The sequence below is a fragment of the Taurulus bubalis genome (assembly GCF_910589615.1).
Source record: "Taurulus bubalis genome assembly, chromosome: 5".
Taxonomy (NCBI): domain Eukaryota; kingdom Metazoa; phylum Chordata; class Actinopteri; order Perciformes; family Cottidae; genus Taurulus; species Taurulus bubalis.
In genome coordinates this window covers 19,787,272-19,931,450 of record NC_136593.1, presented here as the reverse complement: position 1 = coordinate 19,931,450, position 144,179 = coordinate 19,787,272, and the positions used below count along the sequence as shown (strand labels likewise).

The following is a 144,179-nucleotide window of genomic DNA, read 5'->3' as shown; positions in this document are numbered from 1 at the left end:
TTTGTTGTGGTTTACGCACAGAAACATGTTGTTTATTGGGGAACAAGTTAAATAAAATCTTCTTTCCTCGTATTTTCTAAACCATGATTTTAACACCGATTTGTCATTTCTACATAAATAAAGTGTATACTGTATATTCAATACATATGCTTTGGTAAAACAGACATTTAGAGGTTGAAAGTAAAGCTTTAAAAGCTTTGAATTGTTGTTGCAGGGAAAAACCATCATCTCATATTGATTTTCTTAATTTCATTGTAATGAGCGTAGCTGTAGGTGTTTGGTTACAACCTAACTGTAGATAAGGAGAGAATGGAAGACACAGACTGCAGTGTGCTTGCTTATACAAAAGCAATTATCAAAGAATAATTAAAATTCTAGTCCCGGTACAATATAACCGCTGCACAACATGCCTCGGAGTAGATACGGTAACTTCAAAAACAACAAATTTTGTCACTTAAAACCAAGAGAGAGGATGTGTTGCCTGCATGTTTTGTTCACTGTCTGTTTAATTATTGCAGACATACCTCTGTATCTCCAAAGCTGTAGAGAGGAAGCAACACAAGGAGTATAATTCAGCTGAGCCATGATTGAAGGATATGGTGATTACAGATAATACACAGTTACAGCAAGTACAGACTGCAGCGGTATTTGGCACCAAGCAACAACGCTATAATCTGGCAAATGTTTAAAATTCGCAGAAGTTTGTGTTGTTTGTGGAATGAAATTCATACTATTCCCATAAAATGACATAAAACAACCATCGGCTTTCTCTGCAAGATCTACTGAGACAGTAATATGTTGAGTCCGCCACAATGCAAATCCCAGTTTGTGCTGCAGTGTCTGGAAAAGTGGATCTCCAGCGGTGGCCCAGATGTTGACTGACAGATCTGGGCTTTGTGGTGCGATCAAACGATGTCTGTTTAGTCTGCCCTGACAACGTGGTTATTCTCGTGCATGATGTCGCCTGTGAAGTAACGGCAGTATAAATAGTTAATGAATGATTAGCGATATAATATACAATCAACATAACACAGTGATAATGACATCTTTCTTCACATACACATTTATAAACCCAACCACATCATGTTATAAACATTATTATTACAAATTATACAAATTATAAACATTTAAAAAGTCTTCTTAAAGCTGCATAATAGTGTGTTATAAACAACGCATTCATTGTTCATAAATGCTTATAAATGATGTGCTAATTAGGTTACATTCTACATCCCAGATAAAGTCCCTTGACTCTTAATGCCACACTATTGTCACTAACTGATAAGATGTTGTGTGCATTGTGCACCAAGAACCACAATCTCATTCTACTGCTTTTCATCATGTATAGAAAAGTCAGGAGAGGCTGCAACAAAAATGTCAGTGAATGTCATGCACCCTTTTGGGAGAACTGTGTCCTGTGCTGAGAATGATGGACAGCGGAGGGGCAAAGCAGCAGTAGGCTGGCATTTGTTAAACCTGCACATTGAAACTGCCACTTTGAAAAGTCCGCTGCCGTCCTTTCATCTGCGCAGAACGGACGAGCCTTTACGCGGCCTCAGTGAGTAGCCTAGTAACAGACCGGAAATCAGCTCATTGGGACAGCTATCAATGAAAGCCTTTCAAAGCGTGTGCTGGAGCCTGCACCGTGTCCCATCCCAGTGGCCTGTTTCCATGACAACCCCTCCCTCCATCTCCTGCAGGTGCTTGCAACCAAGTGAGAGAAGTCCCCCGAGCCTGAAATAACACTGACAAGGTCAACACCCCGCAGGTGGGAAACCACTAAAACATCATGTCCGCTTTCAAAGGTGTGGAGCGAGAAAAGCTGTATCTTTGCACTGAAGGTGAAGTGGAACGGCACTGAGTGCTTCTCAGCTGGGCTTCACGCCTCTTTTTCCTTCTGCCATGCTAAAGGTGAACTATGTAAAAACTGAAGACAGGATGGAGACTGTACGAGAAGCGAGACGTTGTCGTGCAAATATTTGCACGGTTCTAACAGCCTACAGGGGGGACGCTTTCTCTCAATGTTCAGCTGATTTCAAACAAATCTGCTGCAGTCGCTGGGAGAAATTGATTGCAATTTAATCTCTGCCCAGTGAGAAGGCTGGAGGCAAGTCTGAGCCAGAACCTAAAGCTCTCCATCCACGTAAAGCCTGAAAGATTGAGCGCCCGCTTTAAGATCAGATGATGAACCAGAAAGGGGGTGAAGGAGAACTTTGAGCACAGGAGAATTAATTCAAATGAAATCCATCACTGTTAACCTGCATACACTGCTAGAAACACAGCTCTTCTGCTCCTGACACTGCAGTGGGAAATTGCTAATATGATTGTTAGTGACCATTTGCTGAGCTCCGCTCCCCTCAGTTACTGTTGCTATGCCTGTTATGGGTTACTTTCTCTAACAGCAAACAACAAACCATGCAATTTACAGATATAATTACCACTCAGTCCTCAATGAGGTCCTTGACTTCAGGAAGAGGCAGAAAAAAGCAGTTCCTTATTTCTAGCTGGTCGATTTTGCTGGCTGCAATAATAACTGATGCTGCTTTCATTAGCTATCTATGCCAGCTATGACTTGGTTTAAAACGCAAACATTTAAATGTTTCAAGAATGTAGTTGATGAAAATGGGTCTTAAATATGCAACACATTCTGACGCCAATGCCCCAAATAATGCAGCTTGGCCAGTGAAGCCTTAATAAGCTTCAAACTATGACGCTCTATGACGCTCTACCTACCCCTCTAGCGTCAGTTTTTCGCTCGTCAGGGATAGCGTTTCCATATCCAGTTGTTACATGCGTTGCATCTTTTCAAAATAAACTTCCATTTTCACAGGAAGTGCTGTTTAGGCAACAAAACCACTTAGTTTGGTTGAGGAAAAGATCCTGGTTGACATACTGACTCGCGTGACTACCGAGTGACAAACAACGCATGTGACTCTAGCGAGTGTTTTAACCAATCCTTGTATTTCAGTAAAAAAGCTTGGCAGGACTGCTGTGCCTCGTTACAGTTAGAAAGCACACATCCTGCTCGAGTGAAACGCAACAGAATTATGTGTTACTGCAGGGGAAAACATGTGGTGCCTGCTGGGACCGTACTTAAAATTGTCTGGAAGGCAAAGAAAAAAAGGCTCTCTGACAATCCCAAAACATATGTGATTAATACAAACATTCCTCTTGTTATTAGATCCACAGATGTGGACATTTACTGCATCTTCATGTGATGCAGTCAGAAGCTGAGTGCATCCCACACACTGGAAAATGCTTTTACAATCAGATATCTATAATAATTGAACTAATACCAGCCTGTAAGTGAAACCCAAATAGCCACTCTGCGTGATTCCTACTCAAAGGAGAGAGAATATGAAACATCCTCTGATAAATACACCAATGCCATGCATCAAGGTCACTTTTGACAGCGAAGCTGGTGACATAATCCTCTCCCTAATTGACAGATGCTTCTTCTCTCTTCTTCTGTCTGGGTGGAAGGTGAAGTGATGATGACGATGTGGTGATGACAACACTCTGTCTTCTATTTTGGGGAGACATTTAAGACAGGTTGACGATGCAGTTCTCACAATTTGTCTATTGTGTTGAAGCCTAAATATATTGCTGAAGTTCACAGTTACAAGGAAGTACACACTGTGCAGAAAGCATTGTTGTGAATGTGTTTCTTCAGCACAGTGCGCCCTAGCATGAATAGTTCAGCTGTAACCTTAGAAGTTGAAATCGTAATCTTACTTAAAAAATAAATAAAATACAAGAGCCTCCTCCAAAGCTGAGTGCCGTTGTAGGCAGCTAAGTACGTGAGTCGGCAAGTGAGAAAAGCAGAAAGCATTTCCCTGCCTTTGGAAATCCACACAGCACTCTGCTTTTGAAGGCTCAGAATGCCCTGGGTCCTCGCTACCTGTGTTTGGATGAGTTCCACCTCTGAAAGAAGAGGTGGTCACCAACACGGTCCAAAAGCAGGGTCGGCTCATGTAGATTGTTTTTCCAAGATAGCGAGGAAGCCAAGTTACCCGAGTTACCATGGCTCGTTGTTGCCTCGGTTATTTCCATCGTTGTGGTGTGTGGGTGTGACTTCACACCTCTTGCTGAGGAGCTACCGGCTGCCCCGCAGAGACCACACCTGTACGCCCGTTCTGTTGTTGACTAACTCTCACGCAAAGACCAATTGAACGGCTCACAAACAGTGCTCGTTACCCAGCGAGCATTTGATGGTTGACGCTGTGCAGAAGGTGGTGAAGTTGAAGCTATTGGCGTCAGCTGGATCATGACCTTTCATGGTGAACCCTGAACATGAAGTCAAGGGCTTTCTTACTGTATATCCCAATCTGCACATTCACAGACTTTTTTTAGAAAATGCACCCCAAAGTCCTTGAGGGTTTAGGTCTTCAAATCATCAAGTGTTTGAAGGCTCTCTCGCAGACACATTGTGCCCTTAATGAACACTTTCTGTGAGTTCGTATTTCTGCAGACTGCCCGAGGGGAATTAATTACAGTTCATAGCATTGTGACGTTGAACACGGGTTTACCAGGGGAACCCCGGGGGGCATGAAAAAAAGGGTAATAAAGAAAGATTAAGGCACATGGGTGTCCAGCCTGGCATATTGAATTCACACAGAAACATTGACATTACGGGTTTAAGTTGGAACATAATAACCCATGGGAGCAAAGGAATGCAAGCAGAGACTACATTACACACCTGATTTATTCATCAGCTGTGTCTTTTCATTTTGTTATAAAACCTGTTCTTACATTAAACCACTCAATAGTTTATTTAACAAATAACGACGGCCGACTGTTGACTTAGCAGATGAATTATGTATACATGGGTTCTCCCCATTGGCGCAGACCACTGTGTCAACACCTGCTGGACGTGTGTGATGCTTCTGAGAGGTGTACTTTCCTGGCCCAGTTTGATGGCATGGAAATCATTTCCCTGGCTCGGGAAGCACCAATCTAGACAAAGATATGCGCATTGTGCGACTACATTAGTTTTTCTATCAGAATGCAATCAGTGTATTCCAGGAATGGTGACCGAACAGTGGAAATGATTATGAAAATGTTGGGAAAAAAGAAAATGCAGCACGGGGGCAATGAGGCAACGAGTTCCTCCAGTGTGTCAACAACACATGAAATACCTCATTGGAGAGTGGTGGGACGTCTCTCTTCCGCCTGGAAAATCTGATCCAGAATTAGAGCTTTCTTTTTTCTTACTTTTGCCTTGACTAACACAAGAAGTCAGCTTGCAATGGAGAAGATGTTTGTTTTACTTGTTGTTGTGTGTCTCTTTCACTGGCAGGACTTCATTGTGATAAGATAATTGCTTCTATACTATCTGAATAATGGAGTCGCACTGCGGGAAGAATCAGGATAGACGTGTGAAGGCATAATGCATTTTGATAATCTCCGTCATCTGTTAAATGCGTGATGAATTGTTGGACCGATTGTTCTGGTGTATTCTCCCAGGGCCCAATTAAACAGCTTCGCCTTTTTGCCTCCAGCATACTGTAAATGTGAATGTGTGTTAAGTTTCACTGCTGACACAACTGCTCAGCGTTTATTTCCATCTCCTACTGTCACGGCTGTCTTTATTCAAACAGGCATACAGTACACAGTGCTCTGCGGTGCAGGAAGTCACAATGCATGGCAGAGATATACGAGACGATACAAGTCTGCCGAATAAACAAAAGACTATTATAATAAGCACGCTCATTCTGGTTTCGATGGGGAAACAATTGTACCCGACGACTCTACATTTTGTCTGTCATGAAGGTTGAAACAATAACGGGACAATTCAATCAGAGGGGACCTCGCTCCATTCTTTTATTGATTGCCTGGTCATCAAAACAAGACAAAATGTTCTCCTATATGTGCAAATGTGTGTGTGTGTGTGTGTGTGTGTGTGTGTGTGTGTGTGTGTGTGTGTGTGTGTGTGTGTGTGTGTGTGTGTGTGTGTGTGTTAGAAGAAAGGGGCCACACACATGCATGTGATATGTTTGTATTTGTGCGTGTACTGTTACAACGAAAGAAAGATGGCAGATTTCAGCCTTGCATAGCAATATTTTCAACATATTTTGACCTGACCTTATGCTGCCTCTGACTTTTCCTCCAGCACAACGGTGGCATTAGAAAGCAGGTCAGAAAAGGTCGACCATCTGTTGACTTAGGAAATTCAAACGGGTCTTGCCCCTCATTTACATTAAAACACAAGTTTATTTTATTAGAGATACCGTGTGGAACTTTGCAGCGAAGTATCTTGGAAGTGTCGAGTTCTGAGACAAAAGGCCTCTAGCTTTGAGGTATGAATGGATTGGTCAGGATTGAGGCTTGAACACTTTCATTAGTGGTAGCAGCTCAGGCCAATGTCCATCTCTCAGCTGGTCGGCCCATGACTTTGGTCTGAAGTATCTCAACAACTATTGGATGAATTGAATGTACACTTAGTGCAGACACACGTGGTGACCAGGTGATGAATCCTTTCTGTCTAGCGCCACCAGCTGGTCAAAGTTTTGACTTTTCCAGTAAAATATATAAACATGTAATAGAGAAAATGGCTCAGGCACTTGAACAAACCCAACTCCAGTCAGAATCCTAATGACTTGGTGGACCCCAGACTTTTTCTGTAGTGCCACCTCTTATTCGCAATCAACATTTGGATTTTGTCCAATACAATGGATATAATATGTGGTACGGCTGCGTTCACTAACCCTACACCTGATACTGTGATGTGAGCATTTAGTTCCCCATAGCGCAGACCCAGCATGACTTTAGACTCTTGTCTTCTTTACTTGTGGAGGAATGTGCAACCATTCAGTTTATTGTGGCTTTATATGTCTTTATTATAACCTATTAGTTTCTGACCATATGGCCCAGCCAATAGCAAATATTTGCACGAATGATCACATTTAATAGATTACATTGTATGTGCCTTATCTGGAAGGCAAAAAAAGTTGCCTTCCGTTGTTCAAAAGTTTTTTCCATTTCCATGATGATGACACATCATTAAAAGACACTCATTGCTGCGTGTGGTAATCATTCTATACTGTTGCAGATTGCCACAAATAGACTTCTTATAGACAGCCCATTTCATGCATGCTGAAAGCAGAATGTAGCGACTGCTCGCAGAAATATGCCAGCCAGTTTGGTTGCATGATCATTACTGATGAGGGGCTTGAAATGGGCAGTGAACAGTGAATACACACACCGTGTTTGCTGTTACCACTGCTACCAGTTTCAGATGAGGTGATACCTGTGCCTCAGTGATCCCGGGGTATCTGGTGCTGTTCATAACCCTCGACTGACAGGTTGTCCTTCTGCACAACCTGAACTGACCAGCAAGTCAGCAATTTTAAATGAAAACAACGTTTCCACTGATTTAACGTAGGTTCCAGCCGAGTTTGACAAGGCACAGCGAACCTTTTTTTTAGAACAAAGCTGAATTCAAACAGATTGTCTGAGGGGAGAGACTCTTTTGTCTCTCCACAGCACGACGGGTCCCACTGAGAACGTGTGATTATTACACCTCATTTGAAACACACAGACACTGACCCATAGCTGGCTAAGTGGAACAGACAATTGGTATTGATTGGATCGGGAGAGCAGAACCTCTTGAGAGATTCAACATCTTTACAGGGAACACGCCTGGCTGACTTGATTCGTGAAAGCTGTGCATTGATCGATGGAGATTATGCACTGCTGTTATTCCCTTTTACTCTGTAAAATGTTGCAAGACTTGTGTTTCTGCACGCAGTACTTGTGAGAGCAAAAAGGAGAGTGAAGCATGAAATGTGATACGGTATTATACAAGTCCTGAACTTTACCTGGCCATTTGTAATATTGTTTGTCATTTTGTGCTTGTCATTTGATTTGATCAAAATTCATCAAAATAACTTTCTTTCGACGCTTATGTCAATCTGATAAATGATGGGCTGCCACGTTCTAGTAAAGTTGTTTAATGTTCCCTGTAAAAATGTGTTCACTAGTATGACTTTATGTCTGACACGTTATCAATTTAAAGGGACAGTGAGTGGTATTTGGCGCCATCTAGCGGTGTGCTTTCAGACTGCAACAACCTGAATACCCCTCCAGTCACGCCAACCTTTCCAAGACTGGTAACGTGAGCCCCTAAATGCAAAAAAACGCCGTTCACCCTCACTCAGACGCCATCCTTACCATGATGACACTACTTCAGAAGCAACGTCAGGTGGCGGCCGGCGGTACCATGGTTTTTGGACTCCGTGGCTTAAGTTACCGTAATTTTACAAGCCTGTCAGAGAACTATGGTGGCCTACAGGTAATGTAAAAATGTGAAAGACTCTCTCTAGGGCCAGTGTTATATTTGTCCGTTCTGGGCTGCCGTAGCAATATGGCGGCGCAACATAGCGGACTCCGTAAAGAGAACCCGTTCCATTATCTAGATATGAAGGACTCATTCTAAACCTTCAAAAACTAAATGGCCCTTTGCTTCAGGTGATAATACACTAATGAAAATGGTGATGAATATTATATTCCATTTCTGCTAATAGATACCCTTAAATTCTGCACATTGTTCCTTAAATGTTCCTTGTAAAATGTGCTTGCAAAGTTACATGCTGACACCAGTGTAAGGTTACTAAGTCTGCCACATTCTAATCATGTTGTCAACTTCATGTTTCTTGTAAGATCTTCCATATGTGTACATATTTTGGGGTGGGAAGTGTTACATATTTGACACAAACCAAGTCCAGTTGCCTCTAACTAATAATTATGTCCTCATATAAGGGTCGGCTGTGGTTCAGGGGATAAAGCGTGGAACCAGAAGATTCCCCTGCTCCTCAGGACACGAGTCAAAGTGTCCTTGGGAAAGAAAGTCACCCCCAAATTTCTCCCGAAGGCTTTGCCGTCGGTGTGTGTGTGCGTGCGTGTGTGTGTGTGAGCATTAGATTAGATCCGGATGCCTCTGCCATCAGTGGATGAATGTATGTGTGGATTGAACAGCTACTACATCAAGTCCATTTACCATTTACCAATATGGTTCTAGGCTTTTGAAATAATATCCACAAATAATCTCAAATGACACAAATGACATATTGGAAGATGTCATTCAATATTCTTTTGGTAGTTAACCAGGATCCTGTGTTGCCTTCTGTGGCCTGTTATAATATATATATATATATATATATATATATATATATATATATATATATATATATATATATATATATTTAAATATAAATAGTTACGTTTTCATTTTAAAGAGGACTCCCCCACACTGTACTCATACTCACATAGATCATTGTTGGTATATGATTATATCACAGGTGTTTTGTTAAATTGCCGCGGAATAGATAGAAGCTCATTTTGAGCAGGAAAGCAGTTTGTTACACACAATGTGTTTTGCAGGAAAGATCATCTTTATTAAAATCATATGCCGACAAGAATCTATGCGATCACACCTGTGCTGTTGTTTGTGTCCTATAGCTCCCGTTTTTCATGGGTATGTTTTGTCACAAGCTCTGGTGCAAAAGCAAAAAGTTTCAATAAAGAAATCTTGTTTATCTGTTTACGGCCCTTTCCATCAAACTTCATTCATTCTTCAAACTCGGAGCGAAGAGCTAAATATGTTGCTTGCCTCAGGAGACTCGAGTCCCCGCTTAATTGCTTCGCGAGATCACTGCAGTTGCCTGGCAGCGTAGGAAGGCACCCATAGGAGTCTCGTGGGATGACTGCTGCAGGGTGGCGCGTCCTGTTTTCACTCAAAAGTTTGAACGCAGTGACATTTTGTTTGTTATATTTGAATCTTTCTCTCTCACCTCAATTTCAAAATGCAATCCCTGAGTTTTCCGATCCTCTCTGTCTCCCTGTTTGTTTCGCCGCCTTTGATGGCCTTTGATGAACCCAGTGGAGTTTTCAGAAAAAGAGCTCCTTTGAAACCTCTGGGGTCAACTCATTATAATCATGCCTACTCAGGCTGACGAAGGCAGAGGAGGGAAACCTTTGAAATATCCTTTGTTCCCCACTGTCGGACCAGACAAGAGTGCATCCGCGGCGCAGCTCGCCTCACAAGCTGTGTGAGACATCGCAGCCAATTTGAGGCCAAGTCAATCAGCACAGTAGCAGAGGGAGTGCTGGACTGTTGTTGATAATCTCCCCCGAGAGCATGCTCTATCATGCCTCTGGTTCATTAACTCCCCGACCAATTGTAGTGCAGCAAGTTCAGCTCCTTTCTGTGCGTGTGTATGTGTGTGTGTGTGTGTGTTCTCATTAAAGCCAGAGGATCCCTGACAACAGGGCCTATTAAAGATCCCCAACAACCTGCCTTCGTGTGGAGCAAGGGGGAAGCTGTTTCACCCCATTGTCAGACGACACAATGGGAACCACAATGTCAAGTCATATTGTATACACCAGGAGAGGCCATTTTAAAGACCACAGGAAAACAAGTGGACATCTGTTAGATCATTCAATTAAGGGACTCACCCGAAATGAACCTTACATCTTCAAGAAGTGTTTAGATTGAGCAATGGAAAATACAGTGTGTTGTCATTGCTCTAAAATAGGTGGCACATGAGGCAGATTATGCAACTCTTTCACCAAATCCTTAATAATGCACTCATCAGAATTAGCATTTAGGCCCAGAGAAAATAATGAACACAAAAATGTGTGGGTGGAATGGTTTAATGCCCTGAGCCCATTTGGAAATGTGTGTGTTTTCAGATCATTTTCTTTAAAGTTAGGTTTCACAAAAAATCTTTGTAAATTGTCGATATTTTTCAATATTTTCTACGACCAAAATAATATAAATTGGTGGATGTATGAACTAAGGTCTGATCAGGCGTCAACCTCCGGGTCTGCAATGTGAAGCCAATGTGGAAATGCCTTAAACGTGCGCACATTGCATTGAAGTCTATAAGAAAATGACTTTAATTCTCACTTGATTTATTACCTCAGTAAACATTGTGAACATGAGTTTTGGTAAAATAGATGATAAAGCAGGGTATGCTTTAGGGCGTGGCTACCTTGTGACTGACAGGTTGCTACCACGCTGTGGTCCGGTCTGGGAGTTGCCTGTGTTTTTGTCTTAGAATATTTTGTATGTGTTGAGTGTTTTAGGTCATGAAAGTTAATTGTAACCTTTTTGGTCGCCTAAAAATGTCTAATTTAGCGTTTGGTTACCTGTATCCAACCGATCATGTCACTTCTGGTTGCAAAAAAACAAGATGGTGACGACTAAAAAACTAAATGGCAAAAGCCAAATGCTGAACTCAAGACTTTAAAACAGTGCTTCACAAACTAATTGGTGACATCATGGTGACTATGTTCACTTACTTGAAGACTGTTAGAATGATAACTGTTATTTCCATCTTGATGGGCACTCCCTTTGAAACACATTTTATTATCAGTCTGTCAGTCAATCTGTTCACCAACGTGTTTCCTAAACCGTTGGATGATTTGCCATGAACTTGTGAACAGACATTCTTGATCCCCATTGGATAGATCCTAGTTATTTATCCTCCGACTTTTCCTGAAGCACCAGCTCTCAAAGTGTTTACTTACTGTGAAATATCTACATGAGGGACCAGTAAATCATTTTCTAAATACATTGATGGTTCCCAGAGGATGAATTTGAACGGAATAGGTCATTCCCTGACTTTTCCTCTATAGCAGCAACAAGAGTTTGACATTTGTGGATGTGAGGGAACTACCTTGCCAATTATTGGACGAATTGCCATGACATCTGGTCCAGATATGTCTCAGGATGAATTTGTAATAAGTTTTCAACTGAGTTTTCAACTAACGCCACCATTAGGCCAAAATTTGAATTAGTCCACTACTTTTTGATCAGATGAAACAATCGCATTCCTGTCAGCCTCAGCTGTACCTTGCATTAGACATTTGTGCCATCTTAGTTTAGTGTGTTAGCATTCAAACTAATTCGCACTGTCATGCATTTTGAAAGCTTTTTCTTCTTGGAAGATCTGATTATGGAGCACAACAGTTGAGTAATGAAGCCCACATTCTTTCCAGCACCGACCTCTGTTGTTGTCAAATCAGTCGCGCAAACTGTCAATCAAGCTCATTGTCAAATACTCGTATAATTTTCTTCTAACGCTTCAGCTCGTGATTGAGTATGCAAAAGGAGAAACCCAGCCGCGGGACAAACAACTGACAGCGCTAATGTTGCCCAAGGACAAAGATGAGGGATGATTCTCAAAGGAGAATCCTTGGTCACTTGTGTGCAGCGTGAAAAATGCCAGCTGACAATGTGACCTCCCCCACATCTGCCCCACATGGCCACCAGAGAATATACCTCTGCATATAAATTGCACAACACCATAGAAAGGTCAGGCATGGAAACACACTCTACATAACTTTCAGTGTCTCCCTGTGAAGAATAAAAAGTAACGACATTCAAACAAGATTCTGGAGACCATTCAGTGCACGAATTTCTGAACACCAGTCAGGAGTCATCTGACTGTAGACGTAGAGTTCAATGAACACAGCTGAATTTTGGAACTGAACTTCAGTGTGAAAAGGCCTTGAATCATCACTCTTCATGTCTTCGTGTCTTTTAATCTGGGCTTCTATGAACCCACACCATCACATGGCCAATGTTTCAATTTTGTTCGGCCATGTGGGTTGTCGGAATATGCTACTTGGCATTGAATGTGCTTCATCTTGAGAAAAGGAGTGTAAAAGAGGGCTTCGTCAATAAGGAAGACTTGGGTATAGCCTTCTAAGATAACACATTGCATCCACTTGTATGCAATTTCAAGTGTTTGGCTTTTGTTTTAATTGATTCTGTCTATTGATTCAAACGATTTATCTCTATCTTGTTTCAGTTGTGGCTTCACAGGAGGAGTACCAGCGTTTTGCCTAACTAGTCCTGCCATCTGCAGGCCGCACGGTATCCCTGCAGTTGTCTGAATACACTATTGAATGCTATAACGCTGCTTGTGCATGAAAACAGAATAAAGTTACTGTGAGCTCGCTTGTACCGTTTAAAATGCTCTCCAGCTTCGCCCTCACAGTAGTCGAGATGAATCATCGTGCTGGGCTGTATTTGTCCTTAATGAGCTGCTGTTGCCCATTTTGTCCTGAGTGAGACCAGATGGTGAGACCACGTGGTTCATGATTAAAGGGTGTAATAACACCAACACGCCTCTAGAGGGGGCTACTCAGTAGTTAAAATACCGGAAGTTACAGCTTCTTGGTTGTTGTTGTTGTTTTTTTGCACGTCCCAATTGACCAGCTGCTGTTTCATGTAAACAAAAAAGAAACTTCGGATATGAGTATTGACAGACGTGTGGATTTGAGCAACTGCCTCGAGAATGTTCCGGTTTTAATTGAGCCGACTTCCGCCGTCACGACGTTTCCCGACTTTCAGGTAATGTTATTTCCGTGTAGCATCTCTCTCTCTCTCTCTCTCTCTCTCTCTCTCTCTCTCTGTCTCTCTACAGCATCTCTTCCGTTCACGTGCAAGAGGAGTGCTGTCGAGTGCTGTCGGGTGTCTTGTAGGATTATTATTATTAGTAGTAGCCTCTGTGCAGTAGCCTAGTGATGCCTCCTCCCGCCTGTATCTGCTATAAACCAGAGAATAAACCTGCAAAACGAAACACTACTGAGTCCACTGATCAGCTGCTTGGTGATGCTGCTGTGGGCCACCAGTGTCCCTCCCACTGTAAATCCCTCTGATCTGACGTGCTACTTTAATAAGGAATAGATACTACAGCACAGCCATTACCAATAATCAATGATAATAATTGTGACCATGCACATGTTTTTGTAACAAACATATCTGTGTTATTATCAGTCAGCAAAGACGCTGGTACTACTTTGTCTGCTGTGAGATAGTATCATATATCGGTCTGGTTCTAATACCCCCTCAAAGTTGTGAAAAGCAAAAATTGTGCAGATATTGTGATAATATGTCTGGGCCATGGGACATGCTCAAACTTCAGATATCAATACTTATGTACTTTCCAAAGTCATGTGTTACATATATTTTATACCTTTAGGATTGCCAGAAATGCATTGCAATAATAGACATAATTGACTTCAGAATCAGAATCAGAAACCGTTTATTGCCAGGAATGTTTACACAAACGAGGAATTTTTCTAGGCGGAAGGTGCATACATTAGACGAAACTTGTGTGTGTGTGGGTTTATAAAAATAAAACAGGTGACCATGTTGAAAGAATAATCTCCTGCTTAGGCTTAGGCTGTCTCCAGAAAACCTCTGGTTGTGGCAAATACAAACCAAACCAATCTGCAGGCAATGAAACTATCAAATGAAATGCACTGTTTTACCAGCAGATGGCAGCAAATCATTACAGACGCCCTGTGACTACAACACAGTTCTGTCCTAGTTAACACTCTTTGCTCACGATGCTCTATAGACTGAATGTGGAGAAACTATTGCATGTGGTTGTTTAAGTGGGTTCATGGGTGTCAAGGTGGCAGTTGCTAAGCATTCAGACCGGTGCTCTAAAACTCGCCTGCAACTAACTTATTATTTTCTTGATTGATCTTTTCAGTCTTTAATGTGACTGTCGCAATTTCCTCCAGCTCAAGTAGATGCCTTTTTAAATGTCTTGTTTTTTTCTGGTAAACATTCCAAAACTATGACACAAGGAAAAAAAACAAGCAGCAGAACCTCACATTGTAGAAGCTAGAGCCTGCGGATGTTGCCTGCAAAATTGGCTTAAATGATTGTCAGAAAATTCAATCAGCAACTATTTTGATAATTGATTGCCGTTTTTTGTTATTTCCCAGTCCCAAAGTTAAACTTTAACTGCTCTCTGTTGTCACTCTTCAGTATTCCCCAGATAACATTCAGGGACCAGGGTGCACCACTGACCCCAGTGAAGTCACCCTTCCTGGATGCTCCTGCCGTTCCCACTCCTGCCACGCTGAGAACTGCCCGTGTCCGCGGATGCGCCGCCCTGCGTATGACGGCGCCGGCACGCTGCTGAACATCAGCCCGACGGACTCTGGTTACTGCTCGCCTGTGTTCGAGTGCAACGCCCTCTGCGCCTGCAGTGAGGCCTGCTCCAACCGGGTGGTGCAGGGAGGTCTCCGGCTCCGGTTGGAGGTGTACAGCACCGGGAACAAGGGCTGGGGAGTGCGAGCGCTGGAGGCAGTCCCACATGGGACATTTGTGTGCGAGTACGCCGGAGAGGTGATCGGCCTCGAGGAGGCCAGGCGCCGGCAGCTCGCCCAGAGAGCTGAGGAGAACAACTACATCATCGCCGTGAGAGAGCACGCGGGCGCGGGCCCCGTCGCCGAGACGTTCGTGGACCCCGCCGCGGTGGGGAACGTAGGCCGCTTCCTCAACCACTCCTGCCAGCCCAACCTGTTCATGCAGCCGGTCCGCGTGCACTCTGTGGTTCCTCGGCTGGCGCTGTTTGCCGGGCGGAACATTGACGCGCAGGAGGAGCTGACGTTTGACTATACGGGGGGATACAGTAACCAACTCCCCGACGAGCTGCTGTCCACTAAAAGGGACGCTGACATACAGGCCGGTCGGACAGAAGGACTCCAGAGGAAAGAGTGCCACTGCGGTGCAAACAACTGTGTTCAGTTCCTTCCATTGGATTTATCTATTATCAACTGGGAATGAACAACATAACATTTTATATTGCGTTTTTATCTGAATGTGAGAGGTGGATGTGTTTTTCTGAAATGATGCAGAAAAGATTTTCTATTAAAACTATCTCCATTTAGTGCTGCCTGTTTTTCAGTTTCCACAAGACAATGCAACTGGTTGATGGCTCCATTAACACAATTAGTCATCGCGTCCTGTTTGGTCCCGCCCGGTGTGTCCCGATGCGTCGCTGTCTCCCACTCAATGTAAGGGGATTGCGGTGAAATCTTAAACAGGGTTTTTATTTTTCTGAGAGAGAAAGTAAACTTGTTGACGTTCCTGTCTGTTTTTGTACAATTCCTTTCATCCACCAGGGGATATTTGTTCTGTGTTAGATGTTTCCCACCAGATTTACAGCCTTGCAGCTGTCATGGTGTCCTGGCACATTTAACTCCCGTTTCTCACACCGAATCCGGAAGGAGCAGAAGCATCATTTGCACTGACAGAGATTGAAGGAGGGATGTTCAATGTGTCTTTAAATAGCCACACAGGCAACAGAATTGATCCCGACACCTTCACAGTTGCTGAAGCGTTTTCAATAAGAAGATGTCACCAAAATGCTCAGTTAAAGAAATAACTTTAATATGCTTTCATCAACTTGACATTTCTCTTCTATCTTCAATCAATGCGGCCTCTCGTTGTAGATATTCTCAGCTTCTCATTCCTCTCAAACCTCAAGAGAGGTGGGACCAATTAAAAAAAGGGCCGGGGGGTATTTTTTAAATATAGAAACAAGACTTTATTCCCCTGTCGAAGGAGGGGCCAAGGTGTCCCACTTCAGTGTGAACATTCTGAAACCAGGACTTGCTGCGCTCAATCTGCCCCGTTTCTAGTCTAGACCTGCTTTCATCTTATTAATACCCACATCTGGGTTAATGAGGATGGAGACCGTGTTGCATCCAGAAATGGGACCAGTGCTGAAGCCACACTGGGCCTGAGAGAGACCCAAATGTGGGAGGGGGCGGGGGGGTGGAAGCCCTCTGCCGATAGAGACTACTGTCAGGTTTATTGTTTTTTTGTGTCACCCGGTGTGGAGGCAAACGGCGCAAGTTGTTTTTTCGACCTACATTTTTTTCCTCCACGAGGGTTACCTGAGAATTTTTTTCTAAATTGGCTGTTCTGTGCATTGTACAAAATCAGTTCTACGTTCACAATATTAAAAACTCCATTGAAATGAAATAGTATGGAAAATGCACGTATTCTCTGCATGTTACAGAGAATGACGAGACTGATCCCACTCTCATGTTTGTACATTTTAAACGGAGAGAAAGAACATACAGATATCTGTAGGTGATATCTATTTTGAATAGATGCAATTGCCAGGAGAAAAAGGATGTTGACTGTCTTTGGCTTTGGGGAAAACTAGGGCACCGAGGCTTTTCTCAAATCAAAGTCCAGAGTCGTACAGAACGTTCTGGGTCACGGTTTCTCTCTCCATCATCATCTAAATCCTGTGTGCAATGCTTTGGTATTCCTCCTCTGCTACCTATAGATCTGATATATTATTTAAAAACAAGAAGCAACCATGAGTCCTTTCAATGTGTGGCCCCAGTGGTTATGCCTTTTGTGACAAATCAGCCATCGAGCTGTCCTACTACGAATGTGAGAAACGCATGACTCGTGGCAATTGTGAGTCAGATGTCCCTGGGATCCCTATGGCAACCGGCAATGCGTGCAGGAGGTGATTTGGACGACAGCGGTTGGTTTCGGAGGTGCAACGAATGCTGTTCTCAGATCCCGACTGTCGGAGAGAGATCCGGGCTGCAAATGAATGGCTCCTTTCCAGGATGGTCACTTAGCAACCGGCAGTTAATCACGTGGGGTGAACCTCCCCACCGAACCCGCTCCGAACAAACACAAACACAAACACAAACACAAGCACAAGCACAAGCGGCGGCGATGCCTTGCAGTGCCAGAGCGCCGTATTTTGAGAGACGGACCGTGGCTCAGAAAAAAACATTCTGCTGCTGGTTTCAACTTGCTTAAATGTTTGGAGGGAATTAGGAACACCCAGAACTATTGAAAAAATAGAAAAAGCCCCAAAACTACTGTATTTGGATGTATTGAATACCATAAGTAATATACAAGTGAAGTATATGGTTTGGTACATGAGAAAATTCAAATGTCACAGATGTGCGCAAATGCAAATTTTGGAGTCCTCGTCTAAGTTTTCTCAGTACTAGACCCTCTCTAACTTTGTTCTGCTTCACTTTACCAAAGTCAACATTTGCAGAGAGAATGTTCACATATTGTGCTATGATTTGGGTTAGAGTTAGACCTTACAGCTGCATCAGTTCAAAGAAATAATCACCCTGAAAGTGCTTTTTCTTCATTTACTCTTAACCAGTAACATATAGACATATATTTACACAATCTCACATGTGTACCTTTTTATTATAACCAAATGTATTCAAATAGCCCTAGTGGTTGCAGAGATACACCCTTTTTAGTTTGGGTATGCAATTTTCGAGGGAAGGGCCTAAAAATAGGATGGTTTTAAAAGGTTAAATGGACTTCATTGCAATCTCATCGGTATATCAGTCCGACAACCATTTTGCCTCTATAGGCAACGGACGATATTTCAAACACGTTTGTAATTTACTGCTTGAGGTCTCGCTCCAATAGTTGCCTCAGGATGATGCGTTTAAAGACAAAGTTGGAAATTTTTGGAAATGCCATATTTCTTTCGTTCTTTCTTTGTTGTGAATGTATGAAATGTTTTACATGTTTTACCTGCGCAGTGCTTGCTGTTTCCAATGACCTGTTTCTGTTGTATTGAACAGCCCATATTGAATTGGTCTTCGAACCAACATCAATCTTTTTTTATTTATTAAACCTGTCCTGTTCTGACAGGCTTTCTCATGGAGTAGGTTGCTTCACTTCAGTTTTAGAGGAAGGGGATGTCAATGGGTTTTGTGTGGGGGGCGGGATCCCGAAGTGGCTCCTCCCATCACAGATGTTCAGTTATATTTGGCTCAGGACATCTGCAGCGGGCTCAGCAGGAAGTTCTGGAGCCCAAGAAGCATCCACCTCCACAGCTGCCCTCACCACCGCTCACACACACACACACACACACACACACACACACACACACACACACACACACACACACACTACATGCATATCTTAACAACACCTACACTATGTTTACAGCACACTTATTCTTTACTAAGCTGTTTTGGAGTGCACAGTAGCAGTCTATGCTTGAAAGAGTGGAATTTAGAAGATGTAAATAAAAGGGAAACACAGGTAAGAATGAGTATACAGTATTTTCTTCAGAACCTGGCAATGATAAAAAAAAAAAAGTAAACCACTCAGGTTTCACATTTTATATGTTCTATTTGATACTTGTGTGCAACAAACTGGTTTAGATGACCAGGTAGGTTATGGTGAAGTGTAACGCTGCTGATCCTAATGGATTACAGGCCGTTCAAGCAGCTTACAGATCATGTTCTGCAGGTTAAACGGGTGACCTCCGACTACCACCTGCTTGGAAGTCACTCTCCTTCAGCGGGATTAGCTCAAACAGGAGAGTCTTCTAGTATCTGTCTCCACAAATAATATTATTGCAGATAATCCCCCCTCATTTGTGTATTGTCTGGCATGTTGATTATGCCGTAACCAAGGGGATATGCGGTGGAGTGATCCTCTTGTTTGTGCACAGTGGTTATGAAGAGAGGACCAGCCTGAACACAAGCACACACGAAATGTCACCATCAACACTTGTTATTATCAATAAACTTCTTCACGCAGAGTGGCATACACGGTCCAATTGGAACTTGTATTTTTTGTTCCTACACTGGTAACAAGTTCTACCGTTAAACCACAGGGCCTAATTAGAATATCCCTGCAGCTGGTCTAATCAGACTATTTCCATTGGGAATATGCAGGCCATTACGCCAGCATAATTGTCTTTTATTTTTAGGGAGGTAGATTTCTACCTTATGCCAGGGTGCTGTTCCAATACCTGTTGCCTTGAAGGCAAGTTGAATTTGTCAAAAAAGGAGGAACACAAAAAAGCCTTCACTGTTATCTCATTGTTGCCTGTGGTCTGCAAAAGAAGAAGATACCTGTGGTGACGCTGGTGCCGCGGTCTGAGGAAACTGATGTGTGGTAAACCGCTTTAAGCTTTGACTGTGCGACTGACCCGGCCCTCCAGGGAGGAGATGAGCGGTCTGCGCATACGTCACAGGCTCAAACAGGGCTGGCAGACACCGAGAGAGAAAGAGAGAGAGAGAGAGAGACGGGATAATAGACTGTTGTGTTCAAGCCTTGAGTCATTGTTCCAGTTGTCTGAGCTCCAATGATAGCGCCTAAATTGCCAAATGGAACAATCTGTGCCGAACATAAGTGGATATCGGTTGAAAGGTATTCCACATTTAGCCTGAAATCGCTAATAAGCCATTATCTATTATCTCGCTCCCAGCAGCATAATTGTCTTCAGTTCACTGTCCCAGATCCAGAGCAGCAGTTTGAGGCCGCCATGTTGTTCATAGAGTTACAGCCCCCGATCTCTCCTCTTAACAAAGTCATATGGGCTCTGATCGAGACCTAATATTCCTTCCAAAGAGGAATAAAGAAAACACAGGAGACTCTTTGTTCTTGATGTATGCTCTTGACATTTCTGATGAATGCCAGGATTAGATGGCCCACACAGAGGACTATGGGAGCCTCAGACACGAGAACTACCAACCATTGTGCCCACTCATCGCTGCTCTGGGAAGGCCTGGATCTGCACACGAGAATACTCGCTCCATCACATGCACAATGACGAATCTCTCAATCTGTGCACCCACGCGGACGGCCGCTGGATTTTTGACGTCCCTCCGCCACTGGTTCATTTCCGAGCTTGCAGATGGCATCTTCACTCGTTCGTCATGTGCTAATTCAGTTCAGAAAAGCCGGCCCTTGCCTTTAAGTCAGCTAGCCTTTTCATGACCCTAACTGTATTTTCCAGGGTAAAAAAAACTGTTGAGGTCATGCATTGTGTTGGGGATCCCTTCTGGCAGCAGAGGAGCTGAAGGTTCTCTAAAGACCCAACATATTCAGAGCTTTATCAAGCTGCAAATCAAACCACGATTTACAGACACAGCAGCAGTTGTGTCCAGTTTTATTTATGTATACAAACCATTTTTTATTTTTTTGCTCTGTGGTAGAACGCTAGCCAGTCGTCTGTACAGTGTATCCATGACAACTGAGTACTCAGTGATCTGCATTCAACTTCACTTAATGTCAAATTTATCTAAAAGCTGGAAATACTTCAGTGGAGTGAAAGGTTATTCTCGTAGATATTGTGATGTTGTGGCTTTGACATCATCGCATTGAGACACGGTGTCAGAGAATGAAGCGCTTTTCTTTCATTCTTTCCTTCACATCGATAGTGACTCGACAAAAAGAAAGTGTCTTACAGTATTTGTTTTACTTGAGCGGATTTTAATGCTCTTATGATATAATAAGTGATATAATTTGTTGACAGATTGCACAACCCTTAAGAGGCGGGCAGTACAGAGTGGAGTCGCATGAATAATGCATATTTTTTTCTTCATCATATTAGAGCTGTGGTTTTATGTTTTATGTAGCACATTAAAGTATTTTTTTTTAGCCTCAGACTATACAACATAGCAATCTGCAATCATTTACATCTCAAAGACCTTGCTGTGCCCGATGAGAAACAGATGTGGAATGCGAAAAAAGAGGAGAAGCACTTTTATGGTAATGAACACTTGTATAGGCCCCACTTACTCCCTCTTATCGTCCCTCTAGATTCTGTAGCTAAGGAACCAAATTAACAGCTCATAATGCCACTGAGCCCATTTTAGGGATGAAAGTGATCTTTCTCTCCCTGAACCTATCCCACCCGCCCTCTCTTAATCTCTCTTTCTCTCCCTGAACCTATCCTACCCGCCCTCTCTTTATCTCTCTTTCTCTCCCTGAACCTATCCCACCCGCCCTCTCTTTATCTCTCTTTCTCTCCCTGAACCTATCCCACCCGCCCTCTCTTTATCTCTCTTTCTCTCATTCAAGTTGCAATTAGAAATGATTAGGAATAATGAAGCTTTTACACATTTTCAAATGCAACCGTCTACATGTGCAGGCTTTAGTGGAGAAACTGGAGATAAGAATTCCTAGTTATTATGTGTTCAGTATCATACAATGATCATTCTGAATTTTTCAGTCCAGCAGTGTGTTCCAGTTCTAGTAGCTGAAGATGTCACAGTGGGATTTTATTGGGTCAACTCCGAATAAACCAGATCACTCAAAGTTGTGAGGGCTGTTCCCAAACGCATACGTTACAAACTTGGAAACCTGGTGGTCCATGAGCAAAACCATCTATAAGAGTATGGTATGATTAAAAAAAAGAAAGAACAAACACACAAATACGGACTCAACTAAACAAACAGGCTTGTCCTCATCTCAAACCTGCAAATCTGATCGAGTCAGTGTTTTCTGACAGGAGGCTGCACACACACACAATTGATGTCTTTATCTCGCGTCCTTTCACACGTTGACACGCACAGCACGAGCCCCCTCTTTGTATGGGCACTATGGTGCTTCTGTTTTTGACATGAAAAATGTGAAAAATTGCAGACATTGACAAAAAAAAACTCCTGTCACATGGATTCGATCATTTAGAGTCAACTTCACAGCAGTCCACAGCATGTGACGCGCCTCAAGGAGGTAGCAGACGAGATGCTATCGATCTAACGGAGCAGGGGGGTTTCTATCATCTTCTATTTGATCAGTCAAGTATCAGCTACTGGGGGTTCAAACAAGACCAAGAGCTCAAAGCCGCACTAAATCCTCTGAACTTAGGCACAGTGGTGCTTTGATGTATGATATCTTCCGCAGGCTAACACGTTCACAATGGATGATGTTTACCATGTTCAACATGGTAAACATTATCTCATAGTAAACTATACCAAGGAGTTTATATCATAGTAAACTATACCAAGGAGTTTATATCATAGTAAACTACACCAAGGAGTTTATATCATAGTAAACTATACCAAGGAGTTTATCTCTATCTTATTTTTACTATTGAATGGTATATTTGACACTGAACTTGTTCATCTCTATCTCAGTGATAGTGTCCAAATTAGCATAAAATATCATTGGTTTGTAAAAACTAAACAGACAACAAAATAGATCAAAATCTTATTCCCTTCTGCTCAAAATAAAACAAGTAAACAACTCAAAAGTTGACACTGTCAGGTCCATTCTCCATCCATTGGATTTGGGAGTGACGTGGATATGAAAGCTAGTTTATCCGTCTTTCCTTTCCAAGCAGGAAAAGTATTTCTCTCTCGTTATTTGAGAAAAGTTCATATTTGTGTTCACTATGACCCTGACATTCTGTCTCTTCTATTATCATATACTGAATGAATGCAAGCAAAACTACAGAGCAAAATCACACTCTTTCTGATTGAACCAATCTATGAACTGTCTGAAACAATGGATAAATTAAATATAATGAAAGAAAATTGCTGCGCGCAGCGCGCGCACACATGCCAGTTCTCTAGGGGCTAAGCCCCCCCTTTCCTGGAATCCTAGAAACGCCCCTGGATGGCACTATAGGGGAAAGATCCCCGCAGTCACAGCACATTACAGCAGGATTTTGAGCCAATCAATCTAGGAGATGCATGATATCACACAGAATACAGGGCATCCCCTTAGACGGTGGGACTCATCCTCTGGGGAGCATGGATATATGTATACATAATTGCATGGCAATAGTTGTCAAAATGTATTTGTCTGTATGAGTACACCACTGTGGTTATTGCTTATGTCTGGTTATGACTATTCCTAGTTACTAGTTTTGTAATGATAGTAGTCACCTGAGAAAAACAAAACACAATTTATATTGTATAATTTTGTCATATGTGTGCTCTGTCGGGATGAATAAAGTGTGCTAATTTAATTGATTTGAATACAAGATAAGACATATCATATTAAATATAATATGTATATTATTTTCTGTATGTATAAAATCATATATTTGTGTCTTGACTGGTGGCCTTAAAATGATATATATATTTAATTGTGTGTATATATATAGAATAATATATATATATATATTATTATTTTTTAATATAAGATTTTTTATCTTGACTGAGTTTTAAGCAAGCTCGTCCTATGAAGTTGGAGCATCAGATACCAGTTGTGAGCGCTGCATGTGAAAGCCTTTTCTTTAAGAACGACATTACCCAGAAGGCTGCGCTGCAATATAAATAGTACCGAAAAGGGGCGTTTCCGCTGTGACATGTGGAGGAGGTAAGAAGCGGATTGTTGCGGAGAAGGCATTCAGCTGTCAGAGATAACGCCGCTCAGCCTGCTCTTACCTGGAGTTTCACCACCATGGACTTAACCGAGGATAGCGCTGTGGAAATTATCCTGAGCTGACCCACTTCGTTCACGCGCTTCTCTCTCTCCCTCTCTCCCTCTCTGTCGCTGACGCCTCCTTTCATTTCTGCCAGGTAAAAGTCCTCATCCGTCTGTAGTTTTGCGGCTCGAGCGTTGTTCATTGTCTCAACTGCGCTGTAAGCATCCCTGGAAAGGAAGTAGCCCACGCGCTCATTTGTTGCTGTTGTTTTTCTGCAGCTCGTTCGTTGAAAAGTGAAGGCGTCTTGACATTTAGTTTAGCTAGCTGAAGAGTGTGTTTGTGTGCGCGTGCGTGTCCCCAAGTGTGTCACGGGTCACATCACTTCACATGTGGCAATGGGCTCTAAATTGAACAAAACGCAAACTTGGTGTCGTGGCGTGGGGACATCTCAACCTGGGCAAATATGACCTTCAACTTCACGCGGACCAATCGATATTTTGTGAAAAATAACGTACATGCAGTGTGATAAAGTGTGTCATATTGTGTGTTTTCCTCCTTTTCAAGACATTTGTTTTTTATTTTGTCGTTCCAATGTTGCACACTGTACGTTTATGCCAAGTTTTAAGCTAAAAACTAAAGAAAACTAAAGAAAACACGCCCCCCCCCCCCTAACTTCGGTCAGTGCATTCTCTTGCACAGGTTTGTGTTCTCTCAAGCTGGACTGAAGAAAAGGTGACCTACATTTAAGATGTGCATGCAGGCTGTTGGTGTGACACAGCTAACAATAGCACAGTGCACATTTTAGCTTAGTGTTCTTGGCAGGATATTTTGTATTTTCTCTTCATTGTTTCAGTCCTAAATAAGTCTGTGTTGTTTTTCACACGCACACACATGTCCAAATTTAATAAGCCTTGACGGTTGAGCAGTTTATCAACTCTTACCACTTTGTCATGGTATCTGTCTTCTAAATGTAGGCACCGAACCCATACTAACGAATACACAGGCCACATGCATAGAGGAACTATGATTTGAATGTCACTTCTCTACTTGCAAATTGTCACTCCTGATCTAACAGTAGTCTAACAGTAGTCCTCAGGTGCTCTGAGGACGGGCGCAAAAAAACGTTGGACTCAAACCGATCACAAACTCTAGCAGAAGCAAAGTGTGTGTCTTTAAAGTACTGATGGATCCCCGAGACAATCACAACCGTTTGCTGTTTACAAGTTCTGCTCAACCTAATCAGCGATAGACAGGCACCCTACGTGTGCAGGAGCATGGAGCTGCAGGATGCATTAGGGCTTGTGGAGTGATGGGTTACCAGAATTCACTTTTCTGCTAATCGCCTAATTGACGAGTGAGATTTGATTGAGCTCTGCTGTATGCGGGCCACTGCTCTAAAGGCCCTTTCGGTGTCAATCTTTTGCAGGTGGAGTCGACCCTGAGGAGCCATGTCGGACAAGATGTCCAGTTTCCTCCACATCGGGGACGTTTGTTCCCTGTATGCGGAGGGCTCCACCAATGGATTTATCAGCACTTTAGGGTAAGTCTGCCTGTTTTTTTTTTTTTTTTTTAATGTTTTCTCCACCTCTCTGCCACAGGGTTGCAGGAGAGCTGGGTTATATTGCCCCCTGTGCAGAATACACATCTATAAAACGTAATGGGCTGCAAAATACACAGTTAGTCACGCAATGATCCATATGATTGCCGTTATTGAGTTGATGGGGGATATAATGGATGGATTTATTGCCCCTGTTTGGTTAGTGGCCGTTATTGTCAACATAAGCGTTACCCATTTGTTCCTCGACATTTTACGGTAAATAATAAATTAGATGATTTCCGTGGCAACAAAGAAAGAAAGGGACAAAGTTATATTAATAGTTAAAGTAGAGAGGGAAATGAAGGATTGCCTTTCTATCTTTAAGCACAGAGCCACCTCCTCACAATGTCTGGACGGAGCCCCCTTTAGACTCAAGCTTATCTTGACCAAAGTAAAAAAATAATGACACATTTGAATCATTTATATCAAATGCACTGAATGTGTTAACTCTGTTAGGTTGGTCATTCTTTTCACATGATGTCTATTGCACGTCTGTCCATCCTGTTGCTCTTCCTTTTTTCTTCTTCTCCCTGTTCAAGTTTTTTCTTTTTTTGGAGTGGGGGAGTTTTTCTTGTTCTGATGTGAGGGTGCTGTACAGATTACAAAGCCTTCTGAGGCAAATTTTTGATTTTGGATAATACGAAGCAATAAAAGCTGTGCTGTAATTCTCCCAATAATTAAATCAAAAACATTCTTGGCCCTGTCTTGTGTATTCTGTTAGTAAGAAGCTCTTATTTAACGCAGATGACTGCTCCATACCGTACACAAGTCTTGTAAAATAGCAGTGTCTTGTCTTGTAATCCCATGGGGGATGGGGGTCAGATGTCTGGCATGACACAGAAGTAGAAAACATAACTTAACCGCTGCGCAGAGTATGCTATAGAAGAAGAATTGGAGGCTTTTACATCTGAACAGTGAATAAATCCCACATATATGTACCTCGTGCCATTGCGGTTCGCTAATAAATGGGAAGATTTCCTAATGAGCTGATGGTTATGTCTTTATCGCTTTGGCACTCTGAGATTCTGAAAAGAGCATTACAAATAAAATGCTTTATTATTATGTATCTATGAGCAGAATACAGAGTCTCCCTATATAACATCTTCTGACAAATGTGGATACCTTAAGAACAATGTTGTGAAAGAAGTGGTGGATCTTGCTCAAGTCATTGCTCTTTTTTTCTTCTTCTTTACTTCCTCGATGTTCTGTGCTCAGTTGGTAGTCTGGCCTCAATACCCTGTCTACTCTCTTCCTGCTGCACGCTGAGCATCATTTACTAAGGTGCTTGATTTCTTTCCTCCTCCCTAATTGTAGCCAATTAGTTAAGAGTGCATGTCATCTTGAGCGATTTGAGCAAATCTTGACATGCTATGGACAGTTGCAGTATAAACAGAAGGGTAAAAGAAGACAATAGAAAGGTTGAGGAATCAATGATGTGATTGCCCATGTCTGTCTATATTATCTGACAGCATATCTGACATGTCCCGTCTCTTTCCTCTCTTTTTTCTTGCTGTTTTCCCGCCACAGGCTGTTAGTGTTTGGTTCTCCCGCGGTGAGAATGAACACAGCCTTTGTGGTGTTCTTCACCTTTTTCATTCTTTCTTTTAAAGTGCTACAATCTCCCTGCTCTTGCCATGTCCCTCCTCTACTTGCCACTAACGCCGTGCAGAGCCCTCCTCCTCGCCCAGCACTCAGAAAACCACGCTCTCTCACAGTCCGGTGTTCTGCGTCATCTGCCATGGCAACAAATGTGTTCCCGGCATTGAAGACTGCCACCATGACGGCCCTCGTTTGTCACAATTTCCCATCCAGCGTTGTTATGCCTAGTAATCATTCCCCCCCGCACCACAACCCTGCACACCGCTGCTGTAAGCACTCTCCGTTAAAGAGAAGAGCTTAGAGGACGCGGCTATAAATAGCTTGGCTTGTATTAGGTGTTTCTTTAGCTGCCGGCACGCTGAATGTGACCCCTGAGAGACACGGCCCACCGCTGGCTCAGAGAGGATGGAACGTCCCCTTGATGCTGGGGAGAGGGGATTCGGCCGCGATGCAGTATCCCAGAATGCAAGAGGAGGTTTCTTCTTGACCGTGGAGACGGATGAGCCTTTAAACTCCTGTTCTTTTTGGACATTGACCAACCGGTGTAATCAAGGCTCCTCGCTCCTGTAGAGAAGCTCTCTCTCACACCATGTGCTTTTCTTCCTTCATCATCATTGCTCCTGCAGTGCAGAGTGTACCGCATGAGCTATAAAAAGATGTGACTGACTAGAGCCTCCCACTGAATTGCATTACATGTGCTGCTCTACTATCCGCTAATATTCCCATGGGGTTGCCCAGAATTCTTGAGTATGATGGAACTATTATTAAAAACAAAACACAATTTGTATATTAATTGGAGTAACAAGGTGCAACATTGGCGCTAGATTATGATGAGGTAGCGCTGTTGCATGCTTTGAGAGAGAAGCCCTGAGCCCTGCCTTGGGTACAGGTACTAGTGCCGTGTATTGGCAATATGACACGTACCATGATAGAGGAGTCACGGTTCAATCAATTGCGATAATAATAATAATAGCAAGACAACATATTAGGCCTTGCTATTAATATTCAAGTGTTTATAATAAATATTTTCTTACACCCCTAACGGGTAAAGTGCCAGTCCAGAAATATTTATCCTCATCCTCTCAGTCCTCGATTTACATCGTCTCCCATCATGCATACTTCCTTTCATAATCTTTCAAATATTAATTCCTGGGCAGAGGTAACCTGTTAAGCCCGCTCTGTCACTTTAAGCGCCAGATAGCCTTATTTTTGCAGGATGCATTGCGCATCGTTTATCACACAAGTCCACTTTGTGTGTTAAACGAAATAAACGCCACAAAATGCCAATGAATGAGATATTCTTATACAGCTGTGCACCTTTTTTAAATTCAAGTTCCTCTTTACACTGAACTAAGACGGTCTAAACTGCCTTTCTCATCAAACCGTCTTCTTGATTCTGTGCTGCAGCAGCTCATTGGCAGGTCTCGCTAACTTCTTTAAGGGCAGACTATTAAATTAGCAAATTACAATGACAGAAATAGCCCTAAATCACCATGCTAGTGTTGGATGTCTTTTCCAGTTCATTTTCAGGATCCTGGAAAAGGTCTACAGCTCTCCTCTTTCACAATGAGAAGGAAAACTTTAATTTACTGCACAAACGGTTGCATGCAGGCTTCCCTGTGTCTCCAATCTGATGTCCATTGTTCTTAATCCTGCTATTCATGTGCTACGATTGAGCTGACATTCCTCATCAAATCAAGCAGGTGTTATGCCCAGTTGGACTTTTTCACAGCTGATATTTTGACTTTGCTTGGCAGGAAAAGCGCAAGTGTTGATTAAACTGTTAGTAATGGCTCTGTTCCATTTAGATGTCCCAGTAAGCAAGGGCCAACACCAGGACCCTGGAACTGACCCAATTCCATGGAATGCAGCCATTAGTGTGACATACACCTGTGATGTTTCTGCTATGACATGTCAATAGTCTGTGTGACCATGTGGTATGATTTATGGGTATCGTAATGGTGTATGTCAATGTTTTAATTTGATACATTGTTGTGAACAAAATTACTTGAGATTAACATGATATAAACTCAATCCCTTACTTTCATTGTCTTCCTAAAAACCGTTTATAATGTTAAAGTGTTACGTATTAAAACGGCATGTGATTGACTCATCTCAATGGTGGCTGTGTTCCCAGGCTGGTGGATGACCGCTGCGTGGTACAACCAGACACAGGTGACCTCAACAACCCGCCCAAGAAATTCAGAGGTAAGGCCTCTCAAAACCACTTGTTTCTCACTTAATAATATTCATAAAAATAATATTTGTATTATTCCGACAGCTTAAGTGTATTATGTTTAAAAAAAGAAAAGTTTTGTCACTGAAGTAGTTACTTTTCAGCAGTTTGGGTAAAAGCTTTTGTTTTGATGTCTTCACTCATTTTAAATTCCCTAAATTTCAAAAGGTCTCCATTAATTAAGTGTCTGCTGTGTGATTCCCAACCGTTCTAACTATTGCAACAAAGACACTTTTGAAATACATATTTGAAATCTCAGTGGCGTATTGTATAAGTCAAAGCTATATATAGGTATATACAGGGTCCGTGTCTGTGTGCAGTGTTTTCAGATGTGTTTTTGTTTTGTTTACTTCAATTTGTTGTAGATGACTACCACCTGCGTTACTTTTTGATATAATCTAGTATTTGTTTGGATGATTCTCTGTTAGGTGTTTTGGGACATATTATATGAGTATATATTAATTCATAATTATCTCCTTCTCTTGGTTTCTGGTGCTGTTAGGGCTGTATTATTATAAAGTGATAATATAGTTGGCAGCTGTGCTGGCTCAGATCCCCTTTTAGTTCACACATTCATGCTGTGACCCTCTCCTTCCACCAGAAGGTGCTTGACTGCGTTTGGAAATAAAGTCACTTTTGTGTTCCTGAAACCACGTGGAGATGGTTATGGTTATATATGCAAATTATCTTTTAGTAAGCACGTTTTGAAAAATGGTTTGACTGTAGACCACTTGGAAAGAAGGGGCCAAAGAAAACATTTGGCACACATACAATCCTGTCCCTCTCATCAATCACTACAGCGCCGGATTATCAGGTGACGACAGTTGTAGCTGATGGAGTCACCAGCAAGTGTTTTAAATTGGCTGCCACTTTAAAGCAAATATATTTAAAGTTTTGGCAAGTGTCCGAAGGACTTCTTTGGTTAATTAGTGAAGAGGGAAATGACTTACTTGGAACAGTGCGTCGTCCAAATTGATTGAATTCAATCGATCTTTTGTATCCATGATATGCCCTGCAGTAGTTTATTAAATATATCATAATTTATGCTTTCTTGAGTGTTGCCCATAATGCCTGATTAAGTCAGTGGGCTCATTTTGGTCACAACCTGAAGTGAATCTCTGAATCAGAATTCTGTTTTATTCAGCAATTCATGACTGCAAATGCAGATAATACTAAAAGCTTGTGGCTATTTGACTTTAGAAGGCCAAAAAAGAGAGTGATTTAGAAGAGAGGTCCTTTTACATAGTTGGTTTATATCAGTGGGGTGTATTTCAAAACTGTACGTAGCCCCTTCTTGAGAAATTGCTAAAAATATTGTGTATATATAACTTCTATTTAAATGGATACGTCAGTATAAGTCTGTAATAACAAATGAACCGATTTAAAGATATCAAAAGATTTAATTGGTCTTGTCCAGAGCGATTCTGTTTGGTAAAAGCCTTGTATCTTCCCCATGTAGTGCTTTTGTTTGTAGTTTCCGGCAGAATGCCATTAGTTTCAGAGTTAAGTATCAGACCCACGACGGCAACCTTACATTTAGGGCTGCAACAACGAATCGATAAAAATCGATTATCAAAAGTGTTGGCAACGAATTTCATTATCGATTCGTTGTGTCACGCGATTATTACGCCGGGCAATAAGTCGCGGAGAAGAAAAAAAAGAGCGCAGCAGAGCAACTGGCCGGCCAGCGTTTCTGAGATTGGAGTGAGACACGAGAAAAGCTGAGGTTGTGATGTTCTCAAAAATAGAAGATCTTTGACAAGTCGAGTCTTGGCCAATCAGCGTCTTCATGTTCCTCAAACTTGTTTTTAATGGAAGCTAGTCAGCTTGCTATCGCGTTAGCTAGCGTGTTTGGGTTGTGTATTGTCGTTAAAGTTACGTTATGTTCCGTTGCAGTTCAGTCTTGCTTGTAAAAAAACGTAACGTGATGAAACATGCCGTCACCCCCCGGTCTGGTTCAGTTCACGCTGTCACTCGTTAACATTGAACCGGCACACCGGCGGATCTGGCTGCAGGTTTTTTTTTGTTTTTTTTTAACGCTTTTTTGATAAAAACATTTTTTTATCAGAAAAAAAATAAAAAAATTAATCGATTATTAAAATAATCGTTTGTTGCAGCCCTACTTACATTACATCTTAACGTCTAATAACAGGCTCGAGCCTGATGGCGTGAACATTTACACAGATTAGCTAGCAATAAAATAAGACATCTTTTTTGAAAACCAGGTGCAGTTTTGTTGATTTTTCTTTTCTTACTTACCCCCTTTTTAAACCTTCGAACTCCACGACGAGCATGTATTGCATTTCATATGGACTGATTAGAATAATGTCTTCTTGGGGCTTGGTGACCCACTGGTGTGATAGCTGGTCATGAAAAAAGGTCAACATTTGGATGAGGGGGTGGAGCTGGGGAGGGATGCGCATCGCTACCCTCACTCACCGATACATGTGGTGTGTGTGTGGCTGAGACGTTACTGCCTGGGCCGCTGTGTGCAGACGTAAAAGCATCATGGGGCGGCAGCACACCCGTGTAAATGTGACCGGCAAAATCTCAGAAATGTGAAACTGATTGGTCATGATTGGTCCTCGCTCGCCCCTACACTGCATGGCAATCCACGCCCGACGAGGCTGGAAATTGGTTCAGTAAGTATTAAATTGTACGGTGTATTTTACAACTTTGAAGGTACTAGTTCTACACAGGGCCCACTCAAGGACCCCTTGTAACAAGTTGCATAAAGTCTCGAGCCGTGACCAGTTATCCAATGAGTTCCTGGGTGGTTTCATGTGAAGAGTGTCAGAGGCCGAAAGAGGTAAATCTCTAATATATCTGAAGAAAAGCTACTACTACTTATGAGGCAGAACCTTGTCCTTCTTCTTCTGTCCCATATTGCAACCCCTTCAGGTTGAGAACCGGCAGTCAAAGATAAACATCAGCCAAGAACTTTATCAGCGGCTATCATTAATACAGCTTTCAAGACAGACATGTGGTGATTGATGATAAGTGTCCCATGTATAAACAGACACTGCCTTAACAGGTGAAGGAGGACTATGGCAAGACTGGTGGAATAAAATGCAACCTTTTGTGGAAATGTTTCAACCGTTTTGTGAGGCTGTAAAAGAAGAGTCCTGAATGAAGTCGCAATTGTTGATTTTTATATATATATATATATATATATATATATATATATATATTCTTTTTTTATTTGTGTGTGTTTTTATTAGATCCCAGCACCTTCTTGGTCACTCCACGTACCGTCTGGAATTGGTTATTTATCAGAGCAGCTGTTGTGTTGATTGGTCTGTTGTGACAGTATATGTCAGTGCGTGTCTCACTCGTATGATCTTTGCGGCTCCAGTGAGTGTGCGGCGGTTGTGGGTTCACAGCAGGTGCAGCGCGCGGCTGTTCATCGGTAGCGGGATTTTTACACATGGCTTTTTCTTAGAACTGAGGCGAACGCTCACACAGACCAGAAAACACTGTCGGTGTTTGAGCAGCACAGTGTGCTGGAGCCTGATGCAGGACACGACCAATACGGGGGTAAACAACATCATTTCCAACAATCTTGGGAGTGTTCTCTAAAGTGAGAAGCATTTCTTTGTTCAGTCAAATTCATGATCCACCTCACAGAATTTGCTTAATGCATGACATGTCAACCATAAGTAGCCTTTTCATAAACTTATTTTTTTTACTAAACCAACAGATTAAATCAAGAGCAACAAGAGGGGATTGTTGTGAAATCTGAATTTTATTTAATACATTTGAACACATTGACCCCTTAATAAGACATCCAAGATAATTAATTAAAACATTTTTTTTTGGGAGAGATGCACCTATGTGCAGTTTTCAAGGACAGCTGATTTTTACCTATTGAATATGTATGTGTGTGTGTGTGTGTGTGTGTGTGTGTGTGTGTGTGTATATATATATATATATATATATATATATATATACATACACCACTAAAGGTACGAATGCAAACTATTACTCGCTGTCATCTGCTGCTAGCTGGACAGGCTCTGTGCATGCAGAGGCCTACGCACCAGTTCTCCCAAAAACAAAACACATTGTATAGATCGGATGAACAGTAGATAGATTATACTTCTGCATGGGTTGAAACAAAACGCTGCCTTTCTATTCGGGGATGCAAAGCAACGACTTCACTTCACTCCGTTTCTAACTGAGGTATTCAAAGCAGAGTAACTTGTGGCCATGCAAAAGTAGAACATGTCAGATATGAAACTAATAATAAAAGCGTGGCGCCACATGTTGCACTGTTTCTATTTTTATTGCTTGTATTTATTATGATAGAAACTTTTATTCAAGAACATCGTTTTCACATTATTAATATGGCGCATTTAGAAATGTACAATGAAACAGATAATTTCTGAGTTAAATCCGCATCTAAAGGACAGTTTTTATATTTAATGTAAGGACATGTCTGGTGTGTTAAACAGAAGCAAAGTGTACTTGGACTAAATCCTAACATCCTTGTTGATTATTAATAGCACACTTAAGCTAGACAGTCTGCATCACAGGGAGCTGTAGCACAGCATATTACACCCAATCTCTGATCCGAGTGGCTGATACATTGTGCATGCGTGTGTGTGCGCTCAAATACAGGTTGATTGCCCGTTGACTGCTTTGTTTCCCTTTTTTTCACAGCTGCACACAAAGCTCTGAGAGATCAAGTGAGACTGAACATGCAGGAGACTGTTGCATGTCTCTGTGTGCTCAAAATCAAGTGTTCAATTCATCTAGAAATCAAAAGCTATTGTAGAGGTACCATGTTAGCCGAGCATTTGCATTTTTAAACTGTGCTGTGAGATGCATGTTGTCTGGGTTGCAGACTGTTTGCACTGAATTTTAGGACCTTTGCTGCAGTGCTGTCTGAGTGAAAATTACTATTTTCTTTGGTTTTCTTTAGTTTCAAGGAAAACAGCGGACGGCACATTGTGTGGACTTTCCAGTAGAAATGCCCCGATCATGTTTTTGCCGGCGATACTGATTGCCTATCGTCAATAAGCCATATCGTCTAATACAAGTTATAATTTCCTCTCTTGCTGTCTATTTTATGTTGCTGTGAAAACATCTTCTTCAAACGGCTGTATTCATTCAGGTTTTTCACCATGAACGATAAACACATCACTGTACAATTTCCTTAAAACATACAGTGTGCCTCTTCCGCAGCGTGCTAATACTGTTTCTAATTTGTATTAAAAAGACTATAAAAAGAGACCATATTTTCCATCGCTTTTGACATACTAGACTTCCTTTTTAACCTTCAAAATAAAAGCATCTAATCTTAATGCAGGTAAAAGACATAAAAAAAAAAAAAACAACAACATTGATTGACAAACAGTTTCTAAAGCCAGGTCACAAATTGGGTTACTTGCATATCATATAATAACCGACAGCATGCCTTCCAACAGCTGGTTTTGTGCTGTCTTTGACGTGCCTTTACATTTCATTACATTTAATTTAGCTAACTCTTTTATCCAAAGCGACTTACAATAAGTAAAAACGCTGGCCGTCATGCAGTCTCGTCATGCAAGGCCAACTCAAAAGCCCCACAAAACTTCACACAATCAATTATTTTGGATAAAATGTGCACTTTTTTTATCCACCTCAATGTCTTTCTTCACCGAAGTCCTGCGTCCGTGGGTAGCGTTGTTGAGTTAGCTTGATATGCTAGCTTAGTAGCTTGACGGCATTATTCATGTGTGTCCTGGTGTTTTGTTTTCTTAATTTTTCCGACCGGTGTTTCATGTCCCTTACTCCTATAGCTGTCCATGTTGATTTTAGAAAAAGCAAGCATGGAAAGTGAAATACGGCGTTAGCACGACTGCATTCAGCAGCTAGCTTAGCCAAACGGTCCTGGTGTAGCTTAGCCGTCTGTACAGAAGCTGCTTCCCTTTCATGCCAATCTGTTGTCTTATGGTGATGTCTGGTTGATCTGGGACCACGTGTTTTACCTGTAGTTTCTCCGCCAAAGTTTTTCTCTCAAACGGGTGTTGGAGGTGAGATTATACAGAGTCAGCGTTTGGTCTCCTTTGAAGGGCAGTGCTCACACTCGCCGCTGTCATATTGTTATAAAGGCACCTCGAGACGAACCCTGACAAGAAAGAGAGACTGTGATGCGCACCTTTGGGCCAAATGAGAATGGCCCCTCCGAGGATGTTTTTTAGGGCGCTGATTGGATACATTGTTTGTCACTCATTTATATCTTTAAATAGTGATTGACTTAACTGCTTATTCGACCCGTCTTTCTTGGGCAAAATGGACCTGGCACGGCGCAGTAGAGACGTGCACGGGGGCAGCTGAGAGGTGCATGAGCGGAGAGGACAAGCAGGAAAAGCATATATGTTGCACAGCCAGAGAAATTCTATTTTACAAATATTACTGGGTATATCCCAAAGTTCAAAAACACAAATATTGACACAATATTGTTTTATTTTTTTGGGTGGCTCAAGGTGGGTGGAGCCAGGCCCTGTGGCCCTCTATTGGCCGGCCGCCACTGCCCAATACTCATCCTGCTGATTGGTGCTTGAAGGAATCATGATGTCACTCAATGGATCGTCTGTTAGCGCTAGCTGTTAGTTCCGTTATTTTGCCAAGCGGGTCTGTGTGCTGCTCTCTGAGCAACCACATGTGTAGCTCCTGGACGATAATGATCGGTGGCCAATCTATAGGGGCATCCCATACTTTCTAGAGTAATAAAGATGTTGTTTCTTGTAAAAGACATGGTTGCTGAGTTTTTCAAAGCTGAGTTGTAGTCGGGTGGTGGCAGAAACTTCACAGACGGGTGTCTTAAGAAATTCAATTAAATTCAGTTTATTTTGCCCAAATCATAAATAAAATTTGGCCTCGCAGGGCTTTACAGTCTGTACACGTACAACATCCCTGTCCCAGGACCTCACATCGGATCAGGAAAAACTCCCCCCAAAAATAGAGAAACACCTTTCATGGGGAAAAAAGGAAGAACCCTTCCGGAGAGCAACAGAGGAGGATCCCTCTCCCCGGATGGACAGAAGCAATAGATGTCATGTGACCAAAATGAACAACGTAACAGAGTTACAGCACATTCAATGAATATGACATAAATTATTCATATGAGTAGTAGGCACATCCACGATCCATGTCAGCAGAAGGAGGTAGAGAGGAAGGGTGTCAGCAGGGCCGCCATGGCAGGACCGGCTCCAGACAGCACGATCCATGGAAACTTGAGGCTAAGAAGAATGTGGACAAACTAACACAAAACGATAGCCATGTATACATACCACCATACACTACACATTGTGTATTTTTGTGAAGCAACCCTTAATTTGTTAGGTGTCTGAACTACTCAAAATGTAGATTCAAAATTATTAAATTCAATTTGCCATCGATTGAACAAAACATAATTGTTGCATTACTTCGCTATACCGCTCCAGCATTCGCTCATTATTAAACGATAATGGCTAAACAGAATTTGAAGGGTTAAACCTATTAATTATTCACAGGAGGACACACAAAAACACACTAAACAAGCAGGGCACTTCCCAGCTCATCCCAGTCTTTTATCAACAGAAAGGTTTTCTATTATCACATCAGATGGAAATAATTTCATATTTCCTTTGATGTATTTACAGGGGCAAAATTAATCAAAACAAAAAAAATCCCATTTATGATGGCTGCAGATCCCGCCGTTGTTCTTGTGCCAATCAATGATGTTATTAAATCCACAATGACACCAAATACAGTTATGATCTCTTCAAAATGTTAAGCCCTTAAATTCCAACTAGGTGTGCAGAAAGAGCACAAATAGATTGTGCAGGTCGAGTCAGAAATAGACGGGATTTGTGCAAATGCAACTCAATATATTCTGGGATTCTAGGCAAAATGCATTGTACTTCCTTGTAAAGTGTGTTTAGGCAGACCAAATCAAGCTATATTTGCAGACTACTACAACATCAAATTAATGAATGCAGACGACAGAACTACATTTTTCATCGTTGACCGCCAAATACCTCCCTGTCCATGAAATTCATATACGTACCCGGTTTATTTTTTTCTGTGCGCCAATTGCTCATCCTAGTCAGACAGATGTTCTCCTTCAGTCCTTGGCCTCCTCTATGCCTGTCCTCCACCCCGTGGTTCCATGATGGCTAACCACTGGAGGCACTCATGCTAGCCGCATTTTGAAAGGAGGCCAAGACATTTTGAAAAGAGCCCCCTCCTTCCCGTACCAGTTAACACAAAGCTACAGTATACTGAATGTGCTTGAAGAGAATGTATTAATTCAACAGTTTCAATGTTTTCATATTTGGTGTCATGATTTTTAGTAGTTCTGTCTGCTCCCTAAAGTGTCTTCCTCCAGTTTGAACAAAAGGATGCAGAGCAATGAGGACGAATTGGCAAATTGATTCAAACGGTATATCATTGCTGGGCAGCACAGCAAGTAAACTAGCAAGACTGGCTTATGTCTGAAAGCATCAACAGTGATAATTGTGTGACCCAGTAGCTGTCCTGCTTAATCCACAATGTTTTGGTCCATCGAACGTCATCAACGCTGTCGCCATCTTTACTGTTCTATTGTCTCTCCATTAATTTGGCGTTAAATCTTTGAGAAGGAAAAATCTTGATATATTCATGAATAATAAAAAATCAATCATTTAACCCAGTGATTCTCAAACTATGAGGAGGAAATGCAGAATGTCTTTATTTCAAGACCTTTATTGAGAACTTCACATATTACAAAAGTACACGGACATAAAACGTCATTAATAAATACTTGGCGAAATGCCTGTACTTTCGTGGAAATGTTTACGTTACGCCGTTAACAGGTTACACATGCGCGATTCGCTGATTCTTGCCGTTTTGCCAAAAGCTCCCTGAGGTCGGTTTTCTGCTGTTGCGTCTCTCAAAACAGAATACAGATCTAAGCTCAACATTGAACATTCATTTATAGCGGCCGTATCAAATCTACAACACCGTTTTAAAAAGATTTGTAGAGGAAAGCAGGCTCATTGCAGCCACTAATACTGATACAACATGATGGCTCACACATATCATGCACTAATTGTTTAGTTTTTCACAGGTTGCACATTATTGTTATTATCTTGAAAAGATATTAAGTGGAAAACAGGTAAATTGCAGCTACAATAAGCTATTTTTTTCTCCAAATATTAGTTATTTTTTACACAGAACATTATTTTTATTGTTCTAATGAAGTGATTGCACATTGTTTTAGTCCGATGGAGCAATCTGGTTTATTCAAATTCTATTACTTTAGTCTATCTACTATTAAAGTTATTTCAATAAAAATTCAGCATGGGGCGTGACACAAAGTTTGCGAACCACTGATTTAACCCATGCAAACATTAGCTAGATGGTTCAAAGGGAATTCCGTTGCAGCTTGACTAGCCCCTCATTGGCCTCAGTGGCCAGAAGCTGCATGGCATTCCAACTCTTTTTTGATATTTCGTGTGTGAGGAAGAGGGACAACATTTTTCTAATTCCTATCCCTAATACAGATATTGTATGAAGTAAATATTGTAGAACCCCGGGAGAATGTGACTCAGTACTATTTGTTCAGGTAGTCATGGGTCAATTATTTTGTATTATTCTAAAGCAAGTCCAGGAGTAAATGGGGTCCAACTTATATAATGTTGTTGTTAGAATTTGTGCAGGATGTACTGCTTTCTATTGCAAACTGAATCACACATGAGTTACATTTACAGTGTAGCCTGCTAATATAGATGGACATAGTTCATGCCAAAGTGTTAATGTGGAGCGCTAAAGTACTGTATTTTCCCGTTTATATATTAATAATATTACCAGAGGACCAATTCTCCAAAATATTGTCTTTTTTTTATTTCGATGATGAGGTCAGGCAGCCTAGTATTTTGTCAAGAAGAACTCTTCTAAATGATGACGTGTGGCTCTTGACTTCTCTCTTCCTGTCTTTTCTTCCCGCCTAGACTGCCTTTTCAAACTGTGCCCAATGAACAGATACTCCGCACAGAAACAGTTCTGGAAAGCGGCAAAACCTGGCGGCAACAGCACCACTGACACACTCCTCCTCACTAAACTTCATGTAAGTGTCCTCCTCACCTCAGTGCCGCTTTTGTCATGGTGAAAACAATGGATTAGTGTATTCGTGACACACAGCTAAAGCCTTGTATGTAAGTGAAATGTCAATGCAACATCACCTTTCCCCCACCATAAACGGTAGTGTTTTCCTGCTCTGCGTTTCAGCATGCCGCTGACCTGGAGAAGAAGCAGAATGATTCTGAAAACCGCAAGCTGCTGGGATCCATCATCCAGTATGGAAATGTCATTCAGGTGTGTTCAGGAACCTATGAGATAAGGCGCTTTGGTTAAACAGATCTGCAGCAACATTCCTCACTATATACGACACCGTGTACTTGGTGATACTCACTACAAGTCTGTTGTAATCAAGGACGAGTTTTCAATAATTGCTGCAACACAAAGGCGTGCTTCAGTTTTGTCTGTTGTATCATCTTATCGTGCTTCGCTCTATGCACAGGAGTGGCTTGTGCACAGGTATGAGCTCATCTGAAACCAATAATACAATGTCATGCTCAGTGACACAGGTGAGGGAGACAGGACATTCTGTACAGTGTAGGATGTCCTAGTTCTAGTAATAATGACCACTAATTGGTTCCTGGTATTTTTTATTAGCACTAGCTGACACCGAGAGGCGCAGTTGGCATTTTGGGTCGACACCTCGTCGGGTGCAAACTCACCAGTTCTAACACAATACGTCACGCTGTAGGATTGAGTTGGGCTTTTAGCTAAATCTGCTGTGGGCCCCAAAAACTACAGCGCTTATATGACGGATGCATATTTTCAGCGTTCCCTTGGCACCAGTTGTACCAGACTGACATCTTTCTATCTCTGCTCGAACCCTTAATGGCATCCACTGTCTGCATTGTGTTTTTTCGATGGTAGCGATGCATCTTAATTCTGTTTTTTTTGTTTCGCCAACAGTTGCTGCACTTGAAAAGCAATAAATACCTGACGGTGAACAAGCGGCTACCCGCACTGTTGGAGAAGAACGCCATGAGAGTGACTCTGGACTCGGCGGGAAACGAGGGATCCTGGTTCTACATCCAGCCCTTCTACAAGCTGCGATCCCTGGGCGACAGTGTGGGTAGAGCGGGGTGCGGGAATGCCAGTTGATTGTGATCAGTAGGGGAAATTAAGGATGCATTTTAAGGCTTTTCATTGCGTTTGAAAAACGGAAGTCGCGTGAGCGCACATGAAGCTCGTTTTTAGGAGACAGAATGAATTCAAGATGGAGGACAACTAGCCCAATATGAGCACCAGGTCAGGACGTAGCACAAATCACCTTGACGTAATGTTTGCTGATCACACTTCAATTTCTGCTAGTGGCTGATGGAAATTGAAAGAGTTAGGATGGCTAATTTGCCAATTAAGTCCCACTTTATTAATCCCCTCGAGGAAATGTGTCATCTGCATTTCACCCATCTTAAACTTTTTAATTACAAGGGCAGTCCAATGTCCAGAGGCCGGGGACCAGTTCCAGTTTTGAGGCCTGTGGCTTGGTCAAGGTCAATGGAGAGAGATGCAAACGTACTCTGTAATGATTTAATGAGAACACAAAGGTTTCCGTTTAAGATCCAAATGTGCACTTTCTCTTGCCAACGGTGGCAATCGCCTCACATGCACATTGATTGATAAGGTCACTGGACTGAAACAAGTGTTTGAATGAAACCCTCAGTTGATTGCCAGCTCTGTGGATCTCTTTTATAGAGTTTATCATGACGCGAGCACGCTCAAATAAAAGTAAGTTACTGATCCCCTCTAAAGGCTATTTTGTAATTTATTTTGATATACAAAATGTATATCATTTAATTGAATTGATGATTAAATTCAGAACAAAACTTATTTTTTCTCGATGCTTGTTGTGGTTGGGTCTGCGCCTCAGTGATTCTCACCTTGACCCTGGTCGTTTCACTATATGATCCACGACTCCCCCTACTGCTTATCCGGAGGCGTGCATGACCTCTCATTGGTGTTCACCTTGTGAAGAAAAGGAATTGAGGAATGATGGCTGATCTCTTGGGACGTGACATACTTTTGGTTTGGAAAAATAAATGGAGTGCTCAGTCGCACACTGTGGCCTCAGAGCAGCAGTTTAATCTTGTTCAGTTTAATCTTGTTCTTTTGCACTTTTAGAGATCGAGTCTGCATTTAAGGACATTAATTGAATGTCCTTAAAACTACTTTCTAGTCCATACTGCACATTACATTACATAACATTTCAATTGGCTGATGCTTTTATCCAAAGCGACTTATAATAAGTGCATTCAACCATGAGTACAAAATTCAGAACAACAAGAATCAAGAAAGTCAAACTACAAAGTGCTATCAGTAAGTGCTATTTAAGTGCCACTAAAGTGCTACTTTCTACATTCAAGGTATAGTCGGAAAAGATGTGTTTTTAGTTTGCGGCGGAAGATGTAGAGACTTTCTGCTGTCCTGATGTCAATGGGGAGCTCATTCCACCATTGAGGAGCCAGGACAGCAAACGGTCGTGACTTTGAGTGTTTAGCTCGCGGTGACGGAGCTACAAGCCGATTGGCAGAAGCCGAGTGGAGCGAACGGGCTGGGGTGTGAGGTTTTTACCATGTTCTAGATGTAGACTGGACCCGATCTGTTCGCAGCACGGTACGCAAGTACCAATGTTTTGAAATGGATGCTGCAGCCACTGGTAACCAGTGAAGGGAGCAGTGTGGGTGAATTTAGGTCAAAGACCAGTCGAGCTTCTGCATTCTGGTTGAGCTGCAGAGGTTGGATGGCACTAGCAGCTAGACCTGCCAGGAGGGAGTTACAGTAGTATTGCGTCTGGTTTCTGAGTAACAGTAACGTATCTGCAGTGCATATAAACTGTAAATGCAGTGTGTTCTGTGTATTTATTTGTTCTGTTCCTGCAGGTGGTGATTGGAGATAAAGTGGTTCTTAACCCTGTGAATGCGGGCCAGCCTCTGCACGCCAGCAGCCACCAGCTAGTTGACAACCCCGGATGCAATGAGGTCAATAAGACACAATTGCTTCATTAAAGTGGAAATGGAAGCTCAGGTTTAAAAGCCATTATTATGTGTATAATAAGACATTCACACGCTCCTCTCCTCTGCCTCTCAGGTTAATTCCGTTAATTGCAACACGAGTTGGAAAGTTGTTCTGTTCATGAAATGGAGTGACAACAAGGAAACAATACTCAAAGGGGTAGGTACCTCAGGTTTTTGTGTGACATTAAATTACATTAATCAAAATTATAAAAGTACATTTTATGAAATGCATCTTCATAGCCAACATTTTAGAACACATTAAACATTGTAAAAAGCATTGAACACAGTGTATAAGATAAATAAAAAACAACAACAATAAAACATTGGCATACGTGGGGAAATATGTAAACTTTTTAATCCTTTACACACTGTGCGTGTAATGGCAGGGAGATGTCGTCCGGTTGTTCCATGCAGAGCAAGAGAAGTTCCTCACTTGTGACGACCACAGGAAGAAGCAGTATGTTTTTCTTCGCACAACCGGACGGCAGTCGGCCACTTCTGCCACCAGCAGCAAAGCACTGTGGGAAGTCGAGGTTAGCGCAATGCGTTCTCCGGGATAAAAATCTACTTCATTGGTGTCTGTCATTGTCCTTTTATTAACTAGATATCTTAAATGCACATATTTTTGAAAAGCACAGTTACATTACGTGACAAAACAGTTGTTTGTGTTTGTAGAAACAAGATGCCACTAATATTGCAGCATTGAGGGAATTTTGCACGCTTATTAATGCCTTCTTTTCGATGTCTTTTGCCGTTGCCAGGTGGTCCACCATGACCCATGTAGGGGAGGTGCAGGCTACTGGAACAGCCTGTTCAGGTTTAAACACTTGGCCACAGGGTGTTATTTGGCTGCTGAGATGGGTGAGGTGTGTGTCAACTTCTTAACCGTTTTATATGTTTTGTGTCTTCTATGTTGCTTGCTACTGTGACAAACTAATTTCCCCTTGGGGATGAATAAAGTATACACATATCTATTTATCTATCACTCATTGCCTTTCATACTCTTTGTTTCTAACATGGTGTGTTTCCCAGGTGAATGCAGACTTTGAGGAGGAGAGCGCTGAGCTGCGGTCCTCGGTAAGACTTGTTCCCTTCTCCTCCTGAGTGCTTAGCAACGTCACGCTGGTTGCCCCCGCTTCTATTGATCTAACCCGTTCAATTCTGTGCTGGATCTTTGCTCTCTGCTCCAGATGGTGGACTTTACACCCTTTAATTTCCAGGTACTGTCACAAAAATCTTGACTTGGCTGCTGCCCAAAAAAGCAACTCATTGTCATGTCTGCACACGCTGTCTCTTGCCGTCCAGCTTCTCTCGCGCCACCCTCAGTCATCAGAAGGCCTCTTTTCATCTCGGTTGCGTGTGCCTTTCGTTTAGTGGCAGTAGATCACCACTGGGTGTCACCGAGGTGTCATCCCTCAGCTGATGTATGTCTCCATGAAAATCACCATCAGGCGGCAGTGTTGTACAAACCACTCTGGTCTGTCCGCCTGTATCTCTCGAAGACAGTGCCAACAAGGCCCAACAGTCTTCAGTGACGACTGAAGTGCAGCTCACTGGTTTGCTCTACTTCAGTCAAAAGTGTGAAATCAGCTTCAGTGGCGTCTTGTGGCTCAAAGTGAAAACATGCACCCTCCTTGTCCTCATAGTGATTCAGGATTGATAGCGTGGCTATATATATATATATATATATATATATATATATATATATATATATATATATATATATATATATATAAAATATAATATAATATACGTGTAAACATCACTCTTTGTATTCAGTGCTTTTCTATCTCTCTCACACTCTTTCCTCTCGCACTGCGTGTATTCTCGCTCTAGCTGGATGTGGATAATGAAGCTTTACGAGGCCGTCTGCGAGCTCCGCAGGAGAAGATCATGTACACTTTGGTGCCAGTTCCCGACGGCATGGACATCTCCTCCATCTTTGAGCTGGACCCCACCACTCTGAGAGGCGGAGACTCCATGGTGCCCAGGTATAATGCAGAGTATACCCACACGCCAAGGAGTACTTCTTCTGAGGGGGGCTACATTCATTATCATGTACATTCAAATATCACAGTGGTAAAGCACAACTAAAGGACATCTAAGGATACGAACATGACACCACTCACTCTACATACATCAACAGAATGGGGGAAAATAAAACCCTATGTATTGCTGTATATAGTATTGCCCAAGGCTGTTTAATACCCGCACCAGTGTGCAAACATGCCCAGGAAGTGATATTTTTTTTGAACATATGGGAGGGAAATGGGTGGAATGACAAACATTTCAACACCACAAGACCACAGTGATGTCAAGACTACAACAAATCAGGGCGGCAGTGGTAATGATTTGACTTGTGTGAAGTCAAAGGGGAATTTGGAGCATTACTAGGAAGGCAGTTTCTGTAGCGATGAGAGTTTGTTAGCTTTTGCAACTATGGACAAGGAAACCTTTTGTTGTTTGTGGTCTGAGTTACCAACTGTTTTTTATTGTCATTTATTGACTTGACATTCATGATTGTTCTTCTTTGTTTGGTTGAATCACAGACAACAGTAAAATACACTGTACAGCCATACCTATGATTTTTGTATTTACATTTATTTATTTTTTACAGGGATCACAGGTGAATTACTGTTGTTTCTTTATTGGGTATATTGTTACGCTTTTATAGAGACTTTGCCAAGTGTATAGTCAGATTAGTGTTGCTTTTTTGTCTTAAGATATAATGGCACTGAAGTGAAATGGAAAGTCCGTGGGCTTGTGCTTTCACGTGTGTGTGTGTGTGTGTGTGAGTGAATGTACTGGCCAGCCACGCAGGGCAAGGAAAGTCCCCAGCACTGAGTCATATATTTGATGGAGCAGACTATTTGACGTTGGTAAAACAAAGTCCTCTGTCTGTTCCTTTTTTATATTCTTGTTGGCATTACAATGGTACACTTGTCCCTGCCACCGCTCATTGGATGAAAGCGGAGGCTCTCCGCCTCGTGTCAAAGCCTTCATTGTGTCACATAGTCAGGTGCGTGTCTGCGTGCCGCAGGCTACAACTGCTGGCTCCTCCCACTCCTACCTTTTAGCCAAGGGGCTAATCAAACTGTAAGCCTGTTAGCTTCAGTAGGCGTTAACGTAATGCCTGCCAAGAATACGACTACTGTCTGCTGTCTGTCCGGAAGGGATAACAAGCTACTCACTCACACACACACACAGACACACACACACACACACACACACACACACACACCTACTTTTCCACACGTGCAGCAGGTATGAATGACGTCGCTGGCTCAGACTTTACTATGTGTTAAGGGGAGATGATACTGTACAGGTCAATGCTGGCTAATCTGTAATGCCACACACTTGACGAAGCCTTTGTAAGCAGCCTCTTCCCTACCATGGAAGTCCTCTACCTCTGAGTAGCAAAGATAGGAACTTGTAAACCAATAAACACTTTATTGGGTGCGCCTGTGCAATGCAAACATGCAATAAATAACCGTTTTTATAGCCACTGTTTCTGAGAAGTGTTGATTTGCAATCATTCTATCATCGTTTACGAAACCCTAGAACGCTTTGACACAGTCCAACACCCCACCGCCCTTTTCTGTCTCATTCATGAAGATTTATGAGGATATTCATAATGGAGTGAATTGTGTCGAATGAAGTCCGTTACTTGTGACGCTGTTTAAACCAAGTGGAGACTATAGGTATCGTCATTTCTTCGTCCCAGCTGCATGTCTTTATTGTACTCCATATATACAATCCATCCTGTCAAGACTTGTAGCGGCTGACCTTTAAAGCAGATGCCTAGACATTGGCGTTTCAATACTGTTTGAAGACCAGTAGCTGGTTCAGTGGGCCTGGACTCTAAACTGGGGGTTTTCAGAGTCTGTGACTTGCCTCAGACAAAGCTTGGGAAAAAAGTCGGCTCCTTGCTATACCCTTGCTTAGTTTTGCCCAGTACGCTTATGGGATCATGATTACGTTATTTGATCACATAGCTGATAAATAATTGAGCCAAAATAGCTGTTTGACATAATTTAAACTACACCAAATATGTAAAAATAAAAATACAAAGGTCTGTCCTAAGGCATGTATTAGTTTCTGACTCTGGGGAATCTGCAAAAACAGTAACATTTCCCAAAAGTATTGTATCTCTACCAAAATCACACACATTTAGGCTATTCTATCATTTTATTTTCAAAGTGAATTAGGTAGCACCTAATACTTTTTCACATCATTTCCTGAGGTGGACAGTGGCCCTAAAAAAATTATAATAATATCAACCCTACAATGGCGGTACCTTTCTTCATGAGCCTGTTTGACCCCCCCCTAAATTTGTCTTTTGAAAAGTAGCGCGCAAACACGGGTGGGAATGGTGCTAAAACTATGCTCTGATAAGACAAACCTATTTTTCATCATCTCCGACAATCTCCTCTGTCACTCTGTTGTAGGAGCTCCTATGTGAGGCTAAGACACTTGTGCACCAACACGTGGGTTCACAGCACCAACAACCCCATCGACACAGAGGAGGAGAAACCGGTTATGTTACGGGTGAGTACGGCTCATGCCGAGGCAAAGACTTTTCCTGAAACGATAAACTTCTAAACAACTGAATTTTCCAGATTGGAACATCGGCGGTAAAAGAGGACAAGGAAGCGTTTGCCATCGTACCAGTGCCACCAGCAGAAGTGCGTGATTTAGACTTTGCCAATGATGCGAGTAAAGTGTTGGCATCCATCGCTGGCAAGCTTGAGAAGGGCACCATTACCCAAAATGAAAGAAGGTACAGTATGTGTATATGCGTAAATATTTGATGAATGGACGACCACCAAGTGGCTGCTGAAATTGGTCTGTAAAGTGTTATGGTTTGTGTTTGACTTGTACACTTACACTTAGGTTTGTGACCAAGCTCCTGGAGGATCTAGTTTTCTTTGTGGTGGACATCCCCAACAGTGGGCAGGATGTTTTGGAGATCATGGTGAACAAACCCAACCGAGAGAGACAGAAACTCATGAGAGAGCAGAATATCCTGAAGCAGGTTGGCCTTGAACCTCCGAGACTAACTGCACTGATTTTATTAAAGCGTATGATTTAATTAAATTTTTTCTGGTCTTCAAATCCTCCATTTCCATTTCAGATTTTCAAACTTCTCCAAGCCCCGTTCACAGACAGTGGCGATGGTCCCATGCTGCGACTGGAGGAGCTTGGAGACCAGCGCCACGCTCCGTTTAGACATATTTGCAGGCTGTGCTACAGGGTGTTGCGGCATTCCCAGCAGGATTACAGGAAGAACCAGGTAGCTTTTCTCAACAACTCCACTCCGGCCCCCTCATACTCTGGCCTTATCTTGGCAGTAATCATCCGCTCTTCCCTTGCCGCCACAGGAATACATAGCCAAACAATTCCGCTTCATGCAAAAGCAGATCGGGTATGATGTGCTGGCAGAAGACACAATAACGGCTCTGCTCCACAACAACCGCAAGCTGCTGGAGAAACACATCACTGCTGCTGAGATAGACACATTTGTGACTCTAGTGAGGAAGAACCGGGAGCCGAGGTGAGGCTCACAGGAAGGGGACGGGCCCTGGCTGGTATCGTAAACTGGCATCAAAGTGTCTGTGGCCAATTTTGGTCAGACGTGTTTGTATAACGGCCCCTGAGGAATGTAAATCTATGTAAATGTATTCAAATGTGTGCAGAGGAGTATGAGTGGAACTGCTTGTGCGTGACCTTGGCACAGCAAGTAATTTGCTGACAGTTAGTGTGTGCATGTGTTGTGTTAAAAGTTCTGGAAAGGATATCTGAATCAGACCAATCCAGAAGTTTGGACAAAGGACGGCCTCACAGTTTTAAATGTTATAGAACTGAAAAAGTGAGAAGAAAAAAAAAAAAAAGGCATTGGTTTTTCCTATACTTCCTAACATACGTCTGTAATATAATCTGAATTGACAATGCAAGATGGAAGCCCATTTCTGCTTATTTTCTCAAAAATAATCTCTTTATTGTTGCAATACTAAATCATTATTTTGAGAAAGCTTGTCGATATTTTGTAACTAATTGTATTCTGTACCCAGGTTTCTGGACTACCTCTCAGATCTTTGCGTGTCCATGCACAAATCCATCCCTGTAACACAGGAGCTCATCTGTAACTCCGTACTGGACCCTACCAATGCCGACATCCTCATTGAAACCAAGTTAGCCGCTCATTTTTATTCATTATTTTATTTAAAAAAATTGCAAAACCGAAATGAGCTTTTAGAAATGACAGCTGTGCCTTTCACCAGACTGGTCCTGTCGAGGTTTGAAATTGAGACGACGATGAATGAAGAGAGTCCAGTGGAGGCGGAGGATGAAGAGGAGGTCTGGCTGTTCTGGAAAGACAATTGTAAGGAGATCCGTAGTAAGAGCGTCAGGGAGTTGGCTCAGGATGCCAAGGAGGGCCAGAAGGAAGACCAGGAAGTGGTCAGCTACTATAGGTGAGATTTCTTAGGTTATGAACATGAGAAAACACATACTATTGTATTTAACAGATGTGTAATATGAAAACTAAATTCTCATAAACAAAAAAAGAAAACGCTAATAATTCCAAACTCGCATAATATTGCCTCACAGGTGCCAGCTGAACCTCTTTGCCCGGATGTGTCTGGACCGTCAATACCTGGCCATCAACAAGATCTCTGGTCAGCTGGATGTGTATTTGATCCTGCGCTGTATGTCGGATGAGGACTTGCCCTTTGACTTGCGGGCGTCCTTCTGCCGCCTGATGCTGCACATGCACGTGGACCGTGACCCTCAGGAGCAGGTCACACCTGTCAAATACGCCCGGCTTTGGTCTGAGATTCCCTCTAAGATTGCTATCGATGAGTGAGTTCGTCCCATCTTTCAATTGACTTTTGCTACCATTCCAAAGACGTCCCCTCGCTCATTTCTCCTCTTATTATCCAGCTATGACAACGATGGAACCACCAGAGATGAGATCAAAGAGCGGTTCTGCCTCACAATGGATTTTGTGGAGAACTACCTGAGAGAGGTGGTGTCACAGAACATCCCCTTCACTGACAAGGAGAAAAACAAGCTTACCTTTGAGGTACTGCCTCTTTGTGGATGGTGCGAACAGATGGGTGGTCACATTGGTTTAATTCAGCTCTAAATCATGGTTCTACATTTTCTTGTCCATAGGTGGTGAACCTGGCACGGAACCTCATATACTTTGGTTTCTACAACTTTAGCGACCTGCTTCGACTGACGAAGATCTTACTGAACATTTTAGACTGTGTCCATGTCAACACCGTTTATCCAATCAACAAGATAGAGAAGGGAGAGGAAAACAAAGGTGAGCATCCAGCTGCTTTGGGCTTAACTGTGTACTTAATGTTGATCAATGAAGAATGTTTTATGGTGCATCACCATACAAAGAGAGTCCATATTATCATTAGTAATTTTAGCTGTTGGTACCCGTTTGGAGTACCGGCCATCAGACGGCCCTTTCTGGTGGGGAATGAAAGCGGTTATCTGTGCCTCCTTCAAAGCCACCAGACTCCTTTTGACAGAAACAGTAATTGTCGCACAAACAAACTAACTACGCGAGGCAGCAGAAGACCAGCAACCTCTCTGTTGCGCGGGTTTAAAGTAGGTTTTTTATTGATAAAGTCTTGTGGTTATGGAGCAAAGATGGATGTAACGGCTTCAGATCCCAGTTGGAAAGGACTGTCTGACGGCAAGGTAAAGCGTTGAAAGTATATATTCTAAATATGGTGCACTTGAACTGATTTTATGGCTCTAATACTTTTTGCTGCCCGCGTTCACAGCTTGACTTAAATGCTGGTACTCTTCCACCATCTATTGTAGGTACACTGACTCTGTATAAGTACTCATACAACCCCACTTCAGAAAGTCTGAACTATCACTTTAAAGATCTTCATTCTATTCAAGAACATGATTGATTTATTGTTAGCTATGGGTTAAAGTAATGTTTTGTAAGCCAGGAAAATTTTGCTTAGTTTTTTTTAGTGACTTTTGAACCATCATATACATCTTATTAATCAGTTAAAATAAATATATGTATATATATTATTTGTTTTACTGTTATTGCACAGTGTGTCTCCTATCCAAAGGATCTTACTTGTATTAACAAGTAAGATCAATTCACACAATTATTCATAACTAAATACATGTCATCGCTCTGTTTGTGTATGTGCTGCAGCTGGCAGTAATGTGATGAAGTCCATTCACGGAGTCGGGGAGCTGATGACCCAGGTAGTGCTGCGAGGAGGCGGCTTGTTGCCCACCACGCCAACTCATCAGCCAGAGGGAGATGTGGCGAAGACACAGGTTGAACCAGAGAGAGAAGACATCATGGTCATGGACACAAAGCTCAAGGTCATTGAGATCCTGCAGGTGGGACATCAGGAAAACTGGTTCTTCTTTGTCAGCAAACACTTTGTTTTTAATCTGTATCGTGACTTAATTTTTTAATATTTTCCTTCAGTTCATTTTGAATGTGCGGCTAGACTACAGGATCTCCTGCCTGCTTTGTATTTTCAAACGCGAGTTTGATGAGAACAACCCACAAGCGGACAACGCAGCCAGCCAGAACGGAACCAATAACGCCTCGGGTCAGATGCCAGGTATGATGCCACTTGATTGAATGCACTTATTCTTATTTATAGCAGACGTGGTGGTATTGTGTATGCTGACTCATCGCTTACTGGCACACTTAATGGAACAGAGCCATTGCATTTGAAATTACTTTCACCTTTGCTTTTCGTGCTATGACGAGTTCATTTTATCGTTATTTACAATTTTGCCTCATACAAATGTTGAAATTGGTTTGTTTTAATAACTGTAGGAAATCTTGACTTTGAGAACATCGAGGAGCAAGCAGAGGGGATTTTTGGGGGAAGGTAATCTGTAGCTTGCTGGACTTTCCTGAGCTATTTTGAGATAAAAGCTTTAAGATGAAGCAAGACGAAGTTGATGAAATTTCTGCTCCAATGCCTTTTGTAGTGAGGAGAACACTCCGCTAGACCTGGATGACCACGGTGGTCGTACATTCCTGAGGGTCCTGCTGCACCTGACCATGCACGATTACCCTCCTCTCGTGTCTGGAGCACTTCACCTGCTCTTCAGACACTTCAGCCAGAGGCAGGAGGTCCTCATGGCCTTCAAACAAGTAGGCCTCACCACGTTGTTGTAATATCAATATGACATTGCACAGCTCCAGGCTTCACAAGTGATGCAAATCTACACCGTACCTTTCTTCACCTAAATGTAGGTCCAACTGCTGGTGACCAGTCAGGATGTGGACAACTACAAGCAGATCAAGTCAGATTTGGACCAGCTGCGTTCCATTGTAGAGAAGTCTGAACTCTGGGTTTATAAGAGGCAAGGGGAAGATGGGATGGACGGAGATGGACCTTCAGAGTCTGAGAACAAAAACAAGGTCGGAGATGATGAAAACATAAAACATTTCTGGAACTGATGAAGACTAAGAATGTTTAATTTGCCTCAATATAGATTATATTAGAGTTATGGTAAAACACTTAATGGACATGTTCTCCTTCATTGTTTGTTTAACAGGGAGACTCGTCTGGTTCAGACAAGAAGAATTCAGAAAGCACCAGCAGTTACAACTACAGGGTTGTAAAAGAGGTATGCCCGTTTGACAAAAATAATCTTGTATTTTTATGTTTATGATTTGTTGCCTGCAATTAAAATCCTCCTGCTGTGTATGTTTTTTCAGATTCTTCTGCGTCTCAGTCGGCTTTGTGTCCAGGAGGGGAGCTCGGGGAAGAAGAGTAGGAAACAGCAGCAGCGGCTGCTGAGGAACATGGGAGCTCACAGTGTAGTGCTGGAGCTCCTACAGATCCCCTATGAGAAGGTGCAACACTGCAAATTAATATTGTATTACTGTAGAATAATTAGGAATATTTAAAGCTCTCCGTAGCGTCCACACGTTGCACTGCAGTTCCGCAGTAAAGGAATAGTTTAGATGGTTTGGAGTGGGGTTGTATAAGGTACCGCTTGGGAGAAACAGAAAGGGATGCAGCAAAACGTATTTTAGCCGGAAAGAAAGTCTACGCTGTATTGAGAATAATTTCCCCGCTTTACCTTGCTGACAGATGGCCCTTCCCGATGGGGAACTGAAGCTCTTATATCCATCTAAGCTCTCTTCAAAACCACCAGACTCCTTTTAAGGGAAAACAGTAAATGTAGCTCAGATTACCCCTGTGGGAAATACACCGATGATTGATGCAACCTCACTTAAAAAAAAAAAAGAGCTATCCCTTTTAATGTACCGTAAATAAAAAAATAAGTCTCATTGTATGTTATCTGCATTAGGGTGAGGATGTCCGAATGCAGGAGATCATGAAACTGGCTCATGAGTTCCTGCAGAATTTCTGTGCGGGAAATCAGCAGAATCAGGTTCTTCTTCACAAGCATATCAACTTGTTCCTCAACCCAGGGGTGAGTATCACAGGCACCGCATGTTTACTCACAGGGATTGATTTCTACAGTTGACACCGGAAATTTACGAAATACACATTTTTTTGGTGGCGGGGAAGAAACGAATCCAAAATTCACACGTGACTTTATTCATTTTCACAGACTGCCCTTCTTGTTCCCTCTTTTCCCCAACTCTCTCAGATTCTAGAGGCAGTCACCATGCAGCACATCTTCATGAATAACTTCCAGCTGTGCAGTGAGATCAACGAGCGAGTGGTTCAGCACTTTGTCCACTGCACCGAGACTCATGGTCGACATGTCCAATATCTCAAGTTCCTGCAGACCATCGTGAAGGCCGAGAACAAGTTCATCAAAAAGTGCCAGGACATCGTCATGGCTGAGGTCCGTTCTATGATCTTTATACCAGACAAAATAACTTTTTTCTACTTCCTACTACAGAGGAAAGTCAGAATAAAGCAGAACCACACAGGTGTTGCTAATATGAATGAAAGGAGTGGTGATATTAATGCTACTATGAGGTTTTACAATGCTGACAAAAATGGTAACTAACATTTGTTGTATAAACTTTTGGTAACAAGAATTTACTCTCCACTGTGACTCTTCTCCACTCAGCTGGTGAACTCGGGCGAGGACGTCCTGGTCTTCTACAACGACCGCGCCTCCTTCCAGACCCTCGTCCAGATGATGCGTTCAGAGCGTGACCGCATGGATGAGAACAGCCCCCTAATGTACCACATCCACCTGGTAGAGCTGCTGGCTGTCTGCACTGAGGGCAAGAACGTCTACACTGAGATCAAGTGTAACTCCCTGCTGCCCCTGGATGATATCGTACGGGTCGTTACCCATGAAGACTGCATCCCTGAGGTATGAGTAATAGATTTTTATCAGCCGGAACATCGTGTGTGTGTGCGTGCGTGCGTGCGTGTGTGTGTGTGACGCAATATGCGGTCCCGGGAACTTTACAGGTGTGTAGCTGAGATCAAAATGAAGTCTCAGTTTGAATCCCATTGTGTGATCCCATTGCAAGATGGCCGATAATAATTATTTTCAGTTGGAATATTTCTTATTTTGTATTCATAATCTCTGTGCACTGAACAAACTGACAGTGACGAGAGGCAAGGTTAATGTGTGTTTATGTGCGTGTACTTTAGCTCACTGAAGTACAAACAAAAAATGAACAACAAAAGTTAAACTATAGACCATCTTGCGATGCGTTCACATCAGCCACACCCCCTCCATCTTCAAACTCTGTCTTCATTTTGATCTCAACAACACACCTTTTTAAGTTTCCTGACTTTCATATTGTGACGCTATCGCGGTGACAAAATCTGTCCAAAGATATACTCTATGAACACATGGTATTGTCCTCAAAATCGCTTCCGTGGAAGTTCCTGTTACAGTAGGTGAAAACAAGTCACAGCTGGTAATACGATAGGTGTTCCAGATGTCAATACATGACGCTAATGGTATATACAAGGACACAGCGTGTGGAACTTTTGTAGGTTCTGACCCCGTTATTAAAATTCTGAGGAACTTGTGTTGCTGCACACACATGCATGCTTACGGTCGGTGTTTGAGTGCTAGTTCAAGTCCGTGGAGCCCCAGTTCACCCATCACGCATGTGCCGTTTGTTTGTTTGGACCCCAATAGGTGAAGATTGCCTACATCAACTTCCTAAACCACTGCTACGTCGACACAGAGGTGGAGATGAAGGAGATTTACACCTCCAACCATATGTGGAAGCTGTTTGAGAACTTCCTGGTGGACATCTGTAGGGTAAGCCACAATGTATTTGACATCAGAGGCACTGTGGTAACCGGTTATCAGACAATGCGATCAATAAAGGCAGAGTGCTTTTCTGCTTTATTTTATGTCACTGGTCTGGGTGATAAAGTCAACACAGCATGCAGTGAACAAATGTCACCTGTCGCCCACATGTAGGGAGTGTTATCCAGTGGCTGTGCGCTATGCTAATATCTTTTCTGCTCCTTGCCTAGGTGTGCAACAACACCAGTGACAGGAAGCATGCGGATACCATCCTGGAGCGTTATGTAACTGAGACAGTCATGAGCATTGTCACGTGTTTCTTTAGCTCTCCTTTCTCTGACCAGAGCACAAGCCTGCAGGTAATCTTGAGTAGAGCATTTGAAGTACATATTACAAGCAGTCCTGCTATTGCAATTTAAAGCCAATAAATCATGTTACATGCCAAAGTGTAGTTGCCTGACACAATTCTTCCCTCTGCATAGATGGCTCGCCGTATGTATGTAAGTAATGGTAACCCTCCCCCACGTTTTTGTTTCCCAACCCTTTGGGTGTTTGTCGACGGGCTCTGAATTTTAAGGAGTATCTCCACTGTGTGGGTTTTCACGTTCTCATAGCTTAGTCAGCAGTCAGCACACATACTCTGTTGTTCCCAGATCTGTGGGTGTGTTGTACAAGATTTTGCCGGGACGAGGTGCAGATGATGCATTAATGCAACACGAACACTCCGTTTCTTAGACCTTGATGTTTCGGTGTCTCGTCGCCCACAACTTTCCCAGTAAATCATGACCATTACTTCCATAGAGCCAATCTCTCGTGCAGTAACATTGTGGTGTAATATTACAGTTGCCCTCTTGACACCCTGGGTTATTTTCATGTGGAATTGTTTTGCTCCAAGTTGGCCCCAGTAGAAATGATTGATTTTCTTTTATGTAAGCCGTTTCTGAGAACTCTGCTTGCTGAGGTTTACCAATGTATGATGACGTCACGACCCTCTTTCTCTCGCAACAGGCCGCCATTTTTGGAAAGATAACTGAGGTATTTATTGTATTCTTGGGCTGTGGCCAGCTGATAGATGAACTCCACTAAACACTGATCTGGTGATCACAATCAGCTGGCCAACTGGCCCCAAAGCTGTAGACCCTTCCACCATAGGTGCTCTAGTATCCTCACACTAACATCTCTAGCACAAATTGGGTTATGGGTTCAACCTAATCAGATGACACAATAGTCACTTAACTTGGTTATTACATTATTATTCACAGTTTTTCTCCTCCATATATCCTATGCAGTATTGCTCTGCTTTTGTTCTTTACTCTCTCTCATTTAATTTATTTGCATTCTTTTAACTTGCTCTCTCTCTGTCTTCCAGACTCGGCAGCCAGTTTTTGTACAACTGCTCCAGGGAGTGTTCAGAGTGTACCACTGTAACTGGCTTAACCCGGTTCAGAAGGCTTCAGTGGAGGCTTGCATTAAAGTACTCTCAGACGTGGGTAAGATACTGGGCTAACAACACCGACCACCAATCTGTTATTGTTTTCGAAATGGCATTGTGGCACATGATAAAGGCATTAAATAGAAATTCCACACTGTTTTACCTCTACCTAGCTAAAAGCAGAGCCATTGCCATTCCAGTGGACTTGGACAGTCAGGTGAACAACTTGTTTGTCAAGTCCAATAATGTTGTGCAGAAGAGCATCCTCAGCTGGAGACTCTCTGCTAAGAACACTTCCAGACGAGACTCCGGCCTGACCTCCTCCAAAGACTACAGAAACATCATTGAGAGGCTACAGGTTGGTAGCATTACATGCTGAATCATTTTCCTTTAATTTCAGTTTTACTTATTTAATTATACTATCGTATTTGCTATTATTTCAGTGAAGGGGAAAAAAAAGCAAGAACACTGTTTAAATGTCAGCTGTGTGTATAAAGCAGAGGAGAACAGAAAGCAGCTATGGCTTTCATGAAGTGCATTAGCGGCACATCTGATGGCAGAGTGGTACAGGACATCAAGTTCTTTCAGTGGTGGTAAAATGGTCATATGTGCCATTAGTCAGTCTGGCAGAGATGAGCTTGAATTGCAATAAAGAAGGTGCGAGTACTTTAAAACAGCCACCTGCACAGCATGCACATGCAGCTGTTGTTGTTGCTGCTGCTGTGGTTTTGATCAGCTAGATGACCAGCTAGTAGCCACTTTTATTTTAAATGCACAAACATAAATTAAATTAATAATCTTAATCCGTATTCTTTAAAATATGATTTATAAAAATTATGAATACAATACATTATAATTTGTATATATCTACCTCATGCAATTAAAGTAATCCATTACATTGCCCATTCAATTTGACTTTTACACAGACATTGTATGTTTTACATTGTTGCTTTTTCATTTATATGTATACACTTTTTTCTTTTACCTACTTGTATGTACATTATAGTTAACTGTTTTATTTTTTCACACCCATGTCATTAGCAGAATGTTCATTTCTGTCTTCCAGAAAATAGTTGGAACTGTGTGTAATAGCGAGAGTCAAATTCCTTTTATGTGCACACATACTTCAGATTGTGACTCTGATTCTGTAAACAATGATTAGCGTAAGCTCAGACTTCTTTTTATCTTCACCGTAATTTGAGAGGAATACTAAACTGTGTGTGCGTGCGCGCTATGGCAAATTGAAAATCCGATGTTAGTCAGGCCAAGCTGCTACACCCTATTTTCTTGTAATGCATGACTCAGTATTCACTGGAAGTCAGGAAAATCTCTGACATGTCTGGTTCACTTCAACTGTTATCTCTTTCACACGGTATTATTAAGGGTGCGGCTGAAAAGTTCATTTTATGTTTAATTTTTGCTTTTTTTCAGAGAACAGCATTTCTGAGAATGCATGCTTCAATGCTATTCTTTGTATGTTGTGTTTTGTCACCTCCTAATTAATAGGCCTTTTGTTCTGCCACTCACTAGACAGCCCACACAGTACTATAATCCACACCAGAACAGCAGTATTCATGATGCACCTTCACTTATTTGCATATTTTCACACTAATCATCACCAGATGTGACAGGAAGTACATAGAGAAGTGTAGTGTCGTGGATCTGTCACGCTCTCAGTTTCTCTTACATTAATTCATAAAGCAATGTCACAGATATGTTTAGGTTTGTGGCAGCTGGATTTATTGCATGAAATATGTGATGTGGATGCATGTAGAGGAGATGTTAACATTGTTGAACGAATAATGCTATAACTCTGCACAACAGACGCTCTAATCTGACTCTCTTAATGATTTAATACACTTTAATATATGTGATCGTATCGTATGTCCTTTTTTAATCACCTCCATTGGATTCAGTCACGACTCCCCTTAGAATACATGGATATAATGTCCTATATCATTCATAAAAGCTGCGTTGTCTCAACAGTCAGTAAGGATTGCGTATTGTGGTAAAGCTGCAGTTTCTTGTTCATGTCCCAGCTCTGTTTGTATGTCCCTATTCTCTGTAGGACATAGTATCAGCGCTGGAGGACCGACTGAGGCCGCTGGTCCAAGCCGAGCTCTCAGTGTTGGTGGATGTCCTGCATCGTCCAGAGCTGCTCTTCCCTGAGAACACAGAAGCTCGCAATAAATGTGAAAGTGGAGGATTCATATCAAAGTAAGTCTAAAGGTCAGAATTTGGCCCACTGAAGTTTTATTTTGCCGGTTAATATGGGATGTATGCAGTATTTGGGACACATATTCACCGTAATGGATACATAGACTTCCTGTCAACATTTAATTAGTGTTTTGTGCTGTAAAAATTAAAGGAACTATCTCAATTTACATGTAATAATCGTTTTGTACTGTATGTGTGAATTACTTTTTGTAACTTAAAAAATGGGACCTTTCCCAACTTACTTAATCAGCTAATGTTATAAAGCAACCAACGCCAGACCCCTGCAGCGTATATATTAGTTACAGCTAGCTGACTAATCGTACCTTGCTTGCTCGCTAATCTTATCGCTAGCGACATATTATTGAGAGGTATTTGTTAGTTGGTTACCTTGCCAAATTACTTCACCAGCTGACGTGATCAATGATAACAGACAAATAATGGGGATTTTAGCCAACAAAAAATTGTGTAACGATGCAAAGGTGTAGAACAAATGTTTGCTTTCTCCCATCCAAGAAAGGCGGCCAGCTGCCTGCCGAACTGTAACATAAGCTTATCTACGGTTAGCCAGTTAGCTGTAACTTAGCTACGCGACATGGATCGCTTTAGCATAGGTTGCTTTGTAACGGTAGCTGATGAAATCATTTTCAAACGGTAAACTAGCAAGTATCATAGAGATTGGCCCAAATAAAGTGAAGGAACATTATAGATAATAGGCTATTAATAGGTTATTCTAGTTATTTATTTTGTGGAATCATCATTAATAGTGACAATTTAATAGCAAACTAGGCAAGTGAGGTGCTGTTAAGAAACATATAATGATCTGATACATGTTCTTGCGCATGATTAAAACAATTATTAATTAATGGACAATGTATTTTATGGTGTGTTTTTTTTTTTTTTTTGTGCTTGATAAAAGCTCCTGGATTACAGGATCCTCACTGGATAAAAAGAGCTGTTGTTGTTGCAGGGATTATCCCACTTTTTATGGCTGCCATTGTGAAGTACAGTAGTTTGTGGAGAAGTGTGTCAACTCTCACCAGTTATGGTAATCAGTGGGCCCACAGTCGGTCTCTAAATGCATTCTGAATAACCCATTGCTTTGTGGTTTTCTGTCATTTTCACTCATTTAAGTGTGCGGCCCTTATCCTCCAAATCTGTAGTTTTGGGCAAAAAGAGGACCATTGTGTGTCCAAAATAATATGTTGTGATTGTTGAGGTGTGTTCAGCAGTGGAGTTAGGTGGTTGGAGAACTTTTGGCTTTCATCGAACCATTTGTAGGCACTCACTTTTCTTTCTCTTTTCCTGACCAGGCTGATCAAACACACCAAGCAGCTGCTGGAAGAGAACGAGGAGCGTCTCTGCATCAAAGTACTGCAGACACTGAGGGAAATGATGACAAAAGACCGGGGCTATGGGGAGAAGGTACAATACCCTTCTGCGTTCCTGTTTTTCATCATCTTCTTGTTCTCGCGCCCAAGAATCACCCACACATGAGATAGAACACCTCACTGACATCTCGGGATACAGTGTCCCACTGCAACAAACATACTGGAAGACATCAAAAATAAAAGGAGAGGCTGAGCTCTCCTGGGTTGCCTCTGAAGCCTGTACATATATGTCTATATGTTACTGGTTAAGAGTAAATGAAGATGACACAGAAAAAAATGAAAAGGTTTCAGGTTTCTAGGAAAAAAGCACTTTCAGGCTTTTGTCACAGATGTGCACATTTGCGCGCTTCTGTGACATTTAAATTTGTTCATGTACCAAAGCATATATCTCACTTGTATATTACTTATGGTGTTCAATACATCCAAATACAGTAGTTTCAGGCTTTTTTTTTTCATAAAACAAGCTATGATTTACAGTTTTATATAACAATCGCTTAGTCTGCCAATCCCCCCCCCCCTCCCACCTAGGGGGGGATTGGTTTTTAAAAGGTTAAGGAAGGTACATCAACAGTATTAACATCAAACATGCTTCGACTATCACCCACAACCATTTTACACAGCATTCATCGGTTACTAATGATCTCATTGGCTATTAAGGAAACTAATCTTCAGTTGATTGCTTCAACTCTGTCAGTTTGCAGCTTGCAACAATATCAGTATGTTATAGTTCACTGGTAGAAACAAAGTCAACCCACAACTGGAATTAGGATTTTGATTCATGTAATTGGAGGCATTATTTTCCTATTTTGATGCCATAGGTGTCATTCTTTTGTATCTTATGCATATGCATAAGTGCAAAAATATTTCACTTTCATATTTGAAAATATTGGCTGATGTTTTAGAAAATTTTATAAAAACCCAGCAAAAGCAGTACTCTTGGAAACAGCGCAGCAGCAGTCTCATTGATCTGAAAAAACACATTGTGTATAAGGCTTCAGATGGCTGATGCATCTACAGTAAAAGTAATAATCAAGCACACAATTCCCTCCAAGGGTTTTTATATTCTCAATTTGGATCAATAGTATTTATTTCACCAACAAATGTATTAATCCAATCATTATAACTTCTCTACAACATATAATAATCTAATCTTGATTATATGATTCGTTTTTTTTTATGGTACTCACAAAACGTATGTTTCCTTGATTTTGGAAAACAATTTGTGGACTGTGGAATACAAGATGTTCAAGATGCTCTTGACCAAACATATTAGAACAGGCGGTCATCTAAAACGGCACAAACGAGAAAGCACTATTTAAAAAGGACACAAAGACCCAAACCATCTGTGATTTTGATACTGTAGAACAACACAACATAAAGATAGGGATGGGTTTTTACAATTAATAATTACATGCTATTCTTTCACAGTTTATTTTTTATTTTAGAAAGTGTGTGTGTGTGTGTGTGTGTGTGTGTGTGTGTGTGTGTGTGTGTGTGTGTGTGTGTGTGAGACGGAGCTCTAACTCATTAATCTGGCTCTACTAACCCTCTGCCCCCTATACTTTTTCTCTTGCAGCTGATTGCCTTTGATGATGAAATGGATGTGGCTGAGGTTGATAATTTTACTTCCTTTTGTGATGCTACATCTGATTTGTCTCCCACTAACAACATAGACGTGCTTGTGCTGCTCGTACTCTTTCTGGCGCTCCATCCGTGCCACCTGTCGGTAGCGCAGTCCATCCCTCTCTGTTTTGTGTCTGTCAGCGTTGCTCCTGATCGCCATGGTATAACGTAGCATACTGCTAGCATGTCTAGCTCATATTGTGCAATATGCTTGTGTATTCTGCCTGTATTTAGTCATGTGCTGACTTTCTGTACTGGAGTGCACTCTTTAGGGAAGAAATTAATTTTTAGAAGATTTCTATTTTCCTGAATATATTCTGGATAATACAGGGATACAGCTTTTTACCAACCGATTATAGATAGATAAACAGACACTTTTTTCATCCTCAGTGTACTACTATTGTTTATCCCTTTTGAAGTATTTCTTAAGTCTGTTGTAACCGAACAGTTATACAGCATGGCCATTACAGCGTCTATGTGTGGCTAAGATTGCTCGTCACAAATTGTGTGGGACTTTTGGGTCCCAAGATTTCTGTTCAAGGGACAGAGAGTGATTTTTTTTTTTTTCTTTCTTTTGATCAAGAAACGTCACAAACTTTGCTCATGCTGTAACAACCAGTTGGAGTCTTTTCTCTTCATCCTCGTGTCCCATTAGGAAATGTAAAACTTCTCAATAACGGCATCGAATTTTTCATGATTGACTTGCTTTTGAACCGTTCAGGGAACCTAACTTCCCCCGGAAGCGTGCATCTGCTCATCGACAAGAGGCTTCTGCTCCAACAGTGTGAATCTAAACATTGATGGCATCCTCCTGAGTGCAGTTCCTTCTGCGTGGTGATACGGTTGCCGAAGGTAGTTCCTACACAAAACTCACAGTGGATTATCTTGAGTAACGAGGTCATGACTTCTGGAAAGAGCCTGTTAATGCGTACTAATTATTGGATGCCTGGTGTAGCGTCCGGAAGAACTTAGTCAAACAACTTCTCTTGTTCTCTGAATTTATTTTCTTTGATCACAAGTAGAGTAACAAATGCTGCAATCGCGATAGCAGGGAGTCGTCCAGTCAACACGCAGGTTGACCGTCCAAAAAACACCCGAACAGCCAGAAGTTCAGAATATCTACAGAATATAACGATTTATATTATCAAGCCAATGCCGTTGAGTTTTTCAAACTTATTTTTTTGACGCTTTGAGCACCAAAAGCGTGCCATTTAGTTGGAGAGTAGACGGACATCTCTACGACTGATATCTCCAAAACAACTCTAGATTGACTAAATAGCACTCTATGTAAGAGGGAAGATTATCTATTTTAGATTTTGGGTTAAACTCTTTTTAATCTTGAGTTGATAATGATTCAATGCAATGTTTCTATTTTTTTGGTCACACCATCTACATGGCGCACAGCCCCCTTATGATGGATGGTGGTGAGAGATCAAGTTCTAAGCCCTTTGCCACCATTACAAGAGCAGGTGTGAGTGTATCATATATATATATATATATATATATATAGCTGGGGATACTTCATCTCACAGATTGTTCATAACACATTGGGGCTGGACTGTGTGCGGAGCGGTGTGCATGACATGCGTGTGCATTGCAAAAATATGTGTGTGGTCGTGACCTGTGGCCTTAAGGAAGTGGATAAAAAAGGTTTCTCCTTTCTGTTTGTGATGGTGAGGAGATGTCACGGGGGTTATGGGTGTGACTGCCGAGAAACTATATCTGATATGAGACTGGAGATAAATATCACAGGATAGGACCTCTCCCCACACACATCTATTCATAGCTTGTAGGACGTTTGTTTGAGAAACCTTTAGTTCAGCAATTTGTTTGCTTTTTGTTGTTGTTTTAGGTTTATTCTGTTTGGGGATATTATCTTTAAAGGACTATAAATTCTAGTTGTGTTGTGATCAAAGTTTTAGTGCAACGAAATAACCATAGGACCAGATCCTTTTTTTTTTATCACCCAGAGATCAGAGGCAAAAGTAGTCTGTAGTACTTCAGTTTCCTCTCATTTTCATTGCGACAGCTCTCTTCATTCAGACCAGAGGTCAATCCACTCACTTTTAGATTTGCACTTATACACTTGTAGGACATCACTTCCTTTCTTGACCTTTTGAATTGTGACGGTTTTGTCAAACTATTTCCTAGTCCTTTTTTTTTCTTTTTTTCTGCAGCCTTTTTCGATGAGCAGTCATAAAAGTGCTGTGGAGACAGCTGCTGTAAGCTCATCCCAATGACAACCGAGCAAACTCCGTCCACTGAGGACGACTGTATATTGTATACTGAATGCTCTGGCGAAAAGCTTATGTATTAATGTGTACGCTCTTCTTCTTCTGTTGAAATCTGTACATTTTGTCAAACTGAAAGCACACGTTGTCAGAGCGGCAAGAATCTGCCAGCCGGAAAAAATAACACTCGAGACGGTAGACTAGTCACTTAATCAAGAGGCGGTGAGTGCAAGGGAAGTGAACATGCTGTCAGCAGGGGAAATGGCGAAATTGTCGGAAAGGGTCTTTCCAGAGTTGCCAGGAAGCGATATGCTCTCAGTTTCCCTGTTATGTCTCTCCTTCTCATGTTTCCTCCTTCCCTTTCTCCTTGTGCGTGCCGCTCGGTGCTGTAGCGCTGGAAATCCCCGGCTTCCACAAAAAAACAAACAGGGCTGCTCTCCAAGGCCGGCCCTTTGTCTCGTCAACTCCTCCCATACGCATCTCAAGAATGTACACACACTCCCTGAACCCCCAGCACATGCGCCATGTCACTCATTCATGCACACACTCGTGTTAACACCAGCGCACAGTGCCCTGACTGACGGCTGGCAGCATGTGTGCGGATATCACTCATGTGGGAGACAGGCAGGCCAAAAAAATCGCAACTTCCCCTGAGCAGGAGCGAAACAAACTGCCATGATGGATGTTATGTAACCCCAGCATTTAGCTCTCTGACCTACCCTAACACGCCCGACTCCCACCCCAAAGTCTCTTGGAATGAGTGCAGCTGTCCGTTTCACTACTGTTTGACAGACTCCCATCATACCTAGTTGTTGCATGCCCAGTGTGTGTGTGCGTGCAGGGAGAGCGATGAGAGGGATCAGGATAAAGCGGAGTGACGGGTTTCGCCCATTAGCAGAGGTTGTCTCATTCTTCCAGAAATAGAAACGTGATCAGATGCGAGCCCCCTGGGGCAGAGAGAGGGGGAGGGGGGATAAGACATGATCGACCTGCAGCCCTCGTCGTCATGGCCCCACGATCGTATCTTTTACTGCATGTGTTTGTCTTTCCCTCCGCGTGCACGTGTGCGTCTATTGTTTGTCGAGACTGTGGGAGGTCGGAGCGGTCAGATGGAGATGATGTCTCCCCGTCTGGTTCTGGTGATGTCACGCATACATGTACTGAGGGTTATATAAGGGACTATTTCTACGCTCATGTGGTGGTCTGTGTGTGTGAGTGTGTGTCTCTCAAGCTCTCATCTATATGTTTATCTCCCCCATTATCCTGGCCCATTACTGTCTGTAGAGCTCGAGATTTCTCTAATGGTTTCCTTCTTTCACCTCATGCATTTTTTTTATTATTTATTTCTTTTGACCGCATCCGTGACGAATATTGTTTTGTTCTTTTCACTTTCTCCGCCACGCTTTGTTCTCAGCGCGCTACCTACCCAGCTGCCACTCCCCTCACTGGCTCTGCCAGACTGCCCTCAGATAGACTCCAGCGTGTCCTGGTTTGTCCTCCCGCCTGCGACTGTGGGTGAAGTCAGAAGACTCTGGGCTGTTGTTTGTTTTTGTTTTTTTTAATCGGTCAACAGGGGGAGCTGCAGACGTGCCGCGGCAGCAGCACGTAGCAGCTGTCCCAGTTTCCTGAACTTAATGCTGCACGATTCTTGGGATCCAGCCAGCTCTCAGGAAGCAGTTGCATAAGAGCCAACAATTTTCTTTGCCTTTTTTTTTTCTTCTTTTCCTCCGTTTCCCTGGAATTTAACTCCCCACTGATGTGCGACCTTCGCTGGTAATTGGCATTAGAGGTTCCGCAGAGATGTCTTGAAGGAGACAGTAGCATCGGTGCAGGGGCAGGGAGGCTTTACTTTAGGCCTGTTTCTGCTCTGTTTCTAGCCTGTTTCTGCTCTTTTCTTTGATTATGAACGGCTAATTTCCTCATGACTTGCCATTGAGGTGTGAAGTCATGCTCACTGGTTCTGGCCGTTTTGAGATAATGCAAGCCTCTTTAGTTATGTTATTATAAACAGAGGGATGGTTGGAGGAGTGAAGATCATCTGACTTTAACTGCCTCTGTTTCCGCTAAAATGCTCCAAATCTCATTGTTTGTCTGTGGACTATTTTTATCACACCTTGGAAGCGTAAGAAAGGGGAACCGATGCTGACAACAAGTGGTGTCACGCTGTCCAGCTGATGTCTATTTTATAACCCAGAAAATCACTAGCAAGCTGTTGGTAGATAGATAGATAGATAGATAGATATCTATAGATCAATAAACTCAGCAAATGAGGTCAGATTACACAAACGCCGGTTATCATGTCCCACCAGCGCTTTTTTTTAACGGAATTAGAAGACGTTGGCAACGGTGTTGAATGTCGCGTGATGCGTCACGTTTTCCTGTGGAAATCAGTGCATTGACGTAACAAGGGGGCTTGATGGAGGGAAATTCCTGTCTAGTTGCACAATGAATCAGCATAAACCAGCATGGCTGGGTTACATAGAGGGTGCCAAATGTATGCCCATGTCAGGGGGTGCGTGCGTGTGTATTTAGGTTAAAAGCTTTGCAATTTAAATCAGTAGTTTCTTGAACAACTGGAATGCGGATGCCCAAGGCTATCATCACATTTTATGTTATATTATTTTATTCATTTTAAATAAAATGTTTTGAATTTAGGGACTTATTTGGTCACCAATTTTATTATTTAATCATTTTTATTGTACTTTTCAGACTTTATACTGTTGTTGCTTTTTGTACTCTTCGAGGATTAGTTGAGTTTCCTAATCAGATTTTGGGGAAAAAGTGACATTTTGTATAATTGTTTTATCTTTGTCGTATCACTTTGTTTCTTTTTCTAAGACAAAATGCAATGTTCAAAAGTGTCAGTAGAAATCTTATGGACCACAAATAATTATTTGTATAGCAACCAATATGCACACTGAGATGAATGCACATACTGTGTGCCTATTTTTTTTTCTCTCTTAGCCCCGACATTTCTTGTCGTGTAAAGTGACAGGCAGCAACACTGTGCAACAGGAGGTTAACAGCGAACCACAGAATACTAAACGCACCACAGCGTAGCATTGCATAAGGTCTCCGGTGTGGTGAAGGTCGAAACAGAGCTCCTGCTTTCTCGCTGCAATAGGCCGACGCTGCTTATCATCCGTGCTGTGTCATTACACCCGCTCCATGAAAACACGAGACGCACTGAAATCAAACAATTTCCCACGTACTGTAAGCAAAACATTATCACCAAGGTCTCTGAGAGCGTTGTGGTCTTCTATTTTTTTTTCTTCACATTCTCTCTGCCCTTGGCTCTTTGAGTCACGCACATGTATGATGCGCGGTTGTGCATGTGACCGGCAATCTTAGTGAGCAGTAGAAGGCCAGATACGGAAGAAAAACTAAACATGAGCGAATGGCAAAGTATAGGGACGAGGAGTTTTTAGGTGATTGTGGTACTCTTTGGATGCGACGTAACTAATTCAACATCTTCAAACTCTGACTAACATCATCCTTTTATTTCCAATCAGCTGGCACCTCCACCCGAGCCGGAAGTCCCTGCCGAGGTGTGTTTAAGACCCCTACTGGCCTGCTGATATGGGTCACTGCTGATCACAGATCTGTCATATTTATACACTAGCTTCATCCCATTACAGTCCTCAGTCTGCTCTTTATCTAAATAGATAAGGGACACATCCCATCCCTTTGTTAAATCATCTCCTGCTGTATATAGCCAGACATGAAAATCCCTCACCTTTCGGCGAAATTCGCCGTTTTGAAACCAAAATAGGTAACCTACGTGAATGGTGTAGATTTCGAAGAGTTTTTGTTTTTGGGGATGGAGGGGGGGGGCGTCAACTGTCTGCCGTTTCTGAGATTGGAGTGGGACACAGAAAAAAACTGAGGTCGTGATCATCTTAGCAATAGAAGACCTTTGACATGTCGAGTCTTGGCCAATCAGCGTTAAGATGTCTACAGCGGCTTCATTTCCCTCCCACCAGTTTTTTAATGGCAAACTAGTCACCTTGCTAACATGTTAGCTAACGTTGTTGGGAGACAGCGAGTGAGATTACTGGCAGCGGAGAGTCCGTGGCAGCGTGTGACGTCAGACAGGAGAGCGGCGACTCAGCGGCGCTGCAGTTCTACCTACCGACACGTGATTACATATAAGGAGAGGACAATGGAGATTTTATCCAACTTTTATTTTAATAAAAAAAACGAAATGAGTTTCCTCCGTAGGGTGGCCGGGCTACTGTTTATATTTAAGGGTTTAAGATCTACGTGTAGGAAAAAGTGTATCCTCTAGTTAATTATAATCTATAGAGTTATGTGGTTATAATGATGTCACACAGAGAGAGGTGTGCATGTTCAGGTTTACTGGTGGAAACATTATTCAGTGTTCTAGACTAACCGTGACGTCTCCTCAAAGTAAAGTGGTATAACAGTATGACATAATATGGTCAAATAAAAAGGCTGGTACATTATACATATTATGGCATATAAGTGTAATATTATGAAGAGAAATGTAGTAGTAGCAAAACAATATTCAGTATAGTAGCAGTATTGCATATTGTAAGTATTAAGTCTACAAAATATATATACACACACACTACCATTCAAAAGTTTGGGGTCACTTAGAAATGTCCTTATTTTTCAAAGAAAAGCACTGTTTTTTTAGATAACATTACATTAATCAGTAATACACTATACATTGTTAATGTAGTAAATGACTATTCTAGGTTGAAACATCTGGTTGTTAATGAAATATCTACATAGGTGTATAGAGGCCCATTTCCAGCAACTATTACTCAGTGTTCTAATGGTACATTGTGTTTGCTCATCGCATAGAAGATTAATGGATGATTAGAAAACCCTTGTGCAATTATGTTAGCACAACTTAAAACAGTTATGCTGGTGAGAGAAGCTTTACAACTGGCTTTCCTATGCATAGCATCACATGTGTGGGTTGCATTATACTCTCAAAATGGCCAGAAAAAGAGAACTTTCATGTGAAACTCGCCAGTCTGTTCTTGTTCTTAGAAATGAAGGCTATTCCAAACCCCAAACTTTTGAACGGTAGTATTTGTGTGTGTATATAGTATATGTACACTTGGGTATTGACATAAGAAGAATTAAAACCCATAATGATCATAGTTTGTCAGCTTCTCGACGAGTGACGCTGTTCGGCACTGACTCGCCCGTCACTGCCCCCCCGCCCCGCTGGTGTCACCTTTTTCACCCCTTATGAGTTTGCAGGTCTTTTTCACCCCTTATGACAGCATGAAATGGCTTGCATAATACTTAGTAAGGAGGCCATAATAATTTTTGACTCATGGCTGAAGTTAAGTTTCTCCAGCTCTCCCCAAGTTGGCAAAAAATGCATCTCAAAATGCATCAGATTGATGCTTTAAAATATGGAATATTACAATTTTTCTTACGGGGGAGCATGCCCCCGGACCCCCCTAGAGGGGTAATATCCTTCTCACCTTTTTCACCCCTGACCCGTTTTCATGCCTGATAGCCCCCCACCACCGAAACCACCACCACCATGTTTAGTGCATGCTCTTCCATTTTACCCTCTCTCCTTCCCGCTTTTCTTTCATCTTTCCTTCCACTTCTTGTTTTTTGAGCAAAGTCCAGTCGTCTGATCTTCCCTCAGTGGGTGGGGAGGGTTAAAGTCATGGGTGACGTGTTTTTCCATGCCAGATTGGTGCTTTACAGTGTGTATCAGTAGCTCACGGCTCAATTATGTAACCTGGACAGTTTTTTTTTTTTTCTTCTTTTTTCTTCCCCCTTCTTGTTGTCATGGCTTGTGTTAATCCCCCTCTGGCAGCTTGTCATTCTTTTATGTAAATAATTGGCTTCTGTGACTATAAAATAATATGTGAGGCACCGGAGGCCAAAGGTAAAACGTTTGAGAAATTCCCCACCGGACCGTGGGCATAAATAAGCTTTCAATTTGACTTTTTTTTCCAGAATGATTAACTCATACGTAGGTCCATGTTTTTAGAATGAACATCAGTCCTTCCTTGCACGAAGCCTTGCATGACTTTGGCTCGACCTCACGTCTTCCCCGACACAACCACTTCCCTCTTAACTGCATGATCCAATCGGCACCCAATTCCCTGCATGCGAGTAAAGTAACTAATTTGCACTGTATCAACAACATATTTATTTTCGCTAATTTCCTTTCCCACCTTTTTTTTTTTTTTTTCTTCTATTTTATTGCTTTCTGCTAACTCACCTCACCTTTTAAGGAGCTTGATCCCAACCAGCCGCAGAAGCAACTGGAGGATCAGAGGAGGGTAGGTACCGCGTTTGGTTCCCTCCTCCATCTTAGTGATGGTCGACAACCAGGATGCCCTCACAGTCTCACTGCTTCCACTGCATGGCACTCACTCACTCCCCAGTCAGTTATACGATATGCAACACGTGAGGCACATCAACGGATGGACGTTCCCTATGGGCTCTTACTCTGTCCTCTGACGGCCTGGGACATGTTTGGCTCAGAGAGGTCGTGTAGGTGACTGCGCCGCACTGATTTTCATCAAAACACCGAATGTCAGCATATGTTGAGATGGGAGAGGGCACAGCGTCGCCTTTCAACCATCGTCGACTGAGGTTGGAGGGTTAATGTCAAAAAGGAAGATGCTGTGTGTTGATTTCTTCGAAGGGGGATATGTTATTATGATTAGCCTTCAATGCTCTAGCATTCTTACTCTTCTTTTTTCATTTGTATTTATTTGTATTTGTTTTATTGTATTTATTTAATTGCCTTGAGCATCTCTAATTCAGAATCCATCTCTTTTACCAAGAGGTGGCCATGTAGCCGTGTAACTTTTCACAGTTTTATATTTTGGGCTTTTTTTGTGTTAGGTTTCAAACCCTTGGTGTGATTAAGTTATTGCACTAATGTTCTGGTCTCGCTACATTAGCACAGTAACACTGACTTTAGGTATCAGCGCCCCTTCTGTTATATGGAAGCCTTAATCTGACATTATCTCCTAACATCCATTTTGCAATGATAGGGCGAAGCTCTGCGGCAGATCCTTGTCAATCGATACTATGGGAACGTCAAACCTGGCCTGAGGAGAGAGAGCCTCACAGCCTTCAGCAACGGGCCACTCTCTCCTGGACCGCAGAAGAAATCACCTGCAGGTGTGTGTGTGTGTGTGTGTGTGTGTGTGTGTCTCAATACCCTATCTGTGTGTGTCTGTATGGCTACGCTCGTAGAGATACGATGAAATGATTTATGCTGGGTCCGTTTAGCAACACGCAGTACAAACAAATAGTCAACGATTTTAAATAGTTCAGTTTACAGCTGGTATATGTTACAAACGGATTATTTTAGCTATTAATAAAGAAATAAAAACATGAAACCTTTTCGCTTTAGTCACACAATTCAAACTTTTATGGAACTAAAATGAAAAGAGAACAGCTGCATGATTGTATTACACCAGCCAGGAAATAAACTTAACAAAAGTTGTTTTTATAAAGCTCACAATAAGTTGCTTATTGTCCAATAAAATCTTTTGGCCATTGCTAATGTGGAATCTCCTCACCAGAACATTAAAGGAAATTATATGATGATGATGATCTTCATGATAATCTAATTGAAGATTTTTTTTCTGTTGCTTTCAAAAGAGCTAAATTCAGCTCAGCAGCTAACGGCTAACGGTGCTAAAAGAGTTAACATTGTAAACAAGGGCATCAATACTGACAGAGCGAATCATGTTAATAACTACAAATTATTTTGTTAATTTGATCAATCAGATGATTTACACATGAATAAAACCTGTTATCCAAAATATCTGTGTAGTTCTTAGTGGAGAAGGAACATGAAGGAAGTGATTTCAGCAGGTAGTGCGTAAGCATTCGGTCAAAGGTTTCAGAATAATTTCAAATCATTGTATACATTTCACAGTACGTAGTGTTTATAGATGACGTGGAAGTTCCTCTCGTGTCGGAAATGTTTTTTACAGAGATTACAAAGAATAGTCATAGTGACAATTTCCAATGGGTAACAGTAAATGCAAGCTCGCTTTCATGTGGACGCCCACCATGTAAATCGACATTTGGGCATTGTGTTCACAACAATACATTCACAGAAGGCCATTCATATGTAGAGAAAACAGTCGTTATTACAAACTAAAGCAGTCTCTTTATCCATTTGTCCCTCAATCTGACGTTCCCAAATGTAATAGATTGTTCGTAAACGGACATGTATTCATTGTAGCAGGTCGCTCGGTGTCTGTCATCACAGCTGTGACTCATCGTTCATCTCTAATGCGTTAGAGTGTGGGGGGGGGAGAATAAATGGTATTCACAGCCATGGCCTTGTCCTCCTTTAAGCCCTTGGACCTCGGCTCTGCTACTGAGCATACTGGCTCTCTCCTCAGCATAACGTGGGCCGTGTTGTTGCCAGGCGACCAGCGAGCCAAGCGCCGTCTAGAATGGGATGTGTTGTTGATTCAGTGGCTCGCCCAGCCAGAGATGGCTCTGATGGGTGCTGTTATCTCACCACTGCTCCCCTGGCTGGCTGGCTGTGGTAACTGGCAGCAGAAGGAGTTAAAGGATCTCCACGGATTACAGACACATCTGATCTTATTTGTGCACTATGGATGGAAATGAAAACCTGTGTCTTCACTCCACGCAGCACAAGCTCTCTTTACCAAATGGCCTCCTTTATGAACCCGATTGAAACATCCTCTGGACTCTTTTATTAAAGCCACTATACATAGAAAAAAAGTATGAATCTAAAGCTTTTTGCTTTGTGAATGAAATAGTCAGAGTTCTTCATCTCAGGTTCACTGGGTACTATCCGTGGAGGGCGGGTGACGGCTTGTAATGTGGCCTATACGGTTGTTTAGTTTTTAGATGGAACCAACTACAATTGAAATGCCTTTTCATTCCTTAGATACTGCTTATTTGAGTAGATTGCCCTTATACAAAAAATTCTAGCCTGGTAATCCATACAACAGAAAAAAGCAAAGATAATAATAAGTGTTTTGAGATTAATTTTGTATCGTATCCCCCCTGAAATGTAATAAATATACTTGTGTATTACATTTATTTATTTATATTGGGAAGGTATAGCTAGCAAAAACACTTAATTAATTAACGTAATTAATTCAACTTAATTCACAAGTTAGATAAGAATGCAGTGACTTAGTTTCTGGATGAAAGCATCCATCAAACTGCTTAAAGCCTTCAAAATAATGGAACCGGTCAAACTCTTAAATTGCATTTAGTAATCAAATATGCTAATAGATTGTTCTATTGTGTGTCTGAAATGAGAATGCTTCAGCATTAACGTAGAGGATAATAATTGTTATCTCCGCGTCCACAGTTGTCAGCTCCGGGGTCGGAGGTCGCGGGGAGCTGAGCTTGGCGGAGGTCCAGTGCCATCTGGACAAAGAAGGGGCTTCCGACCTGGTTATCGATCTCATCATGAACGCCACCAGCGACCGCATCTTCCAGGAGAGCATCCTGCTGGCCATCGCTCTGCTGGAGGGCGGAAACACGGTCATCCAGGTAAGAGTGGGCTGCTGGGTCAGAGGACCAGAATCTCAACAAGGAGATGTTATCTGGAAGAGTTCAAGTCACTCAAACTCAGGAAGCTTTAATTCATATCGTGTTTAGGAAGCATCCTGTCATGTGTGAACTGACATTTTGAGTTGAAGTTGACTTGACTTTGAGTGAAGAGAGAAAAAAGGGAAAGTGAGTTTGGGCCATGTAGGGGAGAAAGGGAAGTCAGAAGGGAAGAGAAACATTAGTCTGCTGGGAGAGGTCAAAGCCGTGCAGCCAAACGTGTCATCGCCACCCCACAGCCAGACAGGGGTTGCTAAGGCAACGCTAACCCTTTGCAAACCTCACGGCGAGCAGGTTAAGAGGGGAGAGAGAGAGAGAGAGCGCTGCGGTGTTTGCAACTGCATCATTTCAGCGCGCGTGTCTTGATGTAGGGAACCGTATACGTGTAGTTGTGACTAAGTGCGCGCCGCTCGAAAGCCGTCTATCGGTGTCTTCTGGTTTTGAGGTTTTTGCATGTGTGCTTATTGTGTTCTCTTGCATAAACGGGCATGTTGAATAATAGACTGCCTTTTTTGCATTGTGTTGTCACAAAGGGTGGGAATCCTGGGATCGATTCCCATTATCGCTGTCGAGCATTGTCATTGTCCCGATTGTATGAATAGAAACGGATGCACTATTTTCAGGCTCTTACTCTACTGAAATGTAGCCGTGATCAGGTCAGGATGACGGGCCCTTTCTGATTTGAACAGGAAAACACAAAGAAAAGTGGCCGCTTTTAATTTCACAAGGTAACAACTTTGATTTGGAAGGAGGTCACAGTCAGGACTTCACTGAACAACTTCTCTGGTTGAACGTCTCTGCACACACAAATGCACACAAAGGCTCTTCCATGGCTCCCGTTACATAAGCCGCTGCCTGCCTCTCTGCCCGGGTGAACGACGGCCAGAACAACGGGCCTCCTCACATTCCCGACCGCACCCGCAGCTGGGCCACGCACTGCTGGTGGAAAGATGGCAGGAAAAGGCTCAAACCCTCGGGAAGGCCTCCAGAGAGATCAGATGGATTTCAGGAGCTCTCTGGTGCTACCTCAGGAGGAGAAGCCGCTCCCTACGACCTCCCTCAGGGCACATCAACTCAGCTGGCTCGTCCACTTAGCCGTCATTTCATGTGCAGACTTGCCTTTTCTAGGTCAGGGCATGATGAAGAAGCTCAGTGTCCACTGCTGAAAGTAGCCTGTGGCATGCATATTGAACAGGGTGTGGAACTGTTTTGTCTGTGTTGTGCACCCCAGGCCGTCGTGAACGTTTGCGATGCCCGCTTTGGCACCGATTTATTTGCATAAACTGCAAAGTATCTACAGTAAATGTCTAAATGTTTACCTCCGGCTGTAACAAGGCTGCTTTTCTACTTTGCCTTCGCTGATAGAAAATAACCTCAGAGTGAACTTGATACGCTTTGCAGTTTAATGGCTTAAAGAAGGAGGAGACACAATTATAAAGAAGCAGCTTGTTTCAGAATTTAAGTTTGCCGGTTTTTTTTTTTTATCGTTGTTTGGCATGGTTCGGGGACAAGTGAGCTTTGTTGAGCAATCATGTTTGGTCCAGAGTGACTTTACAACATATCAGCAGATGCACTGCATTTCCCTGTGTTACATAACGATGGGTCGCCTGCCTCTCTTTAGGACAGAAGGGTTCTTATATTCGAAATGAAAAGCAGGACAAAACATGCCCACTGATTGCTCCAAGCAGTCTGTTTATTTGTTTTTTTGCGAGGTAAACCACGTAGCCTAGCCAACAAACTTTCTGGCGGGAGGGAGGGAGCATAAGAGAGAAAGATGGAAGTATGTTAGTTTGCTTCAGAATGAATTCATCCAGGCCCAGAGCTGTGTGCTAGCTGGACTTGATATGGCAGCCGTGAGGGACAGGCTAAGTGTCCCAGTGACTCCAAAAAGAAATGAGTCTGTCCTACCAGCCTTTTTCCGGCTTTCCCCCCTACAAGACATGACGTGTAAGAGTGACACGCTGAACAGGCCGCCGCTGCTTCCTCAGAGTTGCTTGCCAGCAATAATTAGATACCTTGCTTATCTATTCTTTTGTTAAATCCTAATCATTTCATTTGTTGGGTTGTCTGGTGACATCCTTTACAGCCACAAACATGTTGCTTAGAGACATCCATTGGGCTGTGAAGGCAGAATACAGCTTGGGTTTCGCTCACACATCCACCAAAGCCATGGGTTGGTGCAGTCTCGGTACTTGGTTTAAACTCTCTGCTTTTTGTAAATTCTCAACCTTAGCGTCTGCCCATAAGTGGAAAAAGTATTACTTTGTTATTCGTTTATCAACAACTCGTTTATTACAACTCAAATGCAGGCCTGTTTGAAAGTGTGCCGCTCTAACCAATGAAAACCGATCCCTCGCACATGTAATACGCTCATTACTTACCTGCAGCAATCCACGCTCCGCTCATCCAGCTGAGATGTCGTAATTTCAAATTGCAACATTCAGAGCAGTGATACAGCAGCAAACAACTAATTGATGTGTAAAGATTTAGTGGCGTAATGTCTATTTGAGCAGAGAATGTAGTAACCCCCCCTCAGGTAAACACTGTAAGCTGTGTCAGCACGTTTGCACTGTGAGCGTTGTTCGCACCATTAGCCGTCGCCATGTTGAGAGCTGTTGAGAAGCAAGTAAAATGCTGCCAATCTTGTATTCAGTGCCTTTAGCAAGCATAAAGAAGCAGCTGAAACATTAGCGCAGTAAGCAATTGGTGACGGTGTTTTAGCTGACAATAATGTACTGACTTATTGGCACATTTTGGCTTTAACGAAATCTGACGATGCATAAATTATTGACCTGACGTGACTTTCCATAAATAGCCTCGGCCTGTGTAGATCATCATGAACAAGACAACATGTTGAATGACACATATGCTCACAGCCTCCAGGCTGTTGTTCAGTGATAAGCAGCAAATACCGTGAGACTAATAGTGAAACTCAAGCCGACATGGCGCACACAGGCTGTATGAAATGCATCAAACTACACTCTTGCATACTCATCTGTGCATCCCATTAGCACACGCACACACTCCTGGAGATATATTTAGAGGCTGCAAAGCCTATTCCAAAAGTGTGTGTGTGTGTGTGTGTGTGTGTGTGTGTGTGTGTGTGTGTGTGTGTGTGTGTACGTGCGCGTGCGCACGTGCGCATGCGTTATGTAAGAGAAGAAGTGCAGCTCTGCTCCTCCCGGCCCACCATCCATCGACTCAACACTGCCTTTGTGACCTCAGATCCGTAACTGTTACAGGACCCAACAGGTGCCACCACTCTTACACAATAGGCTTGTTGTGGCACGCCGACCCCCCCCCCCCCCCCCCCCCCCCCCCCCCACACACACACACACACACACACACACACACACACACACACACACACACACACACACACACACACACACACACACACCACCACCACCTCTGCACGGTTCATGTTCACATGACAGCTAGCTCTTGGAAAGCTTTAAAAAGCTTTTGCAAAGTGAGTTTCCAGGCATCAGTGTCATTACCATACCAGCTCTCTTTTAACTATGCAGTGGGCAGGGAATTCTCCTCTTAAAGCTCAGTTTATAGTTGATAGAAGTTTAAGGATGTCAATCCTGCCTTGTGCAGCTTTTTAGTGAGATTACTGCATTCCCATTCTTGTTGTTTGTTGTTTAAATCACTGGATGCATGTTTTACTTTGCTTGACTTGTTGCCTGCGCAGAGTCTTGAGAACACACGCTCACGCCTGCATTTCGCTTTCATTTCAACCTCTGTCTGGAGCTCTTCGTCGCAGCTTCAAAGAGCAGATCTCCGTGGTTACCAGCTGGGCGGTGGCAGAGTACGCCACCGAAAGCCCTCCAATGAGCACAGGGATGGCTTTGTCGCTCGCCAAAGGTGTTAGGCGGGAAAGGCAGGAGACGGGATAAAAAAGAAGGGGAGAGCTGGTGGTGTAAACAGGCGTTACATAACCGGCCCGTGTTGATGCCAGGAGCAGGGGTGGCAGCTGACAGGGTAACGGAGGGAGAAGGAGAAGGGCGGGCGTAATCATCAAGAGGCAACGTCGTGCCACCGCGCTGAATCTGTAGAATCGGAGAGTGAATTATGAGTCGGCCCAAACCTGCTGTGCTGAACATGAGTGACAGACGCAGGATCAGCAGGGCTCCCAGGAGGCTTATTGGCTCTGCAGTGGGACACGTAAAAGGCAAAGCCCCATAGGGGAGAAAAGCCGCTGATTGGCTGACTGACCATTTTCTTTAATGAGTGACTCATCAGTTCGCGGGCCGAAGTGGGTGGGCTGAATTCGGAAAGTCCGAACCAGTTTCCTTATGAAAGTCTTAAGTCTCATCCCCTTCAGCACAGATAGTAAACTTCTTTCAGTACCTTCCTTTGAGAAATGTCACCTATAAAACCCTTTTTTTTTGTTTACATGAAACAACCATCCATGCAATGCCATGCAATGACTCTTAATGAACTACGGTCTGTTTGATTGTGAAACCTGTGTGTACGAGGAGTACCGATCTGAGCAAGCGTTTGATGCCAAATGTTTGCATTTGACCGTTTTTCAAACTCTGTGCTTTCAGACATCAAAAAGGCTCGATACCCAGCCCGTCTTTAACAGACTCTGCTAGCAGAGCACGGGGCAACAGCGGTTGCACGTTGTTCCTGTTGCCCACGGCATGTGTGACAGACAAGTGTTGACAAAATGATTCCCCTCACATCGGTGAAGAAATTTAGTTTTTATGGCCATAGTCATGAGGTCCATTTAATATGGTAATCTTGTAAAGCTGCTACCCTGGAGCTGTTGTTTCTGTCTGGAGGAGTGCTTGCGTAAGTCTTCTGCTGACTCCTAATCAGATCACTATGGGTGGATGACCCTATCTCGTAAACAACACAATGTTAAGGCTCTAAAAACAAGCAAGGACAAACTGTTGCATGAAAGGGAGGACAACAACTCTGATTTGCTCAACAACATTAAGTGTTCTGCATCCCCTTTAGGGCTTGATTCTGCAGACGTTATCGCACAGATTATCGGCTGGGTTTCATATTTTTCAGAGATTTTCCATGCAGGTGAAAGTCACTTGCATTTTGTTTCATTGGATGTCCTCCCCGTTTTTTGGAAACCTATCTGAGTTGAGCTAAACCTGGAAAGAGTCTTATCAACACAATCCATGTATGCGATAACCGACCACCACCACCACCAATATCGCCACCTCTCCTCCCATTTTCGGACCCTCCCTCCTCGCCCCCCGACACACGCTCACTTCGTGCCGTTCTGGCACTGAAAAGTAGGGCAGGGTTTTCCTCTCTCCACTGCTCGCCCTCTGTGGGCTGATGTAACAGTGTTAGAGCTGAGGCGCTGTGTGCCCTCACTGTAACCACTCAGCTGATTACAGGTCTTATGTAAGGAGGGATTGTGGAGAGGAAAATGGGACAGAACATATGAGCCCGTTGCAGAAAAACAATAGCCCCATGCATGCAATGATTCCAGACAAGATTGCCCTCCCTGTGTAGTTCGGCAGAACCTAACCTCGACTTCACGAAATCTCTTACTCGCGATGAATCTCACTTTTGTTGTTGCATAGCTGAGGCGCTCGGGGAAAGCCAAAAATGTGTGTTTACGCAATCGAATGAGGCAAATTCTATCCGTGTTTCCACAGCTGTGTTCTTTTACCTGCATGTGCCGTGTTGGCACACCTTTGTTTGTGTGTTTGCACATGCACACCGGACAGCCCTGTGTCCTCAGCTGGGCGTGTAGCTGTGTTTTTTGTGTGGTAGCATGTACTTGACTGTATGTGACTTCCAAATCTTTTATTGGTTTTTTTTTTGTTTAGTTTTTTGCCCTGGCTTGCCTGTTTGTGTTACCATCCAGCGCTAGTCCTAAGGGTGCCAGAGCCACGTTGCGCAGAAGGGGGCAGATGGTGTGAAATCAGGTACGCAAGGTGAGGCCCTGCAGCGTGTCTTGCACTGTGGGAGGGGACTTATGTAACAGAACCTCTGGCTGTCTGTGCTGCGTAGAGAGACAGTGATAAGAAGTGGAGGTTATTGAGTAGAACCTGTCCTCTGACCTTGGAGACCCTGTTCTCTGATCAAAGAGGATTTTGAAAGGAAACACTGCCGGCGACATGTCTATGTTGAAAGCCAGCCACCTTCATTTTGGCAGAAAGCTGCAACAAGTCATAGTTGACTGCTGTACTTGCTGACAAGCCCTCACTTCTCTCTCTCTCTTCCATTTTTACAAAGAACATCCAGTAATCCGCCTTTATTTTGTACATAGTGTTTATTAGTTTACCTATTTTGTTTTTAGCCATTTTTCCCATGTGTATGTCATACTGTATTGTATCCGTGCTGTTTGGGTCACTTGTGTGGACTTTGCTACTTCCTCTTGACCAGGTCATCATTGTAAATGAGAATTGGTTCTCAATTGATTTTACCCGGTTAAATAAAGGTCAAATAAATAACATTAGGTGAAAAGATAAGAGAGGAGAATGTGGTAGGTAAACTCTGAGAAGTAACCATTGTCTTACACTATGGTGTACAAATGGTGTACATTTGTATGGTAAGTACAAATAACATGCATCGTCCTTTTTGCTTTTCTCCAGCGGTCATTCTTCGAGCGTTTGACTGGGGACAACAAGTCCGAAAAGTTCTTCAAGGTGTTTTATGAGCGCATGAAGCTGGCCCAGCAGGAGATCAAAGCCACCGTGTCGGTCAACACTAGTGACCTGGGCAGCAAGAAGAAGGACGAGGAGCCACCTGACAAAGACACGCCAGCGCGCAAGAAAGGTGACTAGGCCGGAGTCTAGGTCGGCAACTAGCAAAATACACCTCAGTCAAATACCCATTCCCTAAATGTCCTGTATGGTAAAACAGAAACTGCCACGTCATTTATTTAGTTTATTACTACCTTTTTAGTTTTAGGAATTTCTTACAGATCCATGTAACAAGGCCTTATTTTTCCTGAATTAAGACATGATTATATTTCCCTGGTAAAAAGTCTGCACTCATGTAAATGTTTCTACGACTCAGTACACGTGTTCGTCTCGCCTACCTGTGGTTAGTGAAAGACGTGCTGGTGGTGGCAGTGGTGACCGAGGAGGTGAAGGAGCAGCTAGTGGAGGCCTCCGTTGTCACCAAGAAGGCCTTCACAACCTACCGCCGCGAGGCCGAAGCCGAAGAGCACCAGGCGGCCGCCGACGGCGTTCCCGTCCCGACTGCTGATAAGGGCCAGGAGGAAGGCGAGATGAGCGTCATCATCACCATCATGCAGCCCATCTTGCGCCTCATGCAGCTGCTCTGCGAGAACCACAACAGAGAGCTGCAAGTGAGCCGTCACACCAGTTTGTGTAGTGTCGCTGTTTGTTTTGCCAAAAAAAAAAAACATCCCCCTTCGCACCCCCCTGACCTTTATTCCGACTTTCTATCACCACACTCGGTTATACAGAAACGAAACCACGTAGAAAATAGGCACCATTTGCAGAACCTCCTGATGCAGCTGTTTCCATATCTGGTGTCTTGGTCTGGTTTCACTATGAATGCTGTGTTGGTGTTTGGTAATGGCTAGCTCCTGCAGCCCAGACAGACGACTTCCTTCTTGTACCGAACCTTTTGCTGGCCTTCATTAAATGGTAGTCGGCTCAGCGCTGAATCACTCCGTCTCGTCCATCGTGACCCAGCGTGGGTGCAAGATATTGATTTACTGCTAGCCGCGCAGCACAGATGATCAATTCATTGAGATGTTTCTATTCCCTCCAAAGAGATGGAGTAATTGCGTGGCGACTGTATGGGCTATCGTGTTTAAAAAAAACACTGTGAAAACAGGAGAATAAGCCTTGCTACTCTTACCTTGATATTTTTATTTCTCACTTTTTTTTATTTTAAGAAGGTTTCTTCAGACCCTGAGACCATGATGCACATCAAATCTTCATTTTTTCATAGAAAGTGAGACACTGTCTTGATGAAGAAGACACTGCACTGACCAAAACCGGGGGAATAACATGAGATCCTGAAGAAGTGCCATAATTAGCGTGTGCTTCATCTCCTTCCATCTCCAGAACTTTCTCCGAAACCAGAACAACAAAAACAACTATAATCTTGTGTGCGAGACTCTTCAGTTCCTGGACTGCATCTGTGGCAGCACCACGGGCGGACTGGGGCTGCTGGGACTGTACATCAATGAGAAGAACGTGGGACTCATCAATCAGACTGTGGAGAGCCTGACTGAGTACTGCCAAGGTCCCTGTCATGAGAACCAGGTAATGCATGCACACACGATAACATGCAAAGGCACACTGCAGTTTTTCTATAACTATACAGAGTCTTTATTTGGATGTTTAAATGTTGTTTTTTGATAATTTCTGGTCAAAATAATCCTCTGCTCATGTCAGAGTGACTTTTTCATTTGTAGTAATCACACTGGTGGTTTTGTTTGGTAAGTACTGTAGTTAGTCTTGAGCATCTTCTCATGCCAGCACTCAGCTGCCACACTAAAGTATTTTCTCAACAACAACAACAGCAGCAGCAGCAGACTGGGCAGCGTGCCCGTGTTTGTCCTCTGGTATGGATCAGCATTTCCTGGTCGCCTCACATGATGTTGGCATCCTCTGTTCAAGCCGCTGTAGGGTCAGTTCATGGCATGTGTGAAACTGGCATGAGTAAACAAGCAACTGTCAAAATGCAGTCGCTGTTTCAACTGATTTCGGTTCCCTCAAACAACGCTCGAAGGGGCGACTGCCAGACTAAACAAAGCTCTTTGTTCATTTCTACTGAGAGGGAAGAGAGAGAGAGAGAGAGAGAGGGAGAGGAGGTGCTGGAACTATTTTTGTTTGTGTGGTATGAAAGGGGGAGTTTGGATATTTTGCAGTGGGGTTGTCTGAGGTACTTCAACCATAGTTGGTGGTCGCTACGCCCCCAGGTTGGAGAAAAGCGTACTGGCATGGAGCAAAGCAATGTGCTACTATGGAGGGGGGCACCAGCAACACTTGTTTTATCCACCTGAAAGGCCCACGTAAAATAAATATCTGTATCACTTTAAATGTACGCTATATTTAGAATATTTTCAGGGCTTGTATACAGTCAGAGAGCCCTCGCTACGGTATTCTTACCTTGCAGAACAGAAGTTGCTGGTCTACTGCTGATCAGTTAGTTTGTGTTATTGAGTGACTTTGGTAAATCTTAATAGTTAGGAACTGTGACCCATCTCATCAGCCCATGACTGTGCCAGAGCTGGTAGGTGGGGGTTTAAAAAAAATACATATTTGATGAGCTCTAGAATGGATAGAGTGCAGATTGTGTTGTTATCTGATCATAACTGAACAACAAAACACCAGCAGCATCCGAAACCATTCCATTATATATATATATATATATATATATATATATATATATATATATATATATATATATATATATATGTAATTGTTGTTGCTGTTTACTATACAATGTATATTATAGTTGTCTCTACATGTCTTTCGTTCCTCAGAACTGCATCGCCACTCATGAATGCAATGGAATTGACATCATCATCGCTCTCATCCTCAATGACATCAATCCCCTCGGCAAGAAGAGGATGGACCTGGTGCTGGAACTCAAAGTGAGTGATTATCAATAAAAAGGGAGAGGAAAAAACACTTCAAAACTCTTTTAGTGGTGCATAACGGGTATGTTCTTCTTCGTTTTTGTCTCTTGATGGTACATGTTTCTTATTGCCGTGTAAAAATGTCAACTAATTTTAGTTTGATTTAAATTAGTTATAGTTTCGAAACACAAGTGTCATATTTGACATGCAAATGCTATAAAACAAGTGTAATAATGATCACAGCCCGGCGCTATGGGCTACTTGGCTCGACTCTTGAGGCTAGTCAAGTCATTACAGGAAATTACTGACTGAAACTGTTGATTTAAATTTCATGTAATATGTTATTACAAACCATTATCATTAAGTACCCCATCACCAATTGCATAATAAGAATACTTACAGTTGGATTTCCTATTTAATTTCCCTGTGTAGTTTGGAATGCCAAAATAACAAAGCCTGAGTCGATTCGGTTTGCGCTGTTATCTGTGCTCTCCTCTTTCCGTAGAATAATGCCTCCAAGCTTCTTCTTGCGATTATGGAGAGTCGCCATGACAGCGAGAACGCTGAGAGGATACTGTACAACATGAGGCCTAAGGAGCTGGTGCGTGTCACATCATGCAAATCATCTCGTGGCATTGAGTGAATGTTATGTGACAGCTTGTATTCCTGCAGGTGGAAGTGATCAAAAAGGCCTACATGCAGGGCGAGATTGAGGTGGAGGAGCCTCAGGAGGACGAAGCTGCCGAGGAGGAGCACTCTGCGTCGCCACGCAACGTCGGGCACAATATCTACATCTTGGCACATCAAGTAAGCGGCAAACTGTCTGTGAAATCGGTGCGCATACAGACACACCCGTGAGCAAACGCTGTCGCACATGCATAACGTGGCCGATGGACTTTCCCTGGCATTACTGTTACTCAAGGTCTGTGGCTTTTCCTGCGGCTGCTGAAGACATGTTCTACTTGCTATTCTGGACTCGTGTCCTCTTTTCCGGCCCTCGGGCTATGCGCCGCTCAATAGCGGAGTGTCTGTACAAAATGTAATTTACTAACGACTTCAATTACAGTTGTGCAACATCCACTGTCAATCCACACCCTGCAGCCTCATTGCAGTTGAATGTCGGAACATTGTGCATTCACAGGAAAGATTTAAATGACATGTATGTACTGTACCCAGTCGTTAAGCACCAACAATGTTGGCTCAGGAATCTCAGAAGCACATTCCAAATTAACACACAGGACAAAGAAACATCTATTTGTGTCTCCTTTGATGATTCATTGATCTGTTTATAATTGATTTGATGGCATTTGTTTTTTCAGTTAGCCCGTCACAACAAGGAACTGCAAGCAATGTTGAAGCCGGGGGGGACATACGGAGAGGGGGACGAGGCCCTGGAGTTCTACGCCAAACACACCGCTCAGATTGAGGTCAGTGGTTTGCTCGGTGTCCGGACTAAACTGGACCATGTTGGATCGGCCATCTATATATTTTATTATAATTCATAGAGTTTTATTGAGAAATTATCCCAAAACGTCACTATTGTCTGCCAAGTATTTTAAGCAGTCTGCGTCAGCTGCAGACGGTTGTGACATTTTAGCCACACAATTGGCTCGAGGCGTGTGATGACTTTTTTTCTTGGCCATAACATCGTGTACCAAACACCTTTGGCATGTCGTCATGTTTTTCTTAGGAGAAGGAATGCTGATTGTTGACAATGTTCTCGACTGAAGTTGATGGTTCACTTTTATTTATTTTGCAAAGTACAGTTTGTGATGATAACCAGGTATTTGAATGATTAAATGATGTTAAAACCACTTGGCTTTAAAGACGACAGTTCGGGGGTGAAGACTTGTTTGCCTCGAGAGTTTGTGCGTGTGGTGACCGCCTCTGTGGTTGTGTCCAGATTGTGCGGCTGGATCGCACCATGGAGCAGATCGTCTTCCCTGTGCCCAACATCTGCGAGTTCCTCACCCAGGAGTCCAAGTTGCGTGTCTACTACACTACAGAGCGGGATGAGCAGGGCAGTAAGATCAATGACTTCTTCCTGCGCTCCGAGGACCTGTTCAATGAGATGAATTGGCAGAAGAAGCTGCGAGGTACCCAAGAGGCTGCTGGAGACACAAACACGGTTCCCTGTGCGTCTTTTTCCTCAACTCTTTATCTCCTAGTTCCTGGTTTACACGCTGTCCTTTTGCATCCCTCCAGGCCTCCTCCCCTCCCCATACACTCCATAAATGTTAGGTTAATTCAACATGTTGGCGCTATGTGTGAGAAAGAACTGGAAACCACACGTCCACTTTACGTCACTTGGGCAATTTGTCAACTCAAGATCGAGAAAGATTTGCCAAACTCTTCCACGACACCTCTTGCATAATCGAAAGCCAATTGCGACTTCCTTTCAAAGCCAGAAACCAGAGGAGAAAGTCCCAAACATGTGATGTCATCAAGTATATGTCATCCATAGATGGTGAATGGGAGACTGATTTTGTGGTTTGGTGATTTTGTTTCTCTTTTATACCCGGAAGAGTTTTATTCTTTTGTAGCGTCCTCAGATAAAAGTACCCATATACCCGTAACATCCTTCTGGGTGCCCTCACTGTCATCTGTAACATCTCTCCCAATGCATTGTGTATTGAGAAGCACAACCCTTTATACTTGATGACATCACACATTTAAGTTTTAGCAACTACTTTTTTAGATTTGAGAGGGAGTTGCGCATGTTTACTCATATCTGAGTGTCTCAGACCAGAGAGAGGACATGTATACAATTTGAAAATGGGCATAGTTCCCTTTAAAAAAAAAAATGCTAGGGCAGGAAATATAAGAGCATTGCACATCTACTTCTAATTCTGTAGCGTCTTAACATGTTGGCAACACTAAAAGCATCAGGGATAACGAGCTGAGAGACACTCGGTGCTGGGCACTCCAGAGGCGTGTACGACGAAGCGAGGCTAGTGGGTTCGTGGTGTTTGTTGTTGTAGTTTTTTTTAACCCGGCTAGATCGCCATGGTAACTTATACCGGACAACCAGACTTGGTTTTCTGATTGAAATCAGCTATAAGAAGCGTAGCTGGGCCAGGGTGCCAAAATTGAGGGCGTGATTAGAGACTGAATATGTCTCTCAGGAAGAAAAAATCTCTGAGCATCACAGATTCTCAGCTGAGAGAATATGTTATAAACGCAAACTCGTTGAAACGCAGATCAGCAATGACACAGAATGAAGCCGTGCACTTCGGAAAAAAAAATCGGAGCAAGAATACCGTTTTATTTAATTTGCAGGGTTATTATTACTGAATCTACTTCTAATTCTACTTCTGGTCCCTCGTGGTACCCGTCATCTGTGACTGGGGTTTTTAGGCTTTGTTGAGCTAGCTAAGGCAAAGAAAGCCTGGCTCTGTCAAACTCTCCTTGAGGTACACACCTCTGGTACTATATACTATAAATATGACGTCCTTGGCAAGTAGAAAAAGAAAAGTCCTAATCCACCTGTAACGGTCACGCATGTCTGCAAACAGGCTCAACACATAATCTGGTTCTACGTCATAATGAATTGAAACAAAGACCACTACCTGACTGATAATTGAACCCAGCAATGTTGCAGGTTTCACGCATAAAAAGGGGCTTCACTCTGCCCCCTTAACTCTGAGGCCTGGAGGAATGAAGTGGAGACGGCATGTAAACCTTGATAAGAATATTATTTCAATTACAATATAGTTACAATAGTAACTATGTAAATTGATTAAAGTCTAAGATATGTTTTCGAGTGAGTGGTGTCGGCTCTGTAAGTGTGACGTGGTGCACGGTCAACGCAAATGTTCTGCTCAGGACGCATATTGTTGCACATTGCGAGCCCATTCACCAAAACAATGCATTTTGTAAGGAGATTAGCGTGTCAGGTTCTAGTCTTGCTGCAAACAGAAAAACAGAAAGGCAAATGCAAAATAAAAAGGTTCTGGCAGGATTTAGTAGTACAGATTAACCTTTCGACTGTCCCTTCTTTTTAGTCGAGTGAATTTAGAGCTTTAGCTGTGACCTAGTGTTCAAGCGGTCACAAGAGTGTCAACTGTTTTGTCTGGGGGTGAAAAAAGAAAAAAACTACAGATGGAGCGTGAAGCCTGTCCCCAGTCTATAATTCATGGAGTTATTTTTGTGGGTATTCCTGCTTCATTATGAGCAAAATTAGGACAGTAAACACGGACACATGAAATGTCAGTGAAGTGAAGACGTGAGAAAGATCCAAACGCAGTTGGCTGAAAGATCCTGAGTTAGCAGGATGCTTTAAGCCTTGCCCGCCTTAATGGGATTAATGGCTCGGCCTGTTTCATCTACCTGCCAGTTTGAGGTCATGCTCAGTCACACATTCTTTACCTCTGACGTGGCACAACCTCAATGAGAAAAATAAAGGCACGGTAGTGAACGCAGGATATTCCCCTGGATGGGCAGGGCAGGTGGCAGATCAGGAACAGCAAGCCGAGACGGAACAAGCTGAAATAAGATATGCGTGAAGCTTAAGTCCTCTTTCTTTAACAGTAAGCAATTCTTTTCACTCATCTTAAATACTGTAGCCTGAGCGCTACGTTGAGTTCCCCTTTGAGCAGGTGGTTTCCCCCCACCCCCAAGGGTGACTTTGTCAGCTGTGTTGTGGCCTGTCCCAGGGTCAGGCCTGAAAGAGGATGGCTTGTCTCTGATGCGACAACACGTGACGACGGCCACCTCTCGCCTCTCGCCGAATGAATCAGCGCAGCACGGAGAGACCATATTGTTCCGCGCGTGCTAACCACTTGTCATGATGAACAGAGCGACTTCTGGTGCTTAAAGTCCCCACCCGCAGTTCTGCTTTTCAAATAAACAGGCTCAAAATAGCGATGGCACCATGCTGATCTCCTGACCTGTGTGTGTGTGTGTGTGTGTGTGTGTGTGTGTGTGTGTGTGTGTGTGTGTGTGTGTGTGTGTGTGTGTGTGTGTGTGTGTGTGTGTGTGTGTGTGTGTGTGTGTGTGTGTGTGTGTGTGTGTGTGCTGTTTTTACCCTTTAAAGTGAATCCTTTGGTAACAGTTGTGGTGCTGACAATGGCACTACACAGACCCCATTGGATTTGGTTTGATGATTCTGTTTCACCCCAAATTTAATACGTTTCTCAAAAAGACTGAATTCCAGTTGAAGTCTAATTGATAAAAGCGTGTCAAAAATGTTTTTTTTGCTGAGGAGAAACCAGATGACCGTTTGCCACCGAAATGATTTACTTCTTGTCGAGCACAAAAAATAGATCGTCAACATAGGGTAACTACATAACGTAGGAAATAATCCCCATCTTTATCTTTGCTTTGGTTACGAACAATTGGAAATAAACTAATAGCACAAATTCTACGTCTTTGGCTTCTCCTTGGTGTGAAACACTAATTTGCCATCGTGTGTGTTCCTGTATGTATCTAGTGATGCTCTTCGACATCATTAGATGTGGTTGATGATTTGACGTAACGATGCAATGACCTGTGTGAATTTGAATACCCTGTCCTCCAGCTCAGCCCATCCTGTACTGGTGCTCCAGGAACATGACTTTCTGGAGCAGCATCTCCTTCAACCTGGCGGTGCTCATGAACCTGCTGGTGGCCTTCTTCTACCCTCTGGAGGAACGCCGCGGAGGTCAGTCTGCTAAAGTCCTCACCTGTTAAAGCCTGTCCTCGAGCTTGTGAACACTTGGAGAGCCGACTGTCTGCTGTGATCTTGTGTTTGTTTGTACGTACACTTTGGTGAACAGAATGAGTGTGACTATTGGCACTCAGGAAATGGGAGTGAGCGCCACAAACATTAGCTGGCCCAGGTCTGGGGTGTGGCAGGAGGCATACAGTACATTTTGTGCTCGATCAGAAACCTGTATGGCTAAATTTGGGTCACGACTTGTCAAGCACTTTATTTTACGGACAAGATAGTGTTGCACCCGTGCAGCTCTTTGCAGCTAGGTAACAAAACATCTGGCATGTGGGAATCACATTCTTGATATTTGGAGACTAATGCCGTGTTCACACCAAAACAGTTGCGAAATATTCTCGCGTCCAGATAACATGTTAAGTCAATGCACAGCCGCGTTAGGTTGCGAAAAAGCGGATTTTTCGCCGGGCGTCGCGATAGAGGCGAAACGGCGTTGCGAATATTCGCAACTCCGCTTTTCCGCTTTTTCGCCGGCGTTCAAATATTTCAACTCCAACGAATAATTCACATGACGCGGAGTTGCGAAAGCCAATCAGCGTTGAGAAGCTCTGCCCGGCATCACCGCCGTTACTGAATGAAACTGCTGGTCTGCTGAAGGAGCGCTGGAAGCGGCTTCACTCAGACACTCGTCCTGGAGGAGTCGGAGCTGTGTGTGACTACGGATAATATTATGAACCCAGACACGGGGCGGTTGATGTTCCGACGTGTGTGGGACTTCCTCAACAAGTATAAAGCAGAACTAGTGGTTATTTACCTGGTGGATGAAGGAAATAGTAAATGTTTTCAAGACACAGAGATAAGCCCCGCCCCTTTTCCCCAGCGATGGTTGCGAAAAAACGGATTAACCACAGAGCGAATTTTTCACCTGCGGCGTGATATAGGCGAAGTGGCGTTGCGAAAATTCGCAACTGTTTTGGTGTGAACACGGCATAAAGGTTATTGTGTTAGACAATTTATTTGTCAACTGATAATTTGCCTAGAGCATAATGTCTTGATCACATGTTTTGCTGTTTGCTTAGTTATTTTATTGTTGCTAGGCAACAAACAAACGAGTGCCGACACTTGCTTAACAAAAACCATTACCTGCATGCTATCTTATCATTATATGTACACTTTAAATCTACTAGCACTAGTTTGCCTCCTGCTGTTTTCTGTTCAGATCATGGTATCTAAAGTCGTTGAAGTCATACTGCTCCACGTATCCAGCAAAACTATTGAGCTTGGGCGCTTTTATGCTTTGAGTTTTATTTTATAAGAATAAAAGAAGTATACATTGGACATAAGGCAACATTAGCTGCTACGAGCAGAACACAGCCGAATCTCTGACCGAACTGCGGCACGGGTTGCATGTTGGGTAACGTAGATGCCAGGTTTTGACAGTGTGAAGAATAATCATTGTTTGAGTCAAACAGTAGCATAGGCATGCAATGCTAAATCTGTAGAATACTCATTTAAGTGCTCCATGTTGTGACTTCAGATCTGCTTTACGCCAGCTTTAAAGAACTGAGAGTCCAACATAACACCTTTCTCAATCGGAGAGCTGACCACACAGAGTGCTGTCAAGAGAACATTTGCTTTCCTCTGGATATAAGGACACTCAAACACTTCCTGATGTGGCATATCAAATCCTACCGTACATGTTATTATAGGAGTTGGCATGTGATCAGATCTCACACGTGAGATGCATTATTAGTGTTCAGTACAACAGGACTTGACAGAACACTATGTGCTCTCGTGCCTGTGGTTTGGGTGTAGCCTCACACCTCCCAAACTGAGTTTCACCACAAATGGGAGGTGTGATGAGAATGCAATCCCAGCAGAAGATTTGCATCTCGAATTATTGTGCCGTACAAAAGATTCTTTCTTGATTACGTCCTTGATTGATACTGTTTTCTGGGCTTGAGACTACACATGGCTACACATGACCGAACATGTTCTCATTCTCACTCTGGTTTTGGTTTGAGTCGACTTTTTCTCCATGTGTCACTTCTGGTAATCAGTTGCGTGCCTGTGTGCATTTGTGTGTGCGAACATGCGTAAAGACTGTGGTCTCCCCCGTAAGGTCAGAAACTCGAGCAGGAAACACAATACCGTGCTACTGACAGTGTGGAATATACCACTGAAAGTGACACTTAGCTGATAGAAGATAGACAGACACACACACACACACACACACATACACACACACAGCAAAAAAAGGCAGACCTCTTACTAAACTCTCATGCAATCTTCGACATTGCATCCTTTTTGATTGATCTGTTAGTTTGCGTCAAAGCTGCTGAAAATCATCAAACTAAATTTTTTTCCGCCCGTTGCATTGGTGTTGAAGAAGGTTATGGTAGAAGCGTTTCAAGGTGGCCACCACTGGGAGACAACACCAGACGACAGCTACTAGACGCACGTCTCTGAGGGAAAAGAGAGAACCAAAACCCACACAACAAACATTTACGAAACAACCTTAATGAGTGTGTGTAAAGAACACAGAGCTGAGCAGCTCTCCAACACTATCGACGATAGAAAACAGACTCAAATCTTTGTTTTAAATAAGCTATTTCAGCAGGAGTTACAAAAACAAAAACAAGAGGTAATTCCGTTCCTTTGTGGGAGCCACATATTTGACCTTGTTGCCCACACCATATTAACTCCTGATCAGTCAGGCTCTGTCATGTGGCCTGGATGTCTAGATTTGGGTCTGGTCTGGTGTTGGGTCACAAGGTGTGACAGACAAATCTCTCTAGAATTTCTATTTTAGAAATCGAAGTGATACTAATTCACAAACAAAAGGACTCAAGTGGCAATCCTGAGCAGGTTTGTTTTTTTACGTGCCGTTTCAGTTTTTTGTCTGTTTCGCTGTCTCTTATTGCTCTTCTTTTTTCTTTTTCTTTTTCTCAGTTCTCCTAGAGGGCAGTATTTGTGGGGATGTTAAAAGCCGCAGGCGTTAAGGCCGGCATTGTTCCAGTGCAGCGTAGCAGAGAGAAGACGCACATTGTGATTCGCATAAACTTTCAATTGTTCTGTCTGGGGTCAAACGGCGAGCTCCCTTTTGTTTGAACTTCCTCACAGTGGTGGAGAAGAGACACAGAAAGACGTTGTTAGCTTAGCTTTTGAAACTCCATGGGGTTTTTCAGTGTCAAAGGTCCTCTGGGAGCTTAACGGTTCATTCCAGGACAGGCCAATGTAGGCTTCAACCTGAGGCCAGTTATCAAGTAAAAAGAAGAAAAGTCTCAGCCACTGTTGCTTTAACTGTTCGGTGTCTACCTGCGCACATGCTCACGCTGTTTCCTGGATTTAATATGAGCTCAGATGGTACTCATGTTTACTGCTTGTAATAAACCAGGGAACTTCATCTGGTAAAAATGTTTTACACTTTTATCTCTTCATGGGTCTGCTTAAAGGAGCTGTATTTAACAGTCAACCCACCTTTTGCTTTGTAAAGATACAGTGGCATATTGTCTACTTGGGCAGAGAATGAAGTCGCTATGTGTTGTCATCCGAGCTTCTCCGTTCTTTGTTGACATATCCGTGCGTGTTTGTGTGTTTGAGCATGCCCCACTGACTGGTCAGCTCACCGCTAACAGCTTTATATAGCTGTATACAGCTCTCATGCAGCGTTTACAGCTGATAGCACTGTCCCGATCAATCGAGTTGCCACGGAAGCGTAGCACCTCAACCTCCAGTTCCCACTGTTGGCTCTGTCCTCATGTTCACCGTAGTTTGTGCTGTTATTGCCATTAGCACTGTTTGCTATGAACCGCGTGCCAGCCTTCGACGTGTTGAGGGCAGTCGAAGTGCTCCCAATCTAGAATCTTGCACCTTTAATTTGCAGATGTCATGAACATGATAAAAAAAATCCCATGAACATTGTTCCATCAGCTGCACATGTCTCTCACATGTCTTTCAGCGGATGTTTCCTCGAGGCGGTTTGTTTGAAGAGAACAAACAAAGTACCAAAGTCTCCACCCTGTCGCAGGCAGTGCTCGATTATCTGACGAGTAGACACTGGAGCACTGGAGCTATAGCAATAAGAGGCTCTTTATTTTCACGTCGCGAACATCAGGCCGTGTGTCGAATTCACTTGTGGGGAAGTCTAGTGGTGTTGCTTGAAGGTCAGTCTCTCTGTCTTCTTATAGCTGCAGGGGAAGCTCGATGAATAGGGCGCACTGTATGTGTTTGTGTGTCTGTGTGTGCGTGACGTACAAGCTGCTGTGTCTGGATCGGCAGCATTGCCAAGTCCAAGCGCCCAGGCAGCACAGTGCCCAGGATCATCCACGATGAATTGAGCTGGAACCAAGCGTATTTTTAGCCAACCGGAGGTTATGTAACAAGTACCTGTCATGTGATCTGTACACAGAGAGGCGTGAAAAAGGAGGCCTCGGCAGGGGAGGGAGACCCTCGGCGTGGCGCTCTTGGTGCCGCAGCGAAAAGAAAATCTAACCGACCTTTTCAACTTGATAAATGTATTTGTGTGCTAACACTGAGGAATTAGATTCACATTGAGTCAGTGTCTGGTGAGCTCATGATGACGCTTTGCTAACTGCTATGTAAGGGCCAACATATAAGAGCTCTGGGCGCTCTGGGATACCTTGGTTCCGGTAACGCACCATTCACAAACAGATAGACAAGACCGTTTCTGTTTGGCCACTTCACTTCTTCTTCACGACGGCCTGTTCTGTAATGGCACAAATATGTTTTTGTAGTTGTGGTGACCTCAAAGGCAGAAAAAAAAGCACAAATACAAAAAACAAAATAAACAACAGATCGTGCTTCTTCTCTGGGAGTAGTAAATCTCAACAGCACGCAACTATGCACATGTTGACGTCACAATTCTTTCTAAATATGCAGGGAGGATGAGTTGGAGGGAAGCTGTGGAGATTTACGGTGACATTTTCCGACACGCGTGTTGTACAGCTGCAGAGGAACGGCATGCCTCACCCCCGAGTCACTGAGTTAGCCTCTGGTTGACGAGGTCAAAAGAGAACAATGCACTCATTTCACACCTCTCCCAAATGTGACCTCCTTTTCCCTCAGGTACCCTGGAGCCCCATCTGTCTGCCCTGCTGTGGATGGCCATGCTGGTTTCCCTGGCGATCGTCATCGTCTTGCCTCAGCCTCACGGTATCCGGGCGCTTATTGCTTCCACCATCCTGCGTCTGATCTTCTCCGTAGGCCTGGAGCCCACGTTGCTTCTTCTGGGGGGTTTCAACGTAAGTGTGTATCCGTGTGTTCAGAAAGCGATGAGCAATTGTTCAGGCCTCGCACGCGGCCGGCATCCCATTTAGATTCTGCTTTGTTGCACAGTGGACGCTCGACTGGAGTCCCAACGGCGCAGTCACATGCCAAACATTAAACGTATTGATGCAGGACTTGGTGTGTGTGCACAGTGCAGGAACACGCATCTCCTAAAAGCGAAGCACAGCATCATGCATTCAGTCAGATTCCACTATCGAGTGGACGCACTTGCTTCACAGTTGAGGGAGCATTACAGCTGCTAATAGAAATGTCACTCATAGCTGTTGGGTGTTGATGCATTAGCCCCGAACAATACGTTTTTTAAAAGTCCTACTCGAAGCTCAAGATTCAAGATATTTTTACTGTCATATGCACAGAAAACAGACAGTTATTCTATACAATGAAAAGCTTATTTTGCTGGGTCCTCCTAACACACAGAATTAGAATAAACTTAAGGTAAAAAATAAGGCACAAAATATAAAAGATATAACAGTATTGCACAAAAATATGATAATAGTATTGCTCAGTGTATAAAGTGCACTATGCATTGCTACAATGTCCAATGTTCACCAGCCTGATGGCCTGCGGGTAGAAACTGTTCGTCAGTCTCGTGGTGCTGGACTTCAGACTCCTGTAGCATCTGCCTGATGGCAGGAGCGAGAAGAGTCTGTGCTGGGGGTGTGTTGTGTCCCTGATGATCCTGGTTGCTCTGGAGTAAATGTCCTGAAATGAGGTGAAGGCTACTCCTGAAAAAAGCTGCTGTAAACCTTCCTGTCTCATGCCATGACTACTGTCCGTCGTTCTCCAGTTGTGTAACAAGGTGATCTTCCTGACGAGCTTTGTCGGGAACCGCGGAACCTTCACGCGTGGCTACATCGCCATGATCATGGACGTGGAGTTCCTGTACCACCTGCTGTACCTGATTATCTGCAGCCTGGGGGTCTTCGTCCATGTCTTCTTTTACAGCCTGCTAGTACGTGAGCTCACACAAGACTCCTCATCTAAACCATTTTACACTCAAGGTGATAGTGTACAAATAACAAGGTTAAGCGTGTCCTGGATAAGAGAAAAAATAGATTTTAAATGTCTTTTGATTGGTCATAAAGGTTCACTATTCTCCCCCTACATCATTTAACCAAGCGATATTTGCATAGAGGTTCATGTAAAGGCAGTGATCGAACCTGAAAATGTGTCCTTTCTCTTTCCAGCTCTTTGATCTGGTTTACCGAGAAGAGACCTTACTGAATGTGATAAAGAGTGTGACTCGCAATGGCCGCTCCATTGTTCTGACAGCCGTGCTGGCTCTCATCCTCGTCTACCTCTTCTCCATTGTGGGCTACATCTTCTTCAAAGACGATTTCATTTTGGCTGTCGACAGGATTCCCAACAAAACTCTAGGTACGTTGAAATGCAGATTAATTCTCACTTCTCTTACGCACATAAATAACCCAGACAGTCAAGAGACTAACACACACACACACACACATACACAACCAATGTGGTTGTGTATGAAAACACATGTAGTAAAAGTGAAGCTAAGGAATTCCAAAAAGTGTGTCCAGTTTAATGCATTTACTTTCATGTCTCGACTTATCTCTCTTTTTGCATCACCAACAAGCATATAAAGGATGTTACCAAAAAAGGATGTTATGCATTGTGGAAATAACATTGTCTTGTCTCCACCAATTGAATAGAGCACGGGGCCAGCATGGTGGGAGAGTTCTTCTCTGGGGGAGTGTGCCAGAAAGAAAACGGGGAGAACTGTTCCACAGAGGCCGTAAGGGATGGTAGGTTGACAAAAGTGAACAGAAGCTTTGTGTGTGTGTGTGTTTGTGTTTGTGTGTGTGTGTGTGTGTGTGTGTGTGTGTGTGTGTGCGTGTGTGTGTGTGTGTGTGTGTGTGTGACCTGCCGCCAGAGTCGGAGGGTTCTTTTAAATGTGAAGCCACATGTTTCTGCATGCGTGTCTCGCAAGAGATTCCCAAGTGTGTGCTTCGGTGCAAGCCTGTATGTGTGGATATGTGATGGTCTTTATGTCCTCACGGACGACTCCATGACTCAGCCGGAGGAGATTCGTTCCACCGAGATGCAAGACCCGGCGGCTGGCTGGTCACATGTTTAAACCTGGTCGGGCCAAGTGGGGGCTTTCAGGGAGCAGGGTGAAGGGGTTTAGACTCGCCTAAGACCTGATGTAGGGGCTCAGGGTTAAGAGGTCAGGGATTAATTACCACTAGGTACAAAGCTGGTCGATGGGTGCATCCAGTGATGGCGCAGGGAGCTTTTCACAGCAAACAACGAGTTCCTCCAAACCTACTGACCTCGATGGGAAAAGCCTCCAGTCAAAGAGACACACAGCCAACCATGCCGAATCCTCACGCTGGTGAGACTTTGTCGAGGCTTCCCCTATCCGTCATCACCAGGCTGCCTAATTACGATAGTCTGGTGACTTGTTTCTGTGTGGATAGAAAATTCCCAGACTTGTTAAGTCCTCAGAGACCCCCTTTGCTGAGGCTGATCATAGTAAATATATAGAAGAGCATATAAAGTCTTGTTTTTAGTGTATTCATCATTCTCTTTTTAGCCTCTCTTCTTCATGGATCTAGGTTTAAAGGCATCGTTGACTGGTGGTAGCAATGCAGCAGACGACGCTTGGCATTCAGCCCAAACAGAGAATGACTCTGACTATCTGTGCGTCTCCTTTTAGCTTCCCTTGCCGTCCAGCCGTCAGCGGTGGTGATCGAGGACAAGGAGCGATCGTGCGACTCCCTGCTCATGTGCATTGTCACAGTACTGAGTCACGGCCTCAGGAGTGGAGGAGGTGTCGGGGACGTCCTGCGGAAGCCATCCAAAGAGGTACAAAGCACAGGAACACAACAACAATGAAGTCATCACGCCCAAACTGAGTTTAGATTATGACTTTACAAAGGTAGCATTAAATTATCTTCCCCCGCCTTTAATTAGTTGTCTACAATCTACCATTTACCAACATGCAATACACTCTCATGCTTGCCGCACACACACAGATTAATTTGAATTAAATTAAAGTGGATTAATTGATCTTGAAATGTAATGTACTCCCCATATAGCGTATTTGACCCAATTATAAAAACATTGAGTGGTTGGCTAACCAAAGGTTGAGGTGGTTTCTTAGAAATAAAAGCTACAGTATGTCTCTTGACTTGAGACTTGCTCCGCTGGCAGGTCAGAGAGGTTGCACGGGGGACTTTTTTAACTTCAAACATGCCAGAAAAAGCATTAATGGTACTTATCCAGGATAAAGACAAGCTTGTGTCCTACCACAACATGTGCTAGATGTGAAGCTTGCACCCCAGAATGAGGGCATGACTCATGCGTGTATAAACCTCAGTTAGCTTAATGCTCGTGTGAATTCTTCGTGGTGTTTTCAGTTGCATTCAACACACAAGCATGGCCCATGTACTGTACATGGTACTGTAATCCAAGAGGGTAGTGTGAGTCACTTCGATCTGTTATGCAAGTGACATTTGACATAAATGGTTAACTCATCTTTATTTGTTTACATAAACAGTCAAATCAAACAGAACACTGTAATGGGAAATACAACACGCATACCCACGCTATTTGAGAAACAGTTGAATAGGGTGGCAGGTCAAGCTCTCGGTACATTGGATTTCTAAACTGGGCCCCTTGCTCCCACTGTGACAGTGACATTCCTCACAACCTTTCTCCCGTGTTTGCTTCAACAGGAGCCCCTTTTCGCAGCCAGGGTGATCTACGACCTGCTCTTCTTCTTCATGGTCATCATCATTGTCCTCAACCTCATCTTTGGTGTCATCATCGACACGTTTGCTGACCTAAGGAGCGAGAAGCAGAAAAAAGAGGAAATCCTGAAGACGACATGTTTTATTTGCGGTGAGGACATTTTTTAAATAAAGGTCGCGTTTTCAATGTTGCTCTGCATAGTGATATTGTTATACGAGTAAAAATCTAATTAACTGGTTGTTGTTGTTTAGCATTAAAGGCATTCGGCTTACCCAACAGATATGGGAGGCAGGGGTTCAGTTAATAAAGCGGAAATGTCTTGCAGTTCCATTCGAGTGGAAGCGATACTTGACACACTGCCGTTCAGCATTTTGCCGCGGCTGTACAATCGGCAGGTGTGAACGCTGATGTTTGACGATGACGAAATCAAGACAAATCAGATGAGTGGTCTGCACTGAGCCTGCACTTGTGTGAGAGTGTGACTGCTGTGTTGCAACTCAGCTTCGGGCCTCTGCAAAATGGGGGCTGTTTTTCTGAGTAGTGTAAACAACGAAACGCCTCCTCTTCCCAGAATGAATGGTTAGTCATGGCAGGTGCTGCTGTGGAGGAGGAGTGTGTCTTCCTGTTGCCACATGGGTCTTGACCATGTTAGACTGTACACTCACTCAGGCTCTCAGACTCACGGTGGCCTCATTCGTCACGAAACAGTCACAAGCAATCATTGGTCAGTTCCGGTCAGTCTTAATGCTTTTGTGTCGGGCAACGCGATTAACTGTTTACGCCTCTTCTTGCAAATGCAACTGCAAGAATGGATTGAATGGATTACAGAGATTTGGTGCGGCAAACAGTACATGAACATTTTTAGCAGATCTTGCCTGACCTGTTTTGTCTGCCCATTCCCTCGTGACCCCATTTCCTCTTTGTTTTTTTTGTTTTTTTCCGGCCCCATTTAAGTCACAAGAATGATTAAGTCATGTTTCCACACAAAGTGTATTTCGTCACTCTTCCAAAGAAATGAAAGCACCGTGTTTATTTGGAAGGTGGATGTGGTTGCCTGTGTGTTTGTGCGTGTTTGTGCATGCGTGTGCGTGGTTCATTTGGGGTTAAATCTTTTTTTCATTTTTAGGTTTGGAGAGAGACAAGTTTGACAATAAGACTGTTACCTTCGAAGAACACATCAAAGTCGAGCACAACATGTGGCACTACTTGTGCTTCATCGTCCTGGTGAAGGTGAAGGATTCCACAGAGTACACCGGCCCAGAGAGCTACGTGGCCGAAATGATCAGAGTAAGTATGTCATCATGCACATGCATTCAAGTCTACGCTGCAAGGCCTGCAGCGTAGAATGGGGCATTTGGAATAAATAAGATACACTTGCTGTGAACAAATGCTTGATTCTTCAAGCTCCCCTCCTTTCAAAATGCATCGTGTTTGCAACTGCAGGTGACAATTCATGTGCCTCAGAGACTACACATGCAAAAGTACCGTGCAACACTGTTATTGGCTGCCGTTGTGGTCTTCACTGAGGTTAACCTTCCCTCCGAAGCAACACTGTATGCGCTGCGACTCCAGCGGTCAGGTTTGTATGGGTTTGGACAGAGCTGATTGCTGCAGTCTTTTTGTCCCTCAGCACCAACAATGGGCGGCATTTGTACCTCATCTGTCCCAGAGTCCCAGGACTGCGTTATGTAATCCCTGCCTCCGTGACCTTGAATCCTTCCAAAGTATTATCACATCAGTCAGCTTTGTGAACGGAGAATTAACATTCAGACGAAGTCCTCCATTAGCATAAAATGTGTTAATCCCCCAAAGCAGCCATGCCTCGCTTTAATCATTAAACGCACTCAGGTCTCACCCTGCATATAACCTCATGATAGGCAGGCCGGAGCATAGCCTCAGGTTTTTTGTTAAGCAGCAGTGTGATGAGGTCTCCTTTATTAAATATCAAAAAGTAGTTATTTAATCATCACAAAAGAGCTTTATGTTTTATATATATATATATATATATATATATATAGAACAGAAAATAAAGAGCTTTATGTTTTCTTTATTTTCTGTTCTATATATATATATATATATACATATATATATATATATATATATATATATATATATATATATATATATATATATATATATATATATATATATATATATATATATATATATATATATATATATATATATATATATATAGAACAGAAAATAAAGAAAACATAAAGCTCTTTTGTGATGATTAAATAACTACTTTTTGATATTTAACAAAGGAGACCTCATCACACTGCTGCTTAACAAAAAACCTGAGGCTATGCTCCGGCCTGCCTATCATGAGGTTATATGCAGGGTGAGATAGATAGAGAGAGAGATATATATATATATATATATATATATATATATATATATATATATATATATATATATATATATATATATATATATATATATATATATATATATATATATATATATATATATATATATATATATATATATATATATATATATATATATATATACATTTACATTTGTGCAATGTGAATTATACTTAGAGTTTTATTTGTAGGTTATTTTGCCATGTTTAATACAAAAGATTGAAATTGGTTTAAAAAAAAATCTAATAGAAATCCAAAACTGGTGCGAGTTCAAGCTAATGTTATATTATCTCTAAAAATGTTGAAGTCCCAAGCAATGACAATTTGCGTTTGACGTTACAAAAGAGCTACAGATGCACGCACACACACACACACACACACACACACACACACACACACACACACAGGCACACTGTGCGCGTACAACTCAGCTTTTCATGTCACAACCGATTGAACCAGATAAACTGTGGAAATGTTTTCATTTGCGCAAAAAAATTTAAACCAGAGAGACAATTGATTGTTGCATCACACTCGTTGCCTGTGAGCAATTTAAAAAGAAATTTTATAAACTGCCTCAGGAAAGCCCCTTCTTCTGAAGTGCCGGTAGTTGCTTTCCTGACGCACTTGTGCTGCTGTCAGTTTCTGACACAGTTTCTCATTAGGTGCCATTGAGCACACATCGCTTGCCTTTTGCCTCGATCTGCTGCACTCGGTCTTGTGAGGAACCACGTGATTTGGGATTAACCCCCATCCTCTCTGCCATTAACCTTACACCCCACTGAGCCAAAATGAGATTGTTAAGGTTGCATTCTGACCGGCGGGTTTAAGGGGCAGGCAGAGCGGCGAGGGCACACATGGTGCGAAAGACCCGGTGACCCATCAGCTGACCTAGTCATCCTTCATATTAACTCTGAGCTTCACAGGCAACTGTTTGATGAGTGGCCTCCTTGTTGTCTTAGCAGTCGACAAAGATCTTTGTTTCAGAGGCTTTTTTGTTTTATTTACCATTTTAGAAGAGATACAGAGAGGATATTATTATTGATATTATTTTGTAAATGTTAAAAACATATGTGTCAATGTCTGTCTAAATTTAATTTACGATTCATTAGGTCTCCAGAATTGGCAGAAATGCTCTTTGGTGAAGAAAATTAATCATAAATACAAGATCAAAATAAATATTTTTTAAAAGCTAACATCTGCACACTACAAAAAATGTATTCATGTTATGTTTCGACTCTACTTCTTTGAATCTTCGTCAGGGCAGAATGTTTGAAAAAAGTGGAAACCACACCCGTATTTATGCATCATGCACGATAACAGGCAAACAAGCTCTATGATGCAGCTGTGGTTCATAAAAAAAATAAAAAAAATTAGAGTGATAAACCACCCATGAGTGAGTACAGATTCAATAAAGTAGATACAAAAAAGTACATGATAGCCCAATATCAAGACTTTTGTTAAGCAGCAGCATTTGTGACGCCCCATATTCATACTGTGTGTGTTTGCAGGCCGTACACTCTCTATTATTTCTCTCTTTTGAAGGGCATTATATTCGTTATATTGGTTGTACAGTTTTTGATGTGTTTCACAAATTGAAAATGTTTTTTGTTATGTTATTTGGGCCACACTATTTGTAGAATAGTGCTGATTTATGATTAGAAAACCATACAAATAGGTTCACACAGCAGAATACATGTAGAAATCAAAGGAACTGCGAAACATTATAAAAAATATATATTTTCGGTAGTATCCTATCATTTTTGCTGCTGATCTTGCGGCTGCATTTTACGCAGTCTACTGCAGATTCACCCCACGCTATTTATAGAACATGGCTTGCGGAGGCCACATTCCTTCAATCTATGCCGCGTCTTCCCCACCGTGTTTCGATCCGTCCGATGCTGCAGTAACGGGACAGAAGGGGGTGTAGAAGTCAGATCACTCTGACAATGACTAGGACTGACGTCAATGTGAAGGTCTCTGAGTGAAGTGTCAAATCTAATGTGTAGAAGACAAAAAGAAAAAAAGAGATGCTGATGCTTGGCTCGCACTCATTGCCCTCATTTCTAAAGCATTGAGCACCGCAGGATGCCCCAGCTCCCCGGACTGATTTGAAACATCAGTAGCCACAAAAAAAGCGAGCGTAGCAAAATATACTGAAACCATATCTGTCTGCGTCTGTTTTGATGTGTGACATTCCTTTGCGGGGCCTTTCTTATTTTGCATATTTGTTGACTTTGAGTGGGCTGTCTGCTCTCGTCAGGTGGCTTGTGGCAGGGCTGTGACGTTCTCTGTTGCTGTTTTAACCACACTGCATCCTGTTCCCTTCTCATGGCCTCGCGGGTTTAATAATAATGAAAACTCTACTTCCGTCATTTCCATTGAACCGGCGTGATACGCAGTCTTGAGTGTTTGAGGCCGCGCTTCTCCGTTTACTGGAAGCGCGTACGTTTGTAAACAGTGGGGACGGAAAGAGGGGGCCAGGCGGCGGGTGACAATGTCGTCAAACACAAACACACGTGAGCCTGTGGACCGCAGCCCAAATGGAGAAGTGACCTCTGATGTGTTGACAGCAATACGAGTGTGTGGGAAATACTGGTGACAGAAAAATGATTTTAAAAGCCAGAGACCTTTTTATTGTTTAATCTCTAACAGACAGACTTGTTTAGATAAATTAAAGCGCTGTAATGATAAATAAACAAACACATTCTTACTTAATTTAGCATGTGACAAACTTTGCAAGGCACTAAGCCTGACTCTATTAGAATAAGTAAGTGTGTTGAGAGAGGGGCAGTTGAACTAAACACAGGCATTCAGGAAGTGGAACTAGCTCACAGCAGCCCTCTCCTCCTCTCAGAATGAGTGTGTACCGCTCATTATCTTAGTGTTTCGGGATTCCCCTTCAGGCTGCTGTCTGACCCACGACCCGTTTTTGAGGTTCGGACAGCCACCTCGCTCCCCTCGACCAAACCTACGGGACTTTTCCAGACCGGTTCTTCAGCGCCGCGCCGTTTTTCCAGTCGCTGACCTCAGCAGCTGCGCGGCATCCTCGCCTCTCAGTCCCGCCGCATCAGGACCGGCAGTCACGCTCATCGAGGACACACGAGGGCGAGACGGGTGGTGAATGAAACACGATGGTGTTCCCGTGACTGGGACTTATTTTGGAAGCGGGTTCAACCGGACGACGCACAATAACTATGGCATGTGACGGTCAAGTGCCGGAGGAGGTGGAAGAATGCAAGAATGGTGAAAGAATGCAGCCGAGGGGCCCCTCGAGCCCTGTTTGAACTCGCCAACCCCGAGTCTGTTGCTGAGTGTCATCCCTCTGCCATGTTTGCATGTTATGTATGCAGGCTAAGTGCATTCAAGTTGCAAGAAATGGATTTTTTTTCCATATCTTATCATGTTTGAGCAAACATTCGTTGAGCAGCTTTGATCGGGTCAACCTCTGTGACAATTAAATTGCGCTTCCTCCGACTGTCACAATAAAACACACCTTGTGTCATCAAATTCAAGGCAGGGCCAGAGAGGCCTTTTGGGTTTGCTGCATTGGGAGAGTAAACAGTAAATGTTGAGGCAGATATCACTGTTTATGACGTGTAAGCGTCGCTTCTTTTGAATCCCTCGTATGTGTGAAGGAAATGTGGCGGACTCTGCCACAAACTAGGAAAACTACTATGTAGAGAAACATTAAATTACTCATTTACCATATAGCGTATCAAAGACGGGTTATGTTTTTATGAAAATCCTAATGATTATAACTTTTAAAGACTTTTGTTGTTTTTTGCTTCAGTATTTTATCACATATAAAACACACACAATGATTAAATCTTTTAGAAATAATCCCCAACCATCAACGATTTAAAACTGCCTTTTGTATTATTATTCATAACTGTTGTAATCAGTTTACACCCTTGTACATACTGAGCCGATTTGTGTCCAAAGTATGCCAAACTCAACACCTCGACTTTCCAGCAGCATTCACCGGCCGTTAAAAGCTCCTTAAATTCAGACTTTTGCAAACAGTAACTTCAGAGTTATGAAAGAAATCTACACATCAAACCGGGAAGTTTCTTGGTTGCTGCTCACTGTTGCCAGCAGTAATTATCAATGCTGTCATTCGTTGTCAGTGGAAATCACCGCGACAGCTAATATTTCAAAACTGTACTCTCTCCGACCAGCATTTAAATAAACCTCATGACGCACAAACTCCAACTGAAAACGGCTCGGTTCCTCGCCTCCAGCTGCTGTTGCTCGTGTTCCTGGTTTCAGCACTTCAACACAGCTCTGGTCTTCTGCTCACAGGAGCGATGTATGTGTGTTTCATCGAATGAGGAAGTTTCTTCCTTCATCCCAGCTGTTTCAGCTTTTTTTTTGCATTTGTGTGTGTGTGTGTGTGTGTGTGTGTGTGTGTGTGTGTGTGTGTGTGTGTGTGTGTGTGTGTGTGTGTGTGTGTGTGTGTGTGTGTGTGTGTGTGTGTGTGTGTGTGTGTGTGTGTGTGTGAGGCAAAAACTAGACGTTGCCTCAACGTGTCACCGATAAGTGAACCGCCTGTTCCGGGTGATTTCAAGAATGCCCCCATATCCCATGTGATTGTAGGATGGAAAGTCCCTCATGATTCGTCTGAGTCCGTTTTTAGAGTCTGTTTGAAATCACCAAAGAGACAAAACGGGGCCTATGGTGAAAAACACTAATCAAAGTGTGTGTGACGTGACGCGACGCGACGCGACGCATGTTCAACTACCCTGAAAGATGGGAATCAGAAAAGTGCATTTGCAGAATTGAAATGTAAATTAAAACTAAGTTTATTTCGAAAATACATTTAGAAAGGTTACTAATATTTTTGCAGAAAATAGCAGAACTTACAGCAGATTTGATGAAGAGCCGCTGTCCCTAACCTCTCGTGTTTCACAGGACCACAACTTGGACTGGTTCCCACGGATGCGGGCCATGTCCCTGGTCAGCAGCGACGCGGACGGGGAGCAGAATGAGATCAGAAACCTGCAGGAGAAACTGGAGTCCACCATGAAACTGGTGTCCAACCTATCAGGCCAGCTGACGGAGCTCAAGGAACAGGTGGGTTGAGCGACAGCGAAACACTGACAGAAAACACCATCAGTGGGAGATTGGCTTCTTCTGAGATGTGGACTGCAGATGTTGCTCGAGGTTCGTTCGCCGCTCTTTGCCCTTTAGAGGCAGCGCTTACTAAAAATGCAAAAGTCGGTGAGTCATAATTCACAACACACTGTACAAGGCTCTCAGTGAGCTTTTATTTATTTATTTTGTATTGCTCTTTATATTGGTTTACTGGATAAAGCCTTTCTCAATATTTTTTCTTTTAAAAAAACAACACTTTGTGCTTCTATGTTGTGTTAGAATACAAATCTGCTGATGTTGTGTACAAATCAGCGTAATCCACCCCTTCGAGGAAACAGAATTATAAAAATCTCTTTGCCCTTGAAATGAGGAAGTGAATGTTACCGAGACATTCTGACCCAGACAGCGGGGGAAATGATTGTTGTGTTGCTGCAATGCTGTGAAGGGCAACGGAGCATCGGTCACATTTTCAGTCCAAACTCAACGTGTGACTCTTTGGAAAAAAAAAAAAATAATAATAATATATATATATATATATATTATAGAACTAAATGATCCAGGAAATATGACTCTACATTAAATAAAGTAACAGTACATGAATTATCATCCTTCTTGGGAAGAAATTGGCAAACATCCACAGATCTCGCCGCGAGCGTTCTCTGTGAAATTGTCATAATTAAAGTGAGCGGGGGTTCTGCTGCTAACTGAGTTTAGACTGTCCACGTGATGCGTCTTCATGGTATTTGTACTCTACGCAGAATGATTTCTCCTGGAACACTCATCACAAGACCACTTTGCACTCTCACTTTTCATATTGTTGTGTTTCAGTGTGGTAGGTGCCCTTGTGTTTTAAATAAAGTCAATTCTTTGCACAAAAAGCCCGTCCTTGCTCCTGCTGCTATAAAGGTCGGTGCCTGTGTTATGACTCATGGGCTTCGTTGATCTCTGAAATTTCTTTTTGACTGGGTTTCAGTATTAGTAGTTTGTGTTGGTCCGCTTTCGTCAGAGGACACGGCGGCAATGCGGATGACGAGGCCGGCCGAATTTTCAAAAGATTCCGTTTTTTGTTTTTTGGTTCAGCGGTGTGCAGTTTACACAGCGTTTGTTAGTTTCTGTTGCGAGGCGTGAGAGAATAAATCGATGACGGCTAAAGACCAGAGAGGAGGAAGACGTGTGTGCAAACGGAGATACAGGTGGAATGACTTATTTATTTTCTTTATGTATTTCTTCAGATGACAGAACAGAGGAAGCAGAAGCAGCGGATTGGCCTGCTGGGACACCCTCAGCACATGAACGTCAACCCCCAACAGCCGGCATAGGGGCCGGTGACGCAGGGGCCCCCACGGAGCAGCTCCACGGCATCGGCCGTGTGGACGGACGGCGTGTGTGCGTTCCTCACTCAGAGGTTGCACAACATGTATACTGCCCTGAGTGTAATTCGTAACGGTAGGGAAACAATAGGTAGTCATAAGGCGATGTGTAGCTCTGCCCCCCACGCACATGTTACTCTCCCACCTCGTGCTGTTCAGTCCGGTTTGGAATTGGTGCCAAATGTTTTCTACTTTAAAAAAAAAAAAAAAAAAAATACAAATACATAAATTGGATTTCTCAACACATGGCCTTTACTGGTTGAACTTGAAACACGATGAAGCTGACTGGACAGGAGGATTTAGTCGCATTTGTTTTATTTGAATGTTTTATATTTCTGGCATAACGAGCAGTATTAAATGTCTTATTCTTTTGTATTTTGTCGTGCAATATATTAACTTAAATATGCAACCTCATTGGTGTGTGGATTTAAGTTCCATCGATCATGTCTTACTTAAAAGCGTGGGCCAATTCTTCTGTTTGTACTTTATTGTCTCTGGATTAAATAGGGAGTAGTTGGTTGTCTTTACTTACGCAAATATAGAGATACTATTTAATAAGTTGGACGTCTCAATTTTACTTTTTTTAAATTTCTCAATAGAGATAGTATATTGTGTGAGGGCAATATATACAGATAGTTTTCTTTCACCTGTGTAAATCCAATGGTGTCACGTCTCAGTGCTAACTTTTATTGTCAATCTGCTTTCTTATTTAATTGGGTTCTAAAGGACGTTTGACTTGTCGGTCAAATATACTGTGTAATTTATTCAGTTTCACTCTGGCTATTACAATTTGATCAGGAGTCTGTTATTGTAATAAAAGTCATTTGGATAATTTCCTGTTTAGCAGCAAACATGTTCCAATTGTGCCTGTTTTTTTTGTTTTTGTTTAAAGTCTGTTTTTTGCTTGTGCAGAGTCACTAACGTTCATGTTCCCGTCCCTGAAATGTTTTAGTTTGTTTTCATGGTACTTTATGGTTAGAATGATCTCCTTTTAGTTTTTTGGACTACTATGTTTACATGAAGTTTGTTGCATATCCTTGCTTTTGTATAGAAAAATGAGATGGAGGAAAAACAATTGTTACCCATGAATGTTAAGATTAAAAATCTAAGCACTGTCAATTTGTATATTAAAGTAGGATTATTTATTAAAATTGATGTAATTATCCTTTACTTCATGCTGTGTTTGTTTATTGTTGAGGGTATTTTATCGGATGTTTATTGCCGCAGTGTATTTTTACACCCTCGAATCAAATTGAGGGAAAACTATAAATGCCACCTTTTGACAATACAACACTATATACAACATTATTATAATATACAACACGCTCTCTGAGAGTCAAATAGAGGATGTTTTCCACTTCGGAAATAAAGCTATATAGACCATGTCCTGAATGAATCTTTTGGCTTACAGAGAAACGACGTCTGTCGAATGGAAACATGCGTCAATGAAACCAGCAAATGTCAGCAGTGCACGTGGAACGTGTGTACGCAGGTGGCTTTAAGATAGCCTCATTAGTTAGGCCAAGTATTTATCAAGCTTAACTCGTCTTTAGAGGGGCTGATGCTGATCTGCCTTAAAGCTGGAGTCAAGACACTGTTTTGTGTGGAGTCAGAGTAGAACTTAAGTAGTAGTACGCTGCTAATCGGTGAGCCACCGAAGATCAGTTCAGGACTGTATGACTCTTCAAACCTTGTATATCCTCCATGGGTTTACATGTAAACAACACTGAGTCAGATAAAATATGCTCATACTAACTATAATGTCCCTCACAGACTTATTGCAGCTTGAAATGTAGCGTGAATCGGTCCAACAATGGAGCTCCACTCAATGACTCGTGAGTCGGAGCTTCAGCAGAGCATTGTATCCAGCTAGCGAGGATTGACACTTTACTACATTCCCACCCATGAAGATATAAAGTGCAAAGTAACCATTTACTATGTAGTACTTAAGTAGACCTTACTTTGAGGTAGGCCTACTTGTACTTCACTTGAGTATTTCCATCATCATGGAAATCCTCATGCGACATATACATAAGTATATAACGTATACATTTCAGGGGAAAATATTGAATGTGTTCCTCCAGTACATTTATTTACTTTTTAAATCAAGATTTGACATACGAAATATCTTGTCAATTTATACAATATAATGCATAAAACTACCCAACAGAAAGTAGTTAACAATGGCTCAACCATGACCAATCAATGAGAATAATATTTATTATCAAATTGTGTGTTTTTATTTATATATATATATATATATATATAAGCCATTTTGGCCTAGGCTACATTTTGTTGCCAAATAAAGGACTTTATTGAAATGTATTTATTATTGATAATAATGTGTATATATATATTTGTAGTTGTGTGTGTGTGGAATTATTACATTTATTAATGACTTGAATACTTTTTCCACCACTGAATATTGTGGATAAAATCAGTTTAGATGCAGTGGTCTGATGAACAATGGATGACATGGAATGGTGTTGCCTCCTTTATATATTTAAAAAAGAAACCTGTAATGATACCTATATGTCTATGATGAAAGCAAAAATCAATGTGGAAGAGCAAGCCCCCTGACAACAGCGCTATAAGAATAACAGCAGAAAGGAGTCAACTGTTTCCTTATGTTCGAGCTCTTATCGGTTCTAGAGCACATGTTGACAGAGGCCTCCTTTTTCCCGCTCCCCTCGCTTCCGGCCCGCGCGCCGCTGCTCTGGAGCTGCTTCTATCTTTAGTCTGCGGCTGCTTCGGGACGTCGAGGGGAGGAGCCGAGCGACCAATCGGGAACCCTCGGCTGTCTGCGCGCCTGACGTCACCGGCAGGGATCTGCTCCTCGGCTCTCTCGCGCCCATGAGGAGCTCAACGTGACAGCCCCGCTGGTGGGTAGAGGCAGGTTTAATACTATCAGCACAGCAGCCGGCACGAAAAGGAAAACAAAACGCTCCGCCACGGCGACAGTATCCCGCCGCAGGTGCACGTGCCGCACAGCGAGCGGGTACAGTGTGAAATTACACGGTGTCCTTCCTGCGCGCGTGACACAAACCAGGCGAAAAAATGTGGAAAGTAGAAATGATTACCTTGTTGGTCCCATTGAAACACTGACATTTATTATAAGACACCAATATATACATATTTATAAAACATGTTTTTACAAAGGAAAGATTTTCATAAATAATATTAAACTACATAAAACACAGGTGAAAACAAGTGGCGATACTAATATACTAGCAGATATTTCCAAAAACTTTGGAAATATCCTAGGAATATACAATAATTATTGTTATTACAACAATAACAATTGTATAATAACAACAACCACAATAATAATTATTATTATTGTTGTTGTTAATGTTGGCTGTGGGTTAGTTTTTATCTTAATAAAACAACCTACAATCGAAAAGTGTGACAGATTTGACTTGATTGTCACCCTACCTTTTTGTCTTTTTTTATATTGATCTTGTTTACTGTATATTGTGTATAAATACGAATAGCTAAGTGAAATCGGAGTCAAATTCCATATATGTGTAAACTTACATGGCCGTTAAAGCTGATTGTGATTCTGATTCTGACCTTATCACACCCTTCCGGATCTCGTACCTTCGGCTCCCACCATGTTGCTTTTAAATAACAAACAGACCTTTACCTAAATAAGATACGCTGATATGCTCCTTTTATCCTTCTTTAAATTATTGTCATAAACTACGACACTCTAGAGGCTCTACAGTTTTCTGTTGTTGGTGTTATAGTGTTTATAGAAAGATTTTGCCACATGTGCAGTTTGCTGGATAACATTCCGCCGCTCTACTTTCTCTCTCTGTAAACACGGTCCGGGCCCCGCGGACACGGTTTGGCCCCCCAAAGAGCCGGAGGAGCGTGGTACACGGGACTCAACCCCAGTGGAGGAGTACTACACGAATGGGTTGTACTCCAGCAGCAGGGCGCACGGGGGGAGGGAGGGAGGGAAGCGTGCGCGCGCGCGCGTGTGTGTGTGTGTGTATGTGTGTGTGTGCGCGTGTTGCGCGGGGAGGGTGAGGAGTTGAAAGCGCCGTCCAACACGTGAGGCTCATGTGACGGTGTCGAGTCTGTGTCTCCAGCCGAAGAGAGACGTGCCTGCAGTCACAGGGTTTATTTAACACGTAGTCAGAACCCACCCAGCTCCCTCACACGCTCAGCCGCGCGCGGATCCTCCCCACACCGACTACCGAGCCCGGACCTCTCGGGCGGCCACACTGCGCACTGCCCCGAGACTCGCAGCTCACAAGCGGGAGGGGAAAACGCACACGCACGCTGGATAACAGGAGATACTATTTTTCTTCGGTTTTTCTTTTTTTGTTTGTTTGTTGTTGAGCGCGTGTGATTTATAGTCAGCTTTTGAAGTGCGTTTTGAAGAGTCACATTTGGAACGTTTTTGGAGGCTTTTTTTTCTTTCTTTTCTTCTTCTCCCCCATCCCCTCCCCTTCCCACCACCCCAACATTTCTTCGGGTTTTTTCACCGTTGAGCAACATGGAGAGGATTACCAGCGCGCAACCGCCACCATCACTGGATATAGCTGACATGCAAGGGTAAAAAGAGCATCTTCTATTCGGCTCCGTTCAGTTCTATCCAACTACGTGACGCGTTTGTACGCCGAGCCCTTGGCAAACATAAGTCTAACTAATTATATCTTGTCTCCGAAGAATCGATTTCTCCATGTATGTGTACAAACCCAGGAGAGGCGTGAAGCGCGGGGATGACAGCAAGGTAACTAAATACATATGTAAAGTAAAAATGCGAAATATATTCCTGCGTTCCGTCAGTTAGACGGAGCAGCCTGGATTCACACAGACACTCACATATTTTTTTCCAACCCCTCTCTCTCTCCCTCTCTCTCTCCAGGAGACTTACAAGTTGCCCCACCGGCTGATCGAAAAGAAAAGGCGCGACAGGATCAACGAATGCATCGCCCAGCTGAAGGATCTGCTGCCAGAGCACCTCAAGCTCACAGTGAGTGTTCTTCTTCTTCCATGTTGCGCACCACGTCCGCTCCCAGCCGGGGAATCGGACACGCGACGCGGTTCTGCTGAGCAGCAGTGTTTGCTCCAGCCTGATCGGGGATTCAGTTTTTGAAATCTCAAAGAATAATTAAAAAAAACTAATGTTATAAACACTTTTGCATTTCGAAAGGAGAGCAGAGATGAAAAAACAACTTTTTTTTTTAAACTTGTAATCTTGTCCTTATTTAATAAATATAAAATAAATTGTGTTCAAATTCAAACAAGGTTTTAGATTTAAATCATCTTTTTTCTGTGTGTGTGTGGATTGCATGACTTCCCCGGCGGGTGTCCGGTGCTTGTCCTCTGTACGCCTGCAGAATGTGTTACATAAGAAAGATCAACATGCTTATCGAAGGTCTTCCTGTTTTTAGACGCTGGGTCATTTGGAGAAAGCCGTGGTGCTGGAGCTCACTCTCAAGCATGTGAAGGCCCTGAGCGGCATCCTGGAGCAGCAGCAGCAGAAGATCATGGCGCTACAGAGCGACCTGCAGATCGGTGAGTTTTGGTGAAAATTACAGACGGCTGTCGTTCGTTGAGCGGCGGCAGGACCGAGCGATCTGTCGGAACTAAATTTAAGAAGATTGTGCTGTGAGGATGTCACTCTGACCCTCGTGTTTCTGGTTGAGCAGGTGATCACGGAGGCGGCGCCGCCGAGAGCAGCGAGGAGATGTTCCGCTCCGGCTTCCACTTGTGTGCGAAGGAGGTCCTCCACTATCTGGCCAGCCAAGAGAGCAGCAGGGACCTGACTCCCTCCCACGTCATCGGCCACATCCAGAAGGTCGCGGCGGAAGTCCTGCATCACCAGAGTGGCCCGGACGAATCCGTCCCTCAAGCGTCTGAGAAGAAGCAGCCCGCCGGGGAGCCCAAGAGGGCGTCCGAGGGCTCCGCCAAGAACTGCGTCCCCGTCATTCAAAGGACTTACCCCCACGCGGCGGGGGAGCTGAGCGGCAGCGACACGGATACCGACAGCGGCTACGGTGGGGAGCACGAAAAGCGCGACGCCAAAGCCCAGTGGTCAGAGAGCCACGCGAAGGAGGGGGAGCGCAGGCGCGTCGCGTCCGAAGCAGCAGCAGCAGCAGCAGCAGCAGCAGCGGCAGCAGCAGCAGCAGCAGCGGCGGCAGCGGCCGGCGCCATCAAGCAGGAGGGCGACGAGCCCCGGGCCAAGAGGTCGAGGCCCGACACCTTGGAGGACGAGGTTCTCTCCGGTCACGTGGCGGGAGGCCCCGGCGGCTACATGAGCTTCAGCCCCAACCAGCCCCCGTTCTGCCTCCCCTTCTACCTCCTCCCACCTTCGGCCGCAGCCGCCGCCGCCTACCTCCCCATGCTGGAGAAGCGCTGGTACGGGGGCATGCCGGTTATGTACCCGGGCATGGGATGCTCCGCGGGGAGCATGACCCCAGAGACGCCCGGCTCGTCTCTGGTGATGTCCCCGAGGGCGGGGTCTCCAGCGTCCTACCAGAACCCAATGGACTCCCCTGCCCTGCACAAAGCTTTAAAGCAGGTCCCGACATTGAACCTGGAAACCAAAGACTGAGCAGATGTGTTTCTGTTGGAATCTTGCCCTCTGAATGTTGATGCGGTTGAAAAGAGGGTAAAAAAACAACAACTAAACAAAACCCCCACAAACAAGCTCTGGTATCCCTTAAAACCACAGCCGTTGTTCGGCCCATCAGAACATTGACCACTGGCAACGACCTCACCGTCACCGTCGCCTACCGGCCCCTTGCACACTGAAACCAGACTTTTAGGGGCGGTATGGAGCGCCCGCGTTGACGGCGCATCGACCCCCCCGACACACGGCTCTCAAACACTGTGAAGAAGATCAGTTCAAAAGACGAAGAGGTCGCGAGAGGTGTTTTTATTTTGTTTGTGTTGTTTTTCAGTGAGCTTCTCTGCACTCGGTGTTGAATGTCAGAGGTAAACACAGAATGTAAGGCCCCCCAAAACATTATTTGGACCTACTTTTTTGCACACACACCACTCTGTAATGAATGTAAAGGTTGAACAAAAGCCCCTTGTAGATGCTGCTCAAATAATCTTTTGACCTGCTGTGGATCCGTGAACGGAGGATCCACCTTTCAGTGTCGGTCGCTCCCGAAGCGGCATGAACCGTCGTCGAGGCAAGAATGTTACCAAAAAAACAGAACATTTTGATAAGAGACGTCACAAAGGAAACTCACGGCCACGATCCCTCAATTATTATAAACAGTGTTCCCGGCGTCCCAAGAATTCAGGGTGTTGTCACGGTACGAGGTGTGCCACTCTCGCGTCTATTTAAAAACAAAAAATGTATTAAAAAAATAAATAGATGTGGCCGTACGCGCTTTCAACGATTTCATTTATGACTCACAACTATTTCTGCATCTAGATGGAGTCCTGCCCCCCCCTGTGAAGTCATGTCTTGTGATTTTTTTTTTTGCTTCTGCTACTCGCACATCTCTATTTTTGATACGTGACCCGCTGAGTGTATTCGCATCACGGCCAGATATGAAGGTGGAGGCGCTCCTCTGCTGCGCCGAGAGGAAAGGTGTGCAGCATCGCGCTCAACCAGATTTGCATCTCGCCCACAAAATTCCCAGTCAAGTTAAGGCCTGATCTTAGCTCATGCTGTTGCCTTTACTCCCGTAACGCACACACACACACACACACACACACACACACACACGATTAGCAGGTGTTTCAATGTATTTTTGCTTTAGTTGTCGTGTCTGTGGCAAAGAGAGTGAATGTAAAGTTCAAAGAAAAATAATAGTTTTGTATAGCGAGAGAGAGAGAGAGGTACTTGGGATTTTTATTTTGAAATGTAACAAAAGGTTGTTTGTTGTACATATTTTGTATATAAAGTATTATTGATATATATTAAAATATTAATAAAGCTTCTTTTTTTTTCCTCCCCCTCCTTCGTGGAATTTGGGTTTCAGTGCTTGACGGCTTACACGTGTTGCAGCCAGACAACCTGACAGCTCCTCATAACAACACACGCTTACATAACGCTTACATAACACACAAAGCAGCGCTGCCTCTGTAAATCAATAGCATGTCTTAGATTACGGGCTGTAAACATTTCAAATTCAAACACTTTTCTAAGAAATTAACGATGGGAAGTTAATCTTTTTTTAATTATTTTTAAATCCGTCCCGCTATCTTTAACTGTACATACAATTTGAACCAAAAGGCATTAGTCTTCTTTCTAAATACTGTCATGAATACTATGCACCAGTAAACATGTACAGTATTGCAATCTATATTATTGATTTCTAAACTAGAGATGGTAAGGTTTTTTTTTTTTTTTTTTCAAATGTAGCCACGAAACTAGAAATTACTCTAAATTATGCGTTTGTGGTTTAGTAAGTTTTCTCCCATACAGATATGTATATATATTTATATTCACCATATGGCAGCCACAGTAACAATACTGAAAGTGTGCTGAGTAGGAGCAGGACATGTGTCTGGCAACTTGACACCACAGAGGATGGAAATGGTATTTGAGGTTGTGGGAGAAAGGGCTTCATGTCTTTGATGTACTTTCAGATTTAATAATATGGAATACCCGCCCCCCAACCTTCTGCTGCGTGTTTTGGGGGCCTGTTTCCTGGGTGCTAACACACTGCTGTAGTTGTAGTAATAGTGCAAATGTCCAAGGCCATATGCTCTCCTCCCACCATGCCTCCCTGATAAATGTGGAAATGGCTGCGTTTGTTTTCTTCTTTTCTCCCTTTTCTTGTAATCACAACAATATTTTGTCAGTTGCTCAGCAGATTGGTGAAGTGATTCCAACATAGTTCACAGTCCTGGTGTGTTAAAAAAAAGAATAATAATACAGTACCAGCGCCATCTTGTGGAATTACTTTATCGCACCATTTTTACACCAAAGCATAAATCCTCCTCACATGCTGCCTTTAGGAACCCCGCCTGAAAATACGTTAGTGGAGCTTGAATAGAAAAGGAATCTTATAAAGTCGCTAGTCGCTCATGTCTATAATAGCGATGAAAGAGGGTTTCTATTATCCTCTCAGCTTCTTTCAGGTCATTGCTCTGGTTTTACTGAACACGAGCTGCTCAGCAACACGACAACATCGAACACAAGCCTTTAGCAGCCAAAAAGAGTGATATATCTTTATATACATAGATATATCTATCTATCTATCTATATCTATATCTATATCTATATATATATATATATATATATATATATATATATATATATATATATATATATATATATATACATATATACATATAAGGAAAAAGTACAAAAAAATCTCTGCAACACAATCATTTATTTAATATAATTTTACTTTAAGACTTGAGACCTCCAGATATATCAAATATTTGTATGTATATATATATATATATATATATATATATATATATATATATATATATATAATATATATGTCAAATAGAAAAGTCTGTAAAGGGAATATCACTTTTTGAGCTGACAACCAGAAAACCTCATAAATGCACCGTGACGGTTAAGTTAAACAAAAAGAGGAAACCAAAACTCTATATGACTCTGACTTTATTCAAACAAATGTAAACATATTCAAAGTGATTTTTAATTTACATCTTTAAACTTTAGCTCAATATAAATGGATGAGAGTGAAATTCTATCTCTAAAAGGTTTGTATCAGACTCATGATTAAAAGAAACAATTTCTTCACAAGCATAACAGTTTCCTTGAACAATGTGTGCCTTTAAATATAAATCTCACCTTAAATACAGTTACAACGTTTTAATGAGGGCGCCTGTTCACTGTTACGCTCTTTCCTCTTCCGTTATGTTCCTCTTCTGAGAAACTTGACTAGAAGCGTGAATACAACGCGCAGACAAATTACCCCCCTAGGGGTGAGATGGCGACACCTACTGGCCGTTTGAGATATTACCCACATTACCGTATAAAATCAGTTACTTATGAAAACTAAAGAAAAACAATGGGTATACAACGCAAATTAATTGATATTCTTACCACAGATTAAACATACATCTATTTCACATACACGTTGAATTATGGGATGTTTCTACTTTTATGGTACGAGTCTTACAATGGTTTAGTATGAGCTATGTTTATTATTATCACCTGAAATGGGTAGCTGATAAATGTGTGTATTATTGGGTCATGCATGGAGTGCAACTATGACAATGCAGCATACATTCATAGAAATCACAACCACAGCGCCGTGTACATACTTTAATAAAACAAAGTTTAAAAAATAGACCTCCATTTTCTACAAGAAAATTCATAAATCATAAATTAAACAAAAGTTGGCCTACGTTACTGGAGAAACCATGATTTTGTACATGTAACAGCAATCATCTGTACACCAGAATATTTCCAGGTTTAGTCAAGATATTTTCATTTTAATTTCATCAAAAAAATGCATAGATTAGTCCAATGCTTCTGTAAATTTGCAAAGGCCAAACAATTGTAATATTACGAATGCAGATGTTATACATATGATGCCCAATGATAGGAACCTTCTGCATGAATAATATGCATTTAACATCTTATAATACAGAACATACCACAGGATGCTATGGTATGGATTCTAGAGACCCTATGAACGACTGAGAATTATTATACTAGGCAAGGAAAGTTTATTTGTATAGCACATTTCAACAACAAGGCGATTGAAAGTGCTTCACATGAAACCATTAAAATCAGCAAAACATAGTGCAGAAGTAAACAAGATTTAAAAAGATTTAAGAACATTCATTTTAAAACAGTAAAAAAGCAAAAAATAGATTAAAAGTTGTAGTGCAGTTTAAGAAATAAAATGCAGTAGCGAGATGCAGCAATTGAATCTGGTTCAATTAAAGGCAACAGCAAACAGAAAAGTCTTCAATCTAACGGAGCTGAGGGTCTCATCAGACCTGCAGCTTTCAGGGACTTTGTTCCAGATGTGTGGAGCAGAAAAGCTGAACGCTGCTTCTCCATGTTTAGTTCTGACTCTTGGAACAGAAAGTAGACCCGTCCCAGACGACCTGAGGGGTCAGATGGTTCATAAGGTAGCAGCAGATCACTAACGTATTTAGGCCCTATCCCAGGGGTATTCAACTAGGGTTCAACAAGGTCCAGTTAGAGAAAATGTCCTCGTGCAAAGGTCCCGAACATCACATATTTAGTCCGATTTAGTCCCATATGTATTGAAGTAGCCAAGCAGTTATTTCAATGTCTGTATGAAGTGAACAACTGACCGTCAAATCAAATAAATAATATCTCAACAATATGTATTATAATTTTTCAAATTTAACTGGATGAATTATAAATACTCTAATAAAAAAACATTACTGAAAGGTTTTGAAAAATGTTTATCTTAAAATAAAGTACTAATTTTACTTAAAACTTAATTGTCTTTGCCCTGTAGCTTTAAATTTGTTGGACAGGGAGCCAGTGCAAAGACCTCAGAACAGGAGTGATGTGATCCACTTTTTTTCAGGTGATAGTAGGCTGATTTTGTAATTGTCTTGATATGGCTGTTCAGGTTGAGGTCTGAATCCATAACTACACCTAGTCTGGCTTGGTTTGTGGTTTTTAACATCAGTGATTGAAGCTGAGTGCTGACTTTCAATCGTTCGTCCTTGGGACCAAAAACAATTACTTCTGTTTTATCTTTATTTAATTGAAGAGAATTCTGGCACATCCAGTTGTTGATTTCTTCAATGCATTTAGCCAGCCCTTGTATGGGATTATAGTTCCCCCCGGTGTTATTCATAATCTGAGGATGTGGAAGCATGTAGATGTTGAACAGAAGAGGCCCCAGTATTGAACCATGGGGAACACCACACTTCATCCTAGTCAGCTCTGATGTGTAATTAGCTACAGACACAACGTGTTGTCGGTCCTTCAAGAAGGATTCAAACCAGTTAAGTGTTGCGCCAGAGAGTCCTACCCAGACTTTCAGTCTGCCTAGTAGTATGTCATGATCGACCGTGTCTAATGCAGCACTGAGATCCAGTAATACTAAGGCTGCAGTCGAATAGTCCTTTTTGGTTAGGAACCTTCCTAACTGAGTGAAATGACCTGGAAGTACCTAAGTGGCCGCCATGATAAGTGCTGGTCGAATTCTCTAATCGCAAAGGAAAGGAGTTTCATGCTTCCTAATTTAGCTCCTTTAGCATAGGAAACACTGGAACTGCCTTTACGAAAGGAAAGGAGATAATGCCGACCCACAATTCCTTGCGGCAGCTACATTTAAAGTGACGTTTCATTCGGCCGTTTTCGAGAACAAACGATCATGAAGACAAACACATATCATGTAAATAATCATTAGCATAACTTGGAAATACTTTCAATAATCTGTTAATCCTGCTGGCAAACTACAAACGTAACGTTGCTGAAAACTGCTGTAAAGTGATCAAACTGACGTATTTGATATTCTCTCTGTTGTTGTACTGCAGCTTCAGCCCTCATTCTTTTATTTTACTTCACTTACAGAAGCTTTAATGAAAGAGTTAAACTGGACGAGCTCTTGAGCCTGAGTCATGTTTCTGATTATCATCTTTTTAATCAACTATTTTGTTACATTACAATAAAACATATCAAGTCAACACGAGGTGATGTTTCATAAACACCGTGGTTATCTTTTCCTAACTCTTCTTGAATTCTCCTTCCCATCTTTCCTTGACCCTGTGACATTTTCCACAGAGGTCAAGGAAAAGTGGATAGGGTTAGACATTAGGAGGTCATTGTTTGACTATTCGACTGCTGCCAGACTGAGGTTCTGCCACTGTCTGTGTTTAAGTGGATGTCGTTGAAAACCTTAACAAGAGCAGTTTCAGTACTGTGGTGCTGACGAAAACCGGACTGGAAGACATCAAAACAGTTATTTTCGGCCAAGAAGTTGTTGAAAAAACACTTTTTCCATTATTTTACTTCGAAATGGGAGGTTTGATAATGGCCTATAGTTTTTCATTATTTCGGGGTCTAAACTAGCCTTCTTTAGGAGTGGTTTAATAACTGCAGTTTTTAGGGCTTGTGGGAAGACACCCGAGAGAAGGGATGTGTTTACAATTTATAAAAGATCCGTGGTCATGCAGTGTGAAATATTTTTGAAAAAGTGTGTTGGTAGAATATCCAAGCAGCAGGAGGATGTTGTATAATGTCTTCTAGGCTTCTTTGGTTGATTGAATGAAATTGTGTCATGATATTTGAATGGATGTTATTTAAAGTTGGGTACAACACATATCCTGTGGTTGGTGTGGAGCCACCGACTGCTTGTCTAATTTTCTGGATTTTGTCAGCAAAAAAGGAGGCAAATTGATTGCATGCCCAGGTGGATTGGAGCGTTTAGCAGTTACCGACACCGGAGGCCTGTTGACGGTAGCAAATAAGGCACAGGTATTGTTATTGTTTTTGGTAATGATGTCAGAGAAGATGGACTGCCAGTTCCAAATTATAATTGCAAAGTCTCTCTTTATAGATACCACAGTGAACCTGGAGATTAGTTTTCCGACACTCTCTTTTCTCTATTCTGACCAGCGTGGCATTTCTCCAAGGGGAACTTTTCTTACTCGAGACAACCTTCACCTTAGTGGGTGCAATGGCATCAATAAAATGTTTAACTTTAGAATTGAAGCCATCCACAAGCTCATTGATTGAGATGCAAGAGAGGGCTAGAACTTCTGAATAAATAGTTCACTGGTGTTTTCAGTGATGTAACGCTTTGTCACAACCTCGGTTTGGACATTTGTGTCCAGGGAGATTGCACTCTCAAAGAAAACACAGGAATGATCAGAGAGTGCAACATCAGTCGCAGCAACCTTGGAAATGTGCAGACCTTTGTTGATGATTAGGTCTAGAGTGTGCCCCTTATTGTGGGTGGAACCTGTTACATGCTGAGTCAGATCAGTTACCAAGGACACTACAGAGCTCTATAGACCCTCTGTCCTGGGGATTATCAACATGGATATAGATTATAGACAGCAGTTCAGTAAACTCATAAGAAGGTTGCACAGTATTGAGGTGGTCTGTAAATGTTGAGGAATAACACTTGAGTGGAATTCAGAGCCACATATTTAAAGGAAGTAAAATTACCAAAAGACATCTGCTTGCATTGAAGAGACTCATTAAATAAAATAGCAACTTCACCTCCTTTCTTATGCGCTCTTGTTTCACTCATGAAACTGAAGTTGAGAGGTGTTGATTCAATAAGAACAGCTGCACCCTGATCTTGGTCTAACCAAGTTTTGGTTAAAAATAAAAAATTCCGGTTTGTGCCTAACAAAATTAAATTATTGATCAAAAATGTTTTTCCTGACAGAGACCTAACATTTAATGAAGCTAAGTTTCTATAGGAAGCCAAAGTATTCAAACGTATTATTTCAAACAGCAATTTTTACAATTCCTCTATCCTTCTACCATAATTGAATCTGTTAATGGCACACCCTTAATTGTGCGGTTGTGAAAATTTGAGAAGCAAGTGCACAATATTTTCCGTTTCATCACTGCTTAAAATACATAGGTCATGTCAAAACCCACCTGAATGACACCTCATCTTTACAGGGAAATTGTGACCCATGTCGTGAAATCGTGAACAAATGTGTGAGGCAAAAAACCCCAAAAGTATCTTGTAAAAGTTCACACCAGTCCAAAGAGTTTGCTTGACCTCGACCAGCATTACAGTACTGCAATAACAAAGATGCAATAATATCCTACATTAAGAGTAGCCTACTTTTGATACTTTGGGTACAAAGTGTTGTTCTCAAGTATTTCTCTTAATCTATTTTATAATTTATTTGAATCATCATTATAAAGCCAAAACACATTGGTTGTTTTACGAGCCGTATATTGAACCAGCTCTTATTCTGAAAAACTCCGATCGGAAGTCACGTCTCAGTATCCCAGCCTGGCTCGGACGGACCGGACCAGTCGCGATGTTGATGCGGGCTGCGGCGCTGCTGCTCGGGCTCGCGGTCTCGTGCCGGCCGCAGGTCGTCCCCCCAACTGTGGTTGTCAACCTGGACGAAGCTCCAGAGGTGCGATGGGATCCTCTGGTGAAAGCCTTTGACATAGACTACCTGAGGAAAGCCGCCGCAGAGTTCATCGAGTAAGTGTTTCTCTTTATCTCCAGAAAGTAGGTTACGCATGACCATGTAGCGCTGTTGATCATTTGTTGTTGAAACTTTGTAATGAGTAACTCGGTGCATATAACTAGTGTATAACGTCACCGTTGTGTTGGCGTTTCATGAGTAGGCTTTTGAAAATAGGTTAATCAGTAATTATAAACATTCTTAGTTAACAGACAAAGCGTCAGAGCTAGGTAAACAAACAAACTAAAATATAAAAAATATATGATATATATTTTTTATATATAATGTAATATATATATACAGTTATATATACAGACACAATATCATTAAATATATATACATTTAAAATACAAATGGTGGAGTTGTTATAATGCCAACCATCTGAATTGTGTTGCTCCTACAGTGTTATTATGGTAAGGACGGCGTTATACAACTTTTTAGAACCTATGATTTATATAAGGGCTAGGACTGGGTAGTTGATTCTCCATTTTTAAAAAATCATCCACAACAGACGTCTCTACCCAATGTAAGTTTATGGGGAAATGTCTTTTTGGGCCCCATCACATGTTGGACCCAGAAATTATAATTCCACTGTTTGACCACCATGTGAAATCAGCTTCAAAGGCAGCTGTGTACCATTATGCACTAGGGTGAGTTCAGCTAAACTACATCTAACTACATCTAAGCAGCTAAAGTTGATAGAGGAACAGGCGTTTAGGAGTGGGGACACGGATTTGTATAAGAAGTAAAAAAAACAGGTTTAACAAGGCGGTGAGAGACGCTAAACGACTGTACTCTGAGAAACTGCAACACCAACTCTCAGCAAGTGACCAAGAGTTCTACGCTCGCTTTGAAAGACAAAGGGACAGTCCGGACCCCATCCACCAGGTACCCCTCCCCCAGCTCAGCAGCGGCCCATGCCACTCAACCACCACAACGACTCGCTATTCTCTATTCCAGTGGTCCTCTACCTTTCTTCAGTGACGTACCCCCTGGGAAATGTGTTTTCAGACAAGTACCTCCTAACCAGTGCAAAGCATTTTGTGTTGAAAAAAACTCATGTTCATGTTATTGCACTGTTTTTTTGTTTTTGTTTATTGTTATGCTCATTTCACCAAGTCCTTTTAGGTCTACCGTAATTGGCAATAATCAGTTCCGATTAATAATCTCACTGATTTGTGAATGTTTTCTTGAATATTTGCCCCTTTAATATCAGAAAATATCATATTAATATAAGTTTTTTAATAAGTTCTGTAATAATCAGGGGCTTAACCACAAACAGTTCCGAAAATAATTCTGGTAGAAAGCCTGTGTGTTAATATTAGCATTATGGCAGCATTGAATCATCAGTAAAACCAACTTCTGCACTGTTTTTGTTGTGTGTATCTTCCAGTGCGGACACAGAAATGTTTGTTCTTCTTTTGTTGTCGTCAGCTCTTCTGTTCCAAAATGGCTTCATCATGCAGTGACACCTCTGGTGAAGGATCTCGAAAAGTACATTCCTCAGCGGTATGCGGGAGAGATCCGTGGCTTGGCCTCACACATGGGAAGCGCTGCAGATGTCATAATTCTCAACTTTGCCTATGAAATATCTGCGTACGTATCATTTTAAACCTGATTACACAGATATAATAGAAACATGTGCACAAGGCGGAGGCTGACAATGCCTCACAAGTATGCTGGATTTAAACGTGAACGCCTTCTCATGCACGCAAACACACTTTGTGCATTCACAGATTTTGCACGAGCATCGTCGCTCAGGACAAGAAGGGGAACGTGTACCACGGCAGGAACCTTGATTATCCACACTCGGTTCTGAGGAATCTGACTATGGACGTAATATTCCTCAAGAATAAAAAGGTACAGTACACACAGCACTTCAAAACTATATAACTTCCTGAAGTTATATTAAACTTAAAAAAAAATCTAAATCCAGAATCCCCAATCGGTCAGTACATTTTAGCAGGTGCAAAATGAAAGTTCTTGCGTAGTGATGAGGTGATGCAATTATGTATGTGGTTTATTTGAAACGCCCAATCAGGTGGCGTACACTGGAACTTCTTTTGCTGGATACATTGGCCTGTGGACGGGACAGAGTGCGAACAAGTTTACGGTGTCTGGTGACCAGCGAGGTGAGAGCACACTTCTTTTCGGCAGTCAGGTTTTTCCAGAGATGTTTGCAATGTTCAGATTGTATTATTCCATTTTGTTTTCATATCTGTATGTGTGTGTGTGTGTGTGTGTGTGTGTGTGTGTGTGTGTGTGTGTGTGTGTGTGTGTGTGTTTGTGTGTGTGTTTGTGATCATCAGGCACTGAACGCTGGTGGAACTGGTGGAAGAACGTGGTGTCTGCGCTCATCCTTCGGAGATCCCCAGTCAGCTGGCTGGTGAGGGAGGTGAGTACAGTACTTTAGGGAAGTAAGAATGAGGAAGTTCACCGTACGAGGAACTGAAACTTTGACTAGGGCTGTGTCTGACATCACTAAATACTCACAACAGTGGACTATATAGGAAGTTTGACATTTTGTTGTGCTGTCTGAATGTGTTGTGAGAATTATTACACCCTATATAGTGGACTCAAAGTATCCCATAGGCATTGAGGAACATAGTAAACAACGATGGCCACACATTCACACCCACAGTGCATACCACTTTACTTCTTCCGTTTTTCAACCTTTCACAATAAAAGCCCTAGACATACAGTAAACGTTGCATCACCGTTATCCAAGGGGAACTTAAATTCACTCAAAGTGCCGACTCAACAATTAATTACAAAAATGCAGGTCAATATTTATTATGGATAGGTTACCAGCTGACGTTGATCCAGCATATTTTAATTCCCTGACAGCAATGATGTAATTAATGGCACAATAATAATAATATAATATTAATATTACATGTTTAAGTTAACATGGCAGACAAAGAATGATAAAAAATATATATTTCAAATAGTTTAAAAGTTATACAACATTGGGCAAAGAAGCAACAAATGAGAAAAAGCACAATAAGTAATATAAAATAGGTTGTATAATCATTAAAAGAAGTTAAGAATAAAAATGCAGGCCATAAAGCCTTTGAAAGCACACTTATAAAAAATATGCTTTTATTTTTTGATGCAAGTACTCTTGAAGTAGTTTTTTTATTTTGCAGATATATATATATATATATATATATATATATATATATATATATATATATATATATATATATATTGCTCCCCATATAGTCCTCTAAATAGTCTTCATAGTGAGTTGGGAGTAGTGAATGATTGAATGATTTTGGATACTGTCTATTTGTGTGTAACCTTTGCAGACACTGGAGGAAGCAGAGGACTTTCAGGACGCCGTGATGCGTCTCGCCAAGATTCCCATCATCACCGGAGTGTATTACATTGTGGGTGGGGCGCGAGCGGGGGAAGGGGTCGTCATCACCAGAGACCGAACGGGCCCCGCCGATATCTGGCCACTGGAACCCGTGAATGGAGGGTAGGAAAAACAAAAGACCTGGGGAGAGTCCGTTGTCTCAAAGTGTGCGTTGAACTCAAACTGCACAACCGAACCCGAAAATTAAAAAAATAACCTGTGCGTTCCCGTTTCAGATGGTACAGAGTGGAGACAAACTTTGACCACTGGCTCCCGCCGCCAGCCAGAGATCACCGGAGGTGAGTCATCTCACACGACGAGTACTGCCACGTTATCGTTGCCGTCGCTGTTATTATGCTCATGTTATGCTTTCATTTTGTAGAGACGCAGCCAACAAAGCACTCAACGCTACTGGCCAAGAAAACATCAACATGGAGACCCTCTATCAGGCAAGTTTGGACTAATAAATCAATACTTCAGGGAAACAAAGCACACATTCATAGATACTGAGGGATATTGCGTTCAGCACATTTTGAAAGTCTGGATTTCTAATCTAGTCTTTCTTGCCTTCCAGGTTCTGTCTCTGTATCCAGTGTGCAATGGGTAAGGAGCTCTTTATCTGCCCATTATGCTCACATTCTTTGTTTCAACGAATCACAAGACTGTTCTTGTCGCTGATATGGGTGAGCTGTGTGCATACCAGTTTCTTTTCCTCAGCAATAATGTCAAAAGGCCTTTGTTTGACACCAGGCTTCAGCGCATTGCACGTACCATATAGAACAGCAATAGCCAAGTTTCTGTGAAGATGTTGACAGTTTTATATTTTGGGCACGTTAATGATTATTATTTGCTTGTTTTTTTTCATAGTATTATTTTCAAGGAAGCATTCCAAAGGTTGTTGTAATAGTTTATTGCACATTGCATGACATGTGATGGTATCTATTGTCTTCTATGTTGATTATCCCCAGAGGGACTGTTTACACAACAATAATGAGTGCAGCAGCCCCCGAGAAGTACAACTCACTTATTAGGCCAGAGGTAATTGCATCTTTCACGACTACATCCTAAATGCATCTTTTTGTCTGTGTAATATATAATGATGTTTAAAGTGATGTCCCTCTCTCTCTCTCATCTCTTTCAAGGGCTGCCTACCGAACTGACGGGCCTCGAGCTGTCGACGCCGCACAGATCTTTGCTGCAGTGTCCTCTCGTGGTTACAAGTCGATTCCAGATCACGTGAATAGTCAACGATTAGAAGGGAATTGGATTGAAGCATCGTGAGGGTGAAAAGGCTTTTCTGCCGCCAATAAAAATTGCTTTGATAATTTTTTGTCGCCTTATAAAACCAGAATTTACATGTCAAGCTTAAATCAAAATTGTACTTGATTGCTACCATCTTGAGTCCGCTGAAGAAGTGTTGAGTGACACAAAAGATCTAACTGAGCCGAAAAAAACGGCACAAGTTGGAATAAACAAGGATGGAAAAGCCCTTCTGGTATGCAGGCCGGCGAGTAATTGTGCCTTTTCCGTTCTCTCAGTAAACCACTTCTCTGGGAAGCTTATTGGAGTGTTCTGACTGTCACTGTTTTCCCTTCTTTTATTGTGGTTCACATTTTTGTCTTTGTTTATCCAGCACAAATTTGTGATGGCCATTTGTTTTCCTGCTTCACTTGACTGGGCTATGGGCCAAATTAATCTCATGAGTTAGCTAGTTTAAATAACCAAAATGATACTGCAGGATATGCACAGATGACTTTCCTAAACAGTAAGTTACACCAATGAATTGTTAGCATACTCAATTGGGAAGTGGAAAGGAAAGTTACATTGCGCTGCTGTCCAAAACCACATTTACACACAATGTTTCAAATGTATGACACTGACAGAGAATAGTTTCCCAAAACATTTTTTTTGTGCAGGAAAAGTATTGGTATTGAAAGTAAGCATCGTAATTTCGGATGCTAAATGTGACTTCAAAAATCATAATGACTTGACCTCCAAAAGTAACATTCCACTTTCCGAAAGACCTGGAAATATTCTGGTGTACAGATGATTGTTGTTTAATTTTAAAACAAGTTTGCCGACAGGAGGAAAGATGTACTAATTCATAGTTTCTCCAGTAACGTAGGCCAACGTCTGATTTATGTTTTTTGTTGTTGACAATGAAGTTCTATTTTTTGACTTTCTTTTATTAAAATGTGTACATGGCGCTGTTGTGATTTATATGAATGTCTGCTGCATTGTCATAGTTGCACTCCATGCATGACCCAAAATTACACGCATTTATCAGCAACCCATTTCATAACAGGTGATAATAATGAACATGTTACTAATGTTACGTGTCGCCCTCTGTGATCTCCCGGCAGCCAGTGGGCGTCACCCAGTGAAAGTGGGCTTTAACCTCATTATTAAACAGTCTAATTTATTCAAGACATGGAATAAATAATAATAAAAAAAGCCACCATAGAACGAGCGTGTTCCAATAAGAGAAAAGTTTTGTCATATAGAGCCGTGGTTTGTCACGGTGCATTTATGAGGTTTTGTGGTTGTCAGCTCAAAGACTGATGTTGATGAGATATATCTGGAGTGGTAACATTTTATTAAATTAAACAAAAATAAATGATTGTGTTGCAGAGATTCTTTTGGTCTTTTTACTGCACATTATTTACTCCAGTATCTAAATTGGGCTCCAGACAGTAATATATATATATATATATATATATATATATATATATATATATATATATATATATATATATATATATATATATATATATATATATAAATAAAAAGTCTCTTTAGTTTTTCTTATACATACATACAGATATATACTTACATGTATGTATTACACGTATATACACACACACACACACACACACACACACATACACACACACACTATAATGTACCTCAATAACCTTAATAACACATCTTGCTAGTAATATTGGTGTATATATATTGCAACGTCTTATAGCAGCAGCCACACCATCAACATTCATTGCGTAATGTTCTAGTCTTGTACTTCTATTGGTGCAGGCTTCAAAGATATAGGATGGGAGGGAGAACATAACTTATGAGTGAAAGATTACGTCCTGGATGGTTCTTTGTCATTTGGGTATTTCTATGCTTTTTATGATCTCTATTCTGTGGTAGTTTGGTACACGGCTGGAATGGACAGCTAACAGAGGGGTTGGACTTGAAACTAAATGCTTTATCTGCCACATTGAAAGTTGCTTCACCTCAACCAACTCACAGTAAAACTCTGTTTTTACATTACAACCTGGGTTAAAAGGTGTAATCATGTAACAGGCACTGGCGACATTTGTTCCTGTATTGAGCACTTGGACTTGGACTTTAATACCTTTCACTTAAGAATTATACACCTGTTCTAGGTGTATAAACATCGAACAAAAACTTCATAAATTTGTGTTTGGGAGATTATTTCTCGGTTGTAACAATGCTTCTTGGCAATAACTTTGATAACGTTTGAAAGCTTTTTTGTAAGGAACATGCATTTGTGTGAGCAGCACAGCTGAGTATGTGGGTTGCGCCCATGAAAAATGTGCCACATCTTCTCTGCCAACATCTGATTCTGCAGTTGCTATTATTGTCTCTTGTTTGGTGGATTGGATGATTGAAGTCTATCAGTAACAAGGAAGAAACAAGACATAGGCAATTTTACAATGTATCCTTCACAAAGTCAGGAGCCTCAGTAGCGTGTGGAAGAACCATACACAGCCACAGCAGCCTGGCACCTCCTACTCATGCTGGTCACGGACAGTACGCCCAAGCTGATCAACAAGTGTTCAATTGGGTTGAGGTCAGGACTGCTGGAGGCCATTCCAGTCTCTTTACTCCCAGACTCTGCAGGTCTCTGATAAACCCGCTCTATGGGGGCGAGCGCTGACATCTTGGAGGATGGAGTTCGGTCCCAGACTGTGGAGCAATGGTATTGCTACTGGTTGCAGAATCTCATCTCGATACCTCTCTGCATTGACATTGCCTCCAATGAAGCACCTTTGGGGTACCGGAAGCTCAAAACAAGAGTCAATAGCAACAGCAGAATCAGCTGTTTGGCATTGGCAGAGAAGATTTGGCACATTTTTCATGGGCCCCACATAGCTACTCAGCTGTGCTGCTCATCACACAAATGCATGTTCCTCACAAATGGGGCACCGTTTAAAAGGGAAATAAACAGGCTTTCCAACGGTATACAATTTATTGCAAATAAGCATTGTTACATTAGAGAAATAATCTACCAAACACAAATTTACAAACTTTTTGTTCGATGTTTAGAGCTATGTGCTGTTTCCTTTAGCCTTTGACCAGTTTCTGTGTTGTCCTGTTGAACCCTTTTTTTCCCCCTTGGAAGTTTTCTGTCCAGAGACCTGATTCAGCTGCGAGCTTCTGAAAGAGCCCTTAAGGTCAGAAACGGTCCAAAAGCACAAACTCGTCGCCTCAGCAGCAATAAGGGACTGAATGTCACTCAAGTTCCTCTTCCATTGCGCGCGCGCTCCCGTGAGGCGCACGGACCTCTCGGCAGGCACGCGGCGCCTTCCTCCGCGCGCGGGGCCAGCAACGCTCGCCAGAGGATCACATGATATGACAAAGCAGCTCGCTACTTCCTGTCTGTGTAGACTGCTGCTCTCCAGCCAGTTCACGTCCAGACGACCACAGCGCGACCACCTCGTCAATCCAAGATGCTGGCCCTCATAAACAGGCTGCTGGACTGGTTCCGGTCCGTCTTCTGGAAAGAGGAGATGGAGCTCACGCTGGTGGGACTTCAGTACTCCGGGAAAACCACATTCGTCAATGTGATTGCGGTAAGAGCCGAAACGAGCCCTGTCAGTGTGGGCCCGGGCTGACGTTGCGACCCGGGGGAAGCTTTCTTTGAGCATGTTGCAAATGAAATGTATTCGCTGCACCTTTTAGTGCTATTTCCCCCCCACTGTGTGGCTAAAGCTCTGGTCACAGGCTCAGCCCGGTAGCCGTGTGGCTAGCCGGATGGACGGAGGTATGACTGTGCGTTTACTTATGAAACCGGTCATGTGAACAGAGTTGTCAGTGCTTTGCAATAGCTGCTGCTGTGTCAACATCGACGAGATGACAGCACGAGCTAACCTTGTAAACACGCCGTCACGTTTGTCATCTCGCGAGAGTGAATGGAAGCGAACGAGGCCTGGAGCCGGGATAGCTGCCAGCTATTTATACTTTTATAAATAGATTATAAATATGACTTGACTAGATATATAGCTAGATTTGCGAGAGATGTAATGTTGTATAATCAAATGTATTAAGGTAATTGGGTCGTGTTTAAGTTTACATAGAGCCAGCATTGTTAAAGGTAAAACATTTTGTTTATTTTCTTTTTTTTGACCACTTCGTTTCCACATCTAGTATGTGGGGTAAAAGGTTAGATTCTGACCTCCACTGTTTACATCTGTGTATCTAGGTGACGATTAAATTAATTCAGTTTATTTTGTATAGCCCAACATCACAAATTATAAATTTGCCTCGGAGGGCGTTGCAATCTGTACACATACGACATGCCTGTCCCGGGACACCACACTGTAGTCGTACCTCTCCTGGGTTCTTCTCAAGACCACAATTTGTTTGATTCTGAATCTGTTGTGCTCATGTCTGGGTATTTAGGTTGGAACCAAACTTCCCCCTCCTTCACTTTGTTGTGTATGGGCCATAGAACCAAAGTTATTGAAGCCATCTGGCATATTTGAATTTTTTTCAAGTAGAGTGACCCCCACTTTAAGGATAAATCCATTGCATGGTACGTTAAGCCGGTGGAATGTTAAGTTACAAAGCGCTGGCTGGTTGCAGAAAGCTCTGCTGGAAGCAAAGGCCTGCCGACGCGTAGATGCAATCATCTTCACAAAGATTCATGGAGTAAAAAGGACAACAAGCAGCGAAAAAGGACCCTTGTATTTAAGTGTTTTTTATTATCAAAGTGATTCACTTCAGCTAAGCTTCTTTATGTGACTTCTGAACACAAACAGAAACTACACAGTTCTAAATACACGTGGACAAGTAGTTTTCTTTATTTGGTGACACCGATGTAGAGTAGAGACACTGGCTTTGTACTAACTGTCGGTACACAAATGGTAGAAATGAAATGGCACCAAGATGGGGGAAAGAAACCAATTAGATGAATGTGAATATTTGTAAAGAAAAAAAAATCTAAAGCCCAATATTTCAGTTGCTAGTCGCAGTAATCCCTAACATGCCGCCTTTTTTGTCTCGTGCAGTCAGGCCAGTTCAGCGAAGACATGATTCCCACAGTCGGGTTCAACATGCGGAAAGTCACTAAAGGCAATGTGACGATAAAGGTAGGTAAATGAGCAAGTCAAGCTGGATGCTTTCACTGTTTCTATTTTAAACTATTTTAAGCTGTACGTGCTGCACTGTGGAGCGGTAATGGTGCAGTAATTGGTTTATAAAGGGAATAAAAATAGTACAGGGGCCTTTTGTCTCCCTTAAGACTGCATTTTTGATTCTGTGCTTTCTCTCCTTAGATATGGGACATCGGGGGTCAGCCACGCTTCAGAAGCATGTGGGAGCGCTACTGCCGAGGAGTCAATGCTATTGTGTAAGTTTGTGAACTCCGCCACGTACGGCAGGTGGCCTTTGTGACCCCACATTGCCTAAACCGAAACCTGAACGAACATCACACACACACACACACACACACACACACACACACACACACACACACACACACACACACACACACACTAATACTTTTTCATATAATTGTGTCGTTACACAATTCATGTTGTAAGAAGCTAAATATTAGATTTTCTGTTTCAGTGAAACAGGTATTTTAGTGGTACCAAACTAAGTAATCTTATTTATTTATCCCCCGCGCCCCCTTTGCAGTTACATGGTGGATGCAGCAGACGGAGAGAAGATAGAAGCTTCCAGAAATGAACTGCACAACCTTTTGGACAAACCACAGCTCCAAGGGATTCCCGTAAGAGGACACTTGTGGTGTTTAGCCCAAAAACTCATGATTTCTGAAAAGTTCTAGTGAGGCTGATCACAAGCGGGGATTAAACTCATAATTAGTAACTGATGGGTTGCAGTGACGCAGGCTTCATGGAACACTAAGTGGTCATTTGAGCCCGAGCCAGGATTAATTTTTTAATGATCAGTATCTAAGCTGACGGGCTAATTGATTAGACAGGGTTTGATGTGCTAAATTGGTAGGTGCTGTGACTTATTTTTTCCCCAACTATAAGGATTTTGTGTTGGGTGAAGCACATAGTTGAGAGAAATCCTTTAAATTGTCTGATCACACTGGGATAATGCTGACACATTGCTGTGCTGGTTATTGATCAGCCCTTTCTCTCATTTCTCCTCCCTCCCACTTCAGGTTCTAGTACTGGGCAACAAACGAGACCTACCCAACGCATTTGATGAGAAGCAGCTCATTGAAAAAATGTGAGGCACTCAAGACGACAGTATATTTATGTTGATACACAAACTCCATTGATAAATGTGTGTCAGGTGTAAGTATCCCTGTGGGGATGCTCAAGCGATATCAGGCATTTCCAATACATTATTAAGTTATACACCGCATGACCAAAATGACCTGTGGTAAATCTGAAATACTTAAATAGTTCATATTATGAAGAGCCTTCCCAGAAGAATGGAGGCTGTTGGAAGCAGCATATTCATTCCCGTAGCTTCGGAAAGGGGCTGCAGACTCCTGGCCATACCGGCCATTTATTGGATCAGTACAGGCTAGAATGAACCCAATCCAATGCTAATCCTGTCTTTTGTGCTGTCTATTGTATTTCGCCCAACTTCAGCTTGCTAGTATTGCAAAGCTGCTCTCCTTAAACACAGCTTACAATGCAAGTGTTTCACTGCATGTACAGTAAACATTAAGGAAAAGAGTTCAAAGGTGCTCTAAGTTTCTACCATGCTAACAAATCTGTTATCACCCCACTCCCACAAAATATTCACGTAGCAGCTTGTCATTTTAGATGATGCTGATCAGCGCTTTCGCTGGTTTAAATGTTTTCGCTGTTTAAAAAAAGTATATGTAATCCACTTAAACATAATTCTTTAATGTGTACTTAGTGGTTTCATGTTTCCTGCTTTCCTTTTCCAGGAATCTATCTGGCATCCAGGACCGAGAGATCTGCTGCTATTCCGTCTCCTGCAAAGAGAAAGACAATATAGGCAAGGAGCAGATCCGCGTTTCAATGATTCAACATGAATTAACTGCACATATACAAATGTTTCGTGATATGTGTGCCTGCTGAGCTCATGGGAAAAAAATGCCGTACTATCCCTCCCTCTGCAGATATCACGCTGCAGTGGCTCATCCAGCATTCAAAGTCACGGAGAAGCTGAAGATGAGGCCCCCCCCCCTCCCTCCACCTCAGTCGCAGCTCCGGCCTCAGCCCGCTAATGGTCACTGGACCTCGACAGCCATCCCTTCCTCTGCCTCTGTGAAGTATTCCAGCTATCTGCTCACTACCGTCACCACCCGCACCACCCAGTACACTACCATAAAGGTGTAGCTCCATGTACAGCACTACCGCCAAACCCGACTATCCGGAGTCTTGAAGAGTTGTTTCAGAACTTTGTTGAAGGTGGATCGTCCATACTCGTCATGCCTTACCGGGTCCTTACGAACATGATCTGTATCTGACTTTTTCTTCTTTAAAAAAAAAAAAAAAAAAGGTTTCTGTTCCCTTCGACACCAGAATCTAATGATGTTACAGTGTGCCGTCTCCCAGCTACAGTGGGACGGACCTCCTCCGAATCCTAAATGTAGACATCTGTTCTGTTGCTCCTCAACATTTGATGTTTACGTGACGAGGTTCCGATTGTATAATTTTTTTTTTCTTCTTTTTTTAAACAGTTATTTGCTAAATGACGACGGTAGCTTCTGCTTATATCGTAAATTCCTGATAAGATCGTTGCAATGTATCTTTTTAAAATGTTGCTGGCGTGTGAAAGTATCCATTTTATTAAGTGACTTAAGTCAAAGTTTACACATAGTGAAACGATGAATAGAAGGTAAGACTGTGAGCTTAAAGTGCCTTCGACTAAGGGAGCGTTCCAATCAGACGGTTTTTGCCCAATGCCACTTTGAACCCACTATCAATGAACACGTGGTCCAGACGCAGCATAAATCCCCGGATCACACTCGACACGCCCCTCATCCAACAATCTCCTTTTATGTTTTGTAATCTCACAAACGCATTACGATGTCTGGGGGGGGCGACGGTACTGCACTAACAATGCAAACGATGACGTAATGGACGATGCGATGTGAAGTGAGAAAAATGTTACAGTTGTTTTGTCAGTTGATGGGTTTATCGAATGCTGCTTCACTTGCAGCCTGCGACACTTTAATGTAGCTCGAAACTCTTTCTTGCAGTTCTCAGGTTGTTGACGGACTTTTAAGAAAATGATCAGAACACAGTGATGGGTGTACCCCGAAAGTATCTGTTTTGATAATCCCTAATTTGTTCGGGCTGGATAACAGAACGCCAGTGTTGGTCATGATGACGGAGCTTCCGGAGAACAGAAGACAATCCATTCGTTCAAAGTTCGATTCGTTCGAGTCGGATGCTCAATGTCATAAATGCCTTGCCAGTTGCCACGCCCCTTGCCTGACTCCTGATGTTTTTAATGTAGAAGCCTCAGCAGCCCGAGGACGACGCAGTCTCCTCAGAAGGCCATTTATCGATTTGCCATGTAATTTCCTTTCAGGTGCAAGACTTATTCCTCACAGTATCGCTGTATGTTAATCTGCTCCATGCTTGGTCTTGATCAATTTAAGCATTGTTTTTGTTGCTGATAACTGCTATAATGCTCTACATGGCTTCTGCATTTCACTGTAATTGTTATTCTACAAATTCATCTCGCACACAATTTTCCGTGTCTGATTGTATTTATCGTTCGGACCCCAGCGGCAGTGAGGAGCTTTAAAATGTGGGTGACTGTGTGGGTAATTTGGTGGGAAAGCTTTTGTTACTTGTGTAATAATATAATATGGCCTAATAATATAATATAGCCTATTTGCAATTTGTATGTGCATGTGCTGAACTTATTCACATTCAATTGCAGACTTTGTAAATAAGATTTAGCATTTTTATTCCAACAAATTCTCCTGTAGATGTCATGCATTTTTTTTCTCTTTCCACTTGTAATTGCTAATAAATTTTGTTTTATTTTTAAGGTTTTCAAGTGTGGCATCCAGTGGTCAATGTAGATAGTCACCGCTAGGTGGAAGCAGAGGACTTTGGAAGGATAATAGTAAAGAACGGGCCCTTTAAAGTCTCTGCAGACTGAAAACTCTGCAGCTTAACTTGAAGTTCTCTTTTGGTGCATCACAAACCTGCTTTTTTATTTTTTCAGGACTTTTAGAGCGGCAATGAGTGATTCCAGCTCAGTTTTAACCTTCTGTTTCACCGATTCTTGCCTTGAAACTTCCCAGCTCCTTCAACCACAAAGTATGGAAGAGAAGGTGCTCAGCCTGATGCCACAGTTCCCTCGACTTGTTTTCTATATGCAAGTGCTCCCTTTTTTTATGGATGGATTTGGTTCTGTGATAACCATTAAGCAGCTATTGTTACTAACAGATCCCATAATGGATGATTAACACCTCCTCAGTGTTTCTTGCCAGAAACCCCCCCACCAAAAATACTTTTATGCATAGAAATCTAACACTGTGCTAAGCAGAACGTTAAGATGGGCGCGGGGAGTGTGTCACAGACTAGGGGGCAATAAAGCAAGCCGTGTTCTCACAGCTGGAGCTTGCACCGAGCCGTCGGAGAGAGGAGGCCTGTGCTGTTGAAGCAAGAACACCTTAATTAATCTTATTTCTTAAACGCAGTTTTTTTTAATGAACAGCTGCTGCCATTCATTGTATGCTAGCAGTAGTTAGAATGTGTGGACAGATCTAGGTGTTATCTGATGAATTCCATGGATCAGTTGAGACAAGTGTGTGTGTGTGTGTGTGTGTGTGTGTGTGTGTGTGTGTGTGTGTGTGTGTGTGTGTGTGTGTGTGTGTGTGTGTGTGTCCACATGGGAATTTCATATTCGTATGTATGTGTGTGGTTTACATTTGCAACGACCGCAGGGGATTAAGTGGTGGTTACAAACCTGCCACAAGGATTTATGTGAGGAGGTCACAGAGAAGACCCAAAGGCGTGACATACTATTAATGTAGTTACACTCCATTACATACCAATGGGCTCATTAGGGAATCCAACATGTTTTGCACCTACCACCTGTCACAACTGGGCCGTTTCTTAAGTGTCCAAACGCGTTGGTCAGTCCCGTGAATGACCGCTCATCGCCAGAATTCCAAGGTCTGCTGTAAATTAGTACTATGGAATATTTGTCCAGACATGATTCACTCCCACATAGCTCACACTTAAGAATTGCGACAACCCGTGGCTTCGTAAATCCGCTCTAAAACATTGATGGACGCTTAAATTGTGAGCCTGGAACTCAGTTTGAGTTCAAGTCTGAACTTACTCTGCTTTAATATTCAACTTTTTTGTCATTTTTTTTCTCTGTTTGACATCACAAGCATCATTCAGCTTCATGTCATGTGAACGCCTGCCTGTCTAATGCACATAAACGCTCTGTGATTGAAGCTGCTGTCGCTTACTTGGGCTGATTCACTCCCGTCTTGCCAGCAAAAGTCCCTGGGAAATCTCACTCAGCATTCGGTGTGGGAAGCCTGTGCTTTTACTTTTGCTCAATCATCCGACAGCGCTGGAACGGGCGAACACACAACACCTCGTTTATGCGGCCTCGTAATCATTTCTTCTACACATCCTGCGCAGATATATGTGTCACCTTGTTATCTGTGTAAGTCACCGGGAGGTTTTTCTTTTTACAGTGAGAAAATGTTCACCGTCTGTCCAATCAAAGATTGTATAACGTTGCATGTGTGCGTGTTTGTGTGTGCATGTGGGTTTATTTAGCATGCACATTAGTAACTACTGTGCTATCCCCATTAAGGCAACCCTGCTTCCTTCCTCTGCCCTCCTTTTCCCTGTGCCATTATAAACAGTTTTTATATCTTCCAGCAGGCCCGTGGTATTTAGTCCTCTTCCAGCATTTAAACTTTAAAGATCATAATGTTTATGATATACAGCATTTACAGGGCACCCACGGAGCATCTCACTAAACCGATCAAGCTGCCAACGTTTGGTTCTCAAGGTGAAGGTCGTGTTTGATATACGGCACCTGTATCAGAAGGAGTTTTGAACGGCAAGATATTAAATCTAAAATTCAGCAGAGAATTACAAAGCGGACGCAGCCTGACTTGGTGGAATATAAAATGTAGTGTGTGTGCGGCATGAAAAAAGGCATGACTTCACATTGGCCCAGGCAGTCGGTAGTTTTCTCACCGTTGTTTGCCAGTAAGTCGTCTTTGTTCTGACAGCGATGACATCAGAGCACCGCTGTCTTTCGCTGAGCTAACTGTTTGGTGGGATGTCCCAGGATCTTAAAGCCTCTTTTTTATGAGACGTAAATAGGTTGTTCCAAAGTTGTTAAAGTATAGTTTTGGGGATTAGAGGGTTGAAGCTTTAGCATTGACATGCATCTGCAAGCACTTCATCCAGGTCCCAGTGTGGACCATAATTTGCTAATCACCATGTGTGGAATGTCACATGATTCATACAGAGCTGCATGGCACATATCACCATCCCTTTCTGCTCTGCACCCTGTAAAAGACAGATGGTGACATGCACACACACCCTGGAACAGCCCAGCTTAATAAGACTCCATAGACAAATACATTCCTCAATTTAGTTGCTTAACCCCGTCCATTTAGTGACTCAATGGGTTTTTCAATTGGATTTTGTATTTATTTTTCCATCACAGTCTGATGCTATTTTCTTTACATTTGTGGACTTCCTTTTAAAACGAGTAATAACAAATACAAATTTAGCTTGAAGCAGCAGCTGATAATTAGCAGCCCCGTCGGCGACATGGCATCACTGTGTTAAAAAACACTCCCTCGCTCAATCATTCACTACTTTTTATATAATATACATTAAAGGTAGGTAATCTTGAGAAACTTCCAAGAGTACAGTAAAATAAAAAATATAATAATAATAATTATCCGACCGAAAAACCCAGCCCAATCATTTCATTCAGGCCAAATACAATTATTGGACGGGCTTATTGCTGTTCCACAACAGCCACTTTTTGTTTTTGTCAGAGCATTTGATTCATTGATTGCTTTCAGGATGTCATGAGAACTTAAGCAAAAATCTCAAAACTGTTCCTGAAGAAGATTACCAACCCGACATTTTAATTGAGATTTCGGACACGAATACCTTTTGCGTCACCACTGAAAGCTGTTGAGTCACACAAGGATCAATTTCTTGTAAAATGCATTGCATTGTGGGCATTTTAGCTGAAAGTCCGTGCGATGGACCTTGTGGAATTGTTCATGGCACTATATGGTGGACACATTTTCACACTCCGACTTAAAAATTAAATGGCATACTGTACTGTGATATAGGGAAAATAGGGAGTGATTTCAAACCCAGCCTGAAATATTCATGGCGCCCAGAGGATGAATCCCAGTGACACAGCGTGGGCCTGTTTGAAGATGAGTTTTCCTCTGGAGCCGCCATGAGATTCACATTTGTGGTTTTGGGTGAATTTTTTTTTGGCACTAAATTATATCCACACATTGGAATTACTTTGTTGATCCCCTGACTTTTCATCTCATGCCATCATCAAGGCAAAGTCCAATACTTAGTTTTATGCCTAAATGCCTTCGTGCTAATGACAGTGTTAGCCAACGCGCTAAGCTAAGGTGTGAACATGGTAAAACTATCTGTAAAAACATCACAATGTTCCTTAGTGCAGCCCAAAAAGTTCAGACTGTAGGCTGCTGTTAGATTATAAAAAGAAGAAAATATGATGATGAAAATGATATATTTAGCTAGTAAGTGTTTTGAACAATCAAGTAAAACATCTTACATTGGTTGAAAAAGACTCAAACTTCACCAACTATCTGTTTGACACTTTGAGGTGTTCAATAGGCGTTGCTTCAGGTCGAGTGGCTGCGAGCCATAATAGAAAACCACCGTTTGAGTGTCAAACGAGAAAGTTATGTTTTATTTGACGTAAACCATGACTTTTTCTTCTTTCTTTTGTGATTGTGGGAGTGCAGAAAAGCTGCTGAGACCTCCAAATGCAATAAATCCATTTCCACTCAGTGCGAGTAATCTTTCAGGTCCATTCTGTTATCCGGCGTCCTCTCAGATAGCCAGCTCTCCTGTGAACGCTTTCATACGCTCACCTCCCTGCCTCGGCTCTGACACTCTCCCCTCCTCAGATTCCATTAAAAATCAGAACTTCAGCTCCTGGGGCTCTGATCAAATAGGGCGGCTAATGCATTTTTACTGCGTTGGGATTTTTTTTTTTCTATGTACCTCATATTTACATATAGATTGAGTATTTATCATTCTGCATTTTAAGGCAGATTCACTGTAGTCCACTTTATTAAACCATGTTGGATTTATGTATATTTAATGAAAAGTTGATGTAGGGAGTGTAATTCTTTGAACAAGAGAGTATACGTGGGGCTGTGGGTTGAATAGTAATGTGGGGCTGTGAACAACTGAACTTTTAAATCTTCAATTGTTGGTGTGGCTTGGTCAGTTTTTCAATGGTGTCCTTTGCACCTCTGCTCTCAGTTGATGCATTGTTCCACCAACATGTGATTAAGCATAAAGTATCAATCCTCAGTTTCTTTATGCTCCTGTAAAAGCAGATGGAAGTGACATAGGTCATTAGCCACAACACACAAGTCATACAAGCTGAAGCAGGTTTACAGTGATCCTTATTCCCTGAGGTGCCATGCCATCCCTCTTCTACTGGGATGTCAGCCACATCGTTCAGAGAAGTAATTACTGCCATTAGCACAGTTTCACAGAGGGGATTTGTTTGATATTTTGGGGAAATACGCTTATTTTCTTTCTAGATTTAAGGACATGTATTGTCATTATGTAACACAGAGTTGTATAACAAAATGCAATTGTAACATGAAAAACATAAGCATACAAAAGCAGTAGTGCCTTCCTTTAGTGCATTCTTTTAATTAAATTGGCATCAAGAGGAATTTAAAAAGCATCATCAAAACAATGTTTAAGTCTCTTGTCAGATAACATGTAGGCACTTTATCCATACATCCAATCCCCGTGGCGTCCTTGAATTTACAACAACAGTGTAGTGAAGGAACTTCCGGCCGCTGCATCTACATCTGCCCCCATTGTTGGGGAGAAACCCACACCATGGCCCTCCTCTAAAAACCTCTGAGTGGGCTAAACCCCAGAGATCAATACCACTCTCTTATCTGTCTGTTAAGTATGCAGCTACACCCAGGAGGTAGTTAGCTTAGTCTAAAGCCAAGATATTGGAAAACTGCTATCCTGGATCCATCGAAAGCTTACACAATATTTAGCTTAAGCACTTTATATGGATTAAACAAATGAGATGTAATGTGTTAATAAGTGAGTTTTTGATTTGCTGGTATGCAAACATCTTACCTACAGAGTTAGGCTAGTAGTAGATTTATATAACATACAAACATGAAAGTGGTATACATTTTCTCATCCAACGCTTGGCAAGATAGTGTCAGATAAACTAGGATACAAAAAATGTGTCTACCATGTTATATTCAATTGTAAACATGACAGTATTTTGCATAAAAGGCAATTATTACACACTGGTCTGATTGTGTATTATTTTTTCCAAGCTCACAATCAATTTTTGTCTCCTTTATATTGTGCAAAGTGACTAGATTTATCATTGTGAGCCTCAATGTCTGGATTATTCATTAATATGCTGGACCCTGGGAGGTCTTTAAACTACACAAAACAATTGTAGAATGTGGGAAAATGTGTCTTTTCTGATAAATGTTGTCCAAATCCTGACAAAGGATGTCCTCACTGTGCGCTCGCAGCCCTCCTGGGTGGAGGCTTGAGGAATCTGCAGTTCTTTGTTTGCGTGCAGCATCAGGTATGAGTGTGTAAAGAGGACTCTATGGGGGCCTTTATCCTCCAGGCACTGTGACTTCAGGTTAACAATGGGCTGAAAACCCTGTAGGTTGTGAATACAGAGAATACCAAGACAAATGGCGCAATGCAGGCTGGAATGTTGGGGGGAAAAATAATTTCACAATTGTTGCCTAATAATGTAATGCAAACAGTGTCGCAACCTAAAGGCTCAGTTTTTAATGCCATTTTCAGTGCATACAGTTTTAGTGTTTCATGCCCACTCCTACGGGTTTAGGTCTTGTTTTGCACTAGACATTCAGAGAATATTTTACTTCCATGAGCCTGACTGCCGGAATGAGTTAAGCGCCATCCCCACCACCTCTACTCCGCCTTAATGAGACTTTGGATTCAGTTCACTGAGAGGGACAGATGTTCCCTCGGGCCAGATGAACAGAAAACTCGGTGACAGCTGGATTCAGAGCAGGTTACCTTTGATATGAGCAGAACCTTTCCTCTACAGGTAGCTGTCCTTGGTAGACAATGTGAAGCCAATCAGATGGAAGGACAGCCTTTCATTTGGTCTGATTCCCCCGCCAGGACACCGTCTGCAACTTTCCCAGGGTCGGAGCAGACACAGGACGATCATACTGTCAATGATGGAGTTCGCATAGCTCCGGATGAAAAGTGATTTGTGAATAGGCCTCCAGTGCGTGATGTCATTTTTGAGAGACATGCCGGCATCTGCTGCTCTTCTTCAGCCTTAATCCTCTTTTTGAATTTCTTACTCGTTCACTTTTTTATTACATGAGGGAAATATCTGCAGCGCGGCCCCTTGAGCAACATGATTTACTCTTCCAGTACAGTAGAAGCAACAATCTTCCCTGTGGAGTTGCGCTCCATTATAAGCTGCGCGAATGCTAAAGTTTTGCTGATGAGAAACAGCTGTTGTCACAGGAAAAATAGTACATTGGCAACTTTCAACCACCTGCCTGAGCACACCTTCTTTTCAGCTACGAGCAGCCTGCAGATTGAAACACAGAGAAGTGTGCTGCATGACAGCAAAGTCTTACTAATAAATAGATACTAAGATACTTCACTATGACGTCCTTTTTCCTCCCTACAACACGTTCATGTTTTCCACACGATGTTCTGTGTGAGAGTTTAATGGATTGTCCAATTTAATTTCACTGACTGGCTTGCTACGGTTTCCAAGTGGCAGTTTTTCTATAGCATGTTGTCGTTGAGGCATTTCCAAAGCAAACTTTCCAGTCATTAATTCCATTGCCATGTTGTGTGTATGTGTGTGTGTGTGAGGGATTGCCTGTCCAACCACCTCTATGTGTGATGCTGTAATTAAAGAAGTGTTTGAACACGATCTGATGAAGAAAAGGGTTTGGATACACAGGAAAGGAGACGAGGCATTGCAATCCCAGTTGAAGAAAGAGTTGCAATCTTTGACATCGCATGTCCTTCACACTCACTCTGCTGCCAAGTTAAAAGCGTCTCTTGAGAGCATGATTAAAGGTTGCTTATAACTTTTGAGCACAGCACATGCACGCTTTTGGGCAGAGTTATTCTGTAAAGAAGCATGATGAAGCAGGACTGGAATGCTATTGTTTTACAGGAATGCCGTTTCCTTGCTCTTGGCATTTGACTCTGAAATGAGGACAAGTTGCTATTTCTGGTTGGAGTGTGACTGCAAGTCATTGTGCCAGGCTACAATGAGCACAATCCCCTCTGAAGGTGACACGTCGTGGCGGTTGGTGGTAAACAATAACCTGGTGTCCCAGTATATGCAAGGCAGAGACTCAATAAAAAAGTGTTGTTTGGGCTAGCTGAAACTTCTCAACCACGAAAGAGTTATTACTTTTTTCCGTCTGATATTGTTAAAGGAATAGTTTTTATAGTCATTTAATAGTTTAATAGACATTTTGGGAAATGCGCTTATTGTTTTGTTTTTTTGACTGGAGTTAGAAGAGAAGCTTGATACATCTGTCAGCTGAAGCTACAGCCCGCAGCTAGTTAGCTTAGCTTAGCATAACGACTGGTAAACAGGTAAACAGCTAGCCTGATTCAAAGTCCACCTGCCGGCACGGCTTAAGCTCACTGATTAACATGTTTTATCTCGGCCCCGTGTACACAGAAGAGCAAAAGCGACAATTTGTGATTGTGAAGTCAATGACCCCCTCATTCAACCACAACTTGTTGTTTTTACACTTCAGTTTTTGTACAGATTAGACAAACTAGAATGTGTTTATCAGTGTGCCATATTGCCTTTGAATTGGGCTCACTGTTACTTCCTGTTTACAGTCTTTATGCTAAGCTAACAAGCTGCTGGCTGTAGCTTCCTAATTAGCTGGCCACTTTTAACGGATGGATATGAGAGTGGTATGGATTTTCTCATATAACTGTCATCAATAATTTGAATAACGTGTTCCCAAAATGTCAAATTATTCCCATATTTTGCAAAAAAATAAGCTGAACAAGTGTAGTAATGACAATTTAAATGGCAGTACATTTCACCTGTGAACACAGTGCACTTATTTATTGGGAGGGTTCTTAAAACACAGAACAGATGCAAATACATTCAAGAATGAATCCATATTTAGCTCAGGACTTAACCAATGGAGACCCCTGCTCCACTCTTGTCACGTGCAACTCCAAGAGGCTAATTCTGAGTAAACAGGAGAGGGACATTATTGTTTGTTGCTGTGAAATTGGTTGTATTTTCTTTGGAGCGATACACAGACACAGCTCCTGGCTTGAGACCACGATACAAAGCTGTGTGCGTATAGACCGAGCAGAAAGCACGAGAGGTTGTCCATACAGAGGAGGCAGTGAAGAGGCTTTGCCAGGTGAAGATGTTTGCACTGAATAATTAAATTTACAGTACTGTGTATTCACAAGATTCTTGGCAATTTGAAAACAGTTTTATTTTCTTCTGTGCATCCAATCCTGTGACTTTTATCTGAAATGACATCTCCTTTTCCATCTGGAACTGTGTGACATGTTGTATCCACACATCCTTTTTTAGAAGGGACTAGGAGATGGTATTTTCTTATATTTCCTCGGGACACCGGCTTTGTCTGCCTTTGCGCAGTCTTGACATGTGGAATGTATTGTGTGACATTTGCAACGTTATTGCTTCCTCATTATGGTACGACGGTTCGCCAGTGTTGGCCTGCTGTATGCAGCCACGGTGGTCCTCTTTGCCGGAGACGCGGCGTGGCCCCGTCATTGTCAACCAGCTCCACCTTTTCACCCAGAAACGCGGCACCTCTACCTCTTAACAGGCTACCGCTAATCTCTATGCACGATTCCTCCACAGCCATCTTTGTTCCTCCCTACGCTGCCTCTCCGGAGCAAGAAGCTCCGCGCATTCCAGCAGCGGCTGGTCATTAAGTCGTTTCCATTGAGGTGGGAGAGCATGGGTCCAGCGCTATGTATCCGGACTGATGGATGGCCTGTCCAACTTTATCTGAGCAGGACGGACGCTGCGTTGGCTGGGGCCCA

At 42.5% G+C, this 144,179-nt stretch overlaps 5 protein-coding genes across 5 annotated transcripts; all 5 read left to right on the top strand.

Moving 5' to 3' along the window:
- Positions 1 to 13,253: 13,253 nt before the first annotated feature.
- Positions 13,254 to 15,692, top strand: setmar (SET domain and mariner transposase fusion gene). Its single transcript, XM_079217824.1, has 2 exons — positions 13,254 to 13,360; positions 14,792 to 15,692. Exons 1-2 carry the CDS (start codon positions 13,262 to 13,264, stop codon positions 15,593 to 15,595), a joined length of 903 nt encoding a protein of 300 aa, XP_079073950.1. The 5' UTR covers positions 13,254 to 13,261; the 3' UTR covers positions 15,596 to 15,692.
- Positions 15,693 to 25,387: 9,695 nt separating this feature from the next.
- Positions 25,388 to 107,392, top strand: itpr1b (inositol 1,4,5-trisphosphate receptor, type 1b; the record flags this gene model as incomplete). The annotated part of the gene is given in 59 exon segments (XM_079218778.1): positions 25,388 to 25,479; positions 29,273 to 29,343; positions 39,331 to 39,446; positions 39,608 to 39,694; positions 40,364 to 40,522; positions 42,334 to 42,432; positions 42,542 to 42,625; positions 42,855 to 43,001; positions 43,230 to 43,334; positions 43,337 to 43,393; positions 43,501 to 43,545; positions 43,659 to 43,688; positions 44,305 to 44,459; positions 46,917 to 47,016; positions 47,088 to 47,248; positions 47,362 to 47,503; positions 47,603 to 47,761; positions 47,850 to 48,022; positions 48,540 to 48,659; positions 48,750 to 48,941; positions 49,078 to 49,329; positions 49,411 to 49,552; positions 49,645 to 49,798; positions 50,669 to 50,862; positions 50,954 to 51,092; positions 51,314 to 51,368; positions 51,472 to 51,637; positions 51,740 to 51,907; positions 52,045 to 52,116; positions 52,208 to 52,345; positions 52,807 to 52,932; positions 53,113 to 53,313; positions 53,545 to 53,796; positions 54,583 to 54,708; positions 54,930 to 55,058; positions 56,069 to 56,189; positions 56,305 to 56,489; positions 58,200 to 58,348; positions 59,659 to 59,770; positions 70,601 to 70,734; positions 72,929 to 73,106; positions 79,739 to 79,922; positions 80,198 to 80,460; positions 81,191 to 81,391; positions 82,618 to 82,728; positions 83,219 to 83,314; positions 83,386 to 83,520; positions 84,033 to 84,140; positions 84,617 to 84,809; positions 88,232 to 88,354; positions 93,449 to 93,624; positions 94,458 to 94,622; positions 94,858 to 95,047; positions 95,344 to 95,436; positions 96,351 to 96,499; positions 97,372 to 97,537; positions 98,514 to 98,674; positions 104,671 to 104,832; positions 106,086 to 107,392. Coding segments are annotated over 59 exon segments (8,250 nt in total). The 3' UTR covers positions 106,173 to 107,392.
- A 3,005-nt stretch (positions 107,393 to 110,397) lies between these two features.
- Positions 110,398 to 114,140, top strand: bhlhe40 (basic helix-loop-helix family, member e40). The gene is made up of 5 exons (XM_079218106.1): positions 110,398 to 110,789; positions 110,904 to 110,967; positions 111,103 to 111,210; positions 111,632 to 111,755; positions 111,890 to 114,140. The coding sequence occupies exons 1-5, from the start codon at positions 110,731 to 110,733 to the stop codon at positions 112,792 to 112,794; spliced, it is 1,260 nt and encodes a 419-aa protein (XP_079074232.1). The 5' UTR covers positions 110,398 to 110,730; the 3' UTR covers positions 112,795 to 114,140.
- Positions 114,141 to 121,136: 6,996 nt separating this feature from the next.
- LOC306737074 (N-acylethanolamine-hydrolyzing acid amidase-like) lies at positions 121,137 to 126,858 on the top strand (the record flags this gene model as incomplete). Its single annotated transcript, XM_079218777.1, has 11 exons — positions 121,137 to 121,309; positions 122,727 to 122,888; positions 123,029 to 123,152; positions 123,334 to 123,424; positions 123,602 to 123,687; positions 124,604 to 124,776; positions 124,890 to 124,952; positions 125,036 to 125,102; positions 125,228 to 125,256; positions 125,622 to 125,691; positions 125,796 to 126,858. The coding sequence occupies 11 exons, from the start codon at positions 121,137 to 121,139 to the stop codon at positions 125,811 to 125,813; spliced, it is 1,056 nt and encodes a 351-aa protein (XP_079074903.1). The 3' UTR covers positions 125,814 to 126,858.
- Positions 126,859 to 129,350: 2,492 nt separating this feature from the next.
- Positions 129,351 to 134,869, top strand: LOC306737284 (ADP-ribosylation factor-like protein 8B; the record flags this gene model as incomplete). The annotated part of the gene is made up of 7 exons (XM_079219002.1): positions 129,351 to 129,473; positions 130,911 to 130,991; positions 131,178 to 131,251; positions 131,542 to 131,635; positions 132,038 to 132,105; positions 132,782 to 132,852; positions 132,977 to 134,869. The coding sequence occupies 7 exons, from the start codon at positions 129,351 to 129,353 to the stop codon at positions 133,024 to 133,026; spliced, it is 561 nt and encodes a 186-aa protein (XP_079075128.1). The 3' UTR covers positions 133,027 to 134,869.
- Positions 134,870 to 144,179: the final 9,310 nt, after the last annotated feature.

Coding starts and splice junctions, on each gene's coding strand:
- setmar (XM_079217824.1), top strand. CDS start 13,262: ATGAGTATTGACAGACGTGTGGATTTGAGCAACTGCCTCGAGAATGTT. Junction 13,361..14,791: donor CGACGTTTCCCGACTTTCAG/GTAATGTTATTT, acceptor GTCACTCTTCAG/TATTCCCCAGATAACATTCA.
- bhlhe40 (XM_079218106.1), top strand. CDS start 110,731: ATGGAGAGGATTACCAGCGCGCAACCGCCACCATCACTGGATATAGCT. Junction 110,790..110,903: donor GATATAGCTGACATGCAAGG/GTAAAAAGAGCA, acceptor TTGTCTCCGAAG/AATCGATTTCTCCATGTATG. Junction 111,211..111,631: donor CAGAGCACCTCAAGCTCACA/GTGAGTGTTCTT, acceptor TCCTGTTTTTAG/ACGCTGGGTCATTTGGAGAA.